The sequence below is a fragment of the Lytechinus variegatus genome, chromosome 6 (assembly GCF_018143015.1).
Source record: "Lytechinus variegatus isolate NC3 chromosome 6, Lvar_3.0, whole genome shotgun sequence".
In the NCBI taxonomy this organism is placed as follows: Eukaryota; Metazoa; Echinodermata; class Echinoidea; order Temnopleuroida; family Toxopneustidae; genus Lytechinus; species Lytechinus variegatus.
In genome coordinates this window covers 14,879,785-15,023,963 of record NC_054745.1, presented here as the reverse complement: position 1 = coordinate 15,023,963, position 144,179 = coordinate 14,879,785, and the positions used below count along the sequence as shown (strand labels likewise).

Below are 144,179 nucleotides of genomic sequence, written 5' to 3'. Positions count from 1 at the left end.
CCCCATACTTTTCATGATTAAATAGGTGAATAGAATGTCCCGTTTTTAGTTCTGAACCTCAAAAGAACACCCGCTTCGATTTGCAATAATCTTTTGTTGGATATAATCTTGTTCTTTATTAAAACGTACATTAAACTGTAATGTTTTCAGATCGAAATATCAAAATTTTAAGCTCGCGCTTCGCGCTCGCATTTCTTTTAGATACCCGTCTTAATCATTGGTACCAAGAATGCTTAGAATATCAAGCTTTCTGGTCAGAATATAAGTAAATTTCAGCTCGCCATCGGCACTCGCATTATCTGTGTAGCGAGATATGTATCCTCCTCATGAGTTACTACAAACAGTCCTAAACAGGCACCTTTTTCCTGTTTTCAGGTCAGTATACTTTAAAAATTTCAGCTCGCACTTCGCGCTCGCATTAATTTGTCGGTGAAATATGTGTCTCTATCTCATGAGTCATGTATATCTATATGATATGAGTCATATATATATATATATATATATATATATATATATATATGCATGTGTGTGTGTGTGTGCGTGCGTGTTTTGACAGGGTCAGGCATTACCCCTTTTCTTTTTCAACATTTTCTTTTATGGCGCCGGTGAAGTGCAAAAATATGTGCGCCGCTCGGCAGTGCGCCCCCCCTTTCGCCAAAAGCTGGATCCGCCTATGAGTTTTAGCTTGTGATTCACGCTCGCAACACCTCGCAATAATGCCATTTAAAGAATAATTGACCGACCCCCAAAACGAGTTATACAACTTCACATTTGATTTTTTTTACCAAGCCGCTCGCTCATTATACTCTCTCCCGAAAAATAAAGGCTAAATATACATTTTGCCATAATAAGAAGTCATTTCAAAAAAGTTTTTTTCTTAAGGTGAAAATATCACCAAAGTGCCCATTTTGACGTATGAGTTTCATTTTTGGGCTTTACCCCCCAAACGAAAATAATGCCATTTAATGCCTTCCCATCCTCATATTAATTGAACGGCAAGTGTCCACCCCCCCTTGCCTCTGCTTTCCCGGTTTTCATTTTTCGGATTAACCAACATTATTTCGTTTTCGGATTAACGAACCTTATTTTGTTTTCGGATTAACGAACCTTATTTCGTTTTCGGATTAACGAACCTTATTTCGTTTTCGGATTAACGAACCTTATTTTGCTTTCGGATTAACGAACCTTATTTTGTTTTCGGATTAACGAACCTTATTTCGTTTTCGGATTAACGAACCTTCGGAAAAACGAACCTTATTTCGTTTTCGGAGTATCGAACCTTCGGAAAAACGAACCTTATTTCGTTTTCGGATTAACGAACCTTCGGAACAACGAACCCTATTTCGTTTTCGGATTATCGAACCTTCGGAAAAACGAACCTTATTTCGTTTTCGGAGTATCGAACCTTCGGAAAAACGAACCTTATTTCGTTTTCGGATTAACGAACCTTCGGAACAACGAACCCTATTTCGTTTTCGGATTATCGAACCTTCGGAACAACGAACCTTATTTCGTTTTCGGATTATCGAACCTTCGGAATAACGAACCGTCGGAATAACGCCACAAATGTTCGGATTAACGAACCCTTTTTCGTTTTCGGATTAACGAACATCGAGGTATAGGCAATTTACGTGTTTCGGAATTACGAACCTTCGGAATAAAGAACCTTCGGAATTACGAAGCTTCGGAATTACGAAGTGTAACCATTTGGGGAGACCATCTGCACCTTAGAGGGCGTACACGTATACCCCTTAGGGTGCCGTGGCCGAGTGGTCTAAGGCGCCTGCATGGCTATACATAGAAAGTCCGGAGTTCGATCCCGTCAACGGCACCTATATGCCCGCGAGCAACGCATTTAAATGTGCAAAAACATGCACAATGCTCTTTTCTCCTGCTTTCAATGGAAATACTAAATGCATTTATTGGTACTGTGCACTTGTTTGTTAACATAAAAGTAATTTACCTCCATCTAAAATAACAAAAGATTTTCTAGACTTCTGGCCCATTCATTTTTAGTAACTTGAGTGATGCTAATTTTAGGTGGATTTTTTAAAAATTATTTTTAATAAAATATAGATGTATAATGTTATCTAATTTATCTACTAAAAATGCACTGAAATCAAATAAAAAAGGCAATTCGATACTCTGTATTCACATGCCTTGTATGGGGGATGTTTTCTTGAAAATTGTCTCGCGGGGTATTCACACTGCGGTTTATTCGGGGTAGGCTTATTCATAATTTCTAGAATTATTTCTCTAAAACAGTAGGCTTACTTCATATCTGCTTACCTTATTCATCAATTGAAATCAGAATCAACACGGGAGGGGGGAGGGGGTCGTGGATTATCGCATACATTCGTAATTCCGAAGCTTCGTAATTCCGAAGATTCGGTTATTCCGAAGGTTCGTATTTCCGAAGGTTCGTAATTCCGAAGGTTCGTCAATCCGAAAACGAAATAAGGTTCGTAATTCCGAAGGTTCGTTAATCCGAAAACGAAGTAAGGTTCGTAATTCCGAAGGTTCGTTAATCCGAAAACAAAATAAGGTTCGTAATTCCGAAGGTTCGTTAATCCGAAAACAAAATAAGGTTCGTAATTCCGAAGGTTCGTTAATCCGAAAACGAAATAAGGTTCGTAATTCCGAAGGTTCGTTAATCCGAAAACGAAATAAGGTTCGTTAATCCGAAAACGAAATAAGGTTCGTTAATCCGAAAACGAAATAAGGTTCGTTAATCCGAAAATTAAATAAGGTTCGTATTTCCGAAAATGAAAATAATTCATTTTGGTAACAAAAACGATGTTGTCATTACAAGATTACACGATATTATGCAATGATAGTAATAACGATCGATGATACATGCGTGTGTTGGGGCCAAAGCATGTATTTCATTAAGAATATAGGCGCCCTGATCAAGCATAGGCTAATTTCGATTTTATCTGAGCAATTGCTGCCTAAGCAAATGGTTTAATTAAAGATGCAGGGATCAAGTGTGTTGGAAGCGTGCGAGCAACCTCTAGATAATAGGATTTGTATTGGAGGGGATGTCATTTTTAATAACAGCTTCTGCTGGTAATGAAAATAACACTAATAATGATTCTTGTGAGATGTTGAAAGCGCGAATCGCAAGCTCAAACTAGTATTTTATGTAACAAGACGCGAAGTGAGCATTCGGAGCATTTTTTGTAATCGTGAGAAAGATGTGTATCTTTCTACAGAATTAATGCGAGGGCGAGCTGTAATTTGTTTATATACTGACCTGGGGCCCGTTGCATGAAACTTTTTACCTGAGAAAACTCAGGTTGTTTTTACAGGAGTTTTTGCCCTGTGCTAAAGTCAATGGCGGAAATCAGACTAACCTTAGTTTTCAGTTTTTACCAGAGTTTTCTCAGGTAAAAAGTTTTATGCAACAGGCTTCAGAAAGTAATTTTTAAGGACTGCATTTAGTGACACATGAAATTTCCAAAAGTTTGAGCACGTGATTCGCTCGCAACATCTCACAAGAATGCCCTTTTAACAGTATTTGACCGAAAAGGTGAATTTTACATCTTCAGGTTTGACTTTTTCCCCCGAACCGCTTGCTCTCTACGCTCGCAGAAATGAAACGTAAATATATAACTTTAGTGATCACTAAAAAAATTGTGCTCAATTTAGTTACTACAAAACACACAACCTCTTTACACAGATGATAATCTAATGATGAAAATATCCGTTTGCACCAAATTGCCCCTATTGGCCCCTTTTTTTTTTGCTTTGCCCCCCCCCCAAAAAAAAGTTCCGCCGCCATTGGTTGAAACACGCATCGTCTTCATGGCTAACTGCAAAAAGTTCTTAAAATGTCCCCTTTAGATCAGGTCAGAGCTTATACATTTAAAAATTCTGTTCGCGCTTCTTGCTAGCAGTTATTATCTAAATTTAGTTACAAAGGCATCTCGCTTTGAAGATCACAAACATATTGCCCATCATATTAAAAAAATATATAGCTCGCGCTCGCATTATTTAAAAAGGGTTTATCATGTTATCACATATTTACTTTATTTTATATGGATAAAGCTAATTATTGACTGTTAGGACTACCCTTTCAAAGAAACAAACAAAAATCAACTTTAAACTGCCGATCAAGGAAAATATGGCTAAAAAAAAATTGCCCCCCCCCCTCTATTTGACGAAAGTTGGATCCGCCGGGAGGGAGGCAGGGGGCATCTAAAATGAAATAAAAAAAACAGGGGAATTAATATTTTCCAAAATGGGAAAGTTCCTTTTTTCAAAAATAAATATGCCGTTTTTCATGTTTTTTCGAAATAAAATACTCTTTTTAAAGTATACAAGTTAAGTTAAGTTTTCAGGCTTGAATATTGAAAATTTTCAGCTTGCGCTTCGCACTCTCATTCGATTGGTGAAATATGCATCCTAAAGAGGTCACTAAATGCTTTCTTTAACAGGTTCCTTTTCTGGTCAGTATGTTTAAGCTCGCGTTTTGCGCTCGTGTTAATTCTTTAGTTAGATGCACATCTTTTTAATGACAGCGGAAATCTGCTCGGATTTTTCAAAACTAATTTTCATTTTTTATTGAAATAACCTAAAGTTTTAGCTTGTGATTCACGCTCGCAACACCTCGCAATAATGCCATTTTAAGAATAATTGACCACAAAAAACGTTATACAACTTCACCTTTGAATTTGTTTTACCAAGCCGCTCGCTCATTATACTCTCTCCCGAAAAATAAAGCCTAAATACACATTTTGCCATAATAAGAAGTCACTTCAAAAAAGTTTTTCTCTACTTAATCACTATCAAACACACAATGACTTAAAGCAGATGATAATCTTAAGGTGAAAATATCACCAAAGTGCCCATTTTGACGTATGAGTTTCATTTTTTGGCTTTACCCCCAACGAAAATTCGTTCGGCCGCCCTTGCCTTTCCATCCTCATAATAATTGAACGGCAACAGTGTCCCCCGCCCCCCTCCCCTTGCCTCTGCTTTCCCGGTTTTCATTTTTCGGATTAACGAACCTTATTTTGTTTTCGGATTAACGAACCTTATTTTGTTTTCGGATTAACGAACCTTATTTCGTTTTCGGATTAACGAACCTTCGGAAAAACGAACCTTATTTCGTTTTCGGATCAACGAACCTTCGGAACAACGAACCTTTTTTCGTTTTCGGATTAACGAACCTTCGGAACAACGAACCTTATTTCGTTTTCGGATTAACGAACCTTCGGAACAACGAACCTTATTTCGTTTTCGGATTATCGAACCTTCGGAATAACGAATCGTCGGAATTACGCCACAAATGTTCGGATTAACGAACCTTTTTCGTTTTCGGATTAACGAACAGCGAGGTATAGGCAATTTACGTGTTTCGGAATTACGAACCTTCGGAATAAAGAACCTTCGGAATTACGAAGTGTAACTACAATCACACACGCACGTGGATTGAATAGGTTTCGGCTCTGAGAGGACATGGGTTCGAATCACAACCATGTAGTGTTTTCTCTCAGCTATGTATTATTTACCTCTTGCTTAAAAATGCCTGGACCATAACATTCATTATAAGATATTGAAAATCTTGGGTCCATTTTGTACTGATTAATCTTGTATTTTCATGTCTATTTCACTCTGGCTGAGAAATTGACTAATACCCCTTTCATAAACCCAATTACTATGAATTAGGCGGATAATAGCAGCATAATTTGGTCGTAAAATTGGAGGAGGACAAGAGTTATCCGCATTACTCTGATGCTGCTATTATCCGCATAATAGCGGCATCGGGATAAGATTTTGAGTTTATGAACGCATTTCCAAATAATGCGGATAATTGCCATGTTGCGGTCACAAGGTCACCCTTTTCCAACACAATTAACCGCATCGGAGGGGGCGTGTCCAGTTGTCATGGCGATTATCCGCCTTTTTCAGGACGGGCGCTCGTAAAAAATAATGCGGCTTATTTTCGGAGTTTATGAACGCAATTTTTATTGAATTATCCGTATTAGTCTTAGGCGGCTAATTGGAGGATAGGTTTATGAAAAGGGTATAAAATGCTCAGTGTATGTGCGAATTATTTTTATTTATTGGTCACATTATTCCTTGTGGATAGGGCATATACGATAGGTCAATGCCCTGCATCTATCTGACTTATTAATACCTAAATACCCATATTCCTCATTTAAAAGTTTACTGGTCCAAACAAGACTATGTATCCCTTCCGACTTACACAAACATTATACAATATATTGCCCTGCCATAAGATTACAATCATATTGGTTCTAATCTCCGTATATAGAATTATGTTACAAAGCATGTCATTAAGTAATAACAGGTATATTTTGAAAATATGCTGAACCAAAGAAAAAAAAGACGGCATTTCATATTTTATATCAATGATGCAGAGGAAATGCGTTTTATATAAAGGTCTTCAGATCAAACTATCGCCACTATCGTATAGCCTGTATAATCATTTTTTTTTAATTTTATAATAAAAAACGCATCAGACTTTAGATGGGGATGATGCTAAGTCACTCACGGATTGCTAAATTTATGATATATATTCACTCCAATTTCTAGGTTTGCAGAGAAAAAAGAGAAATGTCCCCGTTTTTACCGATTAATAGCTACATGTATGTATATTTCTATGACATCAGACTAGCAGTTAAAATTAACATAGCATTACAGGCCACGGAAATAGCAGCCGGTCAAGAATTACCAGGTCATTGTGAGGCAGTGCAACGTGCATAACGTACGTCACGTGATAACTGTTTTAGGGCGCGTAAACGGCGCGCATGATGACGTAACAATTTTCTAGCAAAATATGGCGACCGGCTGAGCAAAAACTAAACCTTCTTACTTAGGAGAGATTTTGTGAAGAGATGGTGGAAATCAATATTTTGAAATAGAATTTTGCACAGCAGATATTATTTTTTCAACAGCGTAAGTATTGTAGAAGAATCTAACAAACTTAGAAATTATAAGCAATGTACGGTATACGGTATATCGGTGAGTGTAAACTCTGTCTCTGTGTGTGTGAGGTGGGTTCCCCAAGGCCAAGCCAAGCCCCGTTCCCGTTGCCGTTGGTTCATGACTAGGCCTAACCCAGGCTGCCCAGGCCAGGGAGCTCCGTCCCGCGAAGCGGGCTGGATCCTAGGCCAGGACTCGTCCGTGTTACTTAGTCTTGACTTAGGGTAGGCCTTAGACAGGAATAACCGTCGTTTCTGGGGATTTATTAAACAATTTCTGACATTTTAAAATTTTTTACTGTAGACTGTAGTGTAGGCCTAATCCCCATTCACCGACGGTAGGCCTAACTAAAAGACAAAGTGTCCGTGTGGACTCAAAATGATGAAATACCAATAACACCAGCACTTTTGTCAATCCAGAGTCCAAACTTTGGGGCTATATATTAGTATTACACATCAAAGTTAGACTTAGTTAGAGTTATAGAAGAAAGATATATAAACTACAAATTGAAAATATAGAACTGTTCATCATAAAAGCAGAGATGCCAAGTTCAAAAAAATGTTATGCGTGAGATTTTCATGACTCGGCGTCTCTCCGCGCGCGCGGCCAGTACTTGCACTCGTACGTTGCCAAAAGGCGCGCGCGCATGAGATATCTGCTTCATCATGATATCGACCCATACTACAAAACCATGTGATGCACGCACGCAATTCATCGTATCACGTCCTGCTGTGCGCTGACTGCACTCTCGATTCGTCTCGCGTGCCGGGCAAGACGCGAAGGCGGCCGGCCAGTCGTATAATCTAGCGAATAATGCTACTTTTTCTCTATTTTTTCTGTCGGGTCCCAATGCGTGAGAAAAATGGGTACCATGCGTGAGATCGTGAGACGGACCCTGAATGCGTGAGTCTCACGCACAATGCGTGAGACTTGGTAGCTCTGTAAAAATACTTTAAACGATATAGGGCCTAGGCCTCGATGAAAATGCATGAAAATTAGGTCTAGGCCTATACTTTACCCATGTTTATTTGGGAAAAGAACAGTAAAATCGATCAAAATGGCAGCCAAACTATGAAATATTTACAAACGAACGGAGAGGGCGTCAACAATTTACGAATGTGATATCAATATTGCATTCCACCAGCACACCTACAAGGCAATACGAATACAATAATACGATACGATACACTAGGCCTACACAAAGACAAACGATACTGGCCTAGCCCTAGTTATAATCACGATATATTGAGACATTAATTAAGTTAATAATGATAATGACGTCATTCAAGATGGCAACTTGCAAGAGAAACCGTCGGGTCAGGAGAAAATGTCTTAGATGACAGATTTCTCAATCCAGTGGATTTTTTTAATAACTCCGGTCCAAGGTATGCAATTACGTAAGTTATTTATATTTCCATGATAATGGAAACCATGAAACTAAATTTCGCTAAAAAAAACAGTTTTAAATCGCGATCTATAAAACGCTAGTTCACTATACGTTGTCTGTAGCCACGGGCCCCTAAGCTCTTCAGTCTATGTATGGTGAGTGGAGCCAACGTAGTTCAGCGGAACAACCAAAATACAGAGACTGAAGCTTTTGGTCTCGGTACATGTAGGCCTATCTCTCCAAAATGGGGTAGGCCTAATGGTGATATGGTGGTACCGGTACTGGTATGTAGTCCTAAAAGCTGCGCGGGTCCTAAAGGCAAAGCCAAAGCTACGCACCACTCATCGCGCATGCAGTTTTTATGGCAATTATGCGCACTACATGTATGTGTTTGGAACTGTGACTGCAGAGTGAAGAACGATTCCTATTCAATTTTTTCTACAGAGGCTGCCGTAAATCTCTAAATGCAGAGAAAACCAACATAAAAACAACTGTTTGGAATTTTGTAGTTATATTCGCTTTAATTTCATTTCATTCTATAATATATTTTAGAAATTGAGGCACAGAAAGTACTATTTATTTGCATGATAAATCAAGTGCGTAGCTTTAGGACCCCTTCTACATCGCAAAATCAAGAGGTGTTCGGAAAACACAGCGGGATTTTCGTATTAGTGAGTTTTGCGATATTTTTCTCTTGGTTTATGATCTTTAGAATGTTTGCCACAAATTAGTGAAATATATTTTGTTGAAATATAAAAATTGGGACAGTTTTTATTGTGTGAAAACAAAGTACATAGCTTTAGGTCCCCCCATCATACTATAGCCTAGGCCTATATTTTTATGCGAGGTACAAACTGGAAAAAAAGGAAAGTTCTGTCCTGTTCGTTTTCCTTTCATAACTTAAGTTTCTGAAGGCTTGCTTCACAGCCAATCAATAGGCAGAATCCTGCAGTATAGATATCCCTCTTTGTTAGATTTGTATCTTTCCTTTTTACGATTTCCCATAGTTACCAGCCATGCCATTACCAGCAACCGACGATTATTCAGCCGTCCAGGCTTACTTCACAGCAAAGGAATGGGCAGAAACCAGTGACTATGAAAAACTACGTCTCAAGAATATCAAGGAGAACTATGAGATGATGATCGAAGTCGGTGAGTTGACCACTGTGATTTAATTCTAGACTGAAGTCTGATGAATACACTGTTAAAAAACCCTGATTTTACAGAAAAAAGAAAGAAGATTTTGCAAAAAGCAGTAACAGAATCATTCTGTAAATTTATAAACCAGGAATTTTCTGCAATTTAACAGAACAGGTCTGTTTAAAAAGGGGAAAAGGGTGTTTTATTAAAAGAAATTTGTAAGGTTCCATACACCAAATACCAATTTCCTGTAAGATTATGCAATCTGGTAGAATTACAGGTGTTCTCAAGACTACTGTACTCTACTGCAGGATTTTTTTTTAAATTTTAACTTAAGGATGAATTTTCTGACAGTGTAGATTGCAAGCTTTGAAAGTGTACCCATCTTCTTGGTTTATAACACCATGTGCACTGTACATAAAGTCAAGACTGCAGTGTCAGACCACCTTAATCAATTTAATTATTTTTAAAGGAAAACGGAATACTATGAAATTATACTTGTTAAATATTTTCCAGTGTTGCTGAGGTTTTTCTCATGCCACATGGGTGGAATATACCAAATTTTCCTGGATTAGGTATAAAACCTTGTTTGAAATCAAAAGTCTCTTTATTTTTTTCAAAATTAAGGAAACACAATTGTTTCAAAGAGTCATATGTTGTTGTCCTAGCTAATACTGTGCATGTCATTATATGTGCCAAGTCATTTCTAACAAAGTCTTTGTCTTAATTTCAGGCAGGAAACAGAAGGATAATGTATTTGGCACTCTTATTCGTCCCTGTTGACCAAAAAGAGTTGACTGTCTTAGCACTCTTATTGATCAATGGTATACGGTAGATCCATACATTAACTTACCATTTTAAATCATTTTTTCATGTAAAATCACCAGAGATGGTTGTAAGGCAAAAAGAAAAAAAAGCAGGAAAGAAAAAAGAACATAAAAAAGAGAGAGGTGTCAGTGGCAGATCGAGGGGGGGGGGGTCATCCAGCCCGCGCGTTTCCGTTTTACACCCTGGCGAAGGCATTTTCCGGAAAAGTAGCCAAAAAGCGACTAGTGAAGAGTCTACACACGTCGCTGGTTGCATGCAGCGTGCGACACAGGCGAGTCCACCACCGCATGCAATTTGCACAGTTACTGATCAGAGCAGGGAGTTCCTCGGCACTTCATGTACAGAGAGAGCGGCAGTCAGGAGTGAAATCCGAACATGCTTTTGCAGTCGCGTTGTTTATAGTTTTTTTTTCCTAAAAATAAATTATTAACTAAATGAATAGAATGACAGACAAAATCAAAATAAACATATTATACTTATAACGGAAAGACAAATTGAAGTTTGATGGATTGATACACTTAGAAGCTGCCGAAAGATAGATATAGAAGACTGATAAATAGATAGAGACAAGATAGACAGATAGATAGATAGATAGAAATAGAGAGAGAGAGAGGTGGATAGATAGATAGATAGAAAGAGAGAGAAAGAGGGAGAGATGGATGGACAGATAGATAAATAGAGAGAGGGGGAGAGACAGAGAGGTCGATATATAGAGGGAGAGGGGGAGAGAGAGAAGGAGAGAGAGGGAGAGAGATGCTGTAGATAGAAATATGGACGGACGAAGAGAAAGAGAGAAAAAAGACAGACAGAATGATGCTAGAGAAGGAGAGAGAATTTGAGAGACAGATAGATAGATGTTAGATAGATAGAAAGATAAAGAATGAGAGAGACAGAGAAGATAGACAAATTAACAGATAGATAGATACTCTAGTTAAAAAATAGATAGAGAGAAATAGAGAAAGACAGACAGATGGATAGAGAGATAGATAGATGTCAGATAGATCAAGAATGAGAGAGAAGAGCGACAAATTAACAGATAGATACTGTAGTTACATAGGTACGTAGAGAGAGAAAAATAGAGAGACAGACAGATGGATCGATGGGTATATAGAGAGATAGAGAATTTGAGATAGATAGATGTTAGATAAAGAATGAGAGAGACAGAGAAGATTATTAGATAGATAGATACTGCAGTTACATAGATAGATAGAGATAGAATTTGAGAGATAGATATATAGACAGATAGAGAGAAAGGCAGACATCAGCAAATCGGCAAGGCAAATGATCAAGGCAAACATTCTTATTGAACCTGGAAAGTATAAGCTCAGCTGCATTTCCAAGTACGGTATGTTCTGCGGATAACTTCGGTGCGGACTTTGGATCGCGCGCCCAGCTGATGTAAACAAACGTAGACGTAGACTCTTCACTAGTCGCTTTTTGGCTACTTTTCCGGAAAATGCCTTCGCCAGGGTGTAAAACGGAAACGCGCATCCAGCCCATGCCCCCACCCCTTTGAGAGGCATAATCAAAACCCCCTTTTGAAAGTGAGGACAAAATGACATTCAATTTTTCTCAGTGAAGACCTTATTATTGAATAAATTATTAACTTGAGAGCATAAATTTAAATGAAGAATTGATTTGCACATTCTATTTTCTATTCATGCAGGTCTAGATGTGCCCTTACTTATCTGTCCAGCTTCGGTTATCCACATATCTGTATTCAGTCTACCATTCATGCACGACCAAATGTGCCCTTTACTGGTATTTAATGTCATACTTTAACCCATTACACTTCTTTTACACAGGACTTGATGTGGGTCCCCCAGAATTTATGCGACCTCGTCGTGGGAGAAAGAAACAGATCGTTGAAGAGAGCGATAGTGAGGATGAGGAATGGAAACCAAAAAGGGCAAAGAAAAAGTCGAGAGGTAACAATATGTATACTAAGAGTAAACTAAAGGTCTAAAAAAATAATATCAGTCTCTGCCTCTGGTTATCCACATGCTTCTATGCAGTCTACAATCTACAATATGACCTGCATTTGCCATTTCTTCTATTAGAATATTTACTATATTTGCCATTGGTAACCTACTGTAAGTTTTCTACTAAATATTTGAGCTCAGTTATAAATGCTCTCCACCAAAGATATAAAGATACTCATGTGCTTTCTACTAAAATTTTAAGATACCCAAATGCTTTCTACTAAAGATATTTACGGAGCCTTTAGAGTGCCATTGACTTGACGACATGTCGAAATAATAATCGACTTATAAAAGGTAATACCGGGTATGTCTACATGTACATGGCGAGATACGTTATCTTACCAAGTTGACTTAAAAAAGTTATACATGTATATCAAGTTGGCGAGATATTTGGACTCTCACAGGGCCTTGGACACCTCATATCTTGACATGTTGACATATATTGTTTTATAAAACAACTTGACAGGATCTCACCATGTCAACATATAAATTTTTATAAGTCGAATTAGCGTATCTCACCATGTCGACATAAATTTGTATAAGTCGACTTTATGTTGTCAAGTCGATGGCACTATAAAGACTCCGTAGATATTAAAACTACTCCTGTGCTTTTAAAGATGTTGACTTATTAACATGCTTTCAACTAAAGATAATTCATTACTCATGTGCTTTCAATTAAAGATATTAACTTACTATTCATATTCTTTCTACTGAAAATATTAAGTTTCTCCTGTGCTTTTTACTAAAGATGTTCACTTATCAATGTGCGTTTAACTAAACATGTTAACTAACTCATGTGCTTTCTACTAAAGATATCAAGTTACTCAAGTGCTTTCTACTAAATATATTAAGATAGCCATGTGCTTTCTACTAAAGATACTCAAGTGCTTTCTACTAAAGATATTAAGATAGCAATGTGCTTTCTACTAAAGATATCAAGATACTCAAGTGCTTTCTACTAAAGATATTAAGATACTCAAGTGCTTTCTTCTAAAGATATTAAGATACTCAAGTGCTTTCTAATAAAAATATCAAGATACTCAAGTGCTTTCTACTAAAGATATCAAGATACTCAAGTGCTTTCTACTAAAGATATTAAGATAGCCATGTGCTTTCTACTAAAGATAAGATACTCATGTGCTTTCTACTTAAGATATTAAGATACTCAAGTGCTTTCTACTGAAGATATTAGGTTTCTCATGTGTTTTCTACTAGAGATGTTAACTCACTCGTGTGCTTCCTACTAAGGATATTAAGATACTTATGTGTTTTCTACTAGAGATGTTGACCTACTTGTGTGCTTTCTACAAAAGATATTAGGCTTCTCATGTGCTTTCTACTAAAGATGTTAACTCACTCGTGTGCTTTCTACTAAAGATATTAAGATACATGTTTTTTACTAAAGATGTTGACCTACTTGTGTGCTTTCTACTAAAGATATTGATATACTTATGTGTTTTCTACTAAAGATGTTGACCTACTTGTGTGCTTTCTACTAAAGATATTTAGATACTTATGTGTTTTCTACTAAAGATTTTAAGTTACCCAAGTGCCTTTACCAAAGATATTAAGTTACTAATGTGTTTTTGCTAAAGATATTAAGGTATACACATAACACAAACACTATATATTATGTCATTACTCATTTTTTTAATCATAGTAGTTTTTTTTGGTTATATTGATGTCTAGGAACTTTCAATGCACCATTTAAAAATCCTGTCAAACCAAACAAGCCAGTTACTAGAAAGAAACAGCCTGTTGCCAAGCCAGTAAGTATTAAAAAGTGCAATGCAGGGCCATAAAAAGGCCATCTGATCATGTTTTTGTCTCACCTGCGAAGCAGAGTGAGACTATAGGCGCCGCTTTTCCGACGGCGGCGGCGACGGCGGCGGCGGCGTCAACATCAAATCTTAACCTGAGGTTAAGTTTTTGAAATGACATCATAACTTAGAAAGTATATGGACCTAGTTCATGAAACTTGGCCATAAGGTTAATCAAGTATTACTGAACATCCTATCAAAGTTTCATGTCACATGACCAAGGTCAAAGGTCATTTAGGGTCAATGAACTTAGACCATGTTGGAGGAATCAACATCGAAATCTTAACCTGAGGTTAAGTTTTTGAAATGTCATCATAACTTAGAAAATATATGGACCTAGTTCATGAAACTTGGACATAAGGTCAATCAAGTATCACTGAACATCCTGCATGAGTTTCACGTCACATGACCAAGGTCAAAGGTCATTTAGGGTCAATGAACTTTGGCCGAATTGGGGATATCTGTTGAATTCCCATCATAACTTTGAAAGTTTATGGATCTGATTCATGAAACTTGGACATAATAGTAATCAAGCATCACTGAATATTTTGTGCAAGTTTCAGGTCTCATGATTAAGGTCAAAGGTCATTTAGGGTCAATGAACTTTGGCCGAATCGGGGGTTTCTGTTGAATTACCATCATAACTTTGAAAGTTTATTAGTCTACTTCATTAAACTTGGACATATGAGTAATCAAATATCACTGAACATCCTGTGCGCATTTCAGGTCACATGACCAAGGTCAAAGGTCAATGAACTTTGGCCGAATTGGGTGTATCAGTTGAATTACCATCAAAACTTTGAAAGTTTATGGATCTGATTCATGAAACTTGTACATAAGAGTAATCAAGTATCACTGAACATCCTGTGCGAGTTTCAGGTCACATGATCAAGGTCAAAGGTCATGTAAGGTCAATGAACTTTGGCCATGTTGGGGTTTTTTGTTGAATAACCATCATATCTCTGTAAGTTTATTGGTCTAGTTCATAAAAAGTGGACATAAGAGTAACCATGTATCACTGAACATCTTGTGCGAGTTAGAGTAGTATTCAAAGTCAGCACTGCTGCTATATTGAACCGCGTGATGCAGGTGAGACGGCCAGAGGCATTCCACTTGTTATTTGTATTGTCAGCCCTCAATGCCATAACTCGCAAACCATTCTGCAACCCCAGCATTGGTTCGGTTATACGCTAGGAAAGTAAAAAAGTCTTCGTGGATTATAAGCCATTTGCACTTTATCACTAATAGGTCACATCACCAAGGTGTCATTAATGTAACATGCAAAGTCTAAGAACAGGTAGTTGACCTCTTTGCTCCTGTGCTAAAATTTGTACTAGACTTCAATAATAAAAATATCACAGGTAATACTAAATTATATTTTTATTAATGATGCTAGAAATTGCAGTTGACAAGAAGGAACTTCATGTGTGAAACAAAATGTCAATATTAAAGGTATTGTTTAACTTTGTGAGCAGCCGATTTAAAAAATTCTCAAACCAAGATGAAACATGTGTACAAGTGCATGTATTAGAACTAATAAACCCTGAAAACAACCATTATTGAGAATGAAAAGCGAAAACTACAAGGCAAACCCCGATTTTGTAAATAGGCGTCTTATAGACACCTAAATAGTACACGTAAGTGTATGGGATGAAATTAAGATGGTGTTTCCGTTCACTTTATATTTCAATTTTTGAAGCACTAAATAATTATTTTCGAACACAATTTTTTCTGGGCTTCATTTTTGTAACATATCACAGACACAGGTGACAAGTGTGACCTTCTAGCTCAGATTTTTTAAAAGTCAAACCAATGTTAACCAATCACTTTAAATTGATATTTGTTACAATTTTACTTGTTTCAATGATTCTTTGTTGTAACAACTTATTTTTTCCTCTTTCTTTCCTCTCTCTCTCTCCCTCTCTTTCCTGTTATCCATCATAATCTCTCTCTCTTTCATAGCACACTGTAACATCAGGGACTGTGTATGATGATGATGGCAATCCGCTTGATGATGCTCAACATATCGGAGGCGAGCGAATCATTGATCTTCTTGAATGGAAGGACTATGATGAAGCTACCCAGACTCAAACCAATCCAACATCATCAGGTGATCAGGGAGACCGGTCAGGTGATCTCAACACTCGGTCATGTGATCAGAAGACTGAGCAAACCTTAGCAAAGTGTTCTCCAGGAGGTGATCAGACTCCCAAGCAATCCAAATCATCTTGTATGAAAGTTGGCGGGCGAGCTGGTGGAAAGGCAAAGTCTATGTCTCGTAAGAAAAACTTCCATTTGCATGTAACCTGCAACCAGGGATATATTTTCAGGGGAAGCCCTTCTATGATAGAATAAAAATAAAACCGGATTATCTTTAAGATTTTGTTACTTGCCTTTCATGGTATTCGTGGATCAGCACCACAATACAGTCTTTCATTTACCAATCACTACAGACCAGGCAGATCTTTGCGCTCATCCACCTCTGGCTTACTTGTTATTCCGAAAGTTTCAAAAACTTGGGGGAAAGATCATTTGCTTTTGCATGCCCCACTTTGTGGAATAGCCTTCCTGAAGACATAAAAATATTTACCTCTGTCGAAACTTTCAAAAATCTTCTAAAAACTTTGCTTTTTAACTCTTAGCTCTTTATGTGCCTTGAGCACTCTACAGAGTGAATTTGGCGCTTTACAAGTCTCATTATTATCATTATTATAGATTTTTGTCTCACCTGCGAAGCAAAGTGAGACTATAGGCGCCGCTTTTCCGACGGCGGCGGCGGCGTCAACATCAAATCTTAACCTGAGGTTAAGTTTTTGAAATGACATCATAACTTAGAAAGTATATGGACCTAGTTCATGAAACTTGGCCATAAGGTTAATCAAGTATTACTGAACATCCTATTAGAGTTTCATGTCACATAACCAAGGTCAAAGGTCATTTAGGGTCAATGAACTTAGACCATGTTGGAGGAATCAACATCGAAATCTTAACCTGTGGTTAAGTTTTTGAAATGTCATCATAACTTAGAAAATATATGGACCTAGTTCATGAAACTTGGACATAAGGTTAATCAAGTATCACTGAACATCCTACATGAGTTTCACGTCACATGACCAAGGTCAAAGGTCATTTAGGGTCAATGAACTTTGGCCGAATTGGGGATATCTGTTGAATTCCCATCATAACTTTGAAAGTTTATGGATCTGATTCATGAAACTTGGACATAATAGTAATCAAGCATCACTGAAAATTTTGTGCAAGTTTCAGGTCTCATGATTAAGGTCAAAGGTCATTAGGGTCAATGAACTTTGGCCGTATCGGGGGTATCTGATGAATTACCATCATAACTTTGGAAGTTTATTGGGCTAGTTCATTAAACTTGGACATTAGAGTAATCAAGTATCACTGAACATCCTGTGCACGTTTCAGGTCACATGACCAAGGTCAAAGGTCAATGAACTTTGGCCGAATTGGGTGTATCTGTTGAATTACCATCATAACTTTGAAAGTTTATGGATCTGATTCATGAAACTTGTACATAAGAGTAATCAAGTATCACTGAATATCCTGTTTGAGTTTCAGGTCACATGATCATGGTCAAAGGTCATGTAAGGTCAATGAACTTTGGCCATGTTGGGGTTTTTTGGTGAATAACCATCATATCTCTGTAAGTTTATTGGTCTAGTTCATAAAAAGTGGACATAAGAGTAACCATGTATCACTGAACATCTTGTGCGAGTTAGAGTAGTATTCAAAGTCAGCACTGCTGCTATATTGAACCGCGTGATGCAGGTGAGACGGCCAGAGGCATTCCACTTGTTGAATACTTTTTGTCGGATTAAGTACTTATCTATATCCTCAATGTTACACTATTCATTTTATCGACTCCATATTTCATGTTCGTTTCAACACATATATTAATTTGCAAAATTCTTGAGACATTTTACGTTGTGTTATTTTTAATTTAGCAGATTGTAAAGTTTTGTAGAATTGCAGATCAGAATAGTAGCAGTGCATGCCACGCGCAGTAAAAATGATTCTAATTCAGAATAAAACAACACATAAAAAATTTTTACCAATTATTTTCATTTGATGATCAGAATATTGAGTTAAAGTAGAAATCCTTAGTTAATGGTAGAAATGAATGTAAAAATTTGCATAATTATTTCAGAAGCAAGGAAGGCACAACCTCAATCGTCTCCACGACAATCTAGATATCCTCGTAGATCTGTGACCCGGAAGTGCTATAAAGAAGAAGATGTACCTGATGATGATCATTATATCTGTAAGTGAATTAATTTACATTAGAACTAATTCCCAGATTATGATATATTAATACCCTCGTAGAGTAGTGACCTGGAAGAAGACAATGTTCCTGATGGTGATTATTATATTTAAATGAATTAATTTACATTAGAACAAGTGGCCAGACAATATAGTTACCTCCCCCTTAGAATAGCAATCTGGAAGAGTTACAAAGAGGTAGATAGACTCATAGTTGTAGCCACAATACTTGTAAATGAACTCAAAGAAAGTAGTTGTCTAGATCTGTGATTAAGTCAGATTATTTCATTGAGTTAGCATCTGAGTTTCAAATGAATGAATAAGTTCTTGGTACTGAAAAGTAATAAAATAATATTGTACCTTGGTTTTCAACAAATGCATTCGTCCAAGTTCACTTCATCCCCTCTCCCTCTTATTTAAGTTTTGATTCCTTATTACGCAAATAAAGGTAATGCCTCTCTGATAAATGGGTCCATCAAATTCTCCAGTTTATTCCTCCTTTCTAATTTATTAACACTCATAGTTTCTTCTCTTTTTTCAGATAGTTAGGAATGTCATGCAGTCTTTTGAGGGCGAGTGTTCCAAATATCCTCTCACCAACATCGAGGATCACCCACCTCTACTGAGATGAATTCTTGTATGTTACTTCAGTGATTCTACTACCTTTAATAATGTTCATAATTTCCTACATATCTTTTCTAGATTGCGAGGATTGTCATGAGTTCCTTGATCGGGCGAGTGCTCCAAACATCTTACAATCATCGAACATTATCCACACCAGAATAAACTCTACTGAGATGTATCCTTGTATTTTTAACTCGGTGATTATACTACATTTACTGATGTTTTTATTTTCTTATGTGTCTCTTTTAGATTGTGAGGATTGTCATGAGGTCTTTGAGGGCGAGTGCTCCAAACACCCCCTCACCATCATCAAGGACAACCCCATCCCTAAAGGCTGTAAGGACAGAGCAATAAAGACTCTACCAGATGGTCTACTTGTCAAGCAGTCATCAATACCAGGGGCTGGTAAGGGAGTCTTTGCTACCAAGTTCATTCCTAAAGGACATCGGTTTGGTCCCTACGATGGTGACATTGTGGACCTTGAGACTGGATATGACAGTGGATATTCTTGGGAGGTATATTTTTTTTCACTCTTTTTTCTATCTAGCTATATGTGATATTTTCTTTGATGTATACACTGCTATTCCAATCAGGCTCAATTTTACATGAGAGCAGGCCTTGCTCATTTTGTTACCAGAAGAAACTAGAAACCAAGGGGACAATACACTGGGCCGATTTAGCCCCTTAAATGATCAGGGGCTCATTTCATAAAGAGTTGCAACTGTTGTAACTTTGCCATTATTGCAAATACCATGGTAACCTTGATTTTGATTGGCTGCTGAGCCCTGTTGCCATGGTTGTTGCCATAATGGCAAAGTTAGAACAGTTGCAAGTCCTTTATGAAACCGGCCCTAGAAGAGGCCTGGAAACTCAGAGTAGGATCCCAGAAAAATCCCTATTCATTGTAATGTTGAAGCATGTCCAATCTTGCTGATTTATTCAGTAATTAAGTTGGTGCAAAAAATACTCCCCGAAAAGGTAAATAAAAAAAATGCCTGAAGGAAGCATTAATGGGATATTTGCACTAAAATGGTTTACTTCAATGCATGCTCATGTCATGGTCATGGTGACTCGGTGATATAGGGCCTTCCACATGAATAGGTCATGAGTTTGATCCCCAGCATGCCATGGAGGCATAAGAGACCTAGATACTTAGGCTTCAAGCATCATACCTTCTGCCTTCTTGAATCGCTTGAAAATATAATTGAAGTGTCTACCAATGATAAATAAGAATGTCTGTGCTATTGAACACTATATACTATGTGAAATAATTATTTAGTTGAATCTTATTCAAAACTTTTCAACAGTTATAATATTCTGCATATTACATCCATACATTGCAGATCTGCACAGAGGGTAAACCCCACCACTATGTTGACAGCAACAGTGAGCTGACGGGCAACTGGATGAGATACATCAACTGTGCACGCAATGAAGGCGAACAGAACCTTGTAGCATTTCAGTACCTTGGTGAGATCTACTATCGTACCTTCAAACCAATCTGTCCAGGAAGGGAGCTACTGGTCTACTATGGGGAGCAGTATGCGAAGGATCTTGGTATCACATCACAGCTCAATAAACTAACTGTTGAATCAGGTAATTGATTGGAAACTTTCTTATCAGTCACATTAGGAATTTCTTATCAGAGTTTACATTTATCAACCAAAAGTCTTTTAAATCAAAATATTAAATAGTCTCTGTCAATATACAATGAAACACAATGAAATAAAATTGGAATAATAAATAATGACTTAGTAATCAATTCAAATTTTCAACACTCAAAGCAATAGTTGTTCCTTATTCCGAGAATTTCAATGTAATAATCTTTGTACTTTCTAATGTAATGTAATAATTGGTATAAATCCACCATTCAAAGATTACACTTTTGGTATCATTTTCAAATACATGTATATAATTATAGCAATTGTAGTCAATTGTTTATTTTTATTAAAAAGGGTGTTTATTTTCTCATCATCTGTAGCCATTTTAGATTCTGGACTCTATAGATGTGAGTACTGTGGATCTCTCTATGCTATTCCTCTTGTCCTGGCAAGGCATCTCAAGTACAAACATGGTCATCGTGGTATTGTTCCAACAGCAGATACACCGAAGGAAGATATTCTACAGTTCATCAAAGGAGAAATACAAAAACCAACTCAATCTATAAGTAGAGTGATGAGAATTAAGCCTGGTAGTGGTATAAGGAATAATACCAGCAATCCTTTGTCAAATGGTATAGTTACAAATGATTCTATACATGCTTGTAGTGCTGAGAAGAAAAGCATTAATAATGATGAAATACTTGTACAGACAAGTCTTCCTGGTAAATTTGAAAATGTAAACAAAGATGAAAATGCTAATGCTGGTAATAGAAAATTTAAGGAGCTCCATGGTCTGCTTTCAAAAAATAAAGAGAACCATATATGTGAAGGGCTGTGTAGAAATAATCAAAATCCACCAAGACATAAATACATTCATACAGGTGCAAAGCACCATGTATGCAATCAATGTGGTAAGGCATTTATTTCTGAATCTCATCTCACAACACATAAACGAATCCATACAGGTGAGAAGCCCTATGTATGTGATCAATGTGGTAAGGCATTTAATCGTGAACATCATCTCACATACCATAAACGAATCCATACAGGTGAGAAGCCCTATGTATGTGATCAATGTGGTAAGGCATTTAATCGTGAACATAATCTCACAACACATAAACGAATCCATACAGGTGAGAAGCCCTATGTATGTGATCAATGTGGTAAGGCATTTAATCATGAACATAATCTCACAACACATAAACGAATCCATACAGGTGAGAAGCCCTATGTATGTGATCAATGTGGTAAGGCATTTAATGTTGAAGATATTCTCACAATACATAAACGAATCCATACAGGTGAGAAGCCCTATGTATGTGATCAATGTGGTAAAGCATATAATGTTAGAAGTAATTTAAGAGTGCATATATCAAAGTGTCAAGGTGCAAACACACAGTGCAATAAGAAACCTAAGCAGTCAGAAATAAGTAACATCAAAACCAATGAAATCTAAGTTTTGATTTATGATGATGAACTCTTGAATTAATGAATGCTCTGAAATTGTCACTAAATATCTAAGGTAAACTGATGTTTGTATATATTGTTTAATAAAGTTTAATAAAGTTTAAACTTTATTTGAAATTTCTAAATTTGTGTGACATAAATATATATCTATACTTCTGAATTATTACTAGTAAAGTTACACTATCCACAAGAAATAGTTCCTCTTTTATCTTGAATATTGATGTAATGCATTTCCATTTTCATGTACTAGTAATCTGAATAGGATATAGAAGTTTCTTCTTGTCTGATCCACACCTGTTTAATCAAGGAGTCTTTTTACCTCTATGGTTTGATGGACTAATGATAATAGCATTTGAATACATGTACATGAGTACACTCTTTACCCATTTGTTTGTTTGTTCTTGATGAAATACCAATTTTACAGGTGTAAATTCAAAACGTTTGTAAATTACAGTGTATATTTCAGCTGAAATTAACATCCGTTGTAGTTTACATGTTAGATGTAAATTTCACTAAAACAATGTCCTACTGATATACTGTATCCGTCCTATGTTACATTGAAAATACTGCATTGCATGTACTTATTACATTCAATTCAGTGCGTCCTTAACGTGTAGTTTATTTGAAATGCAATGTTTAATAGAAATCAAAGAATTTGCTAGCATTGATTCCCCCCCAAAAAAAAAAAATAACAGAAAGAGGTACATTATATTCATATTTACAATTTAATACTGTTATCTTCAATTCGTTCGAAAAGAGGGAGATGATTCTTTTTTTTTTGAGAAACAACATTAATTGATTTGTATGAGATGACTGATAAATGTAAATAGAATTTTATCATAGAAGTGTTCTAAATTATTTCAGGCTTTTGCCAGACATTTGTAAATGTGTTCAAAATGGTGTTGAAAGCTTTAAAAAAAATATGTTATTACAAAAGTATTTAATGCATAATCTAAGTTTTTGATCTTTCCTAAATGTTAAATGTATTTTGTACTTAAGTTGTGTATTATTGTATATATACGCTAGATTTCCATTTGGAAAAAGAATGAGGAGTAGTTTAGTACATTTATTTAAACCTAATTTTCAGCCCATCAGATAAAGCATGTTTGAATATTTTGTTTGATAGCATTTTCAATGGATCATCTCTTCCTTCAAAATATGTACAAATTTTCACACAAGTCACAAAATGTATCAACCAATTCTATGTTTAAATGGTGTCTATACTATTGAGCAGAAAATTGAGTCTGTAAGCTTTGATGTCTAACATTACTACAGGGCGATCTTTGCTAAAGATGTCATTGACTGCCATCTAGCAATGCTGTCTTATTTTTTTGTGACCATTCTCTGCAAGCAGTTTGCTTTTTATAGTCCTAGCCATATTTTGTTTTATTTATTGCATAGTTATGTACTGTGTATATTTTGTATACACATATTTTTATGCTTGAATCCTGGGGGCTGAATACATTGAATTGAATTTCACCTAACAAGGTTAATCACACAGAATTAGACATAATAAGCCAAACTGAATTCTGAAGATGACAAAAGTATTTGAAACATTTAGCATGTTTAATGATGTATGTATTGTATATAATCTACTTTCGGCGAACTAACTAACTAACAACGGCGAAAAAGCAACAACAAACAAACAGAACCCTAAATGCATCGTTCTGGGGCCTTGTTTCCCAAGCTGAACCATAGAAACATGTATGGAAATAGACCTTTACTATAATACCCCAGGGGCCTGTTGTATAAGAGACACTATTATGTTAACTTTGCTATTGAATGGTAACTACCATGAAATCCTTGATTTTGATTGGCTGTTGGTGGGTCATATCATGGTAGTTACCGTTGGTTGGCAAAGTTACCATAAAAACTATTATGCAACGGGACCCCCTTAGTGAAGAATAAAGTGCAAGAAATGAATGCGGAAATGATTACAATTCTGATTGTTGATGGCAGACTATATGAACAATTCTAATGGGATACGGTAGCCATGGTAGGCGCTATACATGTATGGTACATATTGTACTGTGCTTTGATTACTCCTATAGCTTATACTACACATTAAGAATAAGTTCAATATTTCAGTGCATGCTCAGCAGAATAAAAAAATGTAAACTCTAAAAGTATAATAAGTGTAATAATTTTTTTTCTATATTATTTATCTGTTGAATACCATATAGCAGTTTGTCTTCGTTTTGTGTAGCGCCACCATGTGTTGACTTCTATAAAGGTTTGGAGTTGCTGATAAGGTTCTCTGTAAATATTGTGTTTAAGCTATAAGTGTTAGGTGTTATTCTTATTTAATAAGTTATATATACATTCCTCATTCAAAATTACAGCATTATTGAAAGTATAATATAAAGTCATTTTATCTGAGCAATATGATATTTGAAATGTATAATTATAGAGTGATGTATTTATGTTATTTGCATTCAGTAATAATGCAGTTGCCATTGTTTTGTGAAAGTTGCCTTTTATTCTTAAAAAGCTCCTATATTTCATTGATATTAGGTGAATACTGTTCATTTGTGCAAAAAATAATCATATACACATTTCGCCGTTTGCACCACGAACCGTCCTCTCTGCGCAGATAGAGTGCGTTATCGCGCCTCGCGATTTCACCACGAACCATCCTCTCTGTTACGATGCCCAATGTGGTATAAATAATTCACTTCAAGAAAATGTAAAGATACGGGATGAAACTTAGGAACCTGAACTATCGAACAAAGACACCGGTAAATAATTTGCTCTCCTAGTAGGTGCACTTATTGCTGGTTTTAAATAACCTTTTTTTTAAATGCGTTCTCTGCAAAACTAACTTTCGCATCGAAGTGCACAGAGAGAACGGTTTGTGGTGCGTGCGACGATTTGATTGAATTTCAATATTTATGTGTTACAAAAAAACAAACAAGAAAAGTTGATGTTCCATATATGTGCTCGTTTACAATAATTACAGTTTCTAGCCTGTTTACAAAATTGTTGGAGACTACTCGTTAGGAAAACTTCCAAAACAATTAAATGGTTTTAACAAGAGTTGAGATACCAGTTATATCATGTAGCGTTGTCTACTTATTTAATTGTGCATCATCGGGGGGGGGGGGGGTAGACTTAAAGGAGAATGAAACCATTGGAACAAGATAGCTTGTGTGAAAACCGAAAAGTCAAAGAAACAGATCAGTGAAAGTTTGAGAATATTCGGACAAATAATAAGAAAGTTATGAGCATTAGAATATTGCGATCACTAATGCTATGGAGATAGCAAATTGGCAATGTGACAAAGATGTGTGATGTCACTTGTGAACAACTCTACCTATTACTTTAGTATATATTTCACTTGAATTGCCTCTTTTATCACATCTATCCATAGATCACGTGTTCTTTCTACATGAGGGCATGTAATACATATTTTTTAAGAATACATCATGGATAGAGAGTTTGTATCATCATAAGAAAAAGCAAAAAGAGACATTTTGAGGGTATTTTATAGTCCACCAAAGGGAAAGTTGTTCATCAGTGACATCACACATCCTTGTCGCATTGCCAATGGGAGGATCTCCATGGCATTAGTGATTGCAATATTCAAATGCTCATAACTTTCTCATTATTTGTCTGATTTTCCTCAAACTTTCTTTATTCTTATTCTTTGATTTTTCTGTTTCTACACAAGCCTATTTGTTCATTCCCCTTTAAGAACGAAGTGCGAGGGGTGATCATTTGGGAATGTAGAAAGAGAGGAGGGGTAGCATAGCCGACATCCAATAACATCAGATATAGTAAGATTCGTTCAAAATGGGAGGAAAATATGATCCTAAACAAGAAATAAGGTTTAAAAAGTATGTGTAGTTTAACTTCAGTGTGTGTTTGCCTGAAAAACAAATTGTGTTTTCTTTGCTTCAGTAATAGCTATTAGACTTGAAACTGCAGAGATGTCATAACTTAATAATCTTAAATTTATCTTCCATTACGTATGTGTACATGGCTGAGAAACTTTTAACGAGAAACAAATGTTTGAGGCATATCAGAAGTCAAGCTCATCTCAATTGTGCGTGCGCTGCCATCAGCTAAGTGATTTTCAAGAAGTGAACAAGGGTTAGAAAAGGAGGTGGATATGAAGTAAAAATAGGTAGATCAAAGAACAAAATAAAAGTATAATTACACTTCAAAAAATGGGTAAGTCTCTTATTCCTTCTATCCAAAATACGGTTACACTTCGTAATTCCGAAGATTCTTTATTCCGAAGGTTCGTAATTCCGAAACATGTAAATTGCCTACACCTCGAGGTTCGTTAATCCGTAAAACATAAAAGGGTTCGTTAATCCGAACATTTGTGGCGTTATTCGGAAGGTTAGTTATTCGGAAGGTTCGATAATCCGAAAACGAAATAAGGATCGATGTTCCGAAGGTTCGTTAGTCCGAAAACGAAATAAGATTCGCTGTTCCTAAGTTCGTTAATCCGAAAACGAAATAATGTTCGTTAATCAATACAATTTCGGTCTAACGAACCTCATTTCGTTTTCGGATTAACGAACCTTCGGAATTACGAACCTCACTTTGTTTTCTGACTAACGAATCTTCGGAATTACGAACCTCATTTCGTTTTCTGTCTTACGAACCTTCGGAATAACGAAGCTACAGAATTACGAATGCGCATTATACTCCTCTTGTTTGTATAGTGTAGATGATTTAATGCATCAATTTTCTTAAAGGAAATGCTTGTTGATGGATCTGAAATAAAGTAAGCAGAGTTACTTTATAATACAGAAACTGCAATTTATTTTGGATAGGGTGTTAAAGGTTGATTAAAAGGTTAAAAGTTGATTGTAAGAATAGCAGAAAAAGTGATTAAAAATATTGCCGAAGGTTTGAGAAAAATCAATCAAAGAATAAAAAAATATTAGAATTTCAATTATTTGATTTGTGACGTCACATGCCAGCAGCTATTCTACGTATGGTATGAAAATGTCAGATCTGACAACTTGTCGGACAAAAATGTTGATGAAACGCTCCCCAGGTGTCACGCGCGTAAAACATTTCCCAAATACTTGCGTGTTAAAATGGCACTTTTGAAATATTCATGAAAACAAACGTGAAATTAGAGGGTCGAATGTTTACTACCATTGGATTGGTTATTATACCCGACATTCCATATCTGACCAGAGAAGGGTATCGTAGCCAGCTCATTTTTAAAAATAAATCGCCATTTATGAAGATAACTATGATGGAATCAAATTTATCCACTTATTTATCAAAAAAGAAATAATAATAAAAATAAATAGATAAATAAATGAATACATGAAAAATATAAATGAATGAAAAAAATAAATGAATAAATATATAAAATAAATGAATAAATAAGATAATGAAAAAATGATTCTGACCACGCTAGTGGACCCCCACCCCCCCAAAAAAAAGAATAGCAATGTACGAGTCAATTTTTTAATCGTGTCAGGTTTAAAAGGGTGTGATTTTGTTGCAAGTTTATACTGTGGATGTAATTTCACAACCAATGCTTTAAATAATTAAAAAAATATATATTCATTTAAATTTTACGGTTCAGATTCTCTTTGAAAATGACGCATTAGAAAATGTGAATTGGCATGTAAGGTTGCCTGTGTGCCTTTTCTGGCGTTTTAGAGCTAATGTCATGCCAGCTTGAAGTTTCCTTGATTTTAAATGATTTATTGAAAGTTGAGTAATAAAAACTACTTTTTAAACAGTGTTATGATTATCATCATCATTACAATTCTACACCACATTCTCGCTATCCTCACGCATAGAGACATGTAGGTGTTATGCGTATTAAAGAACTGTACTGTTATTATCATCATTATTATAATCATTGTGAGTTAATATCAGTATCATTATTTTTTTTCCATCATTTTTGTTATAATTATTATTACTTTTATTTACCTTGGAATTTACCTTGGAAGTAGGCATAAAGTTATACACAACTTATTTGCCCCTCTGTATCCAAACGTTGGTACCTAAAACTTATTTGGCGTTGAGTGGCATGGGTATCATGGACAAAGAAAATTTTCATCTGGGGACTGTTTCATCAACATTTTAGTCTGACAAGTTGTCAGATCTGACATCTTTCCTTGATTCTGATTGGCTGAGAGGCACTGTTACTATAGTAACTATGGGATAAAATGGGACTTGTCGGATAAAACGTCCGACAAGTGCTTTCATGAAACGCTCCCCTGGATTGTACATGTTCAAGGACCTTTTCCACACCTTTTCCAAACGTGATTTGAACATGTTGACAGTTTGACTGTTCACAACTTCATCTGGTAGATTGTTCCATTGTGTGACAACTCTCTGAGAGAACACACCTTGTCTCAGCTTTGAACGAACCCGATTCTTCTGAATTTTCAATTTGTGTCCACGTGTTCTCTCTGATCTAGACAGTATAAAGAATTGGTCTGCACAGAAGTCGTCAATACCATCATCATTGTTAATATTTTTTTGTTATTCCTTTTTTTTTATTTCTTCGTCTAATCATTATTATCATTTGAGTAGTAATAGATGTATGTAGAATGTAGGAGAAATACTTGATCAACATAATTCCATTTGAAATTCCACGCATTACTAGTAAACGACTGAAAAACGACAATCCAGACTACTATATCAAAAACAACAAGTGAAATTCGGACGTGTTCTTTCACATAGTTAAATGTGCATGTATTATAATCGATTACAAAAGGGTCTGAAGATTGAAACTGAATGCAGTATAATTTTCACTCTATCCTACGTCAAATAATATTTATCTTTAAATTATCTTCCAAAAAAGGAAAAAAATGTTTAAAAATAAATTTGGAGTATTAAAATAATGATAAAAAAATTATCTAAAGAATTTAAATGTAATAAATAAATTATACACAGTAGTAAATTAAGCTTTCATTTTATATATATATTATTTTCCACTCTCATAACATTAAATCAAATGATTTTTCAAGAAGAATTCAAGAAATTTTGGGGAGGTCCGACGGGTGTCGACTACACTTCTAGGCCTCATTTTAAACAATGGCGTGGCATCCTGGGACGGTAACCTGAAAAAGTTCTTTAGTGTTTATATTGTTTTAATTTCTCTTTCATCTGTACTGTTATCTTCATTTCTTTCTTTATTTCTTTGTTTCATTTTCTTTTTTCTATCTTCACCTTTTACATTTTTTTTATTCCTTCTTTTTCTCTGTATTTCGTTCTTTCTGTCTTTCACTCGTTTTTCTGTTTTCATTTTTCGGTTCTTATTATTCCCTTCATTTTATCCTTTAAATCTCCTTTTTCCCTTTTTAGTTTTTTTTTTAAAGTTTCGTTCTTTCCTTTTCTTTTTTAAATTTTTATTTATTTTTTATTCTTTTTTTTAATTCTTTTTTCTTTCTTTTGATTTTCATTAGTCTTTCTGCTATGTTCCTTTCATTTTTTTTTATTTCTGCTTCATTCTGACCAAATTCTTTCTTTATTCATTTCGGAACCAAAAGCCGATGCAGAATCGGCTTTTGGTAAGCGTTTACACGTTTACATATCGCGGTTCAGAACCACGAGCCTGCATGTAATGGATGAAAAACATAATAAAATTTGGGAATATTTTTTTACTAATCAATACTATAAAAAATTCCAAAACATATGAATTTTGTTGACTCACAATACGTTGCTGCAATTTCATTCAAAAATTTAACAACAAACTATGGCGGCGATTCGCATGTAGGAGGAAGTTTTAATTTTCCGTGTGAATAATTTACTTGGCTTTTTTTTTAAATGTATTTACCATTGCCAAAATTGTTTACAGATCTTCTGGAAATTGTTGGTAGAAACGAAAAATTTCCAGCAGAAATATGACCCTCACAATGCTTGGGAATGAGAATTATTTAACAAATTAATACGAGATATTGGAAAGTGTACATTTGACAAAAAATAGTTGATAGAAAATATATAGAGATTAAACCATATCGTGAAAATTTATGGACGTTTGAGATCAGGAACCAGTGTTTCAACAGCTCCAAACATATTTCCTGGAATTTTTAAGTTTGATTTGGAGCAAAAATCGGGCGATAATACAGCGAACCTAAACTTGCTCCAGGTGGCCAGCATTTTTAAAACAATATCACACCAATAATGCGTAAATTACTTCCATTTATTTGAGGGATCGAACCCCGGACTTTCATGTACAGCCAGGACATTTAGACCACTCGACCATCGCATTACTTATAAGTATAATCGATCTACTTTATGCAGGGCAAGTTTAGACAGAATATTAATGCTTTTTTTGCCATCTTATCTATAGCATATAATAAGATAATTGCTATATATTTTTTTTCTTATTTATTTAATATTATGGAAAACCTTTTTAGTACTATAATGGTGGATATTTCCTAAAACTAAATTAATACTATTTAGAAATTAAACATTTATTTGATTTTCTTTGATTCCTCTAGTAATGTCGCAATAGTACTTTTAATAAAATAAATTTTTGCAGCGGTCAAACTTTGATATTGGCAAACCGCTAGTATGACCAGCCTATTATCTAGGGGGAGGATACAGTTATTGTCTATGCTGAATAAGCTGACCGCAAGCGATACGTCTGATCTGGCTAAGACTACGCATTGTGACTGCGTTCAAATGGGCTTAATGATTTATATATAATTTCACAAGTCCGTGAGTTTTTACACTTTCTATGCGGGGGGGGGGGGGGTGGGTGGGGGAGGTTAAAGTCTTGCTTTCATTGAAACCATCTTAAACCAACCTTTCTTCTTTAAAATATTGATATGAAAATATCAACATGGTTTTTATTTTCGTTTTTACAGTGATTCACAATTTCCAAACATGCAATTTAATACAGAAATGTTTTTCTTTAATCACCGTGATACTACACTACGTGTATATCACAGTTTTAACCCTAAAAAGACTGGGTGGGGCTGAATCAGCCCCCCAGTCTTTTTAGGGTCTTTATTTAGACCATAAATAAGATGGAATATAAATAAGACAACATTTTTCGTGATAAATCCGCCGCGCGAAATTTTGACCGCATCGTTCACTGACTTTTTACATTCAAGTCTCGCGCAACTTTTGAGACCAAATTTGTGACCCCGGGTAGGCGGTTCCGAAATTACGTAACATTTCGTAAGTGCATGCAGACCCAACGTGAATTTGTGTACAAATCCAATGCAAATAGAGTTTTTAGCCAAAATTCATAAATGTATCACTATTTTTCCTTTTACTGATTGAAATCAATTAATTCCATCTTATTTATGGTCTAAATAAAGTCCCCAACAATTTCTATTGAAAAAACAATAAAAAACAAAAAGTCGGAAAAAAATTCATAAGAAATTTAGAAAACAATGAAATACATGAGAAAATAAATCTGATTTTGATTTGCTTTTAAGTACATTTGATCAGATTCATATAAAGTGTCTGTGTACCTAAAATTAGCATTTTAGGGGCATTATTTAGTTAATTAAAGCAAAATTTCGATTTTACTCATAAATTAGTATAATTAATGAGCAATGAGATATTTCGCAGAATTTGATCATGTAGTTTGGGGAGGCTGGGGATCGAACCCCGGACTTTCCTTATATAGCAAGTAGTCTTAACCACTCGGCCATCGCATCACAAGTATAATCGATCCAGTTTGATTCGCGCAAGCTTAGACGGAATATTATATTAATGCTATTTTCATAACGCCATCATATTAATTGCAAATTATTTTTTAAATGTTATTTTGAGGATTTGGTTTATGTGTAATATTAATTACAAAAAATATTTAAGCACTATTTTAGTCAAACTTTGTCATCTGTTATTAACTGGTAAAATTTTAAATTCTAAAATTTATAAAGTTTGTTGATTGGGCAATATTGTTAAATCTTGATTTATCTAAGAAAACTTAAATTTTGGCGGCGATAATCCTGATTTGGTTTAGTCGCTGGAATCATTAGTATGTAATCGAAGAGAGTTAATTGCATCACCGAGATAGACTTTCAAGGTCGGATATCTAACGTAGTACGACCTTGCCGAGGGTGTGTTGATGAAGAGTGAGTTAAGTAATTGACCCTTTCTTGTTCAAGATGAAGTGTTAGCACACCTAGCCACCAACAATGCCTAAATTTTTTTCCATTTATTCGAACGCAGGATAAATAGAGCAGAGGTGTCGAGACCGGGGATCGAACCCCGGACTTTCCATGTATAACAAGGGGCCTTAGACCGCCGGCCGCGAAATCCCACCGCAGGTCAGGAAGTCAATATGAATATTCATGAGTTGCGTCTTCGGAATAAGAGCATGCATGCGCGTGGACTTGATCTTTACAAAATTGTGGTCGTTCGCGTTGCCATGAATGAATAAGCACCTTCAAATCTAGATCCAATTCTTAAACAATTATCAAATTACCATTGATGACAGGGAAAAAAATGCTCGTCTAGGCTATGGCTTGAACTTTATCTCAAATCTGGACCTGTCTTAATGCCTGTGGCTGACTAATGCCATGATTAACTAGGATTCGTTTATTCCGAACTTTACGTTTACATAAGTTAGACCAATGAGATTGGTCGCCTTGGTTTAATTCCCGATTTCGAGCACGTGAAATTAAAACCTTAATAATTGATGAAGAAAGTGCAGATCGATCTGTTATATTTTTTTATCAAAACGGGAACAAGATCGAGAGTTTTCTCCATGATTACAAAATTATGCAGAGCCGCACGTTAAACGTAGATGCTCGCATTCTGGGGTCGGGTTTCACTTATACCATGGTCTAGCTCTGTGCTAAAATTACGGGAAGCCAAAGTTTTTATTAAATTTTTATGTTTCTTAAAATTTACTGTCCTCTTTCTTGATTTTTCGATGGTGAAAACAATCATCTATTTATGCTTCCTAGACAATATGATCTCTCTATTGTTAGTGATTTATGTAACATTTGGCTATCCATACTTCACGCAACATCTTTAAAACTGAGTTTAAGTTAAACTCGATTTCAGAATACGGGCCAGACAGTTTATTATACGTGGATGTTCTGCTCACTGACGTTAATTTGTGTCTGACGTTAGAACACATTCCATTTATCTAAACCTTGCTAAACCTAGCCTAGCATCTGTCTTGTCATCAATGGCAGTTTGATAAGTGTTGAAGATTTGGATCTAGATACAGATCGAAACCTATAAGACCAACGTAACTAATGTAAGGGTACCGGTAATTTGAGGGTGTTGATTCACGTAACGCTAATAAGGACCACCGAAAATTAATTGTGTGCGAGTCAACGCGCATGCTTACTCTTATTCAGAAGACGCAAGTCATGAATATATATATGACTTCCGGATCTCTGGTGGGGAAAAATAATTTTGCCACCCGCCTACGCCTGCATCACAAGTGTAATCGATCTAGTTTAAAGCCTGTAGCTTAGAATGAACATTTATGTTAGTTTGTTAACACCATCTCATTTTATGGCTAATTATTATGGCTACTTATTTTCTTGCAATATTTTTTGCTTTATTAAAAAACATAATTGATGAACAACAATCATAATAGAATATTTTTAGTTCCATTTTGGTGAAATTTAATTATTAACGAGTAATGTTTAGGGTTTAAAAAAATTTATTTGTATTATGTTCCCATAAGTTTGATATCATATACATTTTATAATATTTCGAAAAAAAATTTTGGCAGCGATCAACTTTGATTTTGGTTAATCGCCAGTTTCACAGGAATTTAAAAGGTAAGAGATAGGTGCACCATTTTAAACCAACCTTTTCCTTTACAATATTGAAATGGAAATATCAACAGGGCTTTTATTTTCTTTTTAAGTTATTCACAATATCCAAACAGGCAATTCAATACAAAAATGTTATTTTTAAATCACCACGACACGACACCAGGTGTATATCACACTTTTGAACATTATCTGCTTTTCAAACCTGCACACAAATAATGCGTGAGTTATTTCCATTTATTCGAGTGTAGGATAAAAAGAGCATATAGGTGTCATGGCCGGGGATCGAACCCCGGACTTTCATGTTTAGCCAGGAACCGTAGATCTCTCGGCCACCGCATCACAAGTGTAATCAATCTGGTTTAGGAGCGCAAGTTTAGACTGAATATTAATGCTATTTTCATAACGATATCTTATCTATGGCATATTTTAAATTTTTTTTTTTAATTCATGTATGATAATAAAAACCCTTTTTGTACTATTATGGTGAATATTTTACTATTAACTAGTACTATAAGATATTAAAATTATTATAGCTTTTTTTAACTAGAAAAGGGTCTCAATAACTTGGAAAAAATGGCTGCGATCAAAGCTCGAATTAGGTTAATCGCTAGTATCACTTACCAATAGTCTAGGCGGAGGCTGCAGTTATTGTCAATGCTGAAAAGGCTGAACGCAAGCAGACTAGACCTATGAAACCAAGGCTACTGAGCTAATTGGTCTCTGGATTGGTCTAACCTTATTCAAAGTAAAGTTCGGAATTAACAAGTTCGAGGTTAACCATGCTTGGCATTATAGCATTAGACAGGTCCAGATTTGAGATAAAATTAATGCAAAAGCCTAAGTTAGCCCTAGCCTAGCATTTGCCTTGTCATTAATGGAATTGAATCTAGATAAAGATCTAAACCTATAAAGCAGAGGTTCTCAAACTACGTCTCGCGGGCCGGATCCGGCCCATCGAGCTTCCAATTCGGTCCGCGAGATTGGGTTTCCTTAATCACATTTAAGTCACAGTATTTTTAGGGTTAAACATAGCTCAATATGATTAAAATTATGTTTCCATGTAGACCTAACCTTAATTAAAAGTAATGGCAGTCAAATGAATTTGACGTTTAAACAAAGTTTAGTGGAGTCTTTTCTGTCTGTTCGATCTACTTTCTTGTTAGATGACCAGCGCAGTTCTCACCATGTTTGGATCTACATACAGGTGCGAAAGTGCATTTTCCACAATGAACATTGTAAATAACTAACTCATACCGAAGTACATCGACGGGCCGCGGAACGGTTTTCAAATTGGGGTTGGGGATGGGGGACTGGCCATGCAAAAAATCACAATCATATGGTCATTTTTACGTTTAAATTGTACATGGTTTTGGAAAAAAGTGGGGGTGGGCTGAAGCCCCCTCCCCCACCCCGAGACCCCTGCTTGACTAGTGAACCGTTTGCACCAGTGCCTTCGTCTGACAATTACACCTTTTGTGCCAAGGTTCAAGCAATATATGCTGACAGACTGTCACTTTTCCCAAATTGAAAGTGAATAGGAGACTGACATCCTTGTTAGAGAATACAACAGACATGCTCTATTATTCATTCTACTTTAAATACAAAAAAAATATTGATACTTCAAGACATTATCTGTATCCATACTACCAGGTATGTATAGGTACGATCTAGATTCCTTTTAACAAAGTACTTTGGTTTTGTTATCATTAATATTGACTCTCGCTGTATTTTGAAATCTTTGTTAATTTTGTCTGCGTTCCATATGAAACTGTTATAAATTAGTTGGATTAAATGCTCCCAAAATAAGGGCCAGAATACACAAGAGAGCATCTAGGAACCCGACCGCAAGGGTCTTTGCGCTTCGCGCACATTTTTTTTCTAAGTATCCACTTCACCCTGGCCCTTTCAGGTTTACTTAGAGTCTCATCTGGGGAGCGTTTTATGAAATGACTTGTTGGACGTTTTATCCGACAAGTCCCATTTCATCCGGCAGTTACCATAGGAACAGTGCCTTTCAGTCAATCAAAATCATGGAAAGATGTCAGATCTGACGACTTGGATGAAAATATTGATGAAACGCTCCCCTGGCCCTTCAAAGAAAAGTTTGAGAACCCCTGCTATAAGGCCTACGTAACTCATGTAAGAGTACCAGTAATGTTAGGGTGTTGAATCTCGTGAACGCTAACGACCACGCGCATGCGTACTCTTATTCCGAAGTCGCAAGTCATGAATATTTATATATATGGCTTCCGGATCTTCGGTGGGAAAAATAATTTGGCCACCCGGTTACGGCGTCACAAGTGCAATCGATCTAGTTTAAACTAGTAGCTTAGACAGAATAATTATGCTAGTTGTATAACGCCTTCTTATTTTATGGCATCATATCTTCTTGCAAGATTTTTTCTTAATAAAAAACCTTATAAATGGATAATAATCATAGCAAAATATCTTTCTGGTACCATTTTGGTGAGATTTGAATATTAACTAGTAATTTTTAGGGTTTTCATGAAAATTATTAATTTTGTTCCAATTGTATTAGTGACAAAATATATATCAAAAGTAATTTTGGCGGCGGTCAACTGTGATTATGGTTAATCGCTAGAATGTAAAAGGGTGAGAGATGCATATCCAGCATAGAACGATTTCACCAGAGATTATAGATGAAAAGTAAGAAGAGACTTTTGTTCAAGATGTAGATTCCATATTTGTTTAAATCATAGGGTTATCAAAATTATCGCAAAATCTTTCCGGATTGGTGAAAATGAGGAGAAAAGAAAACGTATTTTGATTGGGTTTTGTTTTCAAGGAAAACTTAACGCAAATTTTCTTTCTATACAGTATTGATAAGAAAATATCAACAGGGTTTTCATTTTCCTTTTTACAGTGATTGACGATTTTCAAACAGGCAATTTAATACAGAAATCTTATTTTTTAATCATCATGACACGACACCAGGTGTATATCACATTTTAAAGCAATATGTGATTTTTTAACAAGTGCACACCAATAATGCGTAAGTTATTTCCATTTATTTGAATGTAGGATAAAAAAAAAAAGTATATACATAGGTGCCGTGGCCGGGGATCGAACCCCGGACTTCCGCATACATTCGTAATTCCGAAGCTCCGTTATTCCGAAGGTTCGGATATTCCGAATGTTCGTTATTCCGAAGGTTCGTATTACCGAAGGTTTGTTTGTCCGAAAGCGAAATGAGATTCGTAATTCCGAAGGTTCGTTAGTCCGAAAACGTAATGATTAACAAACCTTATTTCGTTTTCGCACTAAAGAACCTTCGTAACAACGAACCCTATTTCGTTTCGGATTATCGAACCTTCGGAATAACGAAGCTTCGGAAAACGCCATTAGTTCGAATATTAATGCTATTTTCATAACGCTATCTTATCTCTATAGCATATTATGAGTTTATCTTTTTTCAAATTTACGCATGATAATATAACATTTTTTAGGTTCATTATCAAAATGGTGATTTTTTTATTACTAACTAATATTATTAAGATATTAAAAATTATTATAATATTTTTTAACACTCTAAGCAGTGTCAAAATTTTTATCAAAATAAGAAAAAAATTGCTGCTAAATCTTCAATGTGGTTAATCGCTAGTATTACAAGCTTATAATTAGGCGGGGATGCTATATTGTCTATGCTGAATTTGCTGAACGCAAGCGATACGTCTGATCTGGCAAAGACTACACATTGTGGCTGCGTTCAAATGGGCTTAATAACTTTCATATAATTTCACAAGTCCACGAGTTTTTACACTTTCGATGGGGGAAGGGGGGGGGGAGTTGGGGTGAAGTCTTACATTCATTGATAACTTATCAATTTTAGTTAACTATGGCATCAGTCAGCCACATGCGTTAGACAGGGCATAATAATTTACATATAATTTCACAAGTCCATGAGTTTTTACACTTTCGATGGGGGGGGGGGAAATCTTACATTTATTGAATTCATTTTAAACGAACCTTATTGTTTGTAGTTTGGAAACGAAAATTTCAATACGGTTTTTCTTTTCCTTTTTACAGTGATTCACAATCCAAACAGGAAATTTAATACAGAAACGTTATTTTTCAATCACCCTGGTCCGACACTACGTGCATATCATATTTCTGAACAATATTTCCTTTTCTTAACAATTGCACACCTAGTTACCAACAATGGATAAATTATTTCCTTTTATTTGAGCGAAGGATTGAAAAAAAGGTTATCGGTGTAGCTCGGCGCCTTAAACCACTCGACCCGGCTTTTTTTTTACAAATATGTGCACACATAGTTACCAATAATGCACATGGCATTTCCATTTATTTGAAAAAAAAGATAAAAGAGCATTGTAGATTAAATGCCTTGCTCAAGGGCACAGGTGCCGCGGCCGGGTATCGAACCCAGGACTTTCCATGTATAGCCAGGCGCCTTAGACCACTCGGCCACGGCACCTCCTCGGCCACGGTATCGAAAGTGTAATCGATCTAGTTTAATCGGCGCAAGCTTACGTAAATGTTATTTTCATCAGGCCATCTTATTTAAAGAGAAATTCCAGTAGTTGCAGTTAACACTGATTTCATGAGAAAGTCTGTAAAACAAGGCTTAATTGCCAGTATATCATCGAGGATCTAGATCTGGTACAGTTACATTAACTGGACTTTGTGAAATCTTGAAATCTACGCTGAAAAATGTTCACTCCGAAAATCCCCAACACAGATAAGCGCACGTGGGACAATGTATAATTATTGCTTAGGGCGTCGGGCCCGACGCCCTACCCGAATCCCGTGCTTATTTGCTGATTTCTCAGCAATTACACAATTTCTTCCAGAATCCTTTGGCACATGCGTTTTATTTATACAAACAGACACTTTAGTGGTCATTTCATTGGATTCTGTACGAACTCATTTTGATATCGTTACAAAAACTAGCATTTACCTTTAAGGCATATTTTTTTTTAACTAATTATTTTTGATTTTTTTTATCTATAATAATAAAAATCTTTTAAGCATCATTATAAAGATTTTTATTTACCAGCTAATACTTTGATGAATTTTAAAATAAACATATATTTTTTTTATACACACGTGTGCTTATATAACATTATTCTGAGCATAAAACATTTTTGTCGCGGCGATAAACCAATATTCTGGTTAATCGCTAGTATCACAAGAATGTTAAAGGGTAAGTCATAGGTGCTTATACAACGTAATACAATTTTTGCCGGAGGTCGTTGATGAATAGTGAGAGATTTTATATTTTTCTTATTAAAAATAAAGATTTCATAATTTTTTAATCGTAGGGTTATCAGGGGCTACCACTAAATATTTCTTTTTTAAAGTGTTGTTTGTTACTAGTTAATATCATTAGTGATATAACAATTATATCATCACTAAGCTCTTCAGCATTTCTTTGCCCTCCATAGCTGCCTTGAAGACATTAAAATTTTGTCTCAGAATAACAAACTCTGCCTTAATGAACGAAAATGTGAGATTATACACATATCCTCAAAATTCAGAAACATTACTCCATTCCCTGACTAATCTACTGATAATGTTTCCCTGAAAGGCCGGGGTGACCTCGGTGTAATGATTAACTGCAATCTTGCACTTCAAGATCATCTCAAGCAAATTTGCAGGTCTGCTTCTTCTTATATTGGTTTGAGTGGCGATTAGTCATATTTGACTATTGTCGCCATTTACTCTATTAATAAAAATCTCACTTCTCATATAATAAAATTATTACCAATAATAATGTATACATATGTGAAATATTTTTCATGTGCGTCCATCTAATATGACAAAGGGATAATTATGTTTGCCGTAACTCTAATCAAAATGGCATAGGCCTATAAACAAATTCACCAAAAACAAACCGCTAGCTTCAGCTCAGTTCCAACTAGGTGCACTTGCCCTGTCCTTTCAAGATGCAATCATACCGGTCAGCACGGTACATTGTGCCGATTTTTCGGACGTAAATGCCTAGGTCACCCATGCATAGACGAGGGGGCGCTAGTGTACCTGTAATTACAGAAGGGTTAAACATTAAAATATTAATTTGTTTCTCTTTTTTATAACAACAACAACAAGGCGAAAACACTTGTGGGCTGCGTCATAAAATGGTATCTTTAAAATTGGAAGGATAAGGAAATTAATTGACCGACCCACAACTGCTAAACTAACACACGCATTTGTTTCCTGTCACCTATATAGATTACCGTATTCAATATTTTCCAACCTCCCTCATACATACCTTGTTCCACTTCAACGGCTTCAAAACTCTGCCGCTAGAGTAGTCTCTCTAAGAAATCCGAGCACATATTACTAAAATTCTGCGTTCCCTTCATTGCCCCCCCCCCATACATCATCGTATCTCTTTCAAAGTTCTCCTTCTCACCTACCAAATTCTCAGTGGCCAAGCCCCAAAGTATCGCACAGAACTCATTTCTTTATACGCTCTAGTACCTCATCAAGACCTCTCCATTCAGTAGCGGTCCGTGACCCGAAGAAGATAAAGCATTGAAGGGACACTGCATTGTTCGTGAACACTGTTGTGCCCCTCCAATGCTTTGTCTCCCCCTGATCACGGTTCGCTACTGTCTCCATTCATCATCTACAATGCAGTTCAGATAAAGGGATGGTCCGGGCTGAAAGTAATTATAGCTTAATAAACAGAGTAGAATTCACTAAGCAAAATGCCGAAAATTTCATCAAATTTCGCCAAGGGCCAAATAAAAAAAGTTATTGAATTTTAAAGTTTAGCAATATTTTGTGAAAGCGGTCGTCATGAATATTCATTAGGTGGGCTGATGATGTAAACCCCAAAAAAAAAAAAACAGGGTTTGCCTGCTTACTGCAATGCCAAGAGCTGCCGTGTGGAACCAAAGCGGGCGAAGGAAAAGTGGGCTGGGGAAAACGGTACTAAGTTGTGCGATCATTAATGAGAGACCCTTGTTTTTCTCTTGTTCATCTCCCCCCCCCCCCCCCCCGAGGAGGAGGCTTCTTAGTACTCATTCTACCCATTTTTAGTCGGGAGGCGCATGCGCATTGGTAAAGTCATCAATATTCATAAGCTCAGCGATTTCCGGGGCTATGAGGCATGTACAATGTGAAAAGCGATAACAATCCTCAGTAACTGAATAACTTCTTTCCCCGCCTCAGATCACTCGTTAACGCAGCACTGCCATCACTCGTTTTTTTTTTGGTCAGGAGGCGCATGCGCATTGGTAAAGTTATCAATATTCCCGAGCTCAACGATTTCTTGTGATCGATTCATCTAAATCTTTGCTTAAAACGCACTTTTTTATGGCAATGTGTGTGTGATATCATTATCAAAGAATTAATTATTTGTATTTTATATTTCACTTTTAAGATAAATATTAAAAAAAAACATTTTTATGGTAATTTGGATAGTATGTATAAAATAATTTGCAAAATGACAATAAAATTTTATTTAACTTTAATAATACGAAAATTACATACATCTATATCCATTTCAGAATTTATTTGAGTCATTTTGTAGAGCTTATAATGCTCGTATTTATCTTTGTGTAAAACTGTGAAGTCACAGTTTCTGAAAAGAATGTTACTATCCAAGTCAATAGTCTGGTCAGTTAGCGAAATTATGCGGACACGGTGGACAAAAGCGTGATTTTTTCTCCAGACCTTTGTTTATGTATAAGAATTAAGAATGGGGTATGCTCCAAAAAATCTGGCTGCAGGAACAGTGAAAAAATGGGTGAAAATGTCAGAATTTATGAGTTCAGATTTGTCTGATATATAGACTAGCGCTAGTGCAAAACTCAATAGCAGTGCATTATTTTGCATTGGATTAGTTCTTGAATTCAGACTCTTTTTTGAACAGATCTTCTGTTTGTCCTCGCACCTTAATGCACCAAATATCTGAATGAAGATGCTAACCAAGCAGAAGGGTGACGGTGGAGGGGGTTGAATGTTGGTGTGTATGTACATATTTTGGTCTTGGGGGAAAGGTGTGCAAGACACATTTTTTGCATGTGTTGGAAATTGTGTTGCCATGGTAACAGTGTATTATTGCAAAAAATAAGGTAAAAATCTTGCAGTTAGAACCACTTCATCTGTTTTTAACCGATTCTCATGAAATTTGGCACACACATTGGTCTTGAGGTGAAGATGTCTAAGACACACTTTTGTGTGTCTTTCAGAAATCTTGTTGCCATGGTAACAACATATTATATGGTGAAAATTGGGGAAAAAAACTTACAATTCAAACTGCTTCATCAGTTTTCAATCAACTCTCATGAAATTTGGCACACACATTGGTATTGAAGTAAAGATGTACAAGGCACTTTTTGTGTGTGTTTCAGAAACTGTGTTGTCATGGTAACAAATTATCATATGGCAAATTTAGGTAAACAACTTGCAATTTTAACTACTTCATCAGTTTTGAACCGATTCTCATGAAATTTGGTTCACACATTGGCCTTAGGGTAAAGATGTGCAAGAACCTTTTTTTCTTTTGCATTTGGCAGAGAGTGCATTACCAGGGTAGCCACATATGATAGCTAGAAATGTAGGAAAACTTATTGTGGATCAAACTTCTTCCCCTGTTTTTAGCCAGTGCTCATAAAAATTGGAAGAAATATTCATCTTAGGGTAAAGATTCATATTAAATTCTAAATGTCTTCTCTGCATTAAAATGTGTGGGGGGGGGGCTTCATTAATATTTCTGGGTTTGGGGGGAAGGGGCAGGATTAGTCCTTTAAATCTGACATCAAAGAAGGTTAAAGGCAGTGGCCATTAGAAACATAAAAATGATAAACACTCTTAAAAAACGCATCCCCTTAAGGGCATATAGGCTGGAGGTACACTGGGTGAGTATGAAACCTTCCGCTGAAGCAGAGGAGTTCCAACACTGGCAAGCAAAACAAAATGTGTACCCCTTCTACTTTCAACAGCTGATTTTCCAAACCTTAGTTCAACCTCCCCAAGATGTGCACCCCTTCCCATACCACTTTTAGTTCTACTTCCCCATGCTCAAACCAGTCTACACCTTTGTCCCTCGGGTCAATGCATTTTTAAAGCTAGACATTACTCTTTTTTTGGGGGGTGGGTCTTTAGAAAATGACCTCATAAAAATTACAGTTAAAGGATTATGACTAGGAACTTAACCCCCCCCCCCCGAAAAAAATAGGGGGCTGATATACTTTTTAGTAGAAAATGCCCCCCCCCCCTTCAAAGGTAAGAAGAGTCCTTTGCACTTCAGACCATTCATTTGAAGTTTAATGCATTCTGATTTGATAAAAAAAAAATGTTTACAGTACCCAATTAACCATTGTTTATTTATATTCTCCTACTCAGTCTTTTATTCATATTCATATTCCGTTCCTACTCTTTCTTTTTAACTTTCACATCACTCTTGATTTTGAGCTTCACCATGCCATCTCCTTCTGTTTCCTGTCTCTAAGTATATTTTTTTCTGACATATTTTAAAGTGTACCTTTAATCATGCAACTAATTATTGAAATATAAATATATACAAAAATCTCTGCACTTGTTTTAGAAATTCACTTGCAAATCCATGACTCGGTAACATACCATATCAAAAATATACCTATGTGCACAATAGATTTTAGCCTTATATTTTCTTTCATTTATTTTTTCAGTATATTTCTGTGACAGCCCCTGCTTCATGCTTCAAATAAAACATTGATTAATTGGAGGCTTTAAATATTTGAGGCTTTAAATTAATATGCTGAAGTGTAAAGGATTCCCCCCTTTTTTTTGGGGGGGGGGGTTAAGTTCTTAGTCGTTATAATTTCATTTTAATCTTTATGTGGCAATTTTCTAAAGCCCCCCCCCCCCAAATAAAAAATGTAAGGGGTGTTTTTTAAGAGTGTTTAAGTTCCTCATGGTCATGGCCTTTAACCTTCTATATTTTTATGTTGTCAGTTTTTAAGGACCTTCTCCGCCCCCCCAAAAAAATCCTATAAATATTATTGAAGGTAATTAATACCCTGCGCTATTATATGACAATATAAAGGGGAATCAAACCCAAATAACACTTGTTTTTAGAGGAAAATGAAAAATCAGACAAGTTTATAGGTCAAAGTTTGAACAATATCGGACAAACCATAACGAAGTTGTGAACATATTAAAGTTATAAACATTGGTAATCACTATACCCATGAAGACTTCAAATTGACCGCATATGTAATGTCATAGTGATGTAAGAAGGCAAGGACCACTCTTCCATGTACTGGAATAATTAATTAGCTAAAATTTCTTTTTTTTCAAAAGTTTTACTTCAAATTATATCTTTCTTTCATGAGGACATAAAACATACTACCGGGTTTATATTACGGCCCCAATGGAATAGGGATTTAGGAGAAAACCAAAAATCCTGATAACTACTAGTCTTATGGGAAAGTTGTCCTTGTGGCCTCACCCCTTGTCATAATTTACTTACCCAGTTGCCAATTTGAATTCTACATACTAGTAGCCTTAGGGATCTTAATTTTAAAGCAGCCTTAACTTTATTTTGCTTGTCCGATTTCTTTAAAACTTTCACCATTCTTATTTTTCTCCTTTTACATGCACACAACATTATGACCAAGGCTTGATTCCCTTTTAATACTGAATATGTAGTTCAAATTGCAAGGTTTTTACACACAAAAAGTGCCTTGTACATCTTTGCTTCAATACCAATGTGTGTGCCAAATTTCATGAGAATTGATTAAAAACTGATGAAGCAGTTTGAATTGTAAGTTTTTTTCCCAATTTTCACCATATATGTTATTACCATGGCAACAAGATTTCTGAAAGACACACAAAAGTGTGTCTTAGACATCTTCACCTCAAGACCAATGTGTGTGCCAAATTTCATGAGAATCGGTTAAAAACAGAGGAAGTGGTTCTAGCTGCAAGATTTTTACCTTATTTTTGCAATAATGCACTGTTACCATGGCAACACAATTTCCAACACATGCAAAAAATGTGTCTTGCACACCTTTCCCCCAAGACCAAAACATGTACATACATGTACACACCAACATTCAACCCCCTCCACCGTCACCCTTCGGCTTGGTTAGCATCTTCATTCAGATATTTGGTGCATTGAGGTGCGAGGACAAACAGAAGATCTGTTCAAAAAAGGGTCTGAATTCAAGAACTAATCCAATGCAAAATAATGCACTGCTATTGAGTTTTGCACTAGCGCTAGTCTATATATCAGACAAATCTGAACTCATAAATTCTGACATTTCCACCCATTTTTTCACTGTTCCTGCAGCCAGATTTTTTGGAGCATACCCCATTCTTAATTCTTATACATAAACAAAGGTCTGGAGAAAAAATCATGCTTTTGTCCACCGTGTCCACAAGTAGGGCATTTTTGACGCTAACAGACCAGACTAATTCGTTCATTATCCAACCCTCCATCAGCTAGTCATTTGGTCTACGATCAGTTCGTCCATTATTCAATTGCCAATTCGTCCACGCACCATTTGGTCTAATAACCAGTTGGTCCAATATCCATTTAGTCCAGATACCATTTGGTCTAAATGGATAATTGTGCAAAATGAATTAAATTGAAATGGATATTAGACCAACTGTTAATGAAAAGAAATGATGATGGGACGAAGTGACGATTGGACCAAATGGTTATTGGACCAGATGATTGTTAGACGAAATATTGAAGGACGGAATGGCATTAGGTATGGACAATCCAAATCGATGTTCACGTTCAAGTGCAAGTTTATGTATGTATAAAACAAAATAAAACCTACAAAATAATCAAATAAATATATTTTTTAAAATGCATATGAATGAAAAAGCGCATATCGGTAGATAATAGCATAGACGAATTGGTTTTTAGGACCCCTTTTAAAAGGAAGGCTTATTAGCCTGGAATGTTAAATATGTTTGATAACACTATAATCATGATAATATAGAACATACTAATCTACAAAATTAAAATGTCTGTGTCGAAAAAAAACGTGCAAACGTCATCGCTATAAACAAGCAAGCTACAGAAATGAGGGGTAAGGTGGGGGGGGGGGGGGGGTGCAGGGGGAAGGTTACCCCTCCTTTCCCCACCTCAGACCACTTAATTATTTGATGATTTTTTCTCAAACCTCCGGCCATATTTTTTTTATTATTACCTATACGAAGTCTTTCTCCGTGGCAATCATTATCCATAACTTGCGTACTCTGATTGGCAGCGGTCAATATCGCGCCGTATTTTCTCTCTTCCGGGTTTTCCCATTGACTTTGTGTGAAAATTTAACAGCGGGCAATATTCGCGAAATCCGGTTGGAACCAGTTTGTAAAGTAGCGCAGCGCGGCTCTACACAGCGCAGCGCATAATGCGATGCATTCCATGCACATATACAATTAACTATGTGTATACGCAGTTTGTACCGGTATGTGACGTGAGAAAATGGCTACTTCTCGCTAGTTATGGAACAGACGAATTTGAAAATATAGTGACAAACAAAGACGCTGAAAAAACAAACAAAAAGTCTACAAAACAGGCTGAATCCAATATTGCCCGCGTCTTCGGCTTGGGCAATATTGGATTCACATCGGGCAATATAGGTTTGCGTCTCATTCTATGCCAGTCAATATTTATATAATATTGACTGGCCTTGAGGGGAATACGGCGGGCTCATCAAATATATTGCCAGCAAAAGAATCATATTGGCCCGAGTCTTTAGACGAGGGCAATATGGGTCTTTTAAGGGCAATATATTTGATGTTCCCCGAAAGAAGAGCCAGTCAATATTTTTATTATCATCCAAATCAGATATCTAGAGCAAAAATCATGATAATGGTGATATTTCTTTTAAAAATAGAGTTCTATTGTGTCATGTTAATATCAGGGTCTAGGCTCTGCACTTTACCATTATGACGTACTTGCAAGCGCTCGGATCCAGTGATGTCTTTATTATGACGTATATTGTTGGCGCGCAGCTCCTTATGAAGCGTATCTCTTTATACGCATCCTCAAATGCCCGGATGTGAGACCAGGGAAAATACAAAGGTATATTTTGCGTCGTCTCTGCATGCAAAGTAAATATGCGCATTGAGACCGAGGAAAATACAAATAATATACCTATCCCTTCCCGATATTTATGAATCTAGGGCAATACGGTTTTGTAAATGACCAGCTCAGATGTCTGATACGGGTGATAATATATATTATCACCCGTATCAGACATCTGAGCTGGTCATTTACAAAACCGTATTGCCCTACATTTTCCGAATATCGGGAAGGGTAGGTATATTGTTTGTATTTTCCTCGGTCTCAATGCGCGTATTTACTTTGCATGCAGAGACGATGCAAAATATACCTTTGTATTTTCCCTGGTCTCACATTCGGGCATTTGTGGATGCATATAAAGAGATACGCTTCCAAAGGATCCGTGCACCAACAATATGCGTCATAATAAAGACAACGCTGAATCCGAGCGGTTGCAAGTACGTCATAATGGTAAAGTGCAGAGCCTAGACCGATATTAACATGACACAATAGAACTCTTTTTTAAAAGAAATATCCACATTATCATGATTTTTGCTCTAGATATCTGATTTGGATGATAATAAAAATATTGACTGGCTCTTCTTTCGGGGAACATCAAATATATTGCCCTTAAAAGACCCATATTGCCCTCGTCTAAAGACTCGGTCCAATATGATTCTTTTGCTGGCAATATATTTGATGTTCCCCTCAAGGCCAGTCAATATTATATAAATGATTTTTTCTGCTACTTTTACAATAACTTTTTGTCAGGGTGAACTTTCCCTTTAACTCGGTTCCAAGTCCCTCATCACTCGTTTAATCTTGTGATCGATTCAACACCGCTTCAATAAAAATCACATTTTTAATTCCAAATCCTGGATATACTTTACATCTTGCGCTAATAAAGAGATTATTTTTTTTAATATAATAGAACTTAAAACAAAATTAAACATTTCATCATGGTATTTTTAGCAGTAGGAATTTCCTAATAAGTAGCATACAGTTTTAAGACAATACAACTATTATTATAATAGTAAATATAGGTATAATATAAATTGGAAGACACAAATACCCAAGACGAATAAAAGCGTTAAAACGCAGCTTCGTAATCTTTGAGTGAAATCGTGAAGCCATGGTTTCAAGTGAAACAAATGTGTTACTAGAAAGTTTGATGTTATAGCGTGCAAAGTATTTATCCAGTGTGAACATTTTTCAGAGTAGATTTCAACAAGTTAAGTTTATGTGAATGTACAAGATCTAGATCCTCGATGATATACTGACAATTAAGCCTGGTTTTACAGACTTTCTCATGAAATCAGTGTTTACTGCAACTACTGGCATTTCTCTTTTAAAAAAAAATCATTTTGTATCATGCGAAGTAGCTCATGCCTGCCCCCTCTCTCTGCTTGTTCACTTCTCTAGCTCTTTTCTTCTCTCTTCTTTTCTTTCCCTTCTCCAAGCCCTTTCTTACGGCATTTGTGAACTAACATAGAAATGCTATTTTTTTTATTTGAATATTAATTTGGTGCTATTTCTGCCAGACATTTGCTTGACTGTGAATTCTTCTGATATAGTTTTTGTTGGTGTTCTTAGTTGAGGTTTTCTGTAATGTATCAGCGTTTGGAACTTATTATTTTACTGTATTCATGGTATGTGTATTACACAGGCCGCTGAACCGGGGGGGGGGGCTTCAGCCGCCCCCCTCCCACTTTTTTCCAAAACCGTGTTGAAAAACGTAATAATGACCATATGATTGTGATTTTTAGCATGGTCAGCCCCCCCCCCCACACTTTTGGCTCAGCTCCCCCTCACTTTGAAAACCGTTCCGCGGCCCCTACATGTACTGAGTGTATTTAAATGTTTTATATATGTTGATATTTTGATATAATTACCGAAAGAAAAACAATATACATCTAAAACAGGGGAGGTTGTGAAGCTACCTCCTCTAGGAAAATGAAAACTTGAGTTCCATTTTTAATCGACATTTTTATTGAAAATGTATTATCAATTGAAAAAAATACATAGATTATCATTTCCAAAGAGAAAGTAGACGATTTGCATATTTTTAACGAGTTTCGATTTTGTGCACAACAGAATAAGGTTAAATTCACATTACTGGCAAAGATGATGTAATAAACTTAAGGTAAAAGAAAGTAGTTGCAGCAAAGAATTATTTCATGAAAAAGTGTTTAAAAACAAGTTCGAATGGTTGTCTGGTTGTCATATATTATCATAGATCTAGTTCTGATATATTGAAATAAATTTGTCTTTGTTGAAATCATGAATCTTAGCTGAAAACCGATAATTCTGATGATCACTAACACTAATTAAAAGGCATACATGGGACAGTGTATTAATATTACTAGTATTCGGAAAAATACCCGACATTTTATGGAATTCCGTGCTTATTTTGCTAATTTCTCAGTAATAACACTGTCTCTCCAAAGCCATTTGGCACACATTTTTTTAGTCATACACACAAACTCTTGGTGGTTATCTTTATTGGATTCTGTTTGAACTTATTTTGAGATCGTTACCCATTATCTTTAAAGATGACCCCCCCAAAAAAAAAACATATGTGATTGTAGGTGGGTGGGGGTGAAGGGGGGGGTGAAGGGGAATGTCACCTCTCCTTTCCCCAGCTTAAAGAGAAATGCCAGTAGATGCAGTAAACACTGATTTCATGAGAAAGTCTGTAAAACCAGGCTTAATTGTCAGTATATCATCGAGGGTCTAGACCTTGTACAGTTACATAAACTGAACTTTGTTTAGTCTTGAAATCTCCGCTGACAATGTTCACACTGAAGATCACCAACACAGAGAGGCACACGTGGGACAGTGTATTATTATTGCTGGAATAAAGACCCGACGGAAGTGACCGAATCCGCGCTTATTTTTGTTATTTCTCAGCAATTACACAATTTTATCCAGAATCCGTTGGCACACATTTTTTTTTATTCATACAAACAGACACTTGGATGGTCATTATATTAGATTCTGTAAAAAGTCATTTTGAGATCGTTACCAAAACTAGAATTAATCTTTAAGACCACTCGTCACACGGCACCCCATCACTCGTTTAATCTTGTGATCGATTTATCCAAACTCTTGATTAAAAATCACATCTTTATTTCAAATCTAGGATATACTTTGTATAGTGTGGTAATAACAAAATAATTTATTAGTAAAAAATATAATTTTTTAATGTTTAACAATGGTATTTGTGCATTATGAATTTTAGTTAACCAGCATACAGTTCTTAAAATATTATAACTGTTATAATAATACTAAATTTAGGTATTAATAATTTGGAAAACGTTTTACAGTTGCAATTAATCAGGGCTTTCAGAGTACCTGACTAATCTTTGAGTGAACCCGTGAAGCCACGGATTCTGAAATGAAACACGTTTGGTTGCTTTTGTTATAACAGCGAGAATGGTGAAACTTTGGGGAAAATAATTACAGGTTGAGAACATTGTTAAAGGTGAAGTGAACCTCAGTAAAATGTTGATTTGAATTGATAGAGAAAATTCAGACAAGCACAAAAATTTCGACATTTTCTCAGTTTCGCTTATTTATCACACAATACTTATATGCACATTTTAGTCACATACAAATGAGAGAACTGATGTCCTTCACTATCAATTTTCTTTTGTTATTGTCTGAATCATACAATATTTCACTATTTACATATTTGACAATAAAGATCAACTTGACTGAAACATAAAATGTTATTCAATGATAATTCCACATGTTCAGGGTGAAATAAAACTTTGTTTCACAGGACAATGAGGAGCAAATTAGAATATTTCATATTTGATATAATAAAATACACAAAAAAATGTGAGTGATGTCATCCGTTAATCAGCTGTTTGGATATAAGTATTTTCAGCCAGGATCATCCCTTTAATTAGAGGAAACTTTTGATTTCACGCATAAATTAGCATGATTGATTAGAAATGAGTTTTGATTTTACAATCTTTCAGATTATGCCATGCGCAACGCGCCTGCCGATTTTCATACCGATCTCGTGATCAATGACCGTGTTAAAGGGGGGGGATTAGTCTTCTTCGGCGTCGAAATATCCCAGTCTGAATAGGGATAGAAACATGTAATAGCTTCGATTTTTGATGAAATTGTTATTATTTTTTAATTTTACTTTATCTGTCTGATTTGGTAACAAGACTGGTAGCATTTTTTTTTATTTAGAAAATTGTTTCTCGGTTTTATTTACACTCTAAAGATATAATTTAACTATAAAAGGCAAACTATGACATTAATCTCTGAAGCCAGTATTCTGGAGTTCGGTTTAACTTAGACCATGGTCAAGATCTGTGCTAAAAGTATGGAAAGCCAAACATGTCAACAATTTGATGCATCGTAAGCCTTTCACGTTTACTGTGCTTTTACCTAATTTTCCGGTTTATTTTCAATCGGTCTATTACCAACTCGTCTACTATCATTTGGCTTAGGCCAAGTCGTCCACTATTCACGTGGTCTAATTGCCATTTCGTCCACTCACCATTTCGTCTAATAACCAGTTGGTTCAATAGCTATTTAGTCCATATACAATTTGGTCTTATCGTTAATTTGGCGAAAAAAATAAAAATGAAATGGGTATTAGACAAGCTGGTTATGAGACGGAATGGTCATAGACGAACTGGTGATTAGACAAAGTGATGATTGGACCAAATGGATGTTAGACGAAATGTCGATTTTTTAAAAGGTAATATCACTATTATTCTGAAATGCAATTATTTCGCCAAACCAGCCTATGATCGATTCAATCTTTATCATTAAAGGACAGGAATTGTCATAGTCTGCTAGTACCAGCGCACAACTTACGAACAGTCTGCGACTCTATGGTGGAATAAAACGTAGCAGAAGAAGATAATAATATTGTGACATGGAATGTCTGTGTAAAGTTCTAAATCATTGTACAAGTACCTATGCTCAAATTTATGACGATGCCCTCATCCTGATTAGAAAAAAGAAGAGAATTTAAAATCTAGTCGTAATGACGTCTTCGCAATCGTAAGACTGTCTACAATTTTAATCTAATTTGACCTTTACTCCGAAATAATGGTTTGCAAAAAAATAACCATTATTGTTATATATATGGGTGCGTCGTGGTCTAGTGGTTCTGACCCTCGACTTTGAAACAGAGGGTCGTGGGTTCGAATCGTAGCCATGGCGTATTTTCCTTCAGCAAGAAATGTATCCACACTGTGCTGCACTCAACCCAGGTGAGGTGAATGGGTACCAGGCAGGAGTAATTCATTGCATGCACTGAGCGCCAGTGATGTTAGCTCATGGGGCAGCTGCTCGTTCATGACGCCCAGATCCAAAAATGAGATTTGTAATAATTTCTTAATCTTAAATGGATTTTACTCGAACCTTTACCAATATTTGTTTTTTGTCTCTGCTCTTTTTACAACAAACTTTAAATCAGAACTTCCCCTTTTACAAGCCTCACTGGGTAAGTGAAAGTCCGGGGTTCCCCGCGTACGGCACTAAATGTCCGTGGGCAAGTCATTAAATTCCCAATCCTCGTTTGTCCTTCATTTAAATAAATGAAAAATGCTATACGCATTCTTACTAACTATGAGTGGGGAAAAATCGGAAAAAGCAGTTATTAATGTGATCGATTATGATGACATTATATTTGTTTGGCCGATTTTTTGTGATCAAAATTATTTCGCATTTCTTATTCATAACTTATACATGACATAGTTTTGCCAAGGAAAGTAAGATCATATTCAAACCAATGAGTTAAAAACTAAATTGAGTATACAATGCATTTATTATACGAAATATTTATATTTTATTATGAAGTTAGTTGATTAGAATCGTCAAATATATCCCTTGATTTGTTAACTATTTTAAAATATTTATATCAGTTTTGATAATTAAAGGCCGCTTTGTCTAAATACAACAATTTTTAAAATACTTTACAATGTATATTTGTAAAGATCTTGAAGTCGAGATCTTAAAATCTGCTGAAAAATATCAGTTCATTTTGCCCGTAGCTTTCTTTCAGTCGGTAAGTTAGGACATTTAATTCACAACGGAGGATTTCAAGTATGGTGTTCGGTGTTGGTATTCAAAGTGTGAAAAGCCTGCTGAACCGAGCTCCAGAGGACCGACACCGAGTTTTTTTGTTTTTTTAACAAGTGCACACCAAGTTACCAGTAATGCTTATAACATTTTTCATTCATTGAAAAGCAGGATAAAAGAGCATTGTAGATTAAACTCGGCCTAAGTTTTTTTTTTTTTTAGTTCAGTTCAGTTGTTTTCTTTTCTTTTTTTAACAAGTTCACACGTAGTTACCAATATTGCATATACATGTACCATTTCCATTTATTTTAAAGTTTAGTAGAGTTCAGAGGAGCGATACCGATCGCTTTATCGATAGCCTATGACGTCATGATAGTATGACATTCTCCAAGAAGACTTTCAGTACACCGCGTGTCTCTTCGTAGATGAGACCAGAGATTCTTTTGACTCCACCTCTTCTTGCTAGACGGCGGATAGCAGGCTTCGTGATACCTTGGATGTTGTCTCGTAGAACCTTGCGATGACGCTTGGCACCACCCTTTCCAAGACCCTTTCCTCCTTTTCCGCGACCAGACATCTTGATGAATGAGAGCTGGTTGTATACGATACTGAAGACTGGATGTTACGCTGAGCGACTAGGGTCCAGGGTTCGATCCCCAGCCGCGGCACCTATGCCCGTGAGCAAAGTATTTAATGTACAATGCTCTTTTATCCTGCTTTCAGATGGATGGAAGTGCTATATGCATTATTGGTTACTTCGTGTGCACTTAAAAAAAAAAAATAGTGGAGCTGCCGTGGCCGAGTGGTCTAAGGCGCCTGACTATACATGGAAAGTCCGGGGTTCGATCCCCGGCAGCGGCACCTATGCCCGTGAGCAAGGCAGTTAATCTACAATGCTCTTTTATCCTGCTTTCAAATAAATGGAAATGCTATATGCATTATTGGTAACTAGGTGTGCACTTGTTTAAAAAAAAAGTCACGTCTCTGCGTTGCAGCTGATCATCTCAATTTTACGCAAGAAATTCTCGACGACGAAAGTGAAATCAGGAAGAAATTGCAGTAAAATCTTATCGTACAGAATGTAAAGGTTAAAATCACTGCCCGGGGGGGGGGGGGCACTTACATTGACGAGTGGATACCATGCGCGACCAAAAAAACACGTAAAAAGGATGTCCTTTTCACGATAGGCCACGTTACGTACGTAACGTGATAAGGGTGTCAAAAACACAAAAATAAGAAAAAAGGGTATCTATTTCGCTATGAAAATTACGTGTTTAGGGTCGAATTTGCGGGGATGATAAAACAAAATTAAAATGTTTTATAAAGGATGTCCTTTTTGCCCCAACACTACGTGTTTAGAGTCCTATTTGAGCGAGGTGTAGAAGGTGGGTCGCACTAAACCAAAGTGAGGTAAAGCCGATCGACGACCGAAGGACCCGTAACAATAAAACATTCCTGTACTTGTTTAGGGGTTCATTTCAGGGAATATTTGCCAAGAGTATCGTTTTGTTTCCAATACTTGTTAAGGGTAGGGTTTCACACGCCAATACTTGTTAAGGGGTGCATTTTCAGAATAATAATAATAATAATATAGGATATTTATATTGCGCACATGGAATATGGAAATTACGTGTTTAGGGTGCTTTTCGAGACCCCATGGTCGCGCATGGTATCCACTCGTGAATGGAAGTGGCCCCCCGGGAATCACTGCAATAATCAGAAAGCATAACTATTATTTTTTATCAAAAAGTATAAAACTTTATTGATTTGCACTCATCTTAACTATATACGGGGATGTTTCAGCGTGTTTGCCGCCTGCAGTTCATCAACACCAACACCGAACTTGAAAATCACGATTGCCCTAAACCCTTCGGGGTTGGTGTTGGTGAATGGGGAAATTGCACGTAGATCGTCAACACTACCTGTAATGCTCGGTTCAGCAGACTACATTTAACACCAGAGCTCAACACAAACTGCCGGAAATACGTCATATATTCCGAGGTCAATCCCAACACCAGATTTCAACACCGTACTTCAAATGACCCAATCCCCCTAAAAAAGAAGAAGGAAGAAGAAGAGTGAGAGGAGGAAGATTAACAAGAAGACGAAGAACAAGAAGAAGGAGAAGGAAGAAGAAGAAGATAAGCAGAAGAAGAAGAAGAAGAAGGAGGAGGAAAAGAAGAAGATAAGCAGAAGAAGAAGAAGGAGAAGAAAAAGAAGACGAAGGAGAAGAAGAAGGAGGAGAAGAAGAAGGACAAGAAGAAGAAAGAAGGAGAAGAAGAAGGAGGAGGAGAAGAAGAAGAAGAAGGAGAAGGAGAAGAAGAAAAAGAAGAAGAAGAAGGAAGAAGAAGGAGATAAGCAGCAGCAGAAGAAGAAGATAAGCAGAAGAAGGAGAAGAAAAAGAAGACGAAGGAGAAGAAGAAGAAGAAGGAGAAGGAGAAAAAGAAGAGGAAGAAGATTAGCAGAAGAAGTGCAAAAGAAGAAGCTGGGGTATTGAGTGAGAAAGTTAAAGGGGAAAGGCGTCTAAATATGTGTAAGATTTTAGACAAGCTAAACTCCTTGTTTAAACGAGTTGCATAATTATGATATCCGTGTCACTGTACTCATGAGTGAACATGATAATGACTTTGTGTAAATACATACATTTCACATTTTAAATTTCAAATATTGTTTTAGAAAAGAAACCCTTAGTCCGTACCATATGAGATTTTGCTGCAGTATTAATTCGATATTGTCGTATTATTTCGCTATAGGGACAACTCTATCTTCTGCTAAACTCCGAATCTGTATGTTTATCGTAGGAATTAAGTTGTAACTCAGTAACACCTGTTAAAGTCAAACAAATTAATTATTATTCAATCCCATGTGGCCGATTAAAATGCATGCCAAGACAGATATACCTGAATTACGAAACTGTAAAAGATAAGACTGCGCCGGAGATTAGACTTTGTTAAAGAGATCAAAAGTAGTCAAATTTTGCTGTGCAAACTCTCAACTCAAATATTCGCAGAAAAATAGATACTAAATTAATAATCTTCGTCGCTTGATATAATTAGGTAAGAAAGAAAAAAAAATATTTCGTGGATTGCAATCAATCGCAAACCTTTGTGTAACGGAATTTGATGTCTACATCATGGCCTTGAACAAGGTAATGATAATAAAGTGTGATGGTGGGCCCCAAGTCTGCGCACCTAACAATTTTAGATGATATTTAATATGAATTTCTTCTTATTTCACTTTTTTTTCAGTTGATAATGTTCCTTATATCATTAAGAGTAAGTGTACCAAATTTCTCATTAAAAAATGAAAGAAAATATAGGATTTTCTGGAATAAACCTCGGGCAGTAATTTTCAGATTGAAAAAAAATGGTACCCCATGTCTGCGCACTCATTCACTTTGCACACGATTCGGGGATTTTGATGAGAAAGGCTGCATTTTGAGGCCGTCACATGAAATGCCCGAAATTCATTATTTTCCCACCATTTTGAGTCGGATTTTTTTTTAATGAATACCTGTCTATGTATTGCATGTTTAAAGATCGTGCTCGCTGCGTATTTTCTTTTACTAGAATCGCGCAGATACGCATGTGCGCAAACTTGGGGGAACTTGCCATAATGAAAATAAAACTTTATAGCTCGATCGCCACGTTTGATCGCATTTGCGTTACTTGATTTTTCTTTTTTTTTGTTCAAGCTCCAATCTTGATATAAAGTGCTGCACTCGACAGATGCCTGCTGTGAGAAGTAAAAAATCATGTCCCCTCACTGGGGAAGAAAGATTTTTGAAAAAGGGATGCTGGGTTTGGAAAAATGGCAAGCAAACAATAAATAAATGATAATAGAATAATGATGAATTAATAAATAAATTAAAAATAAGTAAACAAATAGATGTATAAATAATCAAATAAATGAATAAATAAATAAATAAATGCATGAATGAATACATAAATAAATGAATAAATTAATTAATTAGATAAATAAACAATTAAATAAAATTAACGTCTCCCAGTGCCATCTGTTTCTCTGGGCCATGGGTGGGGGTATCAACTAAATAACTGAAAAAACCCTACACAAAATAATTTTTACAATTCATTTTTTGATATAAAATGTTTTCTTCTGATCATGCAAGTTTGAGAAAAAAAATTGTGGTCTCTTTAATTAAAATAAAACTCTTATGCAAACAGTATTTCGGTTATTATCTTTTATCAGAGATATCATATAACAGAAGGCATTGGCTCCTGAATGGTACTGTAAATAGGCGTGTTAGGGGATAGCGCTGTCATTCTTACAATAGAGGCTCATTGGCGAGAAAGGTAAGTAGATAAATACCCGGTCTTTGCTCCATTTTTGTCGCGGATGTATATATTTATCATAATACAGCATAATTGATATTGTAGACAATTTCGATTTCTGGTATTATAATAGAAAACATAGTGCCGACACTTCTTGCATGATAATAATGTCAATGTTAAAATATTTGTCAGTTTCCAGGGAGTCTATATTGTCATCTCTACTTTCCCTTTCCCTTAATATGTATTTGCTTCAGTTATTATTACCACTGTTAATATCTTGTATTGTATAATGAGTTTTTATTCTTAAGGTTGCCTTTTTTTCTCTTTCCAGTTTCCGCCTCTTGCTTTCCCTTTTCTTTTGACTTATTGTATTTGTTTCCCTTTTCTCGTCCTTTTGCTCTCCTCTCTCCTCTTTCATTCTTAATCTTTCCCTCCCACTATTCTTCATTGGTGACACCTTGAAGTAATTATGTTATGTCTTTTGCCATTTACTTATGATACATTTCTTTTTCACTGATCTGCATTGTATTTGAATTTGTACACTGTTAGAAAAAATAAAAGAAGTTCCTGCAGCAGAGTCTCGAGAACACCTGTAATCTTACCGAATTGCGTAATCTTACAGGAAATTGGTATTTGATGTATGGAATCTTACAAATTTCCTTGAATAAAACACCCTTTTCCCCTTTTTAAACAGACCTGTTCTGTTAAATTGCAGAAAAATTCTTGTTTTATGAATTTACAGAATGATTATTACGCAGTTCGGTAAGATTACAGGTGTTCTCGAGACTCTGCTGCAGGAACTTCTTTTATTTTTTCTAACAGTGTATCTATGATGTTTACTTTATATTTTGTTATGCTCCTATTTGTACATGTAAACAATCGCACATTTCAGTCTTTGACTGCTTGTGATGGTATTTTTTTAGTTTTATCGCAATAAAACCCAATATATATAAAAATAGGAAATGGTTGGAAGAAATTCTGAAGTGTTTATCAGCAAGAATGCTTGCAAATGATTTAGAACAATATTTGATTAATTCAGGCCTGCTTGAAATTGTATTCTTTTCATTACAACCTGCCCCGATTGCATTTTCGTTTACATGTATAAACTATTTTGAATTGGGTGAATTGAGTTAAATCGGAATTATAAATGTTTGCCAGTGAGATAGTTTTAAAAAATAGGCCTATAGTCTGATTTTTATGACATTTATTTGATTGTATGTCCTAAGCGTGGTAAGCCATTCCACAAGTGAAAGAAGAATTTGTTTCACATGACTATAAAAAATCGTGAGTGATGCAGTCTAATCTCTCATTTTATATCGCCGAGTTGTCCATACAACTGCTTTGTGTGAAGCAAGCTAAACTGTAAAAACATCACAACTTTCTAATTTCACAAATTATCCCAAACAGCAAACGCTCGAGCACCATGAAACTTTTCGCTGCTTGCATGTTATCTGTGGTTGCCACTGCCGTTGCGCTGGCTCCGGTCTACCGAGTGGATGAAGCGAACGATGGGATCAGGGGACGTTTCGTTATAAAGATCAAGGTATTTGAAATGTTCGTTGCCAAATCAGGCAATCTATTCAAGCACATATTAGATTTGAATTTAGATTTCTACGAAATATATACATGAGCATGCCATGGCATTACAAATTCAAATTATATTGCAAATAATAGACATAGTGGAGTAAGATTATAGATTTGAGGAAAGAATCTAAATATACTTAAAATAGATTGCCTGATTTGGCAACGAACATTTCAAATCAGGCAATCTATTTTAATTATATATTTGCCATGGTATTACAAATTCAAATTATATTGCAAATAATAGACATAGTGGAGTAAAAGTTTAGAAAGCAATATAAAAGATCGCCTCGATTAATACTAATATTTAAAAGTGAACCAGATGGGCAAGCGGTTTGAAGGGTGTTTCTTTTGATCAGATAGTCTATGGGCTGAACCTATTTCATCTCTTTTCAGTTTGGTCTAGAGTCGTTATACTTTTTTTCAAAAGAAAATTCGGTTCATTAATGATTCGTCTAATGGCATAAAGCGAAGATACACTAATTAGCGGATATTCTACAAATGGATAAGGTCTGTAACCGGAATTATAATTCAAAAGAGTCTATCAGACAGTTTTGAAAATAATATTAATACTTTCGTTATAAAAAACACGTCCTCCCCGATAAATTTTTATTTGAATGGAAAAAATCTAACGAGCATCACGCTGAATATTAATTTTCATCAAAAGCAGGTGTTGAATAAGAAAGTTATGACATTCTCAAAGTTTTATCCAACGAACGTAGAGGGCAGCAACACACAAGCGTCGTGTGTTGCTGCCCTCTACGTTCGTTGGTTTTATCTGAAAAGCCCATCCTCATTGGTATTCATATCATGGGACTGATGACGTCACCCACTCACTATTTCGTTTGTATTTTATTACAATCAAGAACCTATGTAATATTCTTAATTTTGTTCTTATCGTTATTTTGTTCTTATTCTTATTCCTCCCTGACATGTGATATTCCCATTTTGAAAATCAATCTTACGGTTCAGTCAAGTTGGTCGTTATTGTCAAATCTCTAAAACTTGAAGCATTGCACAATTCCAACATTGATAAAAATAATAATAGTAGTAAACAGTGAGTGTGTTGAGGGAACGCCATTAACTCTCTCATTATCATGCCCCTGATTTGTGCATGTAACTGTTTTGTGGAAAAATAAAGCAAAACTTTAAATTGTCATAATTTTCTTATTTTACAGTTGACTCAGATGATGACGCTAGTTTGATTTTTCTATGTTGATTCGAATCAACGTTTTGTCTGGGGTGTACTTGACCTTATTGCGTGTCTTAAGCAATCGTCATCGGCAGGGGTATAATACTGAGCGTTTCAAATCTCATTTTGATAGCGGGGTTAACTTAATACCACTCTAAATTTCGAAAGTTCAGTATAAATCCAGTTCAGCTGCACTCAGAAAACATACTGTCCACACAACAATTGGTTAAACTTTAACCAATTCTGGGTAGTTTTAAACCAATAATGTGTGCTTTGGGTGAAAACTACACAGATTTGGTTGAAACTACCCAGAGTTGGATATTTTTTTAACCAATAGTTGTGTGGACAGTATGCTGCCCAACAGTTCAAGAGTATGTGAATAATGACCAGCCGAATACGAGATTTATTTTCAATCTTAAGGACGAACTTTCAAAACTCAAAAGATTAAAATTCATATCTTTTAGCTTTATATCTAAATCCATGATGTTTTATTCTATATCTAACAAGTCTAATATTCGGCTGATTACCATTCACAGTCGATCTCGATTTATTTTTAATCCTTTACAATAAAACGCTTAAATTTTTAATCAACAGAGTTTAATTTTCAATTAATTCTCAACAGATTAAGCGTGGGTGTTTTAACTGTTATAACTACGTCCATAACATTATAGTAAACATCGTTCTGTATTTCAAACAGTGTCTTTACTGTGTAAATATTAATCGTGTATTGAAATCTTAGGATGACGTGGATGATGTCGACGCAGTGGTTGATAAGCTGGTCGACCTCCCTTCATTCAAACTGTTCCAAGGAAAGGTCTATCGCCGGTTCTACTACGCAATCAAGGGATTCAGTGCGAGGCTTAGCGACGAACTTGTTGAGATCGTAAGTAACGTTCAAATCGGTATTAGCACTTAGTATAATTCAGATCTCGGGGAATTTAAGTTTAAAACCTTTAAGATTTAAAAATGAATCTTTAGGATTGAAAGTAAATGCAGATCTCGAATGGCCATTGTCCAGTCCACCTGATTTTGTTTCCCCTATACAGTCCACAAGCGGCGTACCCAGGATTTTCCAAAAGGGGTCAAAAATATATATTATATTTTCGTACCAGAAAAAAAATTGACAAGCAAAAAAAAAAGGTCTTCAAGGTCAAAAGAGGGGGCACACGTCTGTTTTCATTGCTTTTTTACATTACAAATTATTCATTTTGCTTCTCAAGGGGGAGGGGGGCGTCCCCTGGATCAATGGGAGCAGTCTGCCCCCCACCCCCTTAGGTACGCTGGTGCAGTCCACCTGTATTGGTCTTAGGGTGTGTTATACGAATTACTTTAAAATGTAAAAATACAATGGGCAGAGAAGTTGTCGTGTTATTTAATAATAATAATAATAATAGCTGGATTTATAAAGCGCTTTTTGCCAGAGGATACAAAGCGCTGCTATTATTACCCCGGCTTTAGCTCGAGCTACCATCACCGGCGCTCAGTGCATGCAAGGAATTACTCCTGCCGGGTACCCATTCACCTCACCTGGGTCGAGTGCAGCAAAGTGTGGATAAATTTCTTGCTAAAGGAAAATACGCCATGGCTACGATTCGAACACACGACCCTCTGTTTCAAAGGCGAGAGTCAGAACCACTAGACCACGACGCACCCACATTTGTAATTGTAATCAATATTAAAGAAAATAAAGAGCTAGTAATCGAAATTAAATTAGAGATATATAAAAAAATCAAAGAATAGGCCTACTTGAACAAGGAATATAGACATTGAGAAACCAAAAGAGCAACAAAGTGAATGCGAATGAGTGAATGAGAAAGCCTGCTGCGTATGAAATATAACATTTCGGCATCGAGATAATTATACGAAGGTAGAATTGATTTAGTTTCATAATATTGTTATAATAATGTGAAAATCTGCACCTGTTGTTTCTTTATCGAAATAGATTACAAGTTGGCCTAAATTGATAAGTTTATTTGTTTAGTGTTAGCTTAACGCGCCGACAGTATGATATAATGCAAGTTAGTTTGAATATTCTTAATTTAGAACAGTATAGGATTTAAAGACTGCATTTGATATATCGTGCAAATAAACCCTTGAATTATTATTCAATCTAGAGAAAAGGGCTTACCCAACATTGGGTAAAATGACAATATGCATGTTGGTTGGGTAAAAAGATGCCCAATATTTTGTCAATTTTACGCAATGTTGCGTTGACATAGCCCAAAATGGGTTTCTAAAATAAAGCCCATAAAACATGCTTTCTACCCAATATCAGGTAAATTTTAATTAGTGTTTTAGAGTGTGTATACTTGTGAAATGAGTTACATAAAGTCAATTAAATCAAATCAAATTAAATCTGAACTATGAAAAATATGATAGGTCATTCCATTATTATACTGAAAGAAGTCTTCTCATGCGGAGGTTCTCCTTTTCATTTTCGACAAATAACCAATAATAGAAGTTAATATCACATCTCTCCCCCTCTCTCCCTCTCTCTCGCTCTCTCTCCCTCTCCACTCCCCTCCCCACCCTACCGGATTATTTTCCCCTCTCCTCTTTGACCCCCCTCACTCCCATTTACAATTCTCTCCATCTTCTATTTCTTTCAATCTATCCCTCCTTCCCCTGCCCCACCCCTCTCTCAACCTCTATTCCTCTTTCTGCCATTATTATGTGGATACAATGAGCGTTTCATTATGGGCAATTCCATAAAATAATCAACCTTTTTTTACGTCCAACCTCCATTTTTCTCGAGAATTACTTCACTTCATAAACTGACCAACAAGCCATGGTCATTTGAGAGCATTACAGACTGTCGAAAGGACAAAAATCAGAGACAGAAAATTTCATGAAGGTTCCACATACAGGGGGTCAGACGTACATAATTATTTTATGGAATTACCCTAAATAGTATAGCTTGGTTTTTTTTTCAATTGCTTTTGTTCATGATTGTTCGTGGATGAAATGTTTGTACCAATCATATTTCAAAGCCTCTCTGTCGCACTCTCACTGATACTCTGATACTATTTGTACTCTTTTATTAAACGATCAGCTGCACCATAATTTTACTTTCATTATTTCAAATAACGAACGTTGAGGGCGTCACACTTTCTTTTGTTTTGAATCTCTGATTTATTTTCCTCTTTCAAATCAATAATTTACAATCGTAATTCATACGAATCAATGTTTTTAACATGTATATCAATATCAATGAGCTTACAAATTTTCAGAATTATAATAAATGAAGTTGTGAAATGTTGTGAAACTGCCCATTTTTTCTTCCATACCAATGTGAAAGCAACGAAAAAAAATCATCATTCGACAAATAAAACAAACTTTGTAAAAAAAAAAGACATTTTCCCTGAACAGAATAGAAATAATCTCTTTTGCACATAATTGTACAAGAAAAAATAGCTAAAATATTATCATAAATGTTAATCAGAGAAAGGTTATTTTGCCTAACATTTTGCAGAGTTACTGTGGGTGTTGCTGCCCTCTACGTTCGTTGGTTCATGATAACATTCTATGCATTTTATGCCTCTGTTTATCAGGTGAGAGGACTGGATGCGGTTGATTACATTCACCAAGAAACTATTTTCAAGACCCAGTCTGTAGAATCGTGGGGTCTTGATCGCATCGATCAACGAGATCTACCCCTCGATGATGTCTACACACCGGATGGAGGTAAATGACGTAACAATAGGGTGTTTACGCACCGCCGCGAAGCAGAACGGTTTTAAAAACATAGAAAATACATTGTAAACAATAAGTCTTTGTCTATAATCGGTGAAGCAAAATAGCATTGTCGTCTCGGTCTCTTGGCAAACGACATATTTTTCATTTTTCGTCACCTCAGAAACACAGGACGTTGATCCTGCTGACCAATTTTCGACAAAGCCCTCCCATTCGTTCTTTGTCATTTGACGGGCACTTTTAAATGAATTAATGTGTTCTTGAATCTACTTTGCGTCGAGATGCAAAAAAAATCTCCCTCTTGGTCATGTATTCTGGGGCCCGTTGCAGAAAAAGTTGAAATCAAACGCAACTTTAAAAATCATGCGTAACTTGATTTTTAACCAATCAACAGCGCGCATTTGGGACTTGCGATTGATATTTGCGTTTAAACGCAACTCTTTCTGCAGCGGACCCCCAGAAGTCAGGTTTAAGTTAGGCTTTGGTCTCATTCTATGAGCGTCAAATGACCTGATATTGATTGTGTTCGTAGAGATTTATGTTCTGTTTGGCTTTCCATAGGTAAACCATGTAGAGTAGAGTTGAAATCAAAACCGAATTTCAGAATACGTGCTAATAAGGTCTTATTTCACAGTGTGTAATATGGTGTTTTTACAGTATGGAACGCAATGTGAAATTCCTGTCCACACTGTTAAATTCCACTAATTTACCATTCTTAATCGCTTTTCGCATCGTGTAAAAGCTGTGTGTTTAACTGACACCAGTCTAGGTAGCTAGAGGATCACATCATAACACAATATATAGTGTAGAAGTAACAACCAACACTATTGTAATAACATCTTATGGAACAAGTAATACGATGATACATGTTTGTTATTTAACTATTTAACACCCAAAAATAAACACCGGTGTAAAATGACTGGTGCTCTTTACACCAATCAAACACCACAGTATTTGATATGCATAGTTTACCAATGAAACACACCGTGTCCAATGTGTGAAATTATCTTCACAATGTTTAATATGGACATTTTTACCCGCCTGTTTACTTTGTCCACTATACAGTGTAAAACCTCTCACTGTTTAATTGAAACAGAGCTGACATCTTAAAAAGTAAACAATGATGATAATAAAAGAAAAAAAATAAACATATCAGTGCTTATTTTGATATCATTCACTCCGGTTCCAATTTCTACTATCATCCTGGTTATACAGATTTTGCCCCCCAAAAAACAAACAATGAAAGTCTAAGGTATAACAACTTTCCTAAACTACGTACGGTTTTAATGTAATTTTCAGCATTATAACTTGTTTGATATTTCCCCCTTTATGCATATCATTTTTATTTTAGGCCAATTTTCCCTTTATTTATCCTATAATTCACCCATTTTCCCTTGCTATTTTTTTTGTACAATCTATACAGATGGTAGTGGCGTTCACGTCTATGTGATCGATACAGGTGTCAACACAATACACGAGGATCTAGAAGGTCGGGTATTTGTCGGATTTGATGCCCGGGAGGACGACCAAACCAAAGATGATGTAAGTTCTGATATGATAAGGATCAATCCGAACCATCGGGTGATCGGGAAATTGCACACCGGACACGATCCGGATATAACCGTTCCCCGAACCGTATCAAATTACCCGCAGATAAACTTTCGGTATGATGACAAAAGCTAAGATATGTGCTTTTCACACTGTATTTCCTTAACCCCATACTATCTTTTTTTTTGTATTCACACTGTCTTTCTTAACCCCGGGACCCGGACTATCACACATGTCATGAATATTGATGATTTTATCATACAGAGTGCGATTAACTTGCAATTTTGACTTCTGTGATTGGCTAATGCTTAGCCCCACTTTTCCTTAGCCAAGTTTCGTTTCACACTGCATCTCTTAGCACCGCAATTGTGGTGCTAGCACCATAACAAGCCGGCTAACCTTGCTTTTTAGCAGGGCCAAATAGAACCGTACCGTACTTTACCGTGCTAGCCCACTTTGCTATTAAAACGTAGTGTGAAAACGAAGTGGGTTAAGCTTAACCCCAGGATATTGGTGGGGCTAAGACCCCCCCCCTCCCCTCCCTTAGCCCCACCAATTTCCCGGCCGGGGTTAAGGAAAAAAGGTGTAGTGTGAAAAGCATAATAGTGCACGTGTTAGAGGTAATCCGATGACTCCGATCCATCGGTTAATAGAATTTAGCGCATGAAAACCGGATACAATACGGGTAACCGTTTCCCAAACCTTGTCAAATTACCAGTAGAAAATATTATACAAAATAATGCACATAAAAGCGCGTGTTTGCAGGACCAATTAATGAACGATGTGCGAGAAGAGCTAGTGGATATACCGCACCGAGGTCCGCAAGTCCGACTGCGGTATATCCAAGTGGCGAGTCGAGCACAGAGTTCATTATCTATGTCCTCTATGAGAATGCGTGTAGTGTTTGTTTTATAACTCCCCCCCCCCTCTCCCGTGTTACCAAGTTGCCCCGAATGCTATATTTGATCTAAATTCTAGATAATTCCAGACCTCGCACTATCCTGCACTCTGACGTCAGAGTGCAGGATACTTTTGAATACAATAGTGCAATTCGCTGAATATCATGTGATCCGATTTGGACCAGTCAGATTACAGAACATTCTTGGGAGTTTTATAGACAGTGTACGAATCGTCGGATTATAAGGTAAACGTATACATGCAAACCGAATATGATCTGGGTTACCAAGCCCATTGGCCGAAGAATTTCTTGCTTGCAGGCTTGAGTGTACATCGAGTTTCCTTTTCCCAAAATTGACTTTGCTACAGTCTTGATTCAGTAAATGATAATAATAATGACCCCCTTCGTATAAAAGCTACAGCAATCCGGGCCCCGTCTTACGAAGAGTTACGATTGACCCGATCAACCTCAACTGTATGGAAAGCCATTGGTGTCATAATTTGTTTAACAAAATAAATTGTGCAATGTCCTTTGCCAAGAAATAAAGAGAAGCACACTGAATTTTCAAGAAATCAATTAATGCATGAATTTACAGCATAATGATATTTCAAGCAAACATGCATTTGAGATGTTGATGTTGCTGTCTTTCTATAGTTATGGTTAATCGGATCAATCGCAGCTTTTGTACGACCAGGGGCCCGTTGCAGAAAGAGTTGCAATCAATCGCAACTCTAAAAATCATGCGCAACTTGATTATCAACCAATCAACAGCGCGCATTTGGGACTTGCGTTTGATTTTTTTGACTTGCGTTTAAACGCAACTCTTTCTGCAACGGGCCCCAGGCCCAACGTTTTATATTGTATATTTGTACTTTTATTTAATACAGTATGGTATTGACTGCAACGGTCACGGCTCGCATTGTTCCGGGACGGTTGCTGGGACCAAGTACGGTGTCGCTAAAGGCGCAACTATAATTGGAGTTCGTGCCTTGAGTTGCGTTGGATTCGGTATACTCACTGACATCACATCAGGTACGCGTAGATCAATGAACGTAGAGGGCTCCAGCACTTCACAGTACTGCAAAGTGTTGATGCCCTCTACGTTCGTTGGTGTAGATAATTTTGCCAAACCTGTCGAAGACTAACAGAGTCAAGAGTATTTATAGTTTTAACTTTGTGACGCAACATGCAAGAAGCTGTAATAATGTAGGTCTTTTCCATAAATTCCTATTTGTGAATGGTTTTTGATGAGCGAGCAAATTATTCTTTAAGAATAAAAAATGGGAAAAAGTATGTCTGCTAATGAATATAGAATGCACAGGTGTGATCATTCTCAATTTAAAAAAGAAATGTGAATTTTACGTAATTTTATGGAATTTATGTCACATGACACATCGAAAGCTGCTTACTTGTGACGTCACAAAATTAAGCCTTAGAGTCCATCGAATGCTTTGAAAATGGTCAGTAATGCTTACATACTAAACCCAAGTGCCATCTAACCCAACTTTCAAATATTACAAACGTTTATAAGTCATTAAGTGTTTTCAGCTACTAAAATACATATGACATGATCATTACAATTTGATATTGAAGTACCGCTCAACCTTCTCAGTCTAGAGTACAAAGCTTCTTCCAATAGCTTTTCAAATCTTATCTCACATTGCACTATTATCTTAATTATACACTCTAAGTGCCAATGATACAAAATAAATCCAGATGAGCTGTGAATAGTGCCCAGTCAAATACTGGATTTAGATTAAAATCTGACTTGTAGATTCAAATATAAAGCTAACAAGATTTTCATTTCAATCTGTTCAGATTTGAAATTAAGTCCTTATTTAAGATTAAAAATAAATCCAACATTTGGTTGGTCACTACTCACAGCCGATTTGGGTTTATTTTAAATCCTAGAAATCTAGAGTGTGCCGTAATAAATGTGTTAAATTTATATTGTAATTGTTGTGATGTTCTTATTATTTTGTAATATTGCATATTTGTGAATTTCATGTTTATGTTTAATATTTTGTAAAATTCTGTCAATTCAGCTTTTCAGCTGTAATCATCATGTTTTGAATTTTGTATGCATAATTGACTTTTTTCGACATCTCACCTGAAACGGAATGTTTTCTTCCAAATTGTTGTTGCTTGTCGTTCCAGCTTATGATTACGTCACAAAGAACGCGATCCACCCAGCAGTGGCTTCAATGTCTTTGGGTGGAGCCAAGAACCCGTTTGTCGACCGGGCTACTCAAGGCATGATCGATTCGGGTGTAATAGTTAGTGTGGCCGCTGGAAATAGCGATGCAGACGCATGCACATTCTCTCCCGCCAATGTCCCGGATGTGAGTACGCGTTGCTTCCCGTAATCGTATCCCCCCAAAAAAATTATAACAAGGGCTAACATTACTTATACCTTGATCACATTTGTTCTTACGGCGGCCGTACGGCGAGTAGAAAACAGCCGTTTTAACATTTTTTGTACCAGCTATTGGTTGTTTGAATAAAAATGAATAAAACGACTGTTTTCGACTCGACGTACGGCCACCGTAGAACAAAATGTGACCATGGTATAACGTAGATGGTACCTAATAAGGTTTATTCAGTCAGATTACGCCTCATAAATATTCAAGGACAGAATATAAGGTAATTTTTTACGCATCGATCAGCTTGGCTGGTGAGGCGCGAGTGCATGTAAAACGATGCGTTATTGTGAGTTCAGGGGCAGCGGAACAGTTTTGAAAGTGAGCTAGGGGGGGGGGATGATCATGCAAAATATCACAACCATGTGGTATTTTTTTACGTTTTTGTACATGGCTTTGGAAAAAAAAGTTTGGGGGGGGGGGCCTGAAGCCTGCCAGTGGCTGTAATCAAGATGTTTACGAAGAAACATAATTATGTAGTTCCTAAAAACAGAATTTCATGAACTTTCCAAATGATATAGACCTGTTTACGTTCCAGGGATTCAAGAGTTTGCTGTGGAACTGTGCTGTACTAGCCACCACCTGCATTACGGAGATCATGGAGGTAATTTGCGAACAGCTGCCGCGCATGCATCACATGTACAATACACATGCGCTGTGCTGTTTTGACTATCTACATTGGCGCCGGACCAAACATCTCCTGACGTCACTTCACAAAGCCGAAGGAGGCGGAGCCTACCTGCCAAGATCATCGAACAGCTGCCGAAGCATACGCGAAATGACAATCGTCAAAATTCGGGCATTCAGAACATAGCACATGCGTATAAGCATCGTATAACGGTGGTGTCTATGGGAAGTAGGCACCGTCAGCAACGCGTTCATAATTAGGCTACACAGCGCCCTCTTGAATCCGGGGAACGTATACCTTTAATCAAACACTGTTTATTGAATAAAATGTTCGTGCAAATCTAATTCATTTTATTTGATGACTTACGTAGGCCATCACTGTAGGTGCCTCCGATAGCAGTGACACTAGAGCTTACTTCTCGAACTACGGAGAGTGCGTTGACCTTTTCGCTCCAGGTGTTGACATCACCAGTATCTGGCACAGCTCCAGGACAGAAACCTATGTAGCCAGCGGGACCTCCATGGCGTGCCCTCATGTATCAGGTATAGTACTTTAGTTATAGAGAGCAATAAGAGTAATAATGTAATTTAAAAAAAATATGTATTCTTACAGAGCTCTCTTCTCTTGTAAAGCAGTTTTATACTGAAGAGATCACCCTGAGTAAATAAATCAAAATGAATGAATAAACAAATAGTTGACACTTCAGTTGAACAACAAGCCAACAATTCTGCGGTTGCCAGATATGGCGTATCTGACCTTATTATGAAAGAAATGCGAGCGAGCGAGCGACAATTGTTTTATTACGAAGACGGTCTAATTTTGTTATTGATTTTGTTTTTTATTCCTTTTTTCTTTTCTAATTAATGAAAGGTTGCGAGCTAGCGAGCAAAAATTGTTCTATTACGAAATAAACTTTTGTGATTTATTTTGAGATAGTATTCAGGAAATAATTAATTTCTTTTCTTTTACCTTTTCCTTTCTTATTTCTCGGTCGTATTTTTTTTTTTGGGGGGGGGCTACCCACCCCCATTTCCCTTCTGTATACACCATTGTATTTACTCTCTTCTTTATATGTATTTCTCCTACAGGAGCCGCTGCTCTTGTCCTCGGCAAGAACCCAACATTCACCTCCGCACACGTGACCGCTGCAATCGTAAATGGCTGCAGCGATGAGAAGCTTGGCGACCCCAAGGGCTCACCCAATCGTCTCCTTTACGTTGGATAGGTTAATGCATTAGCCCTTATTCTGAACTCGAGTTTAAACTAATATCCGGTCTGAAGTTTTGATTTAACTATGGAAAGCCAGTTGTGAAACAAATCTCTTACAATAGATACTCAATTTATCAACTCATTTGACGCCCAAATCATTTATTATTTTCCGGGGGGGGGGGGTTCATAAAACTGTTCGTAAATTAAAGCGACTTTAAGAACGACTGGTGACCCTTTCTTACGCGCCTACTATCGCTAATGAATATACCAGCTACCAATAAAAGAAAGGATCACCAGTCGAATTTACGAACAGCTTTATGAAACATCCACCGGGGTTGTTAAATAAAACAGATGTCTGCACCATTATAAGGAATGAGGAGAGACTACAATTAAAAAAATATACAATGTTAACTATATGTTGAAATCTTCGGCTTTACATAATTTAAACACAGAGTTCGTCAATGGTCGAAGTTAAACCGGACATCATAAGGTATTTAGAGTAGAGTACCTCTGGGTATATAAAACGGATAATGATTACAAGTATTATATAGTCAGCTTCAGTTTCAGTTTATTTATTCAACCAATCATAAAAACAAAGAAAAATACAATGTAAAACAATTTAAATGAAAGGTTTGGACCCCTATAAGAAGCAGTGCTTGTGAATTGGGACCCAACATATATACAACACATTAAAATTGATACAATACAATACATGATATACAAAAGGGGCGGGAAGTCCGCTTTCACGCGAAATATCTTTCCATATTCAATGATCATGCGCTCGTTATCCATTCTACATTGTGGAAATTACATGTAAAATGGGAGCTGGTTTACTCTAAAATGTGTGTGTGTGTGTGTATTTGAGTTTTGTCAGACGTGTTTCAATCAGATATGATTATTTACGTCTGGGACCGACTTATAGCGTCACCATCCGAAAGACGTGACCAGGGCTCGAACCTCAAACCTCGCATCAATTTGTAATTTCCCCCACATAGCTTGGATTACAGGCTCACGCCACAACGCCTATAGTTCTTTATTAAAGGTTCCCTACCTCAATAAAAAGTTAGCGAGCCATTGGTCTTATTGTAGTCTGGATTATTGAGGGATTGGCTAATTGATCGTTGATTGATTTAATTGATTAATATTGGTTAGTCAATGAATGATTAGTTTAATTGGTTGAATGATTGGTTAGATTAATGATTGACTGATTTATTGGTATTAAATACCAATAGAGTAATCATTAATGATTGGCTGGTTGAATTGTTGATTGATTGCGTGATTAGTAGATTGGTTGATTGATGGATTGATAGAATGATTGAATGATTTGATAGATTGATTGATTGATTGATTGAATGATTTGGTAGATTGATTGATTGATCTAATAATTTATTAATTAATTAATTCATTCATTCATTGGTTGTTTAACTGAGTGGGTGATATATTGATTGATTAATAGATTGATTGGTAGATTGATTGATTGATTTGATTGATTGATTTGATAGATAGATTGATTGATTAATTGATTGACCGACTAACTGACTGATTGATTTGATTGAGAGATTGATTGATAGATTGATTAATTGGTTGATTGTTTGCATGAGAGATTGATTGATTTGGTGATAAGTTGGCAGTCAATGATTAGAAAATTGAGTGATTGACGAATATATATTATGTGAACTATCTTGCTTGATTATTTTATTGTTTGGTTTATTGATTTATTTGGATCTCGATCGGGTATTGTATTGACTTACTTATTCATTATTGACAAGTTATAACTGATCATTAATTTTGATATTGTTTGATCCGCTTATTGAAAGCTGAATTGTGTATAGCTGGTAAAGTACATTAATATTCATCTAGAATTACGTTGCAAGGGTCCTTAAAGAATACGTCTAAATCATTCTCAATGAAACTATTCCCGTCAAATTGAATTCAAAATCACTATTTCGCTCAGAAAATATTTGAAAATATATCGGATACTGCACATAAGCCATCCCTACCCTACTAACATGATCAAGCTTTAATATTTTTTTTCTTTTTCCTCTATACGATCCCCCCCTCCCCCTTCGTTCCCTAACCCTTTAGAGCTTTGATTTGTTTTTGTTACTCCTCCTTCCGGGCCTCCTTCACAGTCTCTCTCTCTACCCCCCCCCCCCTCTTCTCTCCGTCTTTCTTTCTCCTGTACGTCTCCCCTCCACACTCCCTCTATCCACCGGCGGATCCAGGGGAGGGGGAAGGGGCAAAGCCGGCCCGTGCCCCCTTTTAAATGGCACAATTAAAATTTGTAATGTAAGAATGCCTTTAAAACACAAATTAGTGTCTGGTCTTCCTCCTCTTTAACCCTATAAAGCCCGGGGAGGGGGCCTAAAAGCCCCCCCCCCCTCGACATTTTTCGCGATAATTTCTAAATGCAAGAAATGATACGCTGAAATTTCATGAATTTTTTGTTTCACATCTCCCGCACATTTTGAGACCATGTCTGCGAAAATCGGGGGTACACTTGCGGAGATATAGCACATATTCGTGACCAATGTCACCGAAAATGGCAATTTCCATCGACTTTTGTGTGTACAATGTATGGGTTTTACAAGAAGTGTCAGATGAATGTTTTTTTTTTCTTTTTTTCCTCACATAACTTTCTTTTGGGCTAGCACCAACTATTCTAGATTAAAAAAAAAAAACAATAAAAAATAGAGATTTCAAAACAAAGAAATATATAATAAATTAAAAACAAAGAAATGCAATTTCAAAATAGCCCGGGCTATATAGGGTTAAAGATGAAGACCTTTTTTTTTTTTTTTTTTACTTTAAATTTTTTTTCGCGGACGAAATACCTTATTTTTTAGTTGAAACCCCTGTCTTTTTCCTCGAGGAAATGTGCCCCCCCTTGGAAAATCCTGGATCCGCCCATACCTCTATATACCTCTCTCCCATTCTCTCTCTCCCCATTTCCCTTTCTCCTTCTCTGTCTCTCCCTTCTCTCTACTTCTCCCTCTTTCTTACGGCTGAGGGATGTTTAGTTATGATACCTCACTGAAGCGGGACAAACAATACAAAAGAATCTACATGTCGATTCTTTTGTATTACCTAATTCCTAGTGGGCTAAGACCTCTGTTCGCACGCATTTTTTCTCTTTTTTATAAATCGATGCGGTGTGGTTTTTCAATTGTGTGTGTTCAAAGGGTTTGCGTGTGTAAACGAAATTTGGATCTCGGTACACAAAATAAGGGCGCGTCGCCACTGATCTGTACCGTCGAAAGCTATTTCGCATCGTGCGATAGCATTACTATTGCCCGGTTGTTTTATATTTCGTTCGCATATTACTGTCTATTGAATGGTTGCAAAAGTTAATCTCCCCAAAAGACACAGCAGAACGTTCGAAGAGGAAACTTTCTTCAGTTGATTCGGTCTTAGATTTCAAGGTAAGTCGGATTAGTCGATGAATATAAGTTTGGCGAAAAGTTTGAAAACATTATTTACCACCGCGGAACGAAAATAAGGAAGAGATGTTACAAGACACAAGGGCTAATCTAACCTCTTTCTCCCTATTCTCACAAGTTTTAATGTTCAGTCTCTGCTCTACCAAATTATTATTGTCATCATGGGAAGGTGTTTAAGCACTTCCGGCCGTTCCTTCGAGTAAACCTATAGCTAGACAAGTCCCAAAACAACAATTACTGATTAATTACGATTCATTATTGGGGCTTATTTATCTGTTTTATTCTGTGCAGTCAAAGTGTTAACAATCCTTTGACATCTGTTTTACTTTGCCTACACATTTCGCCTCGAAATATATTTCACTTCGGGTGGATATGTAGAAATAGATCTATCTTTTATGAACCTCGCAATAGTACGACTGACATCGACAAAAATAATGATGCCATAATAAAGCCGATTTTTTTTGCATTTGAAATGTTATAAACTGCATTTACGGGCTATATCTTAAATAAACTTTTATTTGGGTTCTGCGTTAATGTCACAAGGACATTATGCATGATACCTTGATGATGCCTTGCTCTTATTAGCATAAATTATGTGATCATAATATTATTCTTATTATCATTAGTTTCATTATGATTACAATTATGATGATAATTATTATTATTGTTAATATTTTTTTTATTATCATTACTATTCCTATCATTAACATTATGATGATCATTATCTACTACGCCTATTACACCTTATCATAATTATTACTACTATAAATATTATTATTAGCATGCCATTACGATTCTCACCAAACTTATGTAATTTTACCATCAATGTTTTCATTTTTAATCACCTTAATCATGACCATCATCATCATTCAAATTTATCAGTGTTAAAAATGTGCAATATGTTCGTCACCACATATACCAGCGTAGTCGTCTTGTAAGACCTACGCGAAGATGGTCCCTAATACTGATCATGAATTATTCAACAAATATAATTTACATATACAAATCTATATAGTACTGTTGTGATTCCAGTTATGCATATAGCATGGGGCATATAACATACAGTAGAATGCATTCTTACGACAATGTGTTTCGAGAATGTCTATGATTATCATTTAAGAATTCAAACAATTCATTCAATTGTGCGGTTTTGCTAGTTGATATACAACGAATGAATTGTCATTATGTGGAATTATATCAACTACTTTACCAATGATAGGATCGGAATATGGTGAATATGTTTGTGATTGTAAAACCAATGAGACACATGTTTAAAAAGTATATTATATATATTTTATTCATCATCCTCATCATTATTTTGATCATGGTCGTGATTATCATTATCAGTGGCGGATCCAGCCCCCCCCCTTGAGGATCATAGTCAATATTTTTCAATGTACAAAAAAGGTGCCCCCCCCCCTTTGATGGTCATGGCAAATATTTAATGGGGAAATATGTCGTTCATGTGGTAGGACCATGTTCTTTCTTGTCAGATTGGAACTGTTTTACTTGCTTGTAATTATGATCACCACCACCACCGAAATCATCATCATCATAATCATTATCATCATTATCATCATCATCATTATCATCATCATACTCGTCATTATGATTTTCACCAAAAAAAATGTCATCATCATAATCATCGTCCTCTTCATAATCATAATCATCTTCATCTTCATCATCATCATCATCACCATCACCATCACCATCATTATAATCATCATCATAATCATCACCACCATCATCATCATCATCATAATCATCCTCCTCTTTATCATCATCATCATCACGATCACCAATAACAATCACGTAGTTGTCATCATCATCATCATCATCATCATCATCATCACCATCATTATCAATAACAACATCACAAAAATAACAACGACAACATTGATGCTATCACCATGATATTTATTATCAATGCAATCACTAGCGTTCCTGCCCCCCTGACGAGTCACAACCCATGCAAAGGACGTATCCTTGTCCCCCCTCCCTCCCCCCTGACGAGTTTGAAGACTTTTTTTTTCCTTGCTTGTCAAATTTTTGGGCGGATGAATTTACACCCCCCTGTGGAAAATTATAGGTACACCACTTAATGCAATCATCAATGCCATAACACATGAAAATAATATAAAAGTATTGGACACATCAATCATCACTTTCACAATACCACCACTAAGGAGAATGACACTTTTGAACAAGTTAGTTGGTTAAAAAAAAGAAATATCGAAGAATAAGATCAATGAAAATTTGAGAACAATTAAAAAAAATAGGAATGGTATGAGCATTTGAATGTTTAAAGGACAAGTCCACCTCAACAAAAATGTGATTTGAATAAAAAGAGAAAAATCCAACAAGCATAACACTGAAAATTTCATCAAAATCGGATGTAAAATAAGAAAGTTATGACATTTTTAAGTTTCGCTTATTTTTCACAAAATAGTTATATGCACAATTTAGTCACATGCAAATGAGAGATTCGATGATGTCCCCCACTCACTATTTCTTTTGTTTTTATTGTTTGAATAATATATATTTGTCAATTTTTACAGACTTGACAATTAGGACAAACTTGATTGACCCATAAAATGTTAAACAATGGTAATTCCACATGTTCAGGGAGAAATAAAACTATGTTTCACAGGACAATGGGGAGAAAATTTGAATATTCCATAATTCCTATAGTAAAATACATAAAAAAGTGAGTGATGTCATCAGTTCCCTCATTTGCATACCGACCGGGATGTGCATAGAACTGTTTTGTGAAATTAAGCGAAATTTAAAAATGTCATAACTTTCTTATTTCACATCCGATTTTGATGAAATTTTCAGCATTATGCTTGTTGGATTTTTTTTCTTTTTATTCAAATCAACTTTTTGTTGGGGTGGACTTGTCCTTTAAAATTCTAATGCTATGGAGGTCTTCTTTTATAGGCAATGCGACCAGGATTAAGATGTCACAGCTATATATACTTTTGCTCATTCTGATGAAAGCACAGCGTCTATGTCCGTCATGGGCCATATATTTTTTTTAATAACTCTGCTGCATTACAAGTCCTCCCATGGGGGGAAAAACACTTTATCTATGGATAGACTTTTTTTTAAATAAAATATTGAGAAAAGGAATTGGGGGTGTGTACAAGTGGAACACCATCGTTACCATGCATGTAGGTCACATTGCCAGTGGTATAGGATGTCCACGTCATTCGTAAACTTTTGTAATATTTTTCACCTTTTCTCAATTTGAAAGTTTCATTGATTTTTTTTCTTTCTGTTTTCACAGTACAAGCTTACTACACTGTAAAAACTGTGGTGTTAAAACTGACACCAATTGGTGTTAATAGAGGACCACACCCTGAGGTGTTAGAATAACACCCTAGAGATTGAACATAGCACCAAAGAGTGTTAATGTAACAACCATAGGTGTTGTAATAACACCTGTAGGTGTAAAACTAACACCACCATTTTAACACCGGTGTAAACTGGTGTCGTCCTCTATGTACACCGGTTAACACCTCAGTTTTTGCTGTGTAGTCCCAAGGGTTTTATTCCCCTTTAAATAGATTGACATGATGATCATCATTTCGATTTCTGATTATGATTTCAAATCATGTTTCATCTGTCTTGCAGGTCCGCGGCTCTTACCATCTCAACCATGTTCAGGCAAAAGTTTCTTGGTTTCACGGGAGTGGTGATGATCGCCTATGGGATCATTCTCGCACTCCAAGGGAACGGGGCAGCGTTGAGGTTCAATCATGCCGCCGCAGCAGTCCCGCTCTGGTGCGGTCTCCTGGTAAGTGTAAACACACCTTCATGCTTACTTGGAAGAACATTTAAGTTATATATTATCATTTATGAAAATACGAACAAATATTGTGACATTAACACCTCTTTATTATCAGGTCGAAATATAATAGGAAAATTATTCCCGCTTCGCGGTCGCGTCCAAATTTTAATTAGATAACAATTACCTATTCTCCTGATACTGTTGATGCTTACCAAAGGTGATTAGAGTATCGTATTTAAGGTCTAAATCTGAAAATATATAGGCATAATTAAAAATATGCGCCTGCTTCATGCTTGTATAGTATTAAGTAACTATTAAAACATGCTAGGGCTGTCTAGTTTTTCAGGTCGAAATATCAATTGTTCAGTAGCTTAAGTGAGCTACCCATCCTGGTCATGTTTTAAAATTTCCTTGTAATGTTTATCATTTGTGAGGTCTGATAATAATATAAATTGCAGCTTGCGCTTCGCGCTCGCATATTTGATTGCTTACATTTGTATCCTATTCATAAGTAACTGAAAACAATCTTTGACAGATCCCATTTCAGGTCAGTATTTTAAACATTTAAGCTCGTGCTTTGCGTTTCTTTATCTTTGTTTGTATTATTCAAACATCGTTATTATATTATATTGTATTATATATTTTGTGTTTAAATCTAGTTAGATTCATGTAATGTTTAATGTATTGTGTTTTTTATAAGGGTCTGATGAAAACAAGCAAATTCTTACTCAGGCTACCCTTTGATTTGATCATGATTACTCAAACTTATCAAAGTGTTCAATTATAACTTCTGAATACATGACAGATAAAAAAAAATTGAGCTCGTGCTTCGCACCCGCACTATTTATTTTAGTCCTTATGATATACGTTATCTTATTTGTAAGAACAAACCTAGGATGTACTTATTTTAATCTTTAGTCTTTATTTAGAACTACCCCCTCAAAAAACAAAGCAAAATCAGCTTTTAGCGGCCGATGAGGGAAAATGTGGATATTATTCCGCCCCCCCCCCTCAGTCGCCCTATTGGCGAAAGCTGGATCCGCCCCTGCACCCCCTAGTTTTACAAGCTTCCACCGCCAATCGAAATAACAACTATTCATAAAAAGACCCCCTTGCCCGATAAACATGGATATCAGATAAGATTTGAAAAGAGAATGTTCGAAAATTAAATAAATACAAAAAAGTGAAACTTTACAATTCCTTCGTAACCATATACATGTACTTGATTGCCTCGATAATGTTTGTTAGGTCACCATCGAATACCCAGCCCAATTGTATCTCCACATGTGTTTGCATGTCGGAGTAAAGCAAACACGAATTAAATGCAAACATAATTTCGCAGTGATGTGGAATACTATGAACCAATTCAAACTCATATGCACTCTGTATGATATAGGACACACCCAAAATTTTCCAAAAACTACATCAAAAGCAATTTGAATTAATTTGACCCCGCATGGGTCAATGGGAGTATTATTACATGTAGACTGTGCGTTCAACTGCGAGCGCCACCCTGTTCCAGTTTTCATTATAAATACAATGAATACTTATAGCGAGCTTTGTAGAGTAATTCTGTTGGAATGTAGCGAAGTTAAAGACAAAATATGATTACATGTCCTGTAACATGATTATAGTGATGATTTTCTTTTTGGTTCTTTGTAAGTCCACGCGTCATCTGTAATTGATAGATATATGATATTTATTCCTTAAATTTTACGCAACATATTATTTGCGAGTTTAGTACTGTTGGAATAAAGACAACATATGATTACATGTAAAATAATGTTAGAGATGATTGGTTCTTACATATAAGTCCATTTTTCATCGGCCATTTCTAAATAGTTATTTAGAGTAATTATTTTACTTATGGCATATAATTTTTTTTCCTTCCTTGAGTAAGCGTTTTGCTAGAATGGATTCACATATTTCCCCAAAAAAGTGTTTATTTTGCCTCTTAAAAGTTATCATTTTAAATTTCAATCAGTTTGTTTTGATTAATCTTTGAGTAATAAAATACAAAATAAATTTAGACATTGATGTTTTAATTCATGTTGTATCAATCAATTATCTAGCTACTAGGAATTACTTATTTGCAAATTCTCTCTCTTCGTGGTCATTATTTTAATATCAATGTGAATGATTCGCTATTCCTGCGTATGGGAAATGCTTACAGATTCAACAGGTAAACAACCATAATATAGGCCAACAGTCAATAGTTTCTCAGTATAAAATAACGCATAGTCTAAGCCGGTTACCCTGACAACAAGTTGTTAAAACTTTTACATATTGTAAAAAAAGCTTTTGGAATTGTTTAATCTTTTAAAACTATGCTTTAAACTTTTTGAACAATGTGTTTAAAACTTTAAACAATAGTTATTCGAGCAACGGGCATGAAATAAGTGCTTATAAAATCACTGAACAGCTTTTTTTTTACAGTGGAATTGCTCTTTATAGCATCATCGTATTTTTTTATTCATTCTGGCCCGTATTAATTCACTGTGTAAAACGCTCAAATACCATACAATCTCACTATATTTATTTCAACTTCACCAAGTTCGATTCGCCCTTTAAGCTCAGAATTTTTTTTTGCATTATGACGTACTGTGTATGGAATAAATGGTAGCGAACGTCTTTTATTTACACTGTTATTCATCAAAAGGATTTTTCTCTTTTTATTCAAGTTTTGTGACCCGAATTAAAGCCATTGTCATATTATGATACCCCACCCGATAATTCTACATGTAGGTCGATGCACAGTAAAACACTGTTTAAATTTTCATAAAGGCCCATAACATGCATAAGATATGAAATAATCAAGTTTTCAGATATTAATAAACCGCTTTTTTATTCAAATTCATTTAATTTGACATCCCTAAAAGCAACAAGATACAGTTTAACGTGATCAAAATAATAACAATACATGTAATGATGATGATGATAATAATAATAACATATACACTCTAAAAACAAATCAGTCAAAAATGACTAGTTAATAAGGTCAGCTGGGTGCAATTGTTATTCTAGTCATATTTGACTATTTTCTAGTCATATTTTACTAGAACAGAGTTATTTCTGACTAGAATATATGTCAGAAATGTGACTATCAGTGATTGCCATATCAGTTGTTCCCAGCTGACTACTAGCTGGTCTAGTCAATTTGACTGATTTGTTTTAAGAGTGTAGCGCCTTGAGCATCTAATGAAGATGGAAAGTGCGCTATACAAATCTTATGTGTTATTATTTTATCATTATTGTAAAAAAAAAATTTATCATGCGCCATCTATCTAGTAAACTATTCCGAGGCACAGAGGGATGGGGTATACAGATTTGCTTGTGTGAGTGTATGGACAGGGGTCCGTTGCAGAAAGAGTAGCAATCGATCGCAACTGTAAAAATCATGCGCAACTTGATTTTCAACCAATCAACAGCGCGCATTTGGGACTTGCAATTGATTTTTTGACTGCGTTTAAACGCAACTCTTTCTGCAACGGACCCCAGATCAAGTTACCTTAAAATATTCAACAAACATGACAAAAGAAGAAAACAGATAGGATTTTTGAAAAAAAAAATGAATGCTTCAAGCGATTCTGCGGATCGGGTCCTCAGTGGAAGAGCATTCCAGAGAAATGGTGCTGAAGAGAAAACAACCTTTTCTCCTAGCATTACATTTTAAAATTTGTTCAAAAGCATCCAGATGCTTCCACAATGATCGAGTAGAATAACAGTGAAAATTGCGGAATTTGTACAAAATAACAAAATACATAAGGTAATAAATGGAATGTGAAGGAGTAGCATATATGTCCATGGTTTGAGATACTACCGCTCTACAAACAAATCAGCAAAAAATGATTATTTAATAGGGTCAGCTGGGTGAAACTGTTATTCTAGTCCGTCAGTCATATTTGACTATTTTCTAGTCGTATTTTACTAGAACACAGTTATTTCTAATTGAAAAATAATAGCAGGAATGTGACTAGCATATCAGTTGCAGCTAGCTGACTACTTGCCTGGTCAATTTGACTGATTTGTTTTTAGAGTGTATGCTGTATAGATTTATTTACTATTCATAATGATAATCGTACAACTAAAAAACAACAATAATGCATTCGAAATTCCATACTTTTTATTACAACTCTCTTTTTGGTAATGGAGGAAAAGTCCGATATTTATCTTTATTTCTATGACGAAAGGTTTTCCTTCGAAATGAGAGATGAAAAATTACTTCACTCTAAAAACTGTGGTGTTTAAACTGACACCAATTGGTGCTAATAGAGGACCACACCCTGAGGTGTTAAAATTACACCCTAAAGATTGAACAAAACACCAAAGAGTGTAAATGTAACAACCAAAGGTGTTGTAATAACACCTACAGGTGTAAAACTAACACCACCAATCTAACACCGGTGTAAAATAACTGGTGTGGTCCTCTATGTACACCGGTTAACACCACAGTTTTTGCTGTGTATAAGTTTACATTTTGCTCAAATATCTCAAAAGGATCATAACCCCCTAATGCGTATCTTCGCTTAATTAATGACACTCTTCTCCCTCTTATTATTTCTATCCTTCCAATCCACCTCTCCCAAATACCCCTCTTTAACTATACGTCTATCTGTCTTCCTCCCTCCCCCTCCCCCCCTTCCTCACCCCCCCCCCCTTCTCCCATTGTTTTTTGTACAGTACGTCATGATCGGCTGTGCAAACTTGACACAAGTTTTTGAGAAGAAAAAGAGAAGCCGCGATGACATCATGCCGGTAAGTTTTGTGTGTGTGTTTTCCCCCATATATCATGTATATATATCTTGTTTGTCCACATGAACTCACCGCCCACTTGCTATACCCCTCCCCCCCCCACTCTCTCTAAGAGCAGCAATCAGCGGAATGGGTATGAATCAAATGGGACAGCCCCCCCCCCCCATCTGAAACCCACACAAGGTTTGACCTTTAGTATTTCAAGTTTTATGCGAATAACAATATCATGATATACTTTATATATTGGTTGGTATGGTTAGCTCAACACTTTCAAAGTAAATATTGGGCATAAATATGCATGATAATATGTGTAATAATCATTTGTAATACAATATACCTCGGTGAGGCATATACCATTAGATTAATCGCTCTTAACGATTACATCTATATCTATATGTATTAACATTATTACTTACTTCTTTCCTTTCTTTCTTTCTTTCTCTTTCTTTTTTTTCTTTTTTTTCTTCCCTTTCATTCTTTTTTCTCTCTTTATTTTCCTTCCTTCTGTTTTTCTTAATTTGCTTTTGTATTGTTTTTTTTTGTTGTACTGTCTAATTGTTTTATGTCTCTTCTGTGTGTGTCTGCGTCTGTGGGGGGGGGGGGTGCACTCGAACCCTTTTCCATTTTTTTATTGTAAATTTCATTCAGTTTAATCAATGTTGAGTAATAAATTTTCTACATAACTATTGTATGATTTTGTGAATTCATATTGGTTACAAATGGTTAATTTTTGTTACTGAATTTATCAACTGTATGATTATGTTAATACCATGAGTATTTGTACGATGATTTGTATTGAACTGAATGATTAATAAATATTACAAAACGAAAAATTATTGTTTAAGCCTTTGATACGGTTACTTTAATTGATTTGGAGAGATAATGATTCTTGGAAACATGGACGTAAGTTGAATTTTTTCCCGGGGGGAAGATGCATTAACAATTTTGAAACAAAAAATCAAAAGCGAGGGAGTAAAGCGACCGAGCTTATTTTCGGAACACTTGCATAATTTTTATAGCGAAATTGGAAGATTTAATTGTGCACAATTTTGATGACTTACGTGAAAATTTCCAGAAAAAACTGCCCTCCTGCCCTCTAAGCTGCATGATATAAGGAATAACAAGCAAATTTGGAAAAGCTAAAAATGTAATCTATTTTGTTGTGAATATACCATTTTAGTTCTCATTCACGGTCATCCTCTGTAACTTCTTGGGCCTGATCGTCGCCGCCATCTGCATCGGGTTCGTTACGTGGGGAGCGTGGTCATCGATCACGGTGACCGGCGCATTGTCCGTAGCCCAGCAGGAGAACGTCGAGCTCTACACTGCCATCATCCTGGCCAATATATTCATCCTCTTCCTCGCTCTCATCGCCATGTTTGTCGACTGCTGCGCAGGTTCTATTTTCGGCCCAAGTGCACCCTCTGAGGTATACATTGTTTAATCCTTCTTCATAGTATCACGGGCCTAAACATTTTCCAATAGACTCGTTTTGTTAAAGTGGCTAAAATCATAGAAATAAGGATGAAATTCGAGGATTGAATGTTTACTACCAGTGGATAGGATATCTGACATTCCATATTTGACCAAAAAGGGTACCTCGACCGGCCCATTTTAAAGATAAATCGGAATTTATCAAGGCTACACCTGACGGGATCGAATTCATCACTTGAGACAGTAAAATTGCCCTAATTCTTTCGCCAGTAAAAAAAAATAGTTCAAAATTGTTGATATATCGTGCCAATTGAAAAAGGTAGTTTTTATCTATCGTTAAAAGGGTGTATGTGTATTCTTCTTTTATTGGAACCTTGTAACAAGTATAACAAATCATAACCGTGATTTGTTGAAAAGCAATGGGTTATATTGGAATATATTGGTAAAAGTGCCAAATATCAACTTAATATAAAAAGACATCACACGTTTGGTCAATTTCATTAAAAACGGGTTAGTTTTCAAAGATACAATCTATTCACATCACGTATTCGCTTTCAGTCAGTTGATGAACTAGTTCGGTTTCACTGTAAATGATATCAACTGATTAAAACCTAATATTTCTGAAGATGCATGAAATATGGAAAACGATCTTAAATTTTTATATTTTCCTCGTTTTTTTTTATTCATTCCATTCACCAGAGACCACAACAGATGTATTACGATTACCCTCCAAGGCAAATACCAGCTATCTACAAAGCTTGATACGTAAGTAATCAGAAGGTAAACAATAATACTACACAGCGAAAACAATAATACTATATAACGAAAACAATTATACTACACAGCGAAATCAACAATTCTACACATTGAAAACAATAATACTACACAACAAAAACCACAATTCTGCACAATGAAAACAATAATAATACACAGCAAAAAACAGTCATACTTCACACCTAAAAAATTATACTACAAAACAAGAAACAATAATACTACACAACGAAAACAATAATACTACACAACGAAAACAAAAATTCTACACAATGAAAACAAAACTACACAACAAAAACAGGAATACAACACAACAAAATAATAATACTACATAAAAAAAACTATAATACTCCATGTTTCTTTTTTACTTGAACTTTCATCAAGGTAGGATAGGAATTCCTTGCGGTAATTACCAAAATAGCCATAGACCAATTAAACATACTTATCCTTTGTATTGTTTATTTTTTACAGGGTTTTTCTTCCAGGAAATGAACTCCGCTCCTCGATATCACTGGCCCAGAGATACAGAAGAAAAGGAACCACAACATAAAAACATTCTTGGTAGTCTAATTTATCCTGGTAGTTATATATCACAATAGTCTGTGATGACGAAGTTCATCTACCCAAGTCATTGTGAACTAGGAAGGAGAACTTTACAAAAACTTATCTCATGATCTCTTCATGGAAATGTCAATGAGTTCCACTTGATTAGGAAGGTGCCATAAAAAATGCTTCAAACCATTGGCGGATCTGGGGGGGGGGGGGGGACAGCCGGTCCGTGCCCCCCCCCACCCCTTCTTGAGAGGCACAATTATAATTTGTAATGTAAAGATGCCGTAAAAAAAAAGTGTGCCCCCCCCTTTGAAAGTGAAGACATTTTTTTTGCTTGTCAGGGAAAATGTGCCCCCTTTCGAAAAATCCTGGATCCGCCCCTGCTTTGAACCGTGTTGGGTTGCATTCTGATTCGCCATGGTTTTAAATTTTAGTTTAGACAAGGGTTAAACCCAGGTTCAATTATCAGAATACTACCCCTGCATTGTGTTTGAAGGAATCACGTGAGTTCTTTAATTCTGCTATACTTGAAGGTATGATGTTCATCATTATTGCTAAGTATACTCTTCCCTTTTATGTAATTCTGTAAATATGTTTTTTTCAGTTCGTAAGGCTGAAACTCTGGAAAACACCCCCCCCCCTCTCTCTCTTTCCCTTCCCCTCTCTTCCGAATCCTCTTTTATTTCTAAATGTCTCTTTATGTTCCCAGCCTTTTTATATAAATTTCATCCTTCCCGGTCCTGTCTGCATTCCTTACATTATTTTTTTTAATCCATCTATATAAACTTCACAAGAAAGAAACCTAGAATATGGTTTACTTTTACAACTACTTGATTAATAATTTAATCTAAATTTGGACTAGTTCTCCGTATTCTCAGTAGTCAAACACGCTATCTTCACTTTTAGGCTGTGGGATGGTCGTTGAAAGTGTTAATTGTGTTACTCACTTTTTGTTCTTTTACGTGTACCTCTCTGCCTGCACTGTAAAAACTGTGGTGTTAAAACTGACACCAATTGGTTTTAATAGAGGACCACACCCTGAGGTGTTAAAATAATACCGTAGAGATTGAACATAACACCAAAGAGTGTACATGTAACAACCATAGGTGTTGTAATAACACCTATAGTGTAAAACTAACACCACCAATTTAACACCGGTGTAAAATGACTGGTGTGGTCCTCTATGTACACCGGTTAACACCACAGTTTTTGCTGTGTGTCCTCTCCCCTCACCCCGTTCCTCATACCCCCCCCCCGCCCCCTCTCTCTATTTCTTTCTAGCTATGCAGCTGTAACACGCACAGGCAATCTCACGTCAAATTTTCCCTCTTTTTACTTCTAATGTTCATAAAGCTTCCAACTTCATGTACATCATGTCTTCCTCCCGCTATCTTTGTGTCTTGATCTCCAGCATTATGCAAATCTATATTTACATATTTTTATATATTGAATTACCATACCTCTTTATCACTTTCGTAGACAATATTGTTAAGTAACTTTTTGTTGCTGCTTGTGGGTGGGTGTTTGTGAGTGTGTTGTGCGCGTGCGTCACATGGTGTATGCGTTATTCCATAAGATTTAGGGGGTGTTGCAAGAAAATATTTTCCATCAATCGCAAATATTCTGTTGTAATTTTACAATCAATAGATCAATTTAAACTATATCAAATCAGCTTACACTCCTTGTTTCATGGAGCAGGGGTCCGTTGCAGAAAGAGTTGGGTTTAAACGCAAGTCAAAAAATCAATCGCAAGTCCAAAATGCGCGCTGTTGATTGGTTGAAAATCAAGTTTGGCATGATTTTTTAGAGTTGCGATTGATTGCAACTCTTTCTGCAACGGGCCCAAGATTAGCAATCAATCGCAAATTTGCAATTAATTGCACGGCATATGCTTGACTTCGGGAACGAAAATAGACTTGCAAAAGGATCGCAAGTTTCTTGCAACGCCCCATTTTTTTGATAAATGTATAATATGTGTAAGTCTTCTTGATATGCAACTCATGGTGTCGTGGTTAAATGTGTTACAGTAAGACCAACCAAACCGATTCCACTTACAGCAAACTATGTCATTTTGGGGTGACACGACATTTGCTCAGGGGGGTGTTTCACAAAGATTTAAGTATGACTTAGAGTCGCACTTAAATGTCTAGTTGCGCGCAGTATAAAAGGCATGACAGCATTGGTCAGATCATGCCAAGAGGACGCGCACTACTGCGTATTGATCAATAAGATTGCGCGTTGCATATCATGTACGCGTCGACATTTAAGTGCGACCTAAGTCATGCTTAAATCTTTGTGAAACACCCCCAGGACCTGCGTCATTTGCTCCGGTTTATTACGTAGTTTTCCCATTTACTTCGGAGAAGCTCTCGACAACGCATCGTTCCCTTTGGAAAATCCAATTCAAATCACAATGGAGAGCCGAGATGCTTCTGTCGAAAGTTGGTGGACCGGGAGTCCGGGACAGCGTCGAAATCTCTCGACTCCGAGCAACGAAATATTTGCAATTATTTGCCCGGTGCAAATCTTCGGATGATCTGCTGTCCCAGGCCACCAACTTTCGACAAAAGCCTCTCTCAGCTCTACTTTGTGATTTTTAGTGCATTTCAAAGGAATCGGTACGTTGTAGAGGGTTTCCCCGTATACAATGCGAAAACCTCCTAATATCTCATCAGAGAGCATATAGGCAATACAATTTTTTGGGTCTGAATAATGCACAGATAAGGATTACAGGATTCATTAAGTGTTGGAAGTTAAGTCTTATTTTATGTTTGTCTTGACGTGAAAATTTTCCATCGGAGCAATTGTCGCCGGAGAAAATGTCATGAAACCCATTTTTAATCGGTCTGAATTAGGTTTCGTTGGTAGGACTGTAACATTATTTAGATTTTTTATTTTCATATTTAGCGTCGTAGTTTTGGAAATATTTATGAAAAATGTGTTTATTTCACTCGTTGATTTTAACTAGTCTCAATTATGTCTTAGTCATTATTGGCTTAAAGGACTTGTAGAGGCCTATATCCAATAGATTATAAATGGTAAAACTTCACAGTCAAAGAAATAAATGCAGCCACGTGGTTAAAGTTTCATTTTCAGTCTAAGTAAGATTGCTATCAGAAATCTACTTTTTGAATTATATTATACGTAAACTTGACTACATTCTAGGTTTTAATCACGTAACTTGATGATGAGTAGAATCATGCTCAAAAACTGATAAAATGGAACGATTTTTTTAGTAGATATTCTCTAGCTTATACAATCATAATTATGTCTTTCATTGATCATATTGATTTTGTTAATATATAACTTTCGGGGTACACTCTATAAAAGGATTGGTCAAAGAACGGGAATCATCTTGAAGGTACAAATGTGCTGATAATACAAAGGTTAAGAGATGGAATATTTAAAGAGGAATTTCACCCTGGCAAACAACGCTATTGCAAAAACAGCAGAAAAGAAAATATAAATATTGCCGAAGGTTTGAGAGAATACATCAAAGAATGCAAAGAGCTATTAGAATTCGAATTGTTTGATTTTTGATGTCATACGCGAGCAGCTTTCCTACATATCGTATATGGTAAAATATTGAAACGTAATTTTCTCAGAATTGAAATGGTTTTTACTGTACCCTCGTCAAGCTCATATTCATTGACAATCATTTCACACCCGTTCTTAAAAAGAAGACAAAAAGAAGTCATCACAAACCATGGAAATATGAAATTTATGCAATATTTATTAAAACAGACAAATGTGCAGCTTTATGACGTCACAAATCATAAATTTAAAATTCTAATAGCTTTCTTAATCTTTAATGGATTTTTCTCGAATCCTCACCAATATTTGTCAATTATTTTTTTCTGCTACTTTTTACAGCAGACATTTCTTCAGAATGAACTTTCCCCTTCAATAACATTCGTTAAATCTCTGCTCTCATTTTGATCCGATACATGTTTGCAGGCGCATCACTTCTTTTCGCCAATCCTTTTCAAGAGTTCGGGGCTATGATATTACGAATAAAACATATCTGTTCAGATATCAGACAAAAGAGTGCGACAAGTCCTGCTTTCTTGCTTTTCTATCTTCCCCATAAAGCTGCATGTACACTATACGAGAGATGACGAGAGAGGGAGAGGGGCGAGAGGGTGTGTGTGTGTGTGTGCGTGCGAGTAATTGTGAGTTATTGTAATTGTATATTTGTTATATTCAAAATTGTTCATCGAATTGTTTTGTACTTTAAACATGATTTATTTATAATGAGTGTGAGCAGATCTTCTGGGCAGTGGTGTGTTGGGTGTGTGTGTGTGTTTGGGTGTGTTTGTGGTGGGGGAGGGGGAAGTTTGGTCTTTAAGCATTTTTACAATAACTGATTTCATTGTTGTTGTTTTTTTAAGATAATGATGACTCATGATTTTGTTAGTTAGTGGAAAAAAAGTGAAAATATGAAGTGTAAAGTATTATATATGATTTGAAATGTTAAATTGAAATGTTATGTAACTATTTGTTCATGAAATCAGAATAAAAACATTATTCAAAACAAAAAAAATATGTGTGTATGAGAGAGGAAAGAGAGAGAGAGAGGTTGAGACAGGGGAACGATGATACGAATGAAGTGTTGTGATGGGGAAAGAAAGAGAGTTGGATACATAGACAAAGAAAACAAACTTTGGTTTCTACAGTGTGTAAAAACGAACTTAAAGAAAACTGCCATGATGCCCTTTTTTTAAACAGTTCATATACTGTCACTGAACAGATTTGATTATGATTAAAGTGGAAAGTTCTTAAATAAATCAAGAAAAAGGAGATGAGACAGGAACAACTGGTGAGAATTTGTTTTAGTTCTGTGTTATTGCGAGCTCCATCCCCCCTCAATGCGTTTACCATGCAATGGAACCCACCTGCATTTTTCTTTATTTTCTCAGAACGAATGTTTCGAGATGAGAAAAAAAAATCTTAGTAAAAGCGGTTATTATGGTAAGAATGTGCATCTTTAAAGTAGACCTACATGCAGATGGGAAAATGATAAGTACACTTTACAGTATAGGAGATTTGCAAGAATGCGGTCTTAAATCTTCCCAACTGCATATTACAAGATTTCACTGCTCAGAATGTTAAATTGCATTATGGGTTAGTAACCGGGAAAGATTTAAAATGTAAGGGGCGCTATATATGCAATACTTGTTAGTAATGTTCGCAATTGCTTTAATAGTAGCCTTTCTCCAAACTACATGGCCCGTATTCTGAAGTCAGGTTTAAAGTTGTGGTTTAAGTATGGAAAACCAAAAGTATCAAAATTTTTATTAAGTTGTATGTTTCTTATGTTTACTGTGCTCTTTCCTGATTTATCGATGGTGAAGACAATCATTTATTTATACTTCCTACACAATTATAAATGATTTGAGAGCCGAATGAGCTAAAGTTTAATGTCTCTATACCGTTAGTGATTATGTAACAATTGGCTGTCCATACTTAAACCACAACTTCAAACCTCAGTTTAAGTTAAACCCAACTTCAGAATACGGGCCCATGGGTTTAGCAAGTTTTACTTGCAATCAAGGGAATCTATCAAAGAGTATCGGGGCCCCATCTTACAAAGAGTTACGATCGATCCAATCAATCCAACGTATATGGAAATCCATCAATGCCATAAATTTTCCGTTCGGAAATTTGCTCAATTTCCTTTGAAAACAAAGAGAATCATACTGAATTGTCAAGAAAACAGTGAATGTATGAATATATATCATTTCTAGAAAATACTTCGGACAAACATGTAATTTTAGGTAATGACATTGCTGGTTTTTCCATTATGACGATTGATCGGATCAATCGTACACTGTAAAAACTGCGGTGTTAAAACTGACACCAATTGGTGTTAATAGAGGATCGCACCCTGAGGTGTTAAAATAACACCCTAGAGATTGAACATAGCACCAAAGAGTGTTAATGCAACAACCATAGGTGTTGTAATAACACCTATTTAACACCGGTGTAAAATAACTGGTGTGGTCCTCTATATACACCGGTTAACACCACATTTTTGCTGTGTAACTCTTTGTAAGACAGGGTCCTGATATTGTCATTTCTTGAGGTCAGGCGTGGCAATCCTTTTCATTGCTTTTTTTTGGGGGGGGCGGCTACAAGATTTTCTCGATAAGCAACGAAAGGTCAGTCTTAAATTATTGCACACAGCAAAAACTGTGGTGTTAACCGGTGTACATAGAGGACCACGCCATTTATTTTACACCGGTGTTAAATTGGTGGTGTCAGTTTTACACCTATGGTTGTTAATACAACACCTATGGTTACATTTACACTCTTTGGTGTTATGTTCAATCTCTAGGGTGTTATTTTAACACCTCAGGGTGTGGTCCTCTTTTAACACCAATTGGTGTCAGTTTTAACACCACAATTTTTACAGTGCACTGTAGTGGGAATGAGGGATAGACGCCTTGAGAAAGTTTTAGATAAATACCAAACAGTGATATATATACATGTACAGTATATGAAAACAAATACACAATTTATTTCATTTAATCAGACTAGGCATTCGAAAATGAGATTAGGCTCTACAATGACGAAAACAAATCATGATAAAAAAATGAATATATCAAGGTATTCAGTGAATATAAAAGTAGGCCAATATAGATTTCGATTAAAAGAAATGTTAGATCATATTAATAACTTATTAATAACTCTTATTCTGAATTGTTTTGTACATTACATAGGGCTGTATACAAAATGTGCATGGACATTTATTATCTTTTAGATAAATAGAATACTGAATTCGTGAATGGCCGAGAATAAATTTGACTCGGTAATTTGACGTTCATTATGAGCAGCATGAACACAAACATTTTTTTAAGTAATGATAATGATAACAAATGACAACAAACAGCAATAACAAGAACACAAACTATTATGATTCTATTGTCATCAATATTATTATAATACTTTTTATCTTAAATGATAACATAAATAAGTAAATTAATGAGTTTGAGTAAGTTTTATGAAAGAAATGTTAATGAAAACTAACCCAAACCATAGAAAGGTGTTCAAAAAATATTTACATTCAAGTAACAAATAACTGCATTAACGAATGAAGCCAACATTCTACTACACTGTAACACAATAGGCGAACACATAACACCAATACAACTTATCTCCCTTGTATAAAGAAGAAGCTGCACACACACTTATAATATATATATATCAGACAATACACTTTAGATAAATCCATTCAGGAATTTTTGCATATATATGATGCGGGTGACAACTGCCAAAGGCATGTGGATGTTGAAATAAACAGCGCCCCTTTTGACGAAGTAAAAGTAAAAACATATTATTATAGATGACTATTTCGAAGATTACTTCATATATCCTCAGTCGATTATCGCTAGTTTCTTGTTAATCAGATAGGTAACTTGCTCCATAGAGTTATTTTGGGATATTTAATTCTTAAAAGGGAATCTAAATTTGGTAATAAAGTTTTTTTTTGTTAAAAAAAGGGAGAAATATTGGAATAGTTTGGTGAAATGTAAAAGAAGAAAGATATTGCTATTTGAAATAATGAAATCAACACCGGAATAAATCTAAATGTCAAAGCAGTAACTTGATAAGTAGATATTGACAATTAGGAAGGACAACTTTTTAGGTTTTTTATGCACTTCCTCTTTCAGGACATGTGGTTCCCGCATCCAAAGCAAGTTTTTCCTCTGGTTGTGATTGAAACCCTAGCTTATATCTTGTAATTTCTAAATAAAACTTGAGAGAAAGAGAAGATTCTTCTTGCCATACCTTAACACATTTAAATGAATTATGTGGTCAATCTCAGATCCTCACAGCTTAAGTGAAAACATTTGTTTGTATTTATAAAAAAAAAATTGTTTGGCGCATTAGCGTTCACTGTCTACTTACTTGATTTTTCTCATTTCTTTCATACAATTCCCTTCAGGGGGATTCCCCTTAAACAGTACTATGTGATTTGCACATTGATGTGAGTTATCTGTAATGTGCTGTTGCCAATTTGCAACCACCTCCAAGTTAAGCGTTCAAGACCACAAAGTTCATTGCTCCCTTGTAGTCATGACATATGGTATCCCATCATGCTTTGTAGCCATGTCCGACGCCGCGAGCTGGAGGCAGATCATAGTCGACAATGTATGGTCTCTGTAAGTAAAAATATAAAAAATTATCGTGGTTTATGTGATTTTGCCATGTTAGTCCTCAATCACTTATCAAAAAATGAGTAGGTCTATTTCATTTCCTGCCTTCTGGGTCCCGTCTTACGAAGAGTTACGATTGATCCAATCAATCTCAACTGTATGGAGATACATCAATGTTCTAATTTTTACAGGATATTTGCACAATGTCCTTTGAAAACAAAGTGAAGCACGCTGAATTTTCAAGAAAACATTGAATGCATGAATTTACAGCACATCTATAAAATCTTTTAAAGTAACGTACATTTCGGATGTTGTCGTTGCTCGTTTTCCATAGTTGTGGTTGATTTGATCAATCGCAACTCTTTGTAAGATAGGACCATGTGATCGTACACTGTAATATGCTACAAGTCCAACTTTTGACCAATATATACACCTAACATTTACACACCTACGAATTTAGCAATAATCATTATTGCAAGTTTGTCAAGAATGGACCTACACTCATTATTGATTTCAACAACTTATAAGTTGCATGTAAAATGAATTCGGGCTCTTTTACCAACAGTTGGTCGGTTCATTTTTAACCAACTTTTGGGGGTTTTTTTTAATGGAAAGTGTATACCAAAGGCAGGCATATATAGAATTATCCACAGTCAAAATATGATAGCGATACGGAGACTCTTCGGCTTGCGGCAAGTTAGACAGATGTTTTATCTTTGAGAATCACGGCGGAGGGTTAGAAATAGCTCTTGTTCGCTTTGCAATCTTGCACAGTGACCATGGTAACGCGCCTCCTCTTAGAATGATATAACCAATTTGATGATTTTGCACAACTCTGAATTAAAAGTTAGATTCAACCTGACGAAACGTTTATTGTACGAAATACCAGTTAAAATGATTACAAATATTGAAGGGTTGAGAAACTATTGCAAATATCAAGAAACCTAAGAATTTAACGTTTTAGGTTTGTGATGTGGTATAGAGTAGAGGTTCCATTTGTTATGTAGGGCCTTATTTAAAATGCAGGAATTTCATTTTTGCAATGGGTCAGGACTACTTTTTTTGCTTTCTGGAGAGGGCGGGAAATTATCTGTCCTTTGAAATAGTGAAGATACTGTAAAAATCATTTACCTTTTTAAACGACATTTACTGATTTTTTTATAGATTCACGATACACAGAAAGCCGCTCTCTTAAAACATCCTAAAAAAATCTAGTAACTTTTCAAATCTTTAATGGATTGTCGATAAACATTCGCCAGTATTAAAAAAAATATTCTTTTATTTTACAATTAACTTTTTTTCAGGACGAACTTCCCCTTCAAGTCACACTTAAATATTTGTGGAATATCCCCTTGAGTGAAGAGGTATATTTTTTAGAGTAACTCACTGGTGGAGCAGGTCCGCTAGTAAGGCACACAGTCATGCAATCCACGAACATAGCCAACAGAGACATGATGAAGATAATACTGGCTGACACGAGCACGGTAGAGATAGCGACGACAAACGTCGAAGCGACTTCGTAGATGGACCACGCGAAGAGACCGATGATGTTGCCAGTGACCACGAAGGCGACCATGTTGGCACACAGAGCTCCGATCGAACACTGAAAATGTTTGAAGATAAAAATGCTACATTAGTTAAAGATAAACTATGGAGTTGTTCAGAGAATTTAAACAAAACTTACACAGCAATGTAAATCATTTTAACAAAATTACGAATGACACCTGCAAGAGCGATTTTCAGGAAAATGTACAATTATTACAGACACTGGCGGATCCGGGGGAGGACACAGCAGACCCGTGCCCCTCCCCCTTGAGAGGTACAATTAAAATTTGTAATGTAAAAATGCCGTTAAAACAAAATGTGCTCCCCCTTTTGAAAGGGGAGCGGCACACTTCATTTTTTTTTCGTGGACGAAACACCCTTAAGTTAAACCCTCCTTTGGAGGGGGGGGGGCGGGGTTGCTTGTCCAAGTAATTCATCGGAAAAATGTGCCCCTTTTTCGAAAAAATTCTGGATCCGCCCCTGTTTACAGAGTATAGTGAGAAAAAGAAGATCGGACCAAAAATAACCGAAAAAATATTTGTTCCTAAGAATCAATGAGCCATATCTCGTTTATGCTTTGATAAATGTATTACGATAAAAATGGGCTCAATATAACCCGGACAGACTTACCGGTAGGACGTCATTTGATCGCTTCCGGCTTGACCTAGCAGTAAAAGCCTCGACAATGTTTCCAGCTCCGCACATCAGAATCTAGAAAAGAAAAAGTAAAGCGCTTGCAACAATGTCCGATGAATTCACGCAAATTTCTTACAAAAAGGTCTTGGTCTAATCCCTTTTACCTATTTTATAGTATAACTATGAATGGACACATAGTATAGTATTAAGAATTAGTTTTCAAGGCCTGGGAGATGATTTTTAAGGAGCTGGGAACTGATTGCTTGGTCATTATAAGGCAGCCGACACTATGCCATTTTTATTGTACTGAAGAAACTAACGTCCAATATTTCCCAAGTCAGGAGATGCCCAACCAAAACTTTTAGTCTAGAACCGCTCCTGCAGAGGGGGACACCAACTGCCATGAGATACAACTTCATATATGAAAACGGAGAAATGCAGATTTAGTCCTAAACAAAATCATATCCTAGAGAACGACAATAAACTTGTTGTTGATACTGATCCTTAAAGAACTAAAGAGTAACTACTTAACAGGATCCCATTACACTAATCACCATGAATATCGCAATCATCACACTGCCCTACATGTAGGAACATGAAAAACTGCAGAGTTTGTACTTACTAGGATCCCGCCCCAGAGAGGAACGCCAATGGCCATGCTGTTGATACTGTCCTCTGAGGACCCTTGGACGGCATTCTGGACCACGGACAGGTCGGAGAGCGTTGAACCCATGGAAAACATGACAAGAGTCAGAAGAATCTGTACGGCTCCGGTGAAGCCAATGAACTGTCGTCTAATCCCCATGGTTGGAGGTTGATCACAAATCCTGAAATGTTTAGAAAATAAAGAGATGAATACACACAACATTAGCAACATTAATGGGTAAGACCGGTGAGCTTGTCATGCTTGTGTTAGCAAGGGGCTCATGCAGACTGACCCCAACATACCAGGGAGAATTCGTTTTTTTCCTGGTTTGATGGAGTCATGGTCTTTCATACCAGAACATTTCAGACTCAAAATTATTCAACGGTTTACATTTACAATACACGTATTAATTAATTGCTATGCTAGGCAAGCACAACTCGAGCAACTCGTCAGTGTGACGCAGTGGGATAATCCTAACGCTTACAATGGCGATGTTTCGGGTTTATTTCCAAATGTGGGCAAGGACTTAAGTTGACCCCCCTTCTTATTTTGATTTTTTTTAATGACGTGAAGCTTTGAAAAAAAATACAGTACAAAGTCTTGTAGCCTTTCTCAAAGATCCCCAAAGTGCTTATCTGTTGGAATGGGAAGATAGAAACGTCGAAAAGTCGTAAGGATATAGTTTCCCCTTCCTGTACAAGACGCGGATTTATAAACTACTGGAGCCCGTTGCATAAAACTTTTTACCTGAGAAAACTCAGGTTGTTTTTACCGGAGTTTTTGCCCTGTGTTAAAGTCAATGGCAGAAATCAGACTAACCTTAGTTTTCAGTTTTTACCAGATTTTTCTCAGGTAAAAAGTTTTATGCAACAGGCCCCTGGTCTTGAAAAGTGGAAGATTAGTTTGCAGGCATAGACCCTGTTTGAAACTTTGATTAGCGAGTGTGTCTCCGCGCAAAGACTAGCACATACATGTACAAAACTTGCTGTCTGAGCGAGAGGGCTTACAGTACATAAGGCATGAGTAGGCTGCACATTCAGACCCTTAACTCAAGTGAAGGGCTTGCACAGCAGTCTAATGAAATATTCTGTCCGGATAGATTAATCTTTCTCTGGAATCGGATGGACACGAATTGCCATCCACCAGTGGGTCAGTAAGAATGGACAATAATTCAAAGGCACTCAACCGGTTATCTGACTTAGGGTTAGATGAATGAACCGTGTGAAGAGGATGAATGGCCTCTTTCATATACACCAGTCAAATGGTATATATATATATAGGCCTAATACACACTCCACATGACTTGTATCTATAGCCGATGTTTTGGCCTGTGAGTCATGGTGAATAAGATGAATTTTAATTTCTTTCAGATCACTATGATGATAGGTGTTCGAATAAAAAAAAGAAATCGAGTTCATGAGTACAAGAACGATCCAATTAGTGCCCATCTTGGTGAAAATTAAGTTAAATAACAAAGTTACTCTGGGAAATTACATGTATACCTTATACTTGAGCTAATAAAAACCAGGAATTCCACCTGTAAGCATGATAAGTGTCCGAAATTAATGACAAAAAATGAACAAAATCATCATTTGACGTAAATATTTTTTTATGGATAGTTCATTTACGCTGTTACGCCTTTGTATTATAAGTGTAATTTCATTTTCTTTAATAAACAGAATTAAAATGTAGCCTTTTTCCTATCCGATGTTATCATAGCCGTTAACACAAACGATAGCCATTATCATATTTGTCACCAACAAACATTTCAAAAGTCATCAATGTGGTCATCACCCTCATCAACCTCTGTATCATCAACATCATCATGATCAACACCACCACCATCATCATCATCAACAACACCACCATCATCATCATCATAATTATCACCATCATATCATTATCGTCATCACCACCACCATAATCGTTATCATTATCATCGCCATCATCACCACCATCATCATCATCATCTCCACCACCATCATCGTCATCATCATCACCATCATCATCAACAACATCATCATCATCATCATCATTACCATCATCATCATCATCACCATCATCATCATCATCAACAACATCATCATCGTCATCATCATCACCATCATCATCATCATCATCATCATCATCATCACCATCATCACCATCATCATCATCATCATCATCATCATCATCACCATCATCACCAAGATGATCACTATTATCAGCATTTGTGGTTGTTGTCAATGGGTACATGATTGTCGTCACCATCGTCGTTATATTCGTCCCCCCACCCCCATTATTTTTTTCAACTTCATCCTCGATATTGACACTTCATTCGTTCATCATCGTAACCATTATTATCATCTTTGTCGATATTGTAAATCAGCACTTATTGCAGGATGCAGCATCAGTGGAATACACACAACCTAATAAGCAGCACATAGCGTACATGTATGTTATTTTAAATTAATGATATACATATAAGTACGTACGAGCAATGTACTGGATCAATTTCAAAACTGCATGATATACTAGTCATGCTAGTGAAGTATATATATATATTTTCACAATTTATATACATGCATAAAATTTTGTTCGTTTAGTATTTGTCAACACAGCATATACAATTTTCTGAAAATAAAGACAAAATACCTTACCAAGTTAATAATGAAGCCCGGAGTCCAAGGAGACCTTTCGGCGATGTATATCCAAATATTGTCCTTTGGAATTGGAATAAAGATGGAATATGTATTATACGATTTAGACTTTGAAACGTGTTATGGAATTTCGTTGAGTTTCCTGCCCAACTTTGCTTTTACGCTCCGAACATTTCTTGAGATAAGTTTCATTCGCAAGTAAAAAGTAAGTAGCTCCGGTGTGTGTGTGTGTGGTGTGCGCGCGTCTATGTATGATTTCTGTCAATAGGCATGAAAATGCAATACGCGACGCCACGCTAAGTGAAGCACACACAAGCACACACACGCACAAGACATGTATCGATCCACGCATTGTTTGAGAAGGTTGCGGAGAATGACATCGTTACTCGAAACGACGGATTAGTTAACGCCCTTTATGGGCGCCTTTTGTTAAAATGCGCGAAGCACAGCGAAATGAATGCTAGATTTGTGAGTCAAGAGAGAACGTCCAGTTAAAGAAGAAATCCACATTGGTCAAGCATACTAAAAGAGATTACATGACAGTATACAGTCCTAAGCATAGTAATGGAACTCATTTGCGACAGTATACTTTCACTTTAAAAAAAGCGGACAGGTTTCAGATTTCGAAGTGAGCGCATGTCTAGATAGGAGGTCATCAACAGAGTTGTCATCCGTGGTAGGTGTGGGGGTATTATGTGGTCTCTTACTTATTTACCTACCTATTTACTTACTTAACTTTCCGACATGCCTACTTCGTTTTCTTACTCACTCACTTAAGCTTACTTATACTTATTTAATTACTTTCTTACGTACTTACTTATGTATACTTGCTATCTTACAAGATCGAAGTTCGTTGAGTTATTTTTATGTGCATTACATATCCTGAATTTCAATCAGAAAAAATGTCCTTACTGGGCAAACAAACAACTCATTTTTTTTTAATGTTTTCGTTTTAATAAAAATTAATTTTCTTGGACTTCTTGTGTCATCATAATGATAACAATAATAATAGTTATATCCGTATACTAGCGCTTAGTACTTAATGTTTCGAAGCCCTTTACATAAAAATCACTACCACCCAGTCATCGGATCCTAGCGTACCCACACGCAATGCATGCACTTGCTACACTCCTCGGGGAGTATTCCAACAAGAGTCTAAATAGATACTCGATTGCTAGGCATCCTACCATACAGGCTCTACCACATTACAAAGTGTGGATTGACACTTTGCCAAAGGACGCTAGGCCGCAGTAAGGATTCGAACACACGACCCATCTTATTACAAGGTAAGAGTCAGAACCCCTACACCACTTATCTTCCAAACATATGACTACTCGATTAGTATCTGAACGGTCCGGAGACACGATTGTCTCTTTAATTCGCGTGGGTCAAGAAACACAAAGGGACGTTAAGAGTGGCACATTCTTGTCTACAGCATCCTTTTATGCGAGGAAGCACTTAAAAAGGATTTCCTAATCCCGAAATCACATCGATGATCGTTGCTCTGCAACGGCGGGTCTTGAACTGGGGGAGGCAAATCCAAGGAGAGGGGCAGTGAAATATATCGCTCTACACACGCATGACACGTTAAAAATGGTGGAGATGGGGAGCTGAAGCCTGAGCCTGCAGTCACATCAGGGAGTCTTGCTCGATCTACAACGATGGGCCTACCCGAACTCAGACTGCGATTTAACGCAATTCATTAATCCAATGCTTTAACCACTGGACCACACGACCCATTGTTAAAGGCCTGTCTTGATCCTTTTTTCGATGGGTATCGTATATGATATTGTTGAGAAATATAATTTTACTGAATTTCAGGCTACAATAATTATAAACTTCCAAAAACCTGGAAATAACACAGTGATGCAAATTAATGAACAGGAAAAGATTATTACAGAAAGTAATGATTTTGAAAAGTCTCTTAGTCTATATTGGAAATGAGGCACAATTGAAAACTATGAGAAAAATTCACATTTAAAATGTTAAAGGACAAGTCCACCCCAACAAACACTTGATTTGAATAAAAAGAGAAAAATTCAACAAGCATAACACTGAAAATTTCATCAAAATCGAATGTAAAATAAGAAAGTTATGACATTTCAAAATTTCGCTTCATTTAACAAAAACAGTTATTTGAACGAGCTACATCCAAATGAGAGAGTCGATGATGTCATTCACTCACTATTTCTTTTGCTCTTTATTGTTTGAAATATGAAATATTTTTATTTTATCGTCATTGTCATGTGAAATGAAGTTTCATTCCACCCTGAACAGGTGGAATTCCATTATTTTAACATTTTGTGCTTCAGGCAAGGAGGTCCTAATCGTCAAATTCGTAAAAATGTAAATATTGTATAAATCAAACAATAAAAAACAAAAGAAATAGTGAGTGAGTGACATCATCAACTCTCTCATTTGGATGTAACTGGCTCGTTCATATAACTATTTTGTTAGAAATAAGCGAAACTTTGAAGTGTCATAACTCTTGGGGCAAAAAGTACATCCTTTATAAAACATTTTAGTCTTGATTCTTTATACCCTCGCAAATTTGACCCTAAACACTTAGCTTTCCTAGCAAAATAGATACCCTTTTTTCATTATTTTAGTGTTTTTGACACCCTTGTTACGTTACGTACGTAACAAGGGCATCATTTTACAGTATCCACTCGTCAATGTAAGTGCCCCCCCCCCGGATCTCATTGCCATGTGAAACAAAGTTTTATCACTCAGTGAACATGATGTTTTACTGTTCTTCATTCATGTCATTTGAAATCCGTAAAATTCGAAATATTACAAAATTCAAACAAAAGAAAAGAGAAATAGTGAGTGACGTCATCGACTATCTCATTTGCATGTTACTAAAATCTTCATATAACTTTTTTGATGAAAAATAAGCGAAACTGTAAAATGCCATAACTTTCTTATCTTACATCCGATTTTAATTTAATTTTTTACGTTATGCTTGTTTGATTTTTCTCTATTGATTAAAATCAACATTCTTTTAGTTAAGAGTGGACTTGGCCTTAAATGTGAAACTCTGTAGGAATTTCTCTATTTTTTCTTTGCTATTGATTAAAGTAATTAAAACAAAAAAGGGCATATCCTTCACTAAGAATCACTTCTTTGTGGAAAAAACTCACAAAACAAAAACTAGAAAAAAGAAACAAAACAAATCCCATATATCATGTTAAATACACTCTAATTTATTCGTGATATTATAAAGTACTTCAGAGCACACTAACATTACATACAGTGGTTGCGATTGGCCGATGGAAAAATCTTGAATATTTAATCAACAGAAAATGATTCTGGTTAGTGCTTTACAAAACATTAATCTAATTCACTAGCGTATCAAGGGGGGGGGGACTGCCCCCCTGACGAGTCACAACCCATGCAAAGGACGTTTCCCTGCCCCCCCCCAAGAGATTTCTTGAAGACCTTTTTTTTTGCTTGTCAACTTTTTTTCTGGTACGGAATCCTATATTTGAGGTTGAAAGCCTTTTTTTTGCTTGTCAAATTTTGGGGCAAGAATTTGCCCCCTTGTAGAAAATCTTAGGTACGCCACTGATCCAATTTATTATTTCTCTTTTTGAATGTTCTAAATATTTAGAAAAGTGTGAGAGTATCAGAATAAGTCGAAAGTCTAACATTTTCACTGCTATTTATAGAGATTTAAAAAAATACTCATCTAGTTTTCTGGAAGGTTCTGAAGTGAGATCCTTGGAAATTAAAATAAGTTAACGTCATCACTGCGCAGTCAAACAAAATGATAATAATAACATGGATTTACGTTGCCTCATATATCTAGAAATGATCTATCCCGATGCGCATTGTTATTATTACCCCGGCTTCGGCTCGGAACAGTCAATCCAGTGCTGTCAATTCAAGGATTCAATCCCGCCGGGTACACATTCAAGTCACCTGGATTGAGAGCAGCATATGTGGGTAAATCTCCTCGTGAAGGAAGACACGCTACGTGGCTAGGATTCGATCCCACAACCCTCTGTTTGAAAGAGGAGAGCCAGAACCACAAGACCACAAACGCTCCCACATTACGAAAATCAACATTAAAGCTTTTGAAAAGAACATCATTCCATATTTTGTAAAAATAAATTAGGTAAAGAAATGATAAAAATACAATTAAAGTAAGTAAAATACACCATTAATAAATACTTGATTTCTGTTCACTACACAATAATTACAAACATTTTTAGACATCGAAAGATAAACCTCTATTGTTGAATCTCGACTCAATATCATAGACAAATATGAATGCTACTCATCAGTTATCTAATGAAAGTCAGCGACATTTTATGTAACCTTTCAAAGGACTCACTATTTATTTCAAGACTTTTTTTCATTTGCTACATCTATCATCATGGCTGCCATCACATTTTTCCTATTAAGGGTGCCGGCAGGGCAAGTAGAAAACAGCAGTTTTATTTATTTTTATATGTTTTTTTTTCGCATAATATGTAGCTGGTATCCCCCCTCCGAATAATAATAATGATAATAATAATAATAACGATAATGATAACAATGAAAATAATAATAATAGTAATAATAATAACAATAGTAATTATAACGACAACAATATTAATGATAATAATGATAACAATTAAATAAAATGGCTGTTTTCAATTAGCTGTACAGCGACCGTTTAACCCGGGACGGGAAAAAGTGATTCACGGTAAAAAAAAAAAAAGTTAATTCTCGCGTCTGAAGGGTAAGCGCCGAAATCAGCAACAACAACGCTGATTACGCCATTATTCCAATTTCAATCTATCTAAGGCCTCCCATTCGTCAATCCAAGAAAAGGGCGTGGTCATCTATACTTTTAATCGTTTGATACGCCAATCATTTTGCCTCGGCACGGTCACGTGCAAATTGACCTTCAGATTCAAAAGACAAATCAACCTGTTGCTAGTTCAGTATTTTGATTCCTCGCGTAAGGTCTGATTTTCTAATCTCGGAAATGCTTATGCTTTGAAGACTTGGTTGGGCATGCCGCGTGGTGGTCCGTCATAGTCAACGTAGTACGGTCTCTGTAAAAACAAAACGTGAGATTAAACATAGAATTAGAAAAACAACATAAAAAGCAATGACATCTAGGCTTATAAAACACTCCTTGCTTGTGGCTATTGATGGGGGTATACATGACATGCATGGCGGCGATTTCGTGAAAATTTGGTCCATCTTGGGGGCGGGAATGACCCTCTCCCATCTTTCCATAGTCTGATGTACAAAATTTAAAAAAACGAGCCCCCCCCCCATGATGGTAATTATTTTCTTCCTAGTACAATATGACTGTGCTATATGGATCAACATAACTTGGTGGTAAAAAATAGGTTCGCTTTCCGGTGGTTCTAGGATTTTTATTAATTATTTTCTCAAAACGTTTTGTTCAAATCGAACTTGCAATTATATATCAAAGGTAAAGCCAGAAATGGTTTAACAAAAGTGAGCCTAGACAAATTACATTTATTAATTTCAATGACATCGCATACGTCGATTGGGTGTTAGATTTGTTGGGGGTATTGATGTTACTGGGACAAAATGAGGCTTCTCTCATCACATCGGGTTATAGTGTTGTGTTTGGCAATCGCGTGTACCTGACCATTTGAAGAAGAAAAAAACGGCCCCCTAACTTTCCGAAATGTCCGGACAAGTTTAACCGACAATTCGAGAATTTTGCTATGATTTACACAAAACATCGGGTAAACTAGACCCTAAATTTCGGAAATTAGGGGTCCTTATCTTGAATTTTTTTTGTTTTGAAGTAGTATTTATTAAAACATTCAGTTCAAAATTATACATACAATAGTAAATTAACAAAACATTGTTCACAAAGTCAAATAAAACAATTATTCATAATACAAAAAAGAATTTTCCAAAAAAAAAATAATACAGAATATAACATTCTAGTCATCAGGAACAAAATAGTTATAACAAAATAATTCATAGTGACGCAATTGAACTGAATGAGTAAACAAAGTAAAGCCCTCCCATCCCAACTGCCCCCCCCCCCACATCCCATCCAAGCCCAGGAAGCGCGACCTGCTTCCCTCCCCTCAACCCTACCCTCCATTTCAGTCTAACTGTATGGTTGAACTTTCTTAGCCTCAGCATCCCTAGAAAATAAACTTGTCCCATTTTCTGAAATGGTTTGTTAATAGACCTCTCTGTTCAGCTAGTTTTCTTTCTTCAAGTCTATCTTCTTGTATTTTTTCCTTAATATGGTTAAGGGTCGGTGGATCTTTTGTGTTTCTACTATTTTTTAAAATCATATACTTTATGAGGATTATTATGTGATTTAATAATTGAGCCTCTCCTTTAGTTGACCCTTCCACGCCTACGTGTACACCTTTTTTTAATCTATATTTGTAATGATAGGGAGTTGAAGCATGTTCCCACATTCTATCCATATAGTTTTTATTTTATCACATGAAAAGAATATATGATCATATGTTTCTTCTTTACTGCAGAATGAACATAAATCATCTGTTGTCATTTTGAATAAATATATTTTGTGTATAGTATATTGTGTAATATTTTAAATTGAATGGTTGGGTATACGCGATTGCCCGACCCGACGCGACAACTCGATGTGATGGCACAAACCCAAAATGCTGTAGGCCTACAGTTACACAATCAAATCAGATTTTTTATGGAAGCTTAAAAGTGCCACCGAGATGTTGAGATAATTATCTTGGGAAGTTGACATCATGATAGCAAAAGATCAGATGACGAGAGACTGGATCTCATCATGTCCACATCTCTCAGAAGAGATGATCAGATGACAAGATCCCGGATCTCGTCATGTCGACATCTTTTAGAAGAGATGATCAGATGACAAGATCCCGGATCTCATCATGTCGACATCTTTTAGAAGAGATGATCTGGGCTCCGTAACAAAAGTTTGCGATGAATTGCAAATATGAAAGAACCGCACTGATTGGTCCATGGCCAGTATTTTAAACCAATTGCGCGTGTAACATTGATATTGATTGGCCAGTTCATTTAGCGATTGATCGCTAATCTTTGTGTTACGGAGCCCAGATGACAAAATCCCGGATCTCGTCATGTCGACATCTTTTAGAAGAGATGATCAGATGACAAGATCCCGGATCTTGTCATGTCGACATCTTTTAGAAGAGATGATCAGATGTCAAGATCCCGGATCTCGTCATGTCGACATCTTTTAGAAGAGATGATCAGATGATAAGATCCCGGATCTCGTCGTGTCGACATCTTTTAGAAGAGATGATCAGATGACAGGATCCCGGATCTCGTCATGTCGACATCTTGTAGAAGGGATGATCAGATGACAAGACCTTGTATCTCGTCATGTCTACATCCAGTGGAAGAGATGATCAGATGTCATGATCATGGATCGCAGATCTTGTCATCTGATCATCTCTTTTAAAAGATGTCGACATGATGAGATCCGGGATCTCTTCATCTGATCTTTTGCTATCATGATGTCGACTTCCCAAGATAATTATCTCAACATCTCGGTGGCACTTTTTAAGCTTCCATAGATTTTAGACCGATCAACATTATTTTGTAACTTTCAGTGATATTCTTTCGGATGGTTTTAGAGTCGATTTCGATGGTGTGACTGCATCTTCATAAGGATTTACTTTCATTTGGTCCAATGCCAATTCGTCCAATTGCCGATTCGTCTACTATCACTTGGTCTACCATCAGTACGTCCACTCTCCACATGGTCTAATTGCCAGTTCGTCCACTTACCATTTCGTCTAATAGCCAGTTGGTCCAATAGACATTTAGTCCATATTCTATTTGGTCTAATTAGAATAAGTGTTAATTGGGCAAAATGAATGCAAAATAAACGAATAATTAGACCAACTGGTTATGAAACGAAATGGTCATAGACTAACTGGTAATTAGACGAGGTGATGATTGGACCTAGTTGCGGACCTTGACCAGGAGGAGACAAAGCATTGGAGGGTCACAGCATTGTTCACAACAAATGAGTGCCCCTCCGATGCTTTCGTCTCCTCAGGGTCACGGTCCGCCACTGATTGGACCAAATGGTTCTTGTGCGAAATGTTGCTGGACGGAATGGCATTAGACTAAATGAAGTTAGATGTGGTGAGTGGACGAGTTGGCAGTGGACGAATCGGCAATTTGAAAAGTAGGCCTGTATTTACCTGGTGATGCGGGGGTGGTGCAAAGCAGACACCAAAACAATCAGCAAAGAGAGCGAAGAGAGAGAATATACAGATGAGACTAGCAGCGACGATGACGGTCGAGAAATGTACGACCACGAGGGTTACGACCGTGCTCAATGACCACGAGAAGAGACCGAGGATGAGCGCCGAGACGACGAAGGCTGTCAAGTTTGCAAGGAGGGTGGTGAAGTTGAGCTGTAGACAAAAATAAAGTTTGGTGTACACTTGCACTGTGAAAAATAGGCTGTTAATTTCGACACCTGTTTGTACAGTGTCCCTATATAGTGCGTATCAAAAAAAAGTTTACACTTTGTAAAAAATCATGTAAAATTATGCATTTGTAATATCCTGAAGGTTTTTCCACATTTTAACATTGGTACAGGTCCATTAAAGCAAATGACGATATAGCTGTCGAAAAATATTTCCGCTTGAGTGAGCACCACTTACTTTTGAAAAGTTAGTGAAAAATGATTTGCGCAGAACTTTGAAATAGTTATGCGAATAAAAGTAGACCTTAATCATGAAGAACACATGGAATTTAGCTATTAAAATTGATTTGAAGATATCTTCTACCTTGTTTGACTTGTTTCCTTGCCCAAAACACTTCGAAGAGTGCATTTCGCCCCACCCCACTCCCCACACCGAAGCCATCGTGACGATATTTGCCTTACACTGAGCTGTGATTTACATGGAATGGTATAAGCTTGATTTTCATTTTGTTAATCATTGCTAAGCTTGAGAAAAGTTTGGAGAAACAAGTATTAAATGAAAAATGAAATGTAAACCCACTTTCAATGATAAAAACTTAGTGAAAAAATGCTGGAGATGTCTGATATAAAATTTTGTTCAGATTCAGTTATGTCCTCAGATCCAGCTGGCACAAATAGGGTAAAGGTTGTGCTTACTAAGTGTTGAAGTTTCAATTTGGGTGGCAAAATTGTTACAAAATGCTTGAATGTATCCGTTTTTTCAATTGACTAAAAGTGCAAGGGAAATGTATGATAAATCTTTCGTGGGGTAAGTTTGATTTCGCCCTTTCCCCTTGACACAGCATGAAAACGAGCATTTCTGCGCAAACAGATTTCTGCGAGCTTTACACAAATGGACAGTGCTCACTCAAGTGTAACATTCTGACAAAACTTTTACTTTCATTGGATAGATGAGACCCAAACCCAAGGTTATTTGTGAAAAAATTACCCACATGTTGTATATTTTTAAATTCCCAGGGCTTTTTCAAAGTGTAAACTTTTTTTTGATACGCACTGTAGAGGACTACACCTAAGGTGTTAGGTATACATTCAAGAGAATGATGTTCCAACACCCGATAGTGTTAAAGTGACAACAAAAGGTCTAAAAGACGTCCATGGTCGTTGAACTAACACTGAATTTAACATCGGAGTAAAAAGATTTTTTTTTAATAAAAATCTAAATTTAGGAAAGATTTTGATATGATATTTAAAAGATGATATCACATTTCACCCTTCCCCTTTTCCCTTTCCTTATTTCTCGTTGAACTGTTTTTTTTCTTATTTGTGAGTTTTTTAAAGCCTCCCCCATCGGCACGGCAGTCTTGGCAAGGATGGAAAGTCCATAGCATTAGTGATAAAAACGTGTAAATGCTCATAGCTTCCTAATTATTCATGCATATTTTTTAAATGAAATGATTTTTCATCGGTTTGGTTCTTGAGTAATTTATTTCAACATACGGGTAAAATAAATAAATAAATAAACTAGTATAGTAATAATAATAATAATGATAATAATAATTCTTATTTTAAAAATAATTCTTTAGTTTGCTTCATAAGTCATTTGTTTGTACTCACAGGTAACATATTATAGTCTTGCTGTGGAGATCGTTTCTTTGAGGGAGATTCCAGGGCATCTATGATGTTACCAGCACCGCACATCAATAACTGAGAAAAATAAGAGACGAAAGACGAGCGATTAGGGACATGATGGAGAATGACAGAGATAGACAGTCAGATAGATAGATAGATAGATAGAAAGATAGATAGATAGATAGAAAGATAGATAGATAGATAGATATATAGATAGATCGATAGATAGATAGATAGATAGAAAGATAGATAGATAGATAGATGGAGACAGAAGGAAAAAAGGCAAAAGAGGGATAGAGCAAGCGCAGAGACAGCAGACAGGCAGAGAGAGAGAGAGAGAGGGAGGGGGGGGGGTAGTCAACCGGAAGCAGAGAAGGAGACGATATTCGAACAGAGTTACGACAGACAGACATATGGAGGGGGCTGAGTGTTGAATGCATCTTTCAAACTTGGTTATAGATGACATAAATTATGTTGCGCACAATTTGATATTACTTCTCTCAATTTCACGGATTAAATCCAAAACGTACAGTCACGTATTTATAAAATATTGAAAAAAATAAAATTACCACGAATGAAACTGGAAAGAGAGTAATGATATAAAACTTTGCATTCAACTTGGATAATCTTCGAATAAATTATCAACCTGTTGTTGACCCAGTAAAGGTTATTGATTGGGTCATCTCACGCACTTCCGGGACCACGAGAGGGGGCTATAAAAAATGAAACATATTTTGTCGTCCATAGTCCTATTATATGGACCTAGTCAGAGTGGTAGGTCTATGATAATCCATACGTGTAACAGAATGACTCTTTTTATACTTAGGATTAAAAACAATAGCAATAGGGGACATCACCTAATTCAGATCCGGGAAGATTAAATCCAATAGCAAAATCATGTAAGATTGAGTTTGAGCATAGAGATACATTATTATAATTTTTTCGAGTGCAAATGACTTACAATTATACCACCCCAAAGAGGGGTGCCTACGGCGTTATTGGTGATTTGCACCGTGGAAAAGCCTGGAAGCTGTGACGTCATAATGAACATAACCAGGGTTAGCAATATCTGAATGGCCCCCGTGAAACCGATGAATCGTCTCCTAAATCCCATCGTTGGTGGCGTAGATCTTTCGTTTTCAGGATCAAATCTAAAGAGCAGCAATGGAAAATGAAAAAAGGCGGGTAAATTAATGAGATAAAATCATTTAGACGAGCTGATATCTACATACAAAATTAAGAGGTCTTGAATATCTGAGCGAATAATAAATTGAATGTTTGAAAAAAATAATTTCCCATTCATATTTTCTTCAGTGATTTAACGATCAGACACCTTCACAAATAAAACACGTAGAAAAAAGAAAGGGTAAGTCGGTGTAAGTAGACACCCGAGACTATTGTTTTAATAGCGAAATCTGAAGATAAATGGAGTTATAAGATATTTAGAATGTCGTTCTGTGAAGTCATATGCGAGTAGATATCCCTTGTGTGTTTTTTTATTTATATTTTTTAATTACTTATTTATTTATTATCAATTTGGCAATTACAATATACAATAAAAATGTCAACAAAATATAAATATTAAGCAGAGCCGTAGATGGGTACATGTAGCTTATCTGCCTGGGTATGGGGAAAAGCTAACTTGATAACTGTGACCCGAGGGTCTCCCTCCCCGACCAAGCTACATGTACCCAGAATTGGTCTGTAATAATGATAATTGATAGAGCATTAAAATGAAGAACAATACACAGATAAACAACTAATAAATTTAAAGCAGCGAAAATAATATAGACATGACTGATAATGTGTGTTGTGTAAATTGGTGGTATACTTGAGAGAACATGAAACCGTGTGTAATACCTGATATGTTACGTCCTCAGAAAATTGAAAATAATTTTGTTTATTCATTAAATCTTGAGACACTTCATTTCATATCCGGTTCTATCATTAAAGCATTTTCAGTCATCATAAACCCTTTAAAATGCCATGAGAATTTATACACAGCGAAGACTGTGGTGTTAACCGGTGTACATAGATGACCACAACAGTTATTTTACACCGGTATTTTATTGGTGGTGTTAGTTTTACACCTATAGGTGTTATTACAACACCTTTGGTTGCTACATTTACACTCTTTGGTGTTATGCTCAATCTTTAAGGTGTAATTTTAACACCTCACGGTGTGGTCCTCTATTAACACCAATTGGTGTTTTAACACCACAGTTTTTACAGTGTAGTATCTTATATGGTTAATTTTCAATTGGTCTAATGCCGATTCGTCCAATTACCAACTCACCCACTGGCATTTGGTCTACCATCAGTTCGTCCACTATTCACGTACTTGCCACTTCGTTCACTCACCATGTGGTCTAATAACCAGTTGGTCCAATAGCCATTTAGTTCATGTACTATTTTGTCTATTTGGACTAAGTCTTAGTTGGGCAAAATTTATGAAAACAAAATGGATATGGGACCAACTGGTTATGAGACGAAATGGTCGTAGACGAACTGGTGATTACATAAAGTGATAATTGGACCAAATGGTTGTTAGACGAAATGTTGATGGACAGATTGCCATTTACTAAATTAAGTTAGACCATATGATGAGTCGGCAGTAGACGAATTGGCAGTTACCTTTTACATTGTATACATGACCAAGTTGCAGCTGCTCGCAAAATGGTGTCACGAATTGATAACTTTAAACAATCATTTCAGTCTATTCTTTGATGGTTTTACCATTTTTTTGTATCAACGCACCTTTTATAAACTATTATGATTCTTTCCTTTAAGCGACAAACCATCCATTATGATAACTAAATACGCGAAAATAATATCACGTGACAAACGTAAAACCTTGACAAAATACTTGAACACAGGTAAACTAGACGGACTAGCTTTGAAAACAATTGTTGGTCTTGCACTCGAGTAATATTTGTTCTAAAATTTCAATGGCAGCTCATGTTAAGGTAGTGGCGCACTCCCTAAAAAATTCTTTTGTACACGAATTCAAATATTCATCGAAATTCGAAACCCACAAAAACCTGTACCATCAAAGTCCACACTAACAATACAAACTCAATACTATTAACAAAATCTAATTATGTCCTTTCCATTGCCATCGATCATTCTGATATAGGTTTCTTCATGTGTCTGTTAGAAGCAAAAATAATAATTCACGTGATTTAACCACTTACCATGTCCAAAAACTTGTCACAAAATTCTACAATAGAGCCAGGTGTACGACAAGGCTACCCTCACTCACCGTTATTATTTATTATTATTATTATTGATAGCCGATGTTAAATGCGGCAAGGGGGAAATTTTGCCCTGGCATGAGAAAATACCAAGACCCTCGCGCCGAAAAAAGGAATATATAATTAAAGCTCGATGAATTCAAGGTACATGTAGTTTCACCTTAACTTATATGCCGATCACTATATGACAAGTTTCATCGACTCGTTTACATTAGTATCCTTTCTATTGTAATAATAATATTACTACTACTGCTGCTGCGGCTTCTAATGCTTTTGTTTTTTTATGTTATACTAATTTAGTAAAAACAAAAAATATATATATAGTAGAAGCCACATCAGCAGCAGTACTTGTAATATCAATATTATGATGGATAGAACGTCAATGATAACTAAAGCAGCACCAGCAAACCAAAAATGTAATACTATCAATGTACATAATGACGATGATAATAGTAATTACATTAATACGATACTAGGAGCAATATAGTAATAATACACTCTAAAACATGAAGTGCTAATTCAGCTCTTAAAGGGCATTTATAATGACTGCACTTCGGAGTGCTGATTTTTCCCGTTCAAATTTGAACTAGACAAATCAGCACTCCTAAGTGCAGTCACTATACACGCTCTAGAGCTGAATTAGCACTTCATTTTTAGAGTGTAATAATTAATAATGATGATGTTGATAATGATGACGATGATGATAAGTGATAATGATTATTATTATTATAGCAATAACGTTTACATTGTGGTTACAAAATTAATGTTAAATAGTGTACAACAAGCAAAAATTAGACAAACGAAGGGCGAAATAATGACTTCAGGGGACTGTTTAAAAACATGAATATGATAGGTTTTGAATGATGCGACAGCGGATCCCTCACGGGAGGAGACTGGACGATAGTTTGGGGGTAAGAGGGAAAAATGCATAATAATAATAATGACATGTCATATTTACAGGGACCAGGTGATAGGCAGTGGGCAGAAGTATAGGCTAACAGCAGAACGGATTTGTTACGGTGATGAAGATAAAAAATACCGTTCTCAAGAAATATAAAAAAATCCTGTAAAAACACAACAGTCGACTTGACTCCTCATTAATCAGCGCTGAAAAAAGACTTCTCAGAAGAAATTAAGTGACCAAAATATGTAATAAACTGTAAAATATTGCGTTAGAAAAGGCTATAATAATCAAAAAAATAAATTGTTGAGATACATGTACTTACAAAGAAGAATGAACTATGTGCTCCAGTTGCGAGAAATGTGAATGCGACCTAAACTGGAGTTGGAAAGGATTGGTCTACTCGAGGAAGTATAAGTTGACAAGCGTATCACACTATAAATACTCAGATGTTGCCGTTTTAACGATCGTAACTTCAAAGAGATCAAATTGACACTACCCCTAAAGATGCGATCTTTAATAATTGATCAATTATTATACATCATCGATAATAAAGATTTGTTATTATGTTGCTTAATTTCAAAGAGATATATTTCCTCTTATATCAACACAGATATTTTTATGGCAGATTTAAATCCTTAAAAACTGAAAAGACGGAAAAGCAAATTGGCAGCGTATACACGTACGTCAAATAATGAAATTATGACAACGACATGGGTGCAGTATTCATTGAAATATTACAAAGCAAACTTCTTTATGTCAACACTGCATTTGAGAGTGCAAGTTATCGGCCAATGCTAATAATAGCGCTGGGCCCGCCCAGAAGCTAAATACAAATGAAGAACTACCTTTGAAAATGACGTATCTTGGGAAACGCAATTCGTTGTCACTTCGTGCCAAGGCCACACCTCTAGTTAAGTTTCTGAAAGAGGTAGAAAGACAGAGTTGCAGAAAAGGTGGAAAAGATTCGTCATTATAAAATGTTTTCCAATGCTATTAAAAGGCAATTGAAAATGCAATCACCCCCTTTTTTTAACTGTTACAATTAAGTCACTGCAGGTGTAAGCCTCTGGTTGTCTGATATATCATCTGCTAAACCAGCGCTTCTAAACCTTTTTCTTTTTACTCGAGGACCATTTTGACTCTCAGATTTTTTCGAGGCCCACCTACCAAAATTTTAACAAAGCGATATGACTACTTGTCTCGACTCAGAGACAGACATTGATTATAATGGGCATATAAGTGCGTATGAATTTCAGCAGCCCGGCCTTTGAGCCCCTCCTCCAAACATATTCCAGCCATGACAAAATAACAACTTAATAACAAGAATGTCGAATACCTTCAACATTTGACACACATTGCTTTAATATGGCTTTGCAACACTGCCAGGCATGATGAATACAAATTTAATGTACTCAGGGTCATATTTTTATTACAGTTACATTCAGAGATTTTTCAATTTCTTTAGCTCCCTCGCCGTTTTTAAATCGCATTAAAAAGGTCCATTTCGATGAAAATACGTTTTCCTAATTTTGAACACAAAGCCCTGAAGCACGTTCGAAATGGACAGTTCAAAAACTAACTGCATTCGCAAACGTCCTGTAAAAGGGCGACAATTATTAACTAAATTCTACACAATATGCATACATGATCAGGTTCACATCAAAGTTAGATCGAAACCAGCATAGTGTGTATGCATATTGTAACTTGCATAACTCATGCTTTAGCTTTGTTTGACCCACGTAGACCAATCAAACTATATATTCGGGCTGAAACATACTATACGCTCTTAAAACAAATCAGTCAAATTGACTAGACCAGTAGTCAGCTGCATGGGAGCAACTGATATGGCAACCACTGATAGTCACATTTCTGACATATATTCTAGTCAGAAATAACTCTTTTCTAGTAAAATATGACTAGAAAATAGTTAAATATGACTAGAATAACAGTTGCACCCAGCTGACCCTATTAATTAGTCATTTTTGACTGATTTATTTTTAGAGTGTAGTTTTTCTCCTGTTTTTATCTTCCTCTGGGGCTTCTCGTTGTCCACCATTAATGAAGCGCTAAGCTAAACCATGTCAGTTAAGTATATTACTGTTAAGGCCTAACCTAATAAAACTATCCGATCAATCCCTGACCGTGACCAAACTTTACAGTGAATAGTGCCGATACACGATGCATGGTCATATGTTGATATATTTATAGTGACCCAATATGCGTGGCCTTATTGAACATATTTATATTACACTTGCACAAAACAAAACGACTTGTAACCACTGATATTATGTAGATCTGTGCTGGTAAAATGGTCTCTCTCTCTCTCTGAGAGTGAACACAGCATACGATCTTACGTATACGTAAGCTCCCGAGAGAGTGAACTTGACAAGCGCCCTCTATGTTGTCCCCATGAATTTGCCCATTTTGACGAACTTGTGCCCCCCTCTCCCCTTCCCGTCAACCATATATACAGAGTCGTAGAAATATCCGCTTTAAGGGATGGAAATAGGTTGGTGTTTGTCTTTGTCGCACCCCTGCGGGGAGGGGGGGGGGGTAGACAATGTGCTTCCTCTCAATTTTGAACTGTTGTACACTGTCAATCGGAGAGGGTTGTCTCGTCCACTTTCGATTGACCAATGAAATTTCCGTCTGAGCGGGGTAAGGGTTACCACCTGAATGTGTAGGAGGGGGGGGGTCGATGGCATCTGATGCACAATAATTATTGTTTTCAGTTGACTATGTATTTTGATTTCTTTCTATCATGAGAAGAATTTCGAAATTTGAATAGTATACTTCCCATAACTGTATTCCTATTTTGTCAAGGCAAAGAGAAACAGAAGACAGAGTAAATGTGAGAACGCCAAGGTGTGTATACAACTGGCAAAACAGAACAAACAAAAAAGAACTAGACCCTGTCTCACAAAGAGTTACAATTGATCAAGTTGACCTCAACTATATGGAAATCCGTCAATGTCATAACATTTTATCAAGGAAATTCGAACAATGTCCTTCAGCAACCAAAGAGAAGCGCACTGAATTATCAGGACAACGGTGAATGTATGAATATATATCATATTCAGGAAATAGTTTGAACAAACATGTATGCTAGATAATGGCATTGTTGGCTTTCCATAGTTGTGCTTCATGGGATCAAACGTAAATCATTGTTAGGACAGGTCCTGGAACAGAAATTCTTATTGACACCAACAGAGCCATCCGTAGAACGGTCCATTGAGCAGCAACTAAAGATAGGTGAAGTACATTATGAGACACACAAAGACAGGATAGAATTCTATTGAAAAGAAATGAAATATGGAATTCCTGAATCAGAAGAACTAATTGTACACTAAACCACCACCTGGGAATCGGGGGACATTTTTTTCAAACTCGTGTTGCATGTGTGTACTTGATGATAGCTGATAGGTCATTCGTGTATACCTTTAGGTCTTCAGTTGGATGCTCCGTTCAGTTTTGTAAAACGTAGTTAAGATCTATATAGTCAAAGTGCTTGGTTGCTCTAAAATCTCTTCCGGTCATATCTGAATTACGAGTCCAATCATGATGAAATTCTGCGGTCATTTTGATTATCATTTTCTTTTATCATGAATGACCTGTTAGATTTTGATTTCCGTTACCATAATAGCCCTGTATTGCCTCGACGTGAGAGGATTTTTTCTAAGAAATTACCATATTAGAGGATTCTGCCCATTATTTAAAGCACATGAATCTTGTTCGTACATATTTTAGAGAATTGAAATGCATATTGATTTAACTTTCATGTCTGTTATAAATAACAGAACAACTTTTCAGGAAATAAGGGAGATTTACTTTATTCTATAGAGTTACACAACCAGCCATGGAAATGGTTACACTGTAAGAACTGCGGTGTTAAAACTGACACCAATTGGTGTTAATAGAGGACCACACCCTAAGGTGTTAAAATTACACCCTAGAGATTAAACATAACACCAAAGAGTGTAAATGTAACAACAAAAGCTGTTGTAATAACACCTATAGGTGTAAAACTAACACCACCAATTTAACACCGGTGTAAAATAACTGCTGTCGTCCTCTATGTACACCGGTTAAAACCAGAGTTTTTGCTGTGTACTGTGCACACACTGTGACCCTGTGTTCTTACCACATAGGGTTGTGTGATAATGCCGACGGCCATCTCTCTGAAATTGGGCGTGTCGCGATGTGAATAGTTGCCCTATTATAGAGCCTATGGTATTACTAATGCCTCAGTCACATTTGCTCTACAGCGGCCGTAAGGCGAGTCAAAAAACAGTCGTTTTTGTGTACCAGTTACATACTAGGCAGAGACCGCGGACGGTGGGGGGGGGGAGCTGACCATGCCAAAAATCACCATCATATTGTCATTATTACGTTTTCGTAAACCATTTTGAAAAAAATGGTGGGCTGCCCCCCCCCCACCCGCTTCTGCGGCCCCTATTAGGTGGTATGAATAATAATGAATAACACGACTGTTTTCGACTCGCCGTACGGCCGCCGTAGAGCAAATGTGACTGAAGTATAATTACGATGTGCACTTGGATTTATACATATCGAAACTATTCAACCACAGTGAATTCCAACTTTGGCATGTTTGGGGCCATAAACCACATCCCAGTGCATCAGCAGACTACAAAGATCGTTTAAAAACACAAAAGCTAATGACATTCTTGAAATATTTGCTAAATAGTAGTATACATTGACATTCAGTATAGTCTGTATTAAGTCTGCTCTCATATAGTACTTAGTAATAATCATGTGTGATGACACATAAATGACAGTCCTAATCGATATAAACATAAATGTCGCCTAATTACACAGTATGTTGTTTAAAATTTTAACCAGCGTTTTTGCTATATGAACCTTAAAGTGGTTCTTTAAAATTCAAACAATCATACTTTATTTGTTTAAAAATCAAATTACAAAATAATTACATTTTGTTGTTAAAGATTTTAAACACTTGTTCAAACTGTCTAAAGAATTACTGTATAGGTTCATATTGTAAACAGCATTGTACAATTTTTAAACAACTTTTCTTATTGCGTAAGCCCTCCTAATCAACAAACATTATACATGTAATCTGATTTTCTCTGTATTACATGAACCCCCATCTCACTTTAATTTGTATAATTGAATCACTTTAATTTGTATAATTGAATGTGATACCGAGGCCCATTCCTTTTAAAGTTCGAATTGTTTTCTTTAGATTCAACTATTTTTTCTGTTAGATTGATTATTTCAAAATGTATTTTAGAAAGCCTCCATTCCTATTCACTAGTTTTAATGATAGTAGTAATAATAATAATAATAATTTTATATACCGCAAAATTGCCTCTAAGCGGTTAAGAGAAAGGTAAATGAAGTATAAACAAAAACAATAAAAACAAAATGTATCAAAACTAATATTTAACGTCGTATAGTCTCCCACCATAGTCACAAAGGCGGGGCAACATCACAAGTTCAACTCCGATGTAGGGCCTCCAAACCCTCCCTTAAAACCCAGAACGGACACACCCATTTTCCTCTAACGCACACGCACACACACGCGCACCGTAACACTCAGTATGGGAAGTATTGATGTGACTTTAACCGTGAGATAGTGCAACCACTGTGTGTAATATCAGTACGCTATTCAAATGATCGCCACTTGAAGTTGTGAGGTTCAGGGTTATTGGCAATTAAAAGTTTTTAAGTGATCCGCCCTTTGTAGATTCGGTAAGTTGACATAATCCTGGAGTATTTGCTTTGTTTTGTAAAGATAAATATCTATAGAAAATGAAGGTTCGCTCTTAACTTTCAGTTAAACGTTTGGCAACTCCGCTGAAAGGTCACATTGTCAAACTGATGTATGTAAATGTATTACCATCCTGAACTTTACCTTCTTTTATGGCAAAAGTATATTATAAAGGAACTAATGCAGCAAGATTTATATAACTAGTCGTTATTTCCTCAAATTATTCTTTTGTTCCATATACCCATCATGGTATGAGAAGAATTATGAGTTATGTAGTAGTGGTGGAAGTAGTAGCAGCAGCAGCAGCAGTACAGAAGTTGTAGTATAGTAATATCATGCAGATTAGCTGTAGAAGTTGTTGTAGTATTATGGGTAGTACGGAATCACAAATGTTGCCACCGTCGTCAAAGTAATTAGTCTAGTGGTAATTTTTAAAGTGTTATCATTATTATCATCATTTTGCTGTGACGTGTTGTTGTTATTATTATTATTATTATTTTTACTATCATTATTTATTAGTAGTATCATCATCATAATCATTATGATTATTGTCATTATTATTCATATTAGTAGTAGTAGTAGTATTGGTTGTTTTTGTTATTGTTGGATCAGAACTAGTGATATGAATCCCGTAGAACATTCCTTTCGTTGATTTTTTTACAAAAATATATTTTTGATTAGGGTGTACGCTCTAAAAAGGAATGTCGGTACATGTTATTATTTATGGAATTGGTGTTGCCTCTCACTCACTCTGAATTATAATAACTAGTCTTTAAAATATACCGTTTGGAATACTTCCGACTAAAGAGTAATTACATCTGAATAAATAGAGTGAGATTTATCGAGCACATTTCTGAAAATTTGATCAAAACCTGATGAAAATCACGAAGTTATTAAATCTTAAAGTTTAGAAATATTTTGTGAAAATATGCACGTCCTTATGAAGATTTATTAGGTGAACTGATGATTGTGTCCCCATTTTCCATTTAATTATGTTATTAAATGAAATCATAATTATTTCAAAATATCATACATGTGTGTATGATATATCTCCCGTATAATAAATTAAGTTGCAGCAATGGATATCTAAAGTATTCAATCAGTTATCAATCAAATGTTTATAATTCCTGGAGGACAAAATGTGAATAATGAAAATGTTATATTATGGAAAACAAAACAACGATTGGGGACATGACATCATCAATAATTTGCCCATTGAATATTCATGAAAGCATGTATAGAACTGTTTCATAGAAATCATGCCATGTTTTAAATTTCATAATTTTGGTATTCCTTGTCCACATTTGACAAAATTGTAAGTGTTTTCATTGTCTGATTTTTTTACTCAACCTGTTCAAGTCATATCGATTTTAGCCAGGAATAATCTTTTGATAATGCAGATAATGAAATTACATTTATTTTATTTCCATAGAGAAACTAAAACGTTTTGGAGCGAAAAAAAGTACAATGTATATTTTATGGGCCTTATGAATACCCATATAATTATGTTATCATTATTAATGTTGAAAGTTAAGTACAAAAATTAAGCAACACATGATCATGTTTCTTTGTCGATGTAGGTCAATGTACAATTATATTGATTTCTTTTAAATAAACAATATTGGTGAGTTCGAATCATTTCGAAGCTTCCACGCCCCACAGTATACTATGCAAACGGGTGTAATGAAAATATTCTATGCAGTTATAGTTATCATGGTTGTGAGAATAGTCGTTCACCCGTAAAAACACGGGCAAACATGCAAAATGAATACAAACAATGTCATTATTCTTGTAGGCATGAAAAGCATAGTCAGGACGTCATATCTTTTCAAGGGTGAAATGGGCGGACGCCACCTGGCCGGCGACGTAAGTCGAAAGAAGCGATCAATCTTAAATTTGTTAGGGATGGTCACTTTTGCTCACAAGAATACGAACTGAGCAATGTTATTTTAAATAATAAGCGCGTGACTGCAATCCGAAGTGTAAAGGGACCCTGAAAAATAAAAACTGTAAGACGAACCGAAATATGTTTTATAAACTGATAGCCACTTCATCACTTCATCAATCGTTAAGCTTCCCCTCTCTATCTTTTCATTGTATCTCCCTCAAATCAACCCCTTTTTTATCAAGGCCCTATACTATGTAGCAATCTCTATGTTAATCATCAGACATAACAGACATGGTTTTAACTCTTCAATTTTATTTACAAAACGATATTTACTGTACATACAGCAACCTTTTTCTCCTGACAAATAATCTTATAGCCGCACTGTTTCTGTCCTTCTTCTTTCCTGTCCTATCTTATGTCAAGTGCTTATGATTTTTTTTGGGCCATCCAAACAAGCATGAAAATGAGCTTTCATTAGGTCCACCACTATTTCAAAATGTATTGTATATTGCTCTGTATATATTTTAATATTGTGGGAATAAAAATGAAATGAAGTCTTTCTCTCTCTGTCAATCATTCGATCTCTGTCGATTTATCTGACTTTCCCTCACTCCTAATGCCCTATCTCCCGCGTTATCTCTTCGTTCTCTCTCCCACTCTTTCCTTCTTTTTTAGATCCCTCTTTCTCACTCCTCTTCTCTCTAATTCTCCCTCTGTTTACCCTTTCTCTCTCTTATCCTTTCTTTCTTCCCTCTATCCCTTATCTCCCCTTCTACCATTTTCCCTCGCTTTCTCTCTAATTTCCTTTCAGTTTTCCTCTCCTTTCTCTCGACTTCTCTCCTCCTTTACCCCCCTACCTTCTCTCCATGCTCTTCCTCACGCGTGTCACACACATACACACTCTTGTGTACGTTCCACTATCTATGTCGTGTCTATACCCATTTTTTCTTTCATATATTTTTCTCAATTATTCAGGTTCAATATTGTGTAAGGGATAAGGTTCAACAAGCAGGTCAAATATTTTCTTTTATTCTCGATTCAAAAGTACTTCGCATCCCGCAACGGAAGGGTGCAATACAACTTCTGCATGATTCCATTCTTCTCTTTAATATGCGAGATATGCATGTTGAATAATAACTCTATATGGACATGATGGATATAGTAGTATTCACCAGTTAGTACCGCGTCCTGTAGTATGAGTACCCCTACTTCAGTTAAAACATTGGAGATTTTTTAGAGGGAGGGGGGGGGGAGCCGTTACTTAGAATGCGAAGCAAAGGGATTTATGCGTAGCATCCACCTAGAATTAATTGACATAAGTACACGATAAACAAACCTTTGTTTAAAAAGTTTACCACGTTTATTAACATCCATTATGATTATACTTGCTTACATTCTAAAAAAAAATGAAGTGGTAATTTAGCACTTTATGTCCTTGCATAGTGCCTGCACTTTGAGTGCTGATTTAGTCATTCAAATTTGAACTAGAAAATCAGCATACAAGTTCAGTCACTATACAAGGACATTAAGTGGTAAGTTAGCACTTCATTTTAAATTTTAGAGAGTAAATAGCGATAGCACTTGCTTTATGAGAATTCTATATAAAGTGGTCTACAGTTATACAACATAAGTCGTATCATAATGTAATGATCGTACTGTGAAGAAATATAGCAAAATGTGGATTATTCACATCGATACATACAGCTGCATATAGAGTAGGTTACTCCATTGGTACAGGGTGTAGTTGCGACTAGGTCTAGTATTGCGTGCGCCCTCTCTCTATTTTTCTCCCCCCTCCCTTCTCCCCATATAATTTATGTATATGTTCTACTCTTTCTCTGTTTCTCTCTCCATCTCTCTCTCTCTCTGTACCCCCTTTTGACTCCAACCTCAGCTGTACTCTCACTGTCTCACACCAATTTGTACTATCCTCATCCCAGGTTAGACTGCAGTACGTATAATACCCACCAACGAAGATGCGTTTCAGACAGAAGTTCTTAGGTTTTAGTGGCGGGGCGATGGCAGTCCTGGGTCTCGGGCTTCTCATCCTAGGGAAAGATACCGCCTATCTGGCCCAAAGTACTGCACCTGTAGTAAACGGAGCAGCGGGAGTCCCTATGTGGTGTGGTCTAGTGGTGAGTATTAACGTAATTGCACTCTTAAAACAAATCAGTCAAATTGACTAGACCAGTAGTCAGCTGGGAGTAACTGATTTGGCAATCACTGATATTCACATTTCTGACATATATCCTAGTCAGAAATAACTCTAGTAAAATATGACTAGAATAACAGTTGCACCCAGCTGACCCTATTAACTAGTCATTTTTGACTGATTTGTTTTTAGAGTGTGTGTTTGTTTCTGGGTGTATGTTTGTTTGTTTTATTTTTACCATGCATAACAAACAACAAATTGACAGAATATAATGTTACATTGCTAATAACTATAACTAAGCATATTAAACAAAAAAGGTTTGAGGTAGAGAGTCCCTTAAATTACAATGTAGGTGTCAGAAACATTTGCATCATAAATGAAATAGAAAACATCATCATTCACCCAAATTATAAAGATTGTGTGTGTGCTTCAATTCAATTCTTTATTTTCATTTCAATCCAAACATAATGCAAAGACATACTTAATCACATTCAAATGAACAGAAAGACATTTTAAAGAATTTCAGTATGAAGTATGAGCAAATGGACATTGATCATGTTGATATAAGGTGGGGAGGGGGGGGGGTGCCCTCTAAAATCAATGCTTGTAAAGTGTTGATGCCCCTTGAAACGTTAAAAAAAACAACTGCGTAATTGATAACATTCTTATGATATTATAGAAAGGGCGGGAGAAGAGAAAGAGATGAATAATTTAGAGATCAGTCTACGGTAAACAGACCAGGGGCCCGTTGCAGAAAGAGCTGCGTTTAAACGCAAGTCAAAAAATCAATCGCAAGTCAAAAATGCGCGCTGTTGATTGGTTGAAAATCAAGTTGCGCATGATTTTTAGAGTTGCGTTTGATTGCAACTCTTTCTGCAACGGGCCCCAGATGTGCAAGTTTAGTCGCGCGAAACACAGGTCCCGTAGCACAAATGTTAGCGATTGATCGCACACTTGATTTTTACGATTGATTGTACATTGTGGTTGATGTAATCAGTCGTAAAGATATTCTTCGACGATTGCTAAGATTGTGTTACGGGAACCGGATCCGTCCATAGACCTGAAATTCACTAATTAACCAAAATATTCCAAATATCATGAATATGTTGTGACCATGTGGTAACACTGGCCCAAGACTTTTACAACTCAAGAAAGCTCGTTACACAGGAAATGAAAATCCATATTTTATTGTTCGAAATAGACATGAAATGAAATACTCCGAAAACTTGCTTTGCCCAATTGATCGTGGGCCCGGCAGCCGCTGTGCAGTGCCAGATCGACGAGGCTCTATCCCTTTACTCGTTGAACGCCAAACAGGGTAGCAGCAACTCCCATCTTTGACAGGATGCCACTGTCAGCATTTTATTTTATGACAATTATGTTGCAAGTCATTACCCATCGAAACAATGAATAATTATCGCTAGAATCCTTTTTTTTATTTTACATATTTCGAGAAACCAAGTGCATTATTGATCCAAGAATTCCTTCTATCTTTAACACAATGATTATTTTTCCCTTTTCAATTTTCAAATCAAATTACGTTATAGTCCCCATTTCCCCTTTTTCCAAAGTAGGGAGGGGAGGGGGGGGGTATGTTTACCGTTTTCAGGATATTCTTTCTGTCATGTGCATGTACGTGGAAAATGGTAACGGGTTCTGGAAGTTCGGTTCTCCTTTAACAGATGAAATATGGAATGATAACAATGGTAGGACAATAATGAATATATCACAAACTACCCCTTATAATTATATATTTTTGTTTTTTGTCTTCCAATCTCCTCTCATGTAACAAGTTTTGAGACTCTTATTGTTTCATTCTTCTTTTTTCAATATCCTAGATCATTTTGTGTGGGCTGGCAAACATAGTTGAAGCTTTTGACAAACCGAAGAAGCCAGGCAGATATTATTATGAATTACCGGTAAGTAGTTTGCTATTGTTGATTTTATCTGTGATGATTAGTTTAGTTTGAAATTAGAAATGTGGTGATTATACCGTTTGGTTAGTAGATGACTTTGGTTGTAGACGATGTAAGATGGTGAAGATTAGACCGTGATGGATGAGACCACATGGCCGAATGCATTGGGGGCTGGGGTAGTTGCCCATCCCGAAATTAAAAAATATACATTCTTTTACAGTAAATTTTCACAAAATTCACCAAAAGTGTGCACGAAATCCTTCAATTTCACTCTTTAAAACGCAAAACAAAGCACCCCCATAACAAGCTCGCTCTCTCACTATGGTGTTCTTTGAAAATTGCTAGATGACCCCCCCCCCCTCGCCGGGGGAATAAATATCGGCCATGTGAGCGGGCTTGTCAGGATAACGTACTAATACAGGGCAGGAGAGGTGGTCTTGCACAATTTCCTGATAACTTTTCTTTCCTTTCTTTCTTTTACTTTTCGAACTGACATAATTTGAACAAAGAAATTATCATATTTTGGAAAAAAAAAGAAAAGCATGTTTATAAGGCAACAATAGTCAAAGCTGACTAGTTTGCCTATTCAAAATAACAACAACTACAGACTAAACAGTGAGTAGACCTATCGGGTGTTCACCAAGGGTCAGTTTAACCTCCATTCTTGTTTTTTTTTGTTCAAACAGTTCTCCATGACAGTCTTCTTGGCTAACTTCGTAGCCCTCGCGGTTTCTGCAGTGTGCATGGGGCTCCTATCCTGGTCTCTCTACCTCCGGTATCTCGAGCCTGCCGTGACGGATAATACCTTAGACCAGGCCAATGTAGGACTATATTCAACGATCATCGTGGCAAGCTGTCTGATCTTCATCTTTGCCCTGATGGCGATGTTTGTCGACTGCTGCATCAACGGATTCATCGGATTCGGGGGACCGATGGGGATGCCGCCCCCGGATGTAAGTGACCCCACTCGCTTGGGTATTTTGATTAGCGGGGAGGGGGTGACAGTGAGATTATGACGCCTTGTTTTACTCTCTCTCTCTCCATTAAATAGAAGGGGTGAAAATGGGGGGGGGGACAATGACTTGTGATAGGCTTTTATAGGTTATTAATAGACCAGACTTAACCCTAACCCTAACTTTTTAGCTAAAGTGCAGGCGTATTAACAACTCCGCAGCGACATTTTGAAGGAAAAAAATAGTTAAAAATTCTTCACAGATTGACGCCACCGACATTTTGTGCAGCCAACAGGCTTATGGATATTTTGGAAGGATGTGAAGGTCAAATAAAAGGGGGAGTTCAAAGGTGCGCCACTAGCGCTGTTTTATCAGTTATTTCGATGATTCGGCAGTTGCTTGCGGGTGCCGTTTTTTGGTTGGAGCAAATTAATGAGGGGGGGGGGGAAATACGAGCGATCGTTTGTTGCAAACTGGGATTTCTTTTCTACGGAGCCTTTAAAGTGTCATCAACTTGACAACTTGGCGAGATAACGTATCTAGCCATGTCGACATATAACTTTTTATAAGTTGACTTGGCGAGATAACGTATCTCGCCATGTCGACATAATAAGGTTATTATGTCGACATGGCAAGATAAAGTATCTTGCCAAGTTGTCAAGTCGATGGCACTTTAAAGGCTCCGTACTTTTCTTCGCGATATTGTTCACGAACGTGACTCGTTACATTTTCGAGATATATTAGACAATAATTGCTGGATTTTTATTTCCTACGGCTCCTTTCTCCTTTCTATTGGAATTTTTGATAAAAATCATGCTTTATTATTTCTTTCTTCCTGGCAGGTCCCAAGGGAATCACCTTATGATACTTACAACGGTCGCCCAGCCATACTCTACAAGTAAATGGATGTTCTAGTTCAAGCCGGATTCATAATGATACTCCTCTGGGTCGGATCTAACCGGAGTCGCTTATCCGGTTATCATCGGTAGCCTCTATGCAATGATGTGAATTTAGAAACTGCTACATTATTGTTAAGAACATGTATATGAATAATTAAACTGTGGCAGAGGTTTTGTAGAAATTCATTGGGGCGTAGGGAGGGGGGACATTGAGGGCAAGAATAGTAATGAAGAGGGATACTTGCATTTTTGTTTGTGATTATTCTTTTTTCCGTATATAGCGAAATGCGACAAAGTAAAACATTTAAAAGGAAAATAATCCAAGACATTTCGATTCGGACTGATTAAAAAAGATTGGCCTGTGCCTTAACATCGGGTTATCATGATTGTGTCTGGTCGGGCAAGTTACTTAACCCGACCACTCGAGAAATAGGCCCCTAAATTCCTGAAAGGTTGGGTCCGGTTTACCCGACCCTTTGTATATTTGGCTTATAATTTTCACAAAAAAATCGGGTAAATTGGACCCGAACGTTCTTATTAAAGATGGATACACTTTAACTTTAGGTGTTAAAAAGGGACGGCATTTTGGTGTACCTACAGGACCACACCCTATAGATTAAACACGACACCAAAGAGAACCAACCACAGATGTTGTCATAACATCATGTATGTTGAACTGACACCACAAATTTAACACCAACGGTGTAAAATGTATGGTGTGGTCCTAACATGTAAACCGGTCAATGACACAGTGTTCGCTATGTACACTGCACAGTATTTGTGAACTGCAGCAGAGCTCAAAAGTAATTTGGATAAGCTAATTTATGTGAATTAAACAATGATATAAAACAGTAGAGTTAATCTAAGCTTATACATAAGCATCAGATTAATGCTACGGTCACTACCTTTACGAACACCATACGAGCAATATTATATCATTGATGCGATGTACATGATGTAGGGGGTACACAAATCGTTATACATGAATTGTGCTCGTGAAGGTATTTGTGGATGTAGCATTAAAGACATTTCCTTTCGATTGACACAATTGAAGGTAAACTATTCGCCTCACAAAGAGTTGCAATTGATTCGATCAACCTCAGCTATGTATGGAAAGCCATCAATGTCATAATTTCTACTACATTAAATTTGCACAATATCTTATGTAAATAAAACGAAACACATTGAATTTTCAAAAAACCAATGAATATATAAATGTACATTATATCCGTAAAATATTTTAACAAACATGCAGTTTAGATGGTGACGTTTCTGGCTTTCCATAGGTGAGGTTGATCGGATCAATCGCAGCTATAATGTGTAAGATGATGCCCGGGAGATTGATGAAGAAGAGATGTAATCAAACACAACTCTAATAATCAATCCCTAAAATCAACTCTTAATAACCAACCAATGAAAGGGCTTATTTAGGAATCGCGCCTGATTGCTTGAGTTGCGATCAAACGCAAATATTTGTGCAAACTAGCACTTGGAGACATTTATTTTGTTAAAGCTTAAGCAGTTGAAATTGCATACACTGTTAGAAAATTTACCCTTAAAATAAAAGAAGTTCCTGCAGCGAAGTCTCGAGAACACCTGTAACTGTGTAATATTACCAGATTGCGTAATCTTACAGGAAATTGGTATCTGGTGTATGAGATCTTACAAATTTCCTTAAATAAAACACACTTATCCCCCTTTTGAACAGACATGTTCTGTTAAATTGCAGAGATATTCATGTTTAATGAATTTACAGAATGATTCTGTTAATGCTTTCTGCAAAATCTCTTTTTTCTGTAAAATCACGGGGTTTTTTGTTTTTACAGTGTAGGCTGTTAGGTAATAAACTATTCTCTTATTATAAAGCCTTATCACGGGATATTGAATTTTCAAGTTTGTAATTTACAGTTTAATATTTTGTTTTCGTTCTTATAGTGAATTCGTCTCAAAATGTGTACCGTTTGTCTTTCATGTCTTTCAAACAGAAACAGAGATTATTCACTGTAAATTTATTTGTATAAGCTTTAAATAGTTATAGTTTCAGGGTTACCATGTAAGTATTTCATCTGTCATGTAAATCGCTGTACATACCTTAGTGTTTGCTTCAAATACAGAAAGTCCATTGATGTTTGGTTTTAATATTCAAGTTAAAAAAAAAGCAATGGGACACTTAATTCACACTACTGATTTATTTTATCACATCTTTTGGAAAGATTAACGTGTTTTTCCATTTTGGGAACAAATTTTTCGATCAAAGATATCTGATTAGCAGAAATGCATTGAGCAAAAACATAAATGAAGGGGGCCAAAGATGGCGTAGTGGGGCTTAATTTCTAAAAAGCTGCGAATGAACAAAAAATGTGACCTTTGTGATACAAACCTTTTAATTTTTGGTGATAGAATTTTATATTATATTGAGAAAGTGAAATCACATTCATCATTTTCTCTCGTTATCCGCTTTTTAATAGACAAAGTCTTATTTTTGTCGAGGGGTTGGGTCCACCCCACCCCCCCCCCCCCCCCGGCTGCACACCAGTATTCATAGTATAGAGAAACAGGCATCTATTAATATCAAGAATTATCATTGTATTTTGAAACTTTTAATCATGACAGATTTTCAATTACATACTAGTATGAAATTTAAAACTATATGTTTTCTATTATTTAAAACATTGTATTTATTGTATCTTGTACTTTTACAGTTTAACCGTTTTTTTTTTCAAACCACGAAAAGACAATGAACTTCAAATAAATTTGATAACTATTCTTTCTTACTTGCGTTTTAAATGTGACTTGTACTCTGATGGTATAACGTATTCATTAATCACGAATATTTTAATTATATTGAAAGAAATAATACTCAGTCTGAGATCGTTCCAAATCCTTTATGTTATATATTTCATGTTTCATCATACTTGTTGTATATACATACTCAATGATCGTTCAGTAAAATTCATGAATATTTTATGGTACAAAATCTGTTGAAGATAGAAACATATTCTGTTAATTAAAAACAGTGTACTACATACAAATAAATACATGAGTCACTGGGCGTTGTGGCGTGCGCCTGTAATCCAAGCTGTGGGGAAGTTACAAGTTGATGCAGAGGTTCGAGGTTCGAGCCCTGCACTCTAAAAACAAATCAGTCAAAAATGACTGATAAATAGGGTCAGCTGGGAGAAACTGTTATTCTAGTCATATTTGACTATTTTCTAGTCATATTTGACTAGAAAAGAGTTATTTCTGACTAGAATATATGTCAGAAATGTGAATATCAGTCATTGCCATATCAGTTGCTCCCAGCTGACTACTGGTCTAGTCAATTTGACTGATTTGTTTTAAGAGTGTGGTTACGTCTTTCGGATGGTGACGTTAAAGGTCGGTCCCAGACGTAAATAATCATATCTGATTGATACACGTCTGACAAAACTAAAATACACATACACACGCAGTTTTTTAAAGAAATATTTTGAATTTCGGTTGTCCCCGTGTCAATGGCTTTTGGACAGCCAAACGTTTTGGTGAGCAAAGAGATCGTTGTTATTGTTGTCGTCGTGTTGATTTAAAAGGGAAAATGAAACCTTTGAAACAAGTAAGCTTGTGTGGAAACAGAGAAATCAAAGAATGAGAACAAAGAAAAATTGAGAAAAATCGGACAAATCATGAGAAAGTTATGAGCGTTTGAATATGTTGAATATTGCAGCTATGGAGATCATCCTGTTGGCGATGTGACCAAGATGTGTGATGTGAACAACTTTCCCTTTGATGGACTATAAAATACCCCCAATATGTCTCCTTTTGCTCTTTCTTATGGTGATACAAACTCTTCATGAAAATCCATAATTTATTGTTCGAAATAGATTTAATTGTTGAACGCCAAACAGGGGAGCAGCAACTCCCATCTTTTAACGTTTTTTGGTCTGACGCGGCCGGGTTTGAACCCCCGACCTCCCGGTTGTGAGACGGACGCTCTACCAACTGAGCCAACACACATCCATATAAAGAAAGTTTAAAGAATACATCCATAATGTATTCTTTTAAATCCATATGCCCTTTTATAGAAAGAAACCGTGATCTACCGATAGATGTGATACAAGAGGAATTTTAAATGAAATATATACAAAAGTAATGGGAAAGTTGTTCACAATCATGTAACATCATACATCTTTGTTGCATTGCCAAAAGGAGGATCTAGTTTACAGTAGTGATCTAAACGTCAAATGCTCATAACTTTCTTATTATTCATTGAAATTTTCTCCCGGGGGCCACTTCCATTGACGAGTGGATACCATGCGCGACCATGGGGCCTCGAAAAGCACCCTAAACACGTATTTTCCATATTCGGAAAATGCACCCCTTAACAAGTATTGGCGTGTGAAACCTTACCCTTTTCTAGCGAAATAGATACCCTTTTTTCATTATTTTTGTGTTTTTGACACCCTTATCATGTTACGTACGTAACGTGCCCTATCTTGAAAAAGACATCCCTTTTACGTGCTTTTTTTTGTTCGCGCATGGTATCCACTCGTCAATGTAAGTGGCCCCCGGGAATTTTCTAAAACTTTAGTTGCTCTGTTTCCGTATAGTGTCATATTCATGTTTGTCTCAGAAATTAAAGATTTTTTTTGTCAAATACACTGCATGTATGCTATTTAAGCGGAATTATATAGTCAACCCGACATTGTGGCATTTACACTGTAGCTATTCTGTGCCCTGGTGCATAAAAGTCGCCATTTTGGTTATTTTGCCATCCAATGGTAACTTACATGGAATCCTTGATTCTGATTGGCTGTTAATCAATGTTACCATGGTATAGTACCTGACCCCATAAACATACGGTTAGACACCACAACCAGGTTTTAAAAAAACTCCAAATGAAGAAAATATGGCTAAAAATGTGATCAATGTACGTGAATATGATATATGTTTATGTGCAATTTACATTAAGTTCATCAGACAAGCAATCAAATTCAAAATCTAATTCTAAATCTCAGGAGATCATTTCTATGACACTAAAATAGCTTATATACAGGTCATAGTGGTCGATGCATGCTGGATATGCATGTATACACATACAGTTCATTGTATACCAAATAGCCCTTGTCAGTGGATCATATTTTCTTTGATTTGGTATGATAAATTTCGCAAATATCTGTAAACCCCAATAAAAAGAATAAAAGCAATATAGCTATACGAAGCTGCTACTGTTCAACGCGTTTCCTTTTTTATATCCCAGAACCACAAGACGATGAAACCTACTTTTTGGCTGAAAAATGGATCTAAAATGGGTAAACCTAAGTAAAAATCGCCTTTTTTACTCTACAAAATAATGGTTTAAAAGTATAATTTTTGGAAAAACAAATTACTTGCCCCCAAAACATGTGAATAAAGACTAAAACCAGAGAAAAAAAGACCACCTATTAAAGTAATTGTGGTAAAAAAATTGATTTTGGGTGTTTTACTGTGGCAGCAGTTCTTTTGTGCTCGTCTAAACTTGACATGAAATGGCAATGTTTTCTCACTCGGGTCCGAGCAAAACAAAAAAGTGTGCCGGGCCCGGCACACTTTTTTGTTTTGCTCGGACCAAGAATCGCCCATTTACAGCACACTCCTTGTAGAATGTTAAAATGGATAGTCATTTTTTAAAGTAAGGGAAGCATATAAATACAACCCTCGACAAAATTTAGACTTTATTTAAAATTTTGATATTACGGATTGGGTGAAATGTTTTGCTATATACGTTTTAAAAAATAAAATATAGCACAGTTAAATAATTGATAAGGATAAGATAATTAAAAAAATAACAATTAGGCCTTTTGTTGTAAATCTTATTGAATTTTTTTTAAGAATTGTTTTTTACAACATATGCATAATTATCTTGACAAATACTTTACTAGAAGATATTTCGATTGTAAGACTCTTTGGAGTGAGCCCCCTTTGTTTATGATCGATTAAAACGAATTTTAATTTTTCGAAAATATACGTTCGGATGTTACACGATAAATTATGCAAGGATTTTCATTTTTAAATGGTTCCTAATGATTTATTTTTGTTTTCTCTTCATGATCGGGTGTAATTTTTTTTTGTCTATTGATATACCAAAGCTACAGCAATTTTTTCTTCAATTTTCTGAGAAAATGATATTTCATTTATTTTTTTACCATTCGCTACGTAGGCATGCTACTCGCATATGACGTCACAAATCTACTAATTCAAATTATAATACACTTTTTTAATTCTTTGATGGATTTTTCCCAAACTTCGGCGATACTTATTTATTCATTCATTCATTCATTCATTCATTTATTTATTTATTTATTTATTTTTCATTTATTCATTTACTTATTTATTCATTTATTTTGGCTATTTTTACAATAGACTTTGTGTCAGGGTGAACTTCCCCTTAATTTGATTCTGGACGATTTCAGTAGCTTATAAAAAATATCGGTCCAACAACAAAAATCCCATTACGAATATTATACTTAAAGTTGTTAACAATTTCTAATAGATTCGGCTAATAATAATAATATCCACATGTTTTTTTTTGGAGGGGGGGGGGGGGTAGTACTCTTCCGTCTAACCTAAAGAAAAGAAACAAAATAAAAAAAAGAATCAGAGCTGGGGCAAACCTAAGCCAAAGATCTTTAAACTGCTTACTTTAGAGGATATTACTATCTACCAGCAATGTATTTTTAAGCAGGTATTTCTGCATTTATTAATAAATCCGTCAAAATTATAAATTTATAAGAATGATTTAATAACATCAAACATACATAATGATCATCTTACAAATGTGAAAATTATGTAGTATTAGTTAAGTAGATATAGACATAATTCATTTAAACAATAATAAATAAATTTAAATGCAGAGGCCAGCTACACTGTAAAAACTGTGGTGTTAAAACTGACACCAATTGGTGTTAATAGAGGACCACAACCTGAGGTGTTAAAATAACACCTTAGAGATTGAACATAACACCAAAGAGTGTCAATGTAACAACCATAGGTGTTGTAATAACACCTATAGGTGTAAAACTAACACCTATAGGTGTAAAACTAACACTACCAGTTTAACACCGATGTAAAATAACCGGTGTGGTCCTCTATGTACACCGGTTAATACCACAGTTTTTGCTGTGTAGCTGAAAGCTTGAAATAATATAGCATCCAGTATTTAATATGAAATATCTGTCAGTATATCAATCGGCTTATGCCTGTTAATTTTTCTGAGTTGTTTGATACAAATCTAAATTTATATAAATTCAATATACGCTCCTCTTCATTAATTCATTTGACAAGACACAGGACGTGTTCTTATCAACATGATATTCGTTTTTTAGGTCTGAAAAGTGAAAAATTTACATATAGACTTCAGAAATCAACTTTGAATAACTATAATACGAAAACTTAGAAAAATAACGTCTGGTCCCTAAATTTTGTGATTTGCTCTATAGTTTTGGGATAATTGGTTTGGCGATTTATTTACTGTTTTAATTAATATCCTATTATTTTATATAAAGATACCATGTTTTTGTCCCCCCCCCTGTGTTCCTCTTGTTTTGTATTGTACCCGTTTAAATGATATTTTTTTCATGTACTATAATCAATTGTTTATGTCACGGTGCATGCATTACCAGCTGTGCTTTTTGAGTTGCTATCTCCATTGTTTTGTTCAAGTTCTCAAAATTGTATTAACGCTATTATCATTGGAAATAAATATAAATTTACATTAAAAAAATGTATATTTCACTTAAAGTGTTGACGCCCTCTAAGTTCGTTGGTGGTAGAAGTATGAAATAATGGGGGGGAAATATTATTTTATGTAATAACATAAGAAAACAGTAAGTGAGGATGTGACATCATCAGCCCACCTAATGAATATTCATGACCACTGTTTTCTCAAAATATTGCTAAACTTTAAGCTTCAATAATTTATTATTTGTCATCCGATTTTGATGAAATTGTCGGCATTTTGCTGAGTGAATTTTACTCTATGTATATTTTCAGCCCGGACCATCCCTTTAACGAAGTGGTGAGGTTCTTGCACTCAAGGTAGTGTCAAGTATTCTAATTTATTTTAAGAAAATCTATTCATTCCGTCCGGGATATCAAAAAATATACACAATATTTATGTATAACAAGTTTAACTAACATCGTATTCATAAAATGATTTGCCTCATTACCAGATTGTGTCCCCATTTTTCAGAAAGTGTGTGCAAATTAGGCCTTAAATTACTCGATATTTGGTGATTAGGTCTAGTCAGAGTTTGTATAGATCCAAAACAAATTTCCCGAAATTCGTAGACGTTTCTTGGAATTTTCAAGAATGATTTTTAACAAAAATCGGGCAATAATATAGCAAAGCGTGAGCCGAAAATTCTGAGCTACGTATCAAGGTAAAACATTCTTCAAAATATATACTGTAAATATCAAAAATTACTAGGTTAAATTGTTGTTTGATTGTATTTTTTTCATTTCTCGGAATTTCCTGGATTTTTTTCATTTTCTGAACCTTTCCTGGAAAAAGTCAAAATTACCCGAAATTCGGGATTTTTGAAATCATTGGGCTCATCTAGGATTATCCAAAGGGGAGGGGGTTTTCATTTAAAATACAAATCAGATTCCGGTCCTTGTCCCCCCCCCCCCACCCCCGTTTTTTATTTTCCTTCTTCTTTTGAAATAGAGGTTCCAACCTGGTAGGAATTAATGCAGTCTTCTGAATTTATATTGTAAAAGGATAAATTTATGGATATCAAGTACAAGCTATCGATCACAAAAGTTACAGCAGCCAATCAGAATATTGGAAGTGCTTTGTAATCGATTATAAGGAACTCCGTTTTTACGCGTCAGAATATTTATAAGTATTTTTTTAATAGCTAAGTTGTCTTTGTCATATTATTTCACTTTTCTAACAGGTCGAATCAGTCAGAGATAAATAAAGGGAGAGATGAAAATGGCAGAGGTTATATTATAGAGACAGAAAACAAAACAAAACGCAGAGGCCCAAAATAATGGCAAAGGAAATAATGGCAGATGCAAAGATGTCATTGTTTCCTGTGACATTTTTACTTATGAATGGTAAATGGTCGTGCCTTTTTTTACATGATCGCTAAAGAAAGCATGACTGCCTATAAAAAAGCAGCCAGAGGACCGGCGGCTTAAGGTCATCTCCGAAGGACCTGGTTAAGAAGATTTACATATGCATTACCAAATGGCACCTCTGCCATTGTATTCATGTCGGTTTACAATGTCTCTGCATCCCTTTTTCCAGAGTCGGATCCAGGATATCCCCCAAAGTTGGTACTTATTTTTAGAAAACTTTTGACATGCAAAAAAGTTTTTTTTTCTACTGCATACGCTGGGCACTTTCAACTACTTTTTATGTTTTTTTATGCTTGGAAGGACGGCCCCTATCTGGACCCCCCCCCCTCTCTCTCTCTTTCGTTCTCTTATAATGTGACCACGATTTGTTTCCTTTCTCCCACTCTCTCTGCCCTCTTGAAATGGAAAGTTTGAAAGAAAACGCATTTACAAAAAATTACCGAAAGACACATTTATTACAGATTTTTTTTCAATTTATCTGTTATAGTAAACATATATTGTTTTGTTTTTTCTTATTCATTTTAGAAACTTAGAGGACAAATCCACCCCAACAAGGAAAATATTTGAATAAAAAGAGAAAAATCCAACAAGCATAACACAAAAAATTTCCTCAATATCGGATGTTGAATAAGAAAGTTATGACATTTTAAAGTTTCACTTAATTTCACAAAACAGTTATATGCACATCCTGGTTAATATGCAAATAAGGAGACTGATGACGTCATCCACTTTATCTGCTTCTCAGCCAAGCATATTCAAGTAAAGTTTTCAGACGTGACTTGTCGGAGAAAATGTCGATGAAACACTCCCCGGATTTTTGATGTACATGTGATAGTTTATACATAATCATTTGGTTATTTCAAGTTCAGTGTTGACCTATTAATATTGGTGTTAGGTCAATACTGTTATAGCACCAAACAAAATGAAGATGGTCCCGAAAAGTCACTAGTTGTTGAGATGTCAACAATGAGATATGGATCAGTATTACAAACTCTGAATAAGTTTTGGAGCTAGGAGAAGCAATCCAAATTTCAACACCAAGGCAAACACCTGACTGAAATCACCCATTCTGTTGTTCAGATTTCTGAATATAAATATCTTGGGACAGTGATTTACAATATCCTGAATTTTGCCAGAAGTTTTCTATGTCATAAAGCTAGCCAAATGTTACACATTTTTCAAAACCTCAGAAGTGATAGCCATATATATATATATATTCTCTTTTTTTCTGGTCGGTCTCATGTACTGAAAAAAAAGAAGTGATACAGCTGTTTACCATTGAGGTAATCATACATATCTCATCATCTGAATGGTGTGAAAATGATAAATTGTTTAGTATTCTTCCTTCTTTCTTTCCTTCAGCAAGAAATGTATCCACATTGTGCTGCACTCGACCCAGGTGAGGTGAATGGGTATACCCGGCAGGATTAATTCCTTCAATGCATGAGCGCTGAAAGGCAGCTCAAGCTAAAGCCGGGGTAATGATAATAATAACAACGCGCCTCGGAATAGAACATTTCTAGATAGATGGCGATATATAAATGCCTATTATTATTATTCTGACTTGGTACGTTACACATTTTTTGCACCACTGATCAAGATGTTATCCAAAGAAACGATTGAAATCTAAAATATATATATACTGAAAAGATGAAATGAGGTCTGTCTCGGACTGTTTGTGCAGTGACGCATGCGGATCAAGATAGGCCTACATATCTCACCAATTAATGCGAGTGCAAGGTGAATATCTTTTTTGTTGTTGATAATTTGACCTGAAAGCTTCAAATTCTAAGCACTTTGTTCATGATCAGCGCGAGCTGAAATTCTTGATATTTCGATATGAAAAATGTCACTTTAATTAGGCCTTATGGCCGTTTCTAATAAAGAACAAGATAGTATTCAATAAACAATGTGAAAATGAAAAGAATGGGTGTCTTGATTGAGAAATTATTCAAGCAGAAAGCGCGAGCTGAAAATTTTTGATACTCCATCTGAAATTCTGACAATTTAAGTACGCTCTTACATAAAGAAGGAGCTTTGTATTTAAATAAAGAAATTAATGCGAGTGTGAAGATTCCTCACCAAAATTCAGCACACGCCTTGCACTTGCATCATTGCAACAAAATAATGTCATCTTCGTACTATGGTCTTGAGTGCTGAACAGTGGTGAAGAATTCAAATCGAACAAGCTATTCTAAGCACCTGGTGTAATGGTAAATTGCCAATTCGTCTACTGCCATCCCGTCCACTCACCACATGGTCTACATTCATTTCGTCTAATGCCATTTCGTCCATCAACATTTCGTCTACCACCCATTTCGTCCAATCACCATTTCGTCTAATAGCCATTTAGTCTAATAGCCAGTTAGTCTATAGCCAATTCGTCTACAACCATTTCGTCTACCAACCATTTCGTCTAAATCCATTTGGTCTAATGCCAAATCGTCCATTAACCAGTTCGTCCACCGTTCATTTGGTCCAATAGCCATGTCGGCTAATTTCAGTTGGTCCAATATCCACATCGTCTACTTATCAACTCGTCCAATTGCCATTTCGTCTAATAGTCATTTCGTCCATCAACCATTAGGTCCAATAATCAGTTCGTCTACCAACCAAATCGTCTACTGACCATTTCGTCCAATTCCCAAATCGTCCAATAGCCATTTAGTCTAATAGCCATTCGGTCCAATAGCCATTTCGTCTAATACAAATAATTTGCGTTATCCGAGGAGGGGAGCGAAATGACTTTAATACCTGGAAATTATTGATGATATTAGTTTTAAAAAGAACCTAAAAACTATGATGATAACTACTATCTCAAGGGTCGATTCAGTGGGTACAGCAATTCAGGTACCCCCACCCCCCTAAAACGCACACACACACATATAAAAGGGGGAACTAAGATGGGGAAAATGGAAAAGGGTCCTTTTATTTTAATTTGTCGCTCAATTTTTATTTAAAAAAAAAGAAAGGAGAATATTGTATTCCGATATCAAAATACGATAAACAGATGAAAGACAATATAGCCTTTTAAAGAAATATTATTGATCAATATACCCCCACCCCAAAAAAAGAGCTCTTCCCGATCTGTCCTATCTTCTTTCCCTGTACTATCCTCTCCCTTTTTGTTCGTTTCCCGTAGCTAGAAGCCCGCCTGCGCCTAAAATAAATGTAGGCCTAGTAGTATTGACAATAACGATGAGTATAATGTTTGTGATATACTCATGCTGTAGCAATTAATGGATATGATAATAAGAATGATAATCATCATAATGATACTAATAAATAATAATAATAATGATAAAATTCACAATAATACTACTAATAATAATAATTATGATGATCATATTACTAATATTAAAAAATGATAATAATAAGGATAATCATGATAGAAATAATATACATAATTAAAATAATTACTACTACGTAGGCGCGGATCCAGGAGTTTACAGGAAGGGGGGGTATTGAAATCACTAGAGTAGATTTTTGGTCGCGAGTATATAGGCCTGCCGGGTATAATTATAACACATCCCTTTTGCGGATCTAGCTTTTGCTAATGGGGGCAGGGGGGGGCTGTTGCTCGAAAAATGTTCATTCATTTATATATTCCCCTGTCTGCGGATCGAAGAGGGTTTTTTCCGTGGTTTTTTTTTTTGCTTGCGCGAGCTGATCTTTTTTTTAATAAACATTTTATATGTAGGCCCACTATTATTTTACACATAAAATCGTAAGTCTTGACACTGTTTGAAATCCTGAACATTTCTCTAGATTAATAACTAATGCGAGGATTGCAAGCGCGCAGCGCGAGCTGAGAATTTCCATATACTGACATGAAACAGGGGCGTTTTAAGGACTGCGTTTAGGAATTCTTGAAGATACATATTTTACTTTTGTAAATGCAACATCACAGTGCGAGCTGAAATTTTCCTATATTCAGACCTCAAAACAGGGCACTTTAATCACTTTTTGTAAATTTGTACATAATACACATCTAAATAAACAATGCGAGCGCGGGTCGAAATTTGTGATATTCTGACATGAAAAATTACGTTTTAAGGACTGTTTGTAAGCATTCATAAAGTGGATACATAGGCATTTCGAGGAGGGCAAAGCGTCCGCCCCTCCTTATTGACGGCCCCAAAAAAGAGAAAAGGGTGGGGGAGAAAAAAAAGAGAAAAAGGGAAGGAGGGAAAAGAAAACGGGGAATGAGACGAGAAAAAGCTGAAGGAAGGAATTAGACATTGACAATCCACGTCACTATATATCCAGTTTAGAAATGAATATACAAACATGTGCACGGCGAGTTAAAAAAAATTGATATTTCAGGACACTTTGAACACTCCCTGTAATACAGGATACATAATTATCTTAAAATGAACAATTACTGCAATTATTGCCGAAAATGTTGGTTAATTGACATAAAGACGTAACAGATTAAGGATTGTTTGAAGGAATTCAAGAAGAGATGGATGTATCATAAATAAAAATGTGAGCGCGCAGCAAGAGCTGAAGCTGTTTCCCTATTTTCAGATCTCAAAAATGGGAGATTTTAATCATTTTTCTTTTGTTATTATGTACAGGATACATATCTCAATAAATTATTAATGCGAGCGCGAAGCATGAGATGTTTCCCTTTCTTTTTTTCCTTTTCTTTCTCCCTCTTCCCTCTTCCTTTTTTTCCTTCTCTCTTTCTTCCCCATTTTTTCTCTTTCTCTTCTTCTTTCCCTCTTTTTTTCTCTCCCTTTTCTTTTCCTCTCTTTCCTTCCCCTTTTTGGCGCCCCCTTTCGCCTACCCCGGGGGCCCGGGCCCCCAAATCCCCCCCCCAGAATACGCGCATGAATATGAGACGGACCTCACTCATCAACCAGCGTGCAGCCTGATCTGATTTTTTTTAATTCAGATTTAAAAACGATACGTTCTTATATTTTTACCAACGTGCCAGAGCACGTTGTCCGCTGGCGACATCGCCAGTATACCATACCGTTTTTCCTCGCCCGTATCGTGTATGTATAACCTCGATAAGACACACATTGCTTCCCCCTTTGGGTGGAAAACACTTCCATAATGCAAAGTAATCAATGACGAACAACACTAGTCAACAGTGATAAAATAAATCAAGAAGTTGAAGAGAATTGGTAATTAATTAGGCCCACAATCGCGAATAGAGTCGACTCGGGTCGTAGAGGGCGCTAGTGCAGCATAGTAGACCAGTATGCGTATTAGACGAAATGAATATTAGACGAAATGGTGATTAGCCAAAATGGCAATTGGACATATTGGTTATTAGACCAAATGGCAATTAGACCAAATGGCAATTAGACCAAATGATTGTTAGCCGAAATGAGTTTAGACCAAGTGATAGTAGACCAAATGCAGTTAGACCAAATGGAACATGGACGAAATGAAAGTAGACCAAGTGGTTATTAGACCATTTGCCTTTAGACCATTTGGCTATTAGACCAAATGGGAATAGACGTAATGATAGTGGACAAAGTGGCTATTAGACCAATTGGCAAAAAAATACCATTAGACCAAATGATAATAGACGAAATGGCTATTAGACGAAATGGTGATTGGACGAAATGGTAATTGGACCATGTGGATAGTGGACCAACTGATGGTAGACGAAATGATATTAGACCATGTGGGTAGTGGACAAAATGGCAGTGGACGAAATGGCAATAAACCGGTGTAATCACTAATAGGATGAGTATGTAACTAAATAATTAATGTGAATGCAAATTAAAGCGCTGAAAATTATTGATAGGCTAATGACCTGAAAAGTTGATATTTCAAAGACTGTTAGTTGGAATTCAGGGAATAGGATAGATATCTTGCTTATCAAATAATCCAAATGAGTATCGAGAGCTCAATATTTTGTTATATTATGCGTAATCTCATTAAAATGAAATTATGAAACTCCAATATGAAACTTGCATAATGATTTAAAAACTAGACATTTTACGCACCTTGATACGTACACTTCTTTTTCTTTTTATACCTTTTCTCCTCTCTCTTTTGCTCAGTGTTGGCAAGCAGCGGGGTTCCATGGACCCCCCCCCCCTCCTTTCCCCCTGGCTACGGCCCTGAGAATCTGTTTGCCTTTTACTCCAGCTACTGACAATAATGAGTTCAAATGAATAGGTAACGAAATTTCAGAAAAAGAAAGCATTCGATCATTGATCAACTGAAGACAATGAATAATGGAGCTATGGCATTTTAAAGATTCACATTGTTTTGTTGAAAGAGCTCCATGCATATTTACAGAGCAAGCTGATGATTTCATATCCCCACTTAATTTCTTTTGTACAATGTATTTTAACATGAAATATGTGTATATGCATATATATATATATACTGAGTATATATATATATTTATATATATATATATATATATATATATATATATATATATATATTATATAAATAGCGTACAATCTGTTGTACAATATACTGGATTATATGTACGACAAATATAAAATTATCCCGAGTGCAGGTTTATTTCACCGAGGCCGAAGGTCGAGGTGAAATTGGCTTGCACGAGGGATACTTTTATATTTGGAGTTCATATAGTCCAGTAATATTGTATGATAGAACGTTCACTATTTATTATAGTAAATAGATCCCTCAATCTAAGCCCCCAATCATAGATTTTGCCATCCAAAAATCGAAAGTTATATTGTACATATGTACATTATAATTTTTTGAAGGGAGATCACGTGGTACAAATCCAGCCAATCACAGCTCGTATTTTACTCCCACTATTTACTATATATATATATATATATATTATATATATATATATCTCAAAGTTTCTTGTATTGGCTTCAGTAAGACAACATTATTATGCTTATGATAATAGTACACAGCTCCTCGTCATAATATTAAAGGTTACCAAAAATTTCTGTAGAATCTAATTTTTTGTGCTATTTCCCCTATTTTGAGGGTGCTGAACATGAATCTGCTTGTTGCCAAATTTATAAATGCCGTCTTTGACCGTTGCCATGGCAACGGATTAATTTCTCAAAAATAGCATGTGTACCCCTGTAAATGGTAGATAAACATGATAAAAATTAGCAAATAGATTGAAATCAAGGTTCCGATTAAATACAAATGAAATTAAGAAATATTTAAGATCATCAAAATAGTTCCAACTGGCCCGTTGCCATGGTAACGGCTCATTTTTCTTCCAGAAAAGTAAAAAATTTGATTTATAGTTGTAGAATCTGTTTTTTTTTGTTTCATTTTCCATGCGTTTACGGTGTTAAACATAGGAGTGATTTTTGCTAAATGTATAAATACACTCTCATTACATTGCCATGGCAACCAAATAATACCTTATTTGGTAAAAAAAGGAATAACATGGTAAAAAAGATAATGGCGAGAAATACAATAAAAGCGACCTAATCTACATGCGTTGGGTTTTTTCCCAATCATTTAGAACAAAAACTACAGTAAGTATTCTGCAGGAGTTTATTGGAATGATAGGAATTGATGTTGCCTTGACAATGTTTGAATTTAAAGATAAATAGGAATATTGCAAATTGGCCGTTGCCATGGTAACAGCTTATTTTTCTCAGAAAAGTATCCATTTGATAGAAAATATTACAGAATCTGAATTTTCTTTCATTTCCTCTAATTACAAGATGCTATATCTATATATGCTTGTTGCTAAATGTATAAATACCATCTTAAGCCATTGCCATGGCAACCGAATAATATGGGGGAGATAATAATGGAAAATACCATAAAAATCACAATCTACTTGCGTAAATTTTGAACCATTCGTTTAATATTGAACAAAACATACGGTAAGTGGTCTGCATGAGTTCATTTGAAAGAAAATAATTACTGTTGCCTTGGTAAGACTTGCATTTAATATAAATATGAATGCAACCCCCCCCCCCCATTGCCATGGTAACAGCTGATTTTTCTCAAAAAAATACAAAGTTGATAAAAACTTCTGATTTTCGTTTCATTTCCCCTAATGTTAGGGTGCTCAACATCCATATGCTTGTTAATGTAAAAATACTCCCTCGGGCCATTTTCAATTTATAATAAAGTCCAATCGACATAATCATTATCATTAATCATAAAGTTCAAGTTTCAGGTCATATGATCAAGGTCTTAGGTCTTTTACGATCGCCAAGATTTGGCCATGTTGTATTATCATCATTGAATCTCATCAAGTTTCTGATAAGGCAAAACTTTGAGAGTGCATATAGGTATTCAACTATCACTGATCATTGTGCAGGAGTTTCAGGTTAAAGTTCTGGTCAATGAACTTTGACTGTACTGTGGTATCAACATCAAAAACTTTACTTAGGTTTATTAATTTTCAAGTTAATTATATATCATGTCACAAGGTGAAGGTTAAGGGTCTTTTGAGGTAAAAAAAACTTCTCAGGATTCTATTATTAAATGAATGGGTTTTTCATGAAAGTCCCACATTGAGTCTACATTAAAACATGGAATAATTTTACCTTGTATCCTCAAAAGGTCAGTTGTATCTAATAGAAGGCCAGGATTATGTCAATTTGCCAAATAAACTTTAGAGTTATAATTATTATCTTTAACAGCTTTCTATTAAAGGTCAAGTCCAACCCCAATAAATGTTGATTTGAATAAATAAAGAAAAATCATACTAGCATAACG

At 36.0% G+C, this 144,179-nt stretch overlaps 6 protein-coding genes across 7 annotated transcripts; 4 read left to right on the top strand and 2 right to left on the bottom strand.

Moving 5' to 3' along the window:
* Positions 1 to 8,607: 8,607 nt before the first annotated feature.
* LOC121416885 (histone-lysine N-methyltransferase PRDM9-like) lies at positions 8,608 to 22,160 on the top strand. The gene is made up of 9 exons (XM_041610411.1): positions 8,608 to 8,625; positions 9,349 to 9,493; positions 12,115 to 12,237; positions 13,981 to 14,060; positions 16,074 to 16,389; positions 18,283 to 18,396; positions 19,269 to 19,534; positions 20,363 to 20,615; positions 21,001 to 22,160. Exons 1-9 carry the CDS (start codon positions 8,608 to 8,610, stop codon positions 22,074 to 22,076), a joined length of 2,391 nt encoding a protein of 796 aa, XP_041466345.1. The 3' UTR covers positions 22,077 to 22,160.
* Positions 22,161 to 57,046: 34,886 nt separating this feature from the next.
* LOC121417070 (aqualysin-1-like) lies at positions 57,047 to 70,474 on the top strand. Its single transcript, XM_041610637.1, has 9 exons — positions 57,047 to 57,153; positions 58,540 to 58,675; positions 60,645 to 60,788; positions 63,457 to 63,589; positions 65,022 to 65,140; positions 66,932 to 67,076; positions 68,202 to 68,386; positions 69,463 to 69,634; positions 70,181 to 70,474. Exons 2-9 carry the CDS (start codon positions 58,556 to 58,558, stop codon positions 70,315 to 70,317), a joined length of 1,155 nt encoding a protein of 384 aa, XP_041466571.1. The 5' UTR covers positions 57,047 to 57,153; positions 58,540 to 58,555; the 3' UTR covers positions 70,318 to 70,474.
* Positions 70,475 to 73,459: 2,985 nt separating this feature from the next.
* On the top strand, positions 73,460 to 85,084 carry LOC121417069. Its single transcript, XM_041610636.1, has 6 exons — positions 73,460 to 73,723; positions 77,378 to 77,540; positions 82,215 to 82,289; positions 83,467 to 83,715; positions 84,420 to 84,485; positions 84,963 to 85,084. Exons 2-5 carry the CDS (start codon positions 77,403 to 77,405, stop codon positions 84,480 to 84,482), a joined length of 525 nt encoding a protein of 174 aa, XP_041466570.1. The 5' UTR covers positions 73,460 to 73,723; positions 77,378 to 77,402; the 3' UTR covers positions 84,483 to 84,485; positions 84,963 to 85,084.
* Positions 85,085 to 92,284: 7,200 nt separating this feature from the next.
* Positions 92,285 to 98,907, bottom strand: LOC121417067. 2 transcript variants are annotated; one of them, XM_041610633.1, is made up of 5 exons: positions 98,669 to 98,907; positions 96,006 to 96,210; positions 95,378 to 95,458; positions 94,590 to 94,805; positions 92,285 to 93,206 (listed from the first exon to the last, which is right to left on the bottom strand). In XM_041610633.1, the coding sequence occupies exons 2-5, from the start codon at positions 96,186 to 96,188 to the stop codon at positions 93,141 to 93,143; spliced, it is 546 nt and encodes a 181-aa protein (XP_041466567.1). In that variant the 5' UTR covers positions 96,189 to 96,210; positions 98,669 to 98,907; the 3' UTR covers positions 92,285 to 93,140. The 2 variants fall into 2 exon arrangements, with proteins under 2 accessions (XP_041466567.1, XP_041466568.1); XM_041610634.1 differs by having other exon boundaries at positions 98,664 to 98,874.
* A 4,330-nt stretch (positions 98,908 to 103,237) lies between these two features.
* Positions 103,238 to 113,284, bottom strand: LOC121417068. The gene is made up of 5 exons (XM_041610635.1): positions 113,188 to 113,284; positions 109,669 to 109,858; positions 108,693 to 108,782; positions 106,849 to 107,064; positions 103,238 to 103,716 (listed from the first exon to the last, which is right to left on the bottom strand). The coding sequence occupies exons 2-5, from the start codon at positions 109,819 to 109,821 to the stop codon at positions 103,651 to 103,653; spliced, it is 525 nt and encodes a 174-aa protein (XP_041466569.1). The 5' UTR covers positions 109,822 to 109,858; positions 113,188 to 113,284; the 3' UTR covers positions 103,238 to 103,650.
* A 5,165-nt stretch (positions 113,285 to 118,449) lies between these two features.
* LOC121417066 lies at positions 118,450 to 127,210 on the top strand. The gene is made up of 5 exons (XM_041610632.1): positions 118,450 to 118,595; positions 122,443 to 122,637; positions 124,493 to 124,573; positions 125,257 to 125,523; positions 126,366 to 127,210. Exons 2-5 carry the CDS (start codon positions 122,479 to 122,481, stop codon positions 126,423 to 126,425), a joined length of 567 nt encoding a protein of 188 aa, XP_041466566.1. The 5' UTR covers positions 118,450 to 118,595; positions 122,443 to 122,478; the 3' UTR covers positions 126,426 to 127,210.
* Positions 127,211 to 144,179: the final 16,969 nt, after the last annotated feature.

Coding starts and splice junctions, on each gene's coding strand:
- LOC121416885 (XM_041610411.1), top strand. Junction 14,061..16,073: donor AACAGCCTGTTGCCAAGCCA/GTAAGTATTAAA, acceptor TCTCTTTCATAG/CACACTGTAACATCAGGGAC. Junction 20,616..21,000: donor TAAACTAACTGTTGAATCAG/GTAATTGATTGG, acceptor CATCATCTGTAG/CCATTTTAGATTCTGGACTC.
- LOC121417070 (XM_041610637.1), top strand. CDS start 58,556: ATGAAACTTTTCGCTGCTTGCATGTTATCTGTGGTTGCCACTGCCGTT. Junction 58,676..60,644: donor GTTTCGTTATAAAGATCAAG/GTATTTGAAATG, acceptor TTGAAATCTTAG/GATGACGTGGATGATGTCGA. Junction 65,141..66,931: donor ACGACCAAACCAAAGATGAT/GTAAGTTCTGAT, acceptor TATTTAATACAG/TATGGTATTGACTGCAACGG.
- LOC121417069 (XM_041610636.1), top strand. CDS start 77,403: ATGTTCAGGCAAAAGTTTCTTGGTTTCACGGGAGTGGTGATGATCGCC. Junction 77,541..82,214: donor CGCTCTGGTGCGGTCTCCTG/GTAAGTGTAAAC, acceptor TTTTTTGTACAG/TACGTCATGATCGGCTGTGC. Junction 82,290..83,466: donor GCCGCGATGACATCATGCCG/GTAAGTTTTGTG, acceptor ATACCATTTTAG/TTCTCATTCACGGTCATCCT.
- LOC121417067 (XM_041610633.1), bottom strand. CDS start 96,188: ATGGGGATTAGACGACAGTTCATTGGCTTCACCGGAGCCGTACAGATT. Junction 95,459..96,005: donor CTCTCTGGGGCGGGATCCTA/GTAAGTACAAAC, acceptor TTTCTTTTCTAG/ATTCTGATGTGCGGAGCTGG. Junction 93,207..94,589: donor CTAGCGGACCTGCTCCACCA/GTGAGTTACTCT, acceptor TTTTACTTACAG/AGACCATACATTGTCGACTA.
- LOC121417068 (XM_041610635.1), bottom strand. CDS start 109,821: ATGGGATTTAGGAGACGATTCATCGGTTTCACGGGGGCCATTCAGATA. Junction 108,783..109,668: donor CTCTTTGGGGTGGTATAATT/GTAAGTCATTTG, acceptor TATTTTTCTCAG/TTATTGATGTGCGGTGCTGG. Junction 107,065..108,692: donor AAGACTATAATATGTTACCT/GTGAGTACAAAC, acceptor TTTTGTCTACAG/CTCAACTTCACCACCCTCCT.
- LOC121417066 (XM_041610632.1), top strand. CDS start 122,479: ATGCGTTTCAGACAGAAGTTCTTAGGTTTTAGTGGCGGGGCGATGGCA. Junction 122,638..124,492: donor CTATGTGGTGTGGTCTAGTG/GTGAGTATTAAC, acceptor TCAATATCCTAG/ATCATTTTGTGTGGGCTGGC. Junction 125,524..126,365: donor TGGGGATGCCGCCCCCGGAT/GTAAGTGACCCC, acceptor TCTTCCTGGCAG/GTCCCAAGGGAATCACCTTA.